Here is a 119,010-nt window from a genome sequence, read left to right on the forward strand (position 1 = left end):
ATATAATATAATATATTATATTATATATAATAAAATACTGGGTCTTATATTAATTTTTGCTTCAAAAGATGCATTAGAGCTGATGATCCGGCTAGGTCTTATTTTCGAGGAAACACAGTAAACAAAATGGAGGCAACCAACCTACCGAAGACAGAGTTTGAAACACTGGTTATAAGGATGCTCAAGGAACTTAGTGAGAATTTCAACAATGAGATAGCAAGCATAAAAAAGGACATAGAAGCCATAAAAAATAACCAGTTAGAAGTGAAGAATACAATAACTGAAATGAAGAATGCACTAAAGGAATCACCAGCATACTAGATGAAGCAGAGGATCGAATCAACGATTTGGAAGACAAAGTAGCAGAAAACACCCAATTGGAACAGCAAAAGGAAAAAAAAAGAATTTTAAAAATGAGGATAGTTTAAGAGACCTCTGGGACAACATCAAGCATAACAATATTCACATCATAGGGGTACTAGAAAGAGAAGAAAGAAAGCAAAGGATTGAGAATCTATTTGAAGAAATAACGATTGAAAACTTTCCTAACCTGGCAAAGGAAATAGACATACAAGCCCAGCAAGTACAGAGAGTGCCAAACAGGATGAACCCAAACAGGCCCACATCAAGACACATTATAAATAGAATGGCAAAGGTTAAGGACAACAGAGAATCCTAAAAGCAGCAAAGAAAGGCAACTAGTAATGCATAAAGGAGCTCCTATAAGAGTATCAGATAATTTCTCAACAGAAACTTTGCAAGCCAGAAAGGACTGGCAGGAAATATTCAAAGTGATGAAAAGCAAGGATCTACAACCAAGACTATTCTACCCAGCAAGGCTATCATTTAAAATCAAAGGACAGATAGAGTTTCCTAGACAAGAAAAAGCCAAGGAGTTCATTACCACCAAACCAGAACCACAGGGAATGTTAGAGGGATTCCTTTAAGACAAGAAAAAATATATATATATAAACTATAAAATGGCAATAGTTACATATCTATCAACAATTAATTTCTTTTTTAATTAAATTTATTGGGGTGACAATTGTTAGTAAAGTTACATAGATTTCAGGTGTATAATTCTGTAATACATTATCTGTATCTCACAATGTGTGTTCACCACCCAGAGTCAGTTCTTTTTCCATCACCATATATTAGACCCCGTTTACTCTCTTCTAGAGTCCCCTTCCCACTTACCCTCTGGTAACCCCTAAACTATTGTCTTTGTCTATGAGTTTTTGTCCCTTCATTTGTTTGTCTTGTTCTTTTGTTTTCAGTTTTACATTCAACAATTACTTTCAATGTAAATGGATTAAGTGCTCTGATAAAAAACATAGGGTGGTTGAATGGATAAAAAAAAATCCTTACATATGGTGCCTACAAGAGACTACTTTAGATTGAAAGACACACACAGGCTGAAAGTCAAGGGATATCCAAAGTTATTTCATGAAAATGGGGGGGGAAAGCTGAGGTAGCAATATTTATAACAGACAAAATACTTTAAAACAAAGACTATAACAAGAGACAAAGAAGTACCCAGTAATCCCACTTCTGGGTACTTATCGAAGAAACCCAAAACACCACTTTAAGGGAATGTGTGCATCCATATGTTCATTGCAGCATTGCTTATAAAGGCCAAGATGTAGAGGCAGCCTAGGGGTCCATCAATGGATGAATGGATAAAGAGTAGGGTATACATATATACAATGGAATATTACTTGGCCATGGATGGGAATGGGTTCTTATCATCTGTGGCAGCATGGATGGACCTGGAGGGTTTTGTGCTGAGTAAAGTGTAAGACAGAGAAAGACAGATGCAATGTGATTTCATTTATATGTGGAATCTACAGAACAAAATAAACAAACAAACAAAACAGAGACGCACTCATAGATACAGAGAATATTTTGAGGGTTGCCAGAAGGAGGGGGGTGTTGAAAGGGGTGGGTGAAAAAAAGGAAGGGCTTAAGAAGTACAAATTGGTTGTTACAAAGTAGTCACGGGGATGTAGGGTATAGAACAAGGAATATAGTCAATAATATTGTAATAACTATGTATGGTGTCAGATGGGTACTAAATGTATCAGGGTGATATATGGGAGGGGGTAGGGGGACAGGGTAAAAAAGGTGAACGGTTTAAGAAGTACAAACTGGTAGTTACAAAATAGTCATGGGGATGTAAAGCATAGAGAATATAGTCAATAATATGGTAATAATTATGTATAGTGCCAGGTGTACTAGACTAGTGAGGGGCATCACTTCTTAAATTATACAAATGTCTGACCATTATACCATACACCTGAAATTAATACAAAATAATATTGAATGTCAACTAATTGAAAAATTAAAAAGGGGAGAAAGGTGAAGGGGAATAAGAAGTTCAAATTTCCAGGTATAAAACAAATAATGTGCAGCATTGGGAATATAGTCAATAATATTGTGATAGAATGGTACAGAGTCAGATGATTGCTGGACTTACGGTCATCACTTCTTTAGGTATATAAATGTTGAAAAACTATGATATACACTTGAAACTGATATAATGTTGTATGCTGGCTATATTTTTTAATAAAAATCTTTTTTTAAAAAAAGGAAAATAAATGAAACACCTGAAAAAGATAGATAATACAAGTGTTGGTGAGGGTGTTGAGAAGTTGGAGCTCTTACTCATTGCTGGTAGGTATGTAAAATGGGGCAGCTGTTTTGGAAATAGTCTGGCAATTCTTCAAAAGGTTAAACATAGAGTCAGTCTATGACCCAACAATTTCAATTTTAGGTATATTGCCAAAAGAAATGAAAACACATGTTCACATAAAAATTTATACACAAATATCCATGGCAGCATTATTCATAATAGTCAAAAAAGTGGAAACAATACAAATGTCCAATACTGATGAGCCAATAAACAAAATGTGGCATATCCATATAACGGAATATTATTCAGCCATATAAAGAAATGAAATGCTGATACACGCTATAACATGGATGGATCCTGAAAACATAATGTTAAGAAGCCAGTCACAAAAGACCATCTATTGTATGATTCCATTTATACAAAGTGTCCAGAATAGGCAAATATATACAGAGACAGAAAGTAGATCAGTGGTTTTTTAGAGCTGAGAGGAATGGAGAGGTTGAGGATTGTGGGCTAAAGGGTACAGGGTTTCTTTGGGGGAGATAAAAATGTCCCCAAATTGATTGTGGTGGTGATTGTGCAACTCTGTGAATAGACTAAAGGCCATCAGATTGTACACTTTAAATGGGTAAATTGTATGGCATATGAATTATATTTTAATAAGTCTCTTAGAAACAAAAAGTTAGCACCAGGAGGGGACCTTCTTGAGGCAAAGCCTCAGGGGGGAAAAAGTGAATAGGAGTGTGTCTTTCTTCTTTGGAAACAAAAAAGACTGGTTGGTGGAGATGGAACACACAGGAAGGCAGGAAGTTAGTTTTCCATCTTTTTCTAACTTGAGTTTTCATGAAAAAGAAAGGAGAGGGGAAGACAGAATGAATAGAAAGTTCTAAAACAGAAATCTAGAACTGCCCAATCATTTACCTAGTGTGTTCTGACACGTAAGTTGCAAATAGGTTAAGAGTTTCTAGAGAATCAAAAGAAAATATTAATAATGGCACTGTGGGGACAGAGCCAGGAGTGCAATTTCCAGGCTGTCAGACTCATGTGGAAATGTGCTCACTCGGGTAGTAAATGGCCATCAACTGTGATTGGATGGCCATCAGCTGTGGCTAGTTGGCCGTCAGCTGTAACCAGTGAGCCATTGGCCACTAATGTAACTGCTGTGGCTACGCTAGCAGCAAATGGGGGCTAGCAAGAAGATGGTGGCTGAGCTGGCAAGCATGGATTGCTTTTGTGTCTTGACGGGCCGCCATCAAGAATATGTAAGCACCTTAACTGTGAGTCGCTGTTGTTCCAGCACGGTACCCTGAGAGCCCTGGTTGAGTCCAGGAAGTCTGGCTGTGCACAGAGACAGTGGCAGTGCCCTGAGAGACCCTGGCTGTGTCCAGGAAGTCTGGCTGAGCCCAAGGGTGTGGTAGTGCCCTGAGAGTCTTGGCTGAGTCCAGGAAGTCTGGCTGAGCCCAGAGAGTGTGGCAGTGCCCTGAGAGTTTTGGCTGAGTCCAGGAAGTCTGGCTGTGTCCAGAGAGAGTGGCACTGCCCTGAGAGGCCCTGGCTGTGCTCGGGGAGACAGGTGGTACCCTAAGAAGCCCAGGAAGTCTGGCTGTGCCCAGAAGGACTGGTGGTGCCCTGAGAAACCCTGGCTGTGCCCAGAGAGCCTGGCTGTGTCCTGGATATTGCATTCACCTTCATGGTCCTCACACGGCCCCACGTGGAAGACACTTGCCGCGTAGATTGTGAGGCGAGACCCTGTAGGGGTGGAGTGTGGGGACAGAGCCAGGAGTGCAATTTCCAGGCTCTCAGCCTCATGTGGAAAGGTGCTCACTCGGGTAGTAAATGGCCATCAACAGTGATTGGATGTCCATCAGCTGTGGCTAGTTGGCCATCAGCTGTAACCAGTGAGCCATTGGCCACTAATATAACTTCCATGGCTACGCTAGCAGAAAATGGGGGCTAGCAAGAAGATGGTGGCTGAGCTAGCAAGCGCGGATTGCAGTTAGCACGGCGGATTGCAGCTAGCGAGGGGAGTCGGTCAGTTGGCAGAAAAGCGGACAGCAGGTCGCACGTTGTGTGAATCCAGCCTTCAGTGAAACTGTAGTGGTGTGATTCCCCTACCTATGGCTCTTTGTGTGTTCCTTTTTGGCCTCACCATATCCTGTGTTCTTATGTGGGGAGCGGGAGCAGAGACCCCGCAGACCGCCCCGCATGACAGGCACTTATTATCAAACTATTCTGAAATAGTTTCTTAACTTGACAAAGAATATCCACCAGAAATCAGAAGGCAACATCATATTCAAAAATTAACATCATACCATTAAAAGTAGTTCCATCAAAGTCAGGAATTAAACAAGAATGCCAATTATCACCACTTTTATTTCATATTATCTTGAAGGTTCTAGCCATGAAAATAACACAAGAAAAATATATAAAAGTTAAAATATTCACGAGAAAATGCAATGATAAAAATTCTCTACCTAGGAAATCCAAGACATCAACTGAAAAACTGGTTAGATACAACAAAATATTAAAAAGGAGGTCAAAGCCAAGACAAATATACAAAAATCAATTATTTTTCTGGGAACTTGGAACAACCAATTAGAAAATGGGCTTTGCTGGGCATCAATCTATAAAGGACACAAAAACCTCACTAGACTAAGTGGAAATCAGATATAACTGTCCGATGTAAGTGGCCTTCCTGCTGCTTAAGTAGATGCTCGCTACTCAAAGTGTAGTCTGCAGACCCAGCAGTGTGACACCACTTAGGAGTGTGTTAAAAATGCAGAATCTCAGGCCCCTCCCAGAACTACTGAATCAGAATCAGCATTTGGACAAAATCCACAGATAATCTGTATTCACAGTGAACTTGGAGAAGCACTGAACTAGACCACACTCTAAAGTGGAAATAAAAAACAACTGCTCACGAGCCTGGTTTCATCTCAAGTATTTTTGCAGTTTGTGTGAATGCAGTCAATAATCTCCAAAGAAGGCTACCCTCAGTTCCTTCCTTCCCTATATCTGCAAGTTGCACTTCATATCAAGAGGCAGGGCCAGTTCTCCTCTGCTTTAACCAGGGCTGGCCTTACTGATTTGCTTAACCAATACAGTGTAGCAGAAGCGATGCTTTGGGACTTCCAAGACTAAGTCATAAGATGCCTTGTAGCTTCTGTAAGGGTCGCTTGGACTCACTCACTCATGGCATGCTCCCTCTCAGAACCCAGCCACCATGAGAAGTCCAAGCCCAGTTCTACTCCCAGCCGACAGCCAGCATCAACTGCCAGCCATATAAGTGCACCATCTTGGATGTCCAGTCTAGTTGAGATTTTAGATTTCGCCACTGGACTGCAAATCCTGGTGAGAACTGCTCAAGTAAGTCAGGTCAAACCACAGCACCACAAGTGACAGTAATATTTGTTTGTTTAACCCATTAAATGTTGGGGTGGTGTGTTCAATAGCAATACATAACCAAAAGAGTGTGCTCTGTCCTTAGACTAGCCACCTGTCAACTGCCTGAAATGAGAGGTAATGGTTAGGAAAAAGTCTGTAAGGAAATCATTATCGGTCTAATACTGTATACCAGGCAATAGTGATTTGTTTTCTTACCTAAATTTAAAACTCCTTAATATGCCTTCCAGGCAGTTACCTGGTTCAAGATATCACAAAAGAAACCGAGGAGAGGAAAAGAACAATAGAAAAATGGAAACAGCTTAACAGCTTGAAAGCTAGAAAAATAAACTCCTAAACTTTCTTAAACAAGACTTTATCACTATATTATTGTGATGTCTCTATAGTAGTGATTGTAAATAACTGGTGCTTGTAAGTGACAGGAAAACAGAAATGAAAGAATTCCAAATAAATTCAAATGCTGTTATAATCAGTGCATATAATAAATACCTTATTTAAAATATTTAAGAATAAGAAAGTAAATATAATGACAAAACAGATTCCATTCACAATAGCAATAAAAACTTACATACCTGTGAAAAAATTAATATGAAATGTGCAGGATCTATAGGGAAAAAATTACAAAGCTTTATTAAAGATTTTTAAAAAATGAATAAATGGAAAGATCATAAAGATAAGAAATGCACTATGGCAAAAATGGAAATTCTCCTAAATTAATTTGTGTTATATCTTGTTTCTTTTATGCCTTCATTTATTGTCTCTAGTAATTTTGAGGTGATTTTCACTTTATTTACAAAACATGATAGTTTTATTACTTCCCTTTTTATGTGTATTTTTTCTCTCTTCTCGAATACCTTTGTCAGAATTTTTGAGCTAAGCTAAATAGTGCTGATAATGTGTCCTTGCTTGTTCCTGTTTTAAAGAGGAATAATTCATATTTCTCCATTAAGTATAATTTTGGTTTTTGGTTTTCAATAGAGCCTTTTTTTCATGTTAAAGAGGCAACTCTTTATTGCTTTTATGAAGAGTTTCAATGAAAGATTCCCTTTCGGCACTTATGAAAATAACTATATGAATTTAAAAAATTTTCTCCAATAATATTGGTTATGCTGACGACTTGAGTTTTAGAGTGAAAACAAACAGAAATTGTTAAAGTATGTGTTCTTTTTAAAATTATATATGTATATATATATATATATATATATATATATATATTAATTTTATTGGGGAAGGGGAACAGGACTTTATTGGGGAACAGTGTGTACTTCCAGGATTTTTTCCAAGTCAAGTTGTTGTCCTTTCAATCTTAGTTGTGGAGGGCACAGCTCAGCTCCAGGTCCAGTTGCCATTGTTAGTTACAGGGGGCGCTGCCCACCATCCCCTGCAGGACTCAAGGAATGGAACTGGCAACCTTGTGGTTGAGAGCCCACTGGCCCATATGGGAATTGAACAGGCAGCCTTCGGAGTTAGGAGCACGGAGCTCCAACCGCCTGAGCCACCGGGCCAGCCAGATACTGTATTCTTTCATCCTCTCAGGTAGTACACGATTTAGATTTGACCCATTCTGATGATGTTCACTTTGATCACGTAAGAATTCTCCACTGTAAAGTTATGCTTTCCCCACTGTAATTACTACTTTGTGGGACATACTTTGAAACTGTAAATATCCTGTACCTCATCAAACTTTCAATTTATTTATATTCATATAGATTCATGATTTAATTTATTCAATTAATTATAACCCCTTATTATCATTTATTTTGATGCTCCAGTTGCAGAGCCCATAGAGCCCCTCAAGATAGCTGTGTTCTGTTGCCCTGTTCCCACAATTCTTTGTGCACATCCTTACTTTTTACCTCAAGATTCTCCATATTTATCTTGTACTTCCCCTGATCCAGACCTGGAATCAGCCATTTCTCCAAGGAACCCTGCTTCCTTTTCGTAGAGAATGACATTTAGAAGGAAGGTGCTAGACACTAGATGTGTTCATTGTTAATGGGGTTATTACGTATTGAACTGTATCCCCCCAAAATTTATGTTGAAGTCCTACCCCCCTCCTTGTACCTCTGAATGTGAACTTATTTGAAATAGGATCTTTGCAGATGTAATCAGCTCAGACCAAGTCATACTGGATTAGGGTGGGCCCTAAATCCAATGATTAATGTCCTTATAAAAAGGCTATGTGAAAACACAGGGGGACAGAGAAAACCCTATGTGACAACGGAGGCAGATAATGGACTGATGTGTTTACAAGCCAAGGAATGTCAAGGATCGCTGGTAGCCATTGGCAGAAGCACGGAAGAGGCAAGGAAGGATCCTCCTCTAGAGCCTTAAGAGAACATGGCCCTGTCAGCACCTCCATTTCAGACTTCTTGCCTTCGGAACTGTGAGAATAAATTTCCGTTGTTGTGCAATGTCACCCAGTTAGTGGGAATGTGCTAGAAGAATCCTAGGAAAATATAGGGGTGTTGCTAGGGAATATGTAAATGTACATATGTACACCAATTTACAGATAGATACGGAAATACATGTAGATGTACATTTTCTGGTCTCTCTTGCAGTCACATGTGGCCATGTGACCTAGGTCTTGCCAAAGAAATATGAGCAAAATTGATGTGCGGCATTTCCAAGTATGAGTCTTACGACATTGGACATGGCTCTTGCCCCTTCTTGCCAGCTGAGAGTTCCACATGACAATGATCTTACTCCAGTCACACAAACAATGGCACTGATCTAGAGGATAGTAGAACAAGATGGAAGGAACTTGAGACCCTAGGTGACCATATGCAGCAGGACACCCCACTGGTCTAGAACCATGACCTGGGAAATAAACTGCCCCAAAGCCACTGTACTGTTGGGTTTCTTTATAACAGCTTAGCCTTCATCATTATATATTTAACAACCGGAACCTCCCCCACCAACACCAAGTGGCTGTGAGAGTTCTCAGGAGGCAAAGTCCCATATCACACGCTGTCTGCACCAAATGAAACTTGAGCTTAAAGGACGCACCCACCTCTTCTGATGTGGGCTTTAATAGAGCTCCCAAATCTTTCAATATTTTTCTTCTCTCACAATATTCCCAAGATGATTTTAGAGGGAAAAAGTGTGTGGGGTGGGGCTGCTTGACTGGGTTTTCTCCTCCTCGGTGGTCTTTGGTGAAGAAGCAGACTTTTAATGTGGGTACAGTATATATTTTAAAAAGCAAAGTTGTCTTACTATACTTAGCTCACAAAATGGTTAAGTCAGCACTGTGCTCATTTCTGATTTTGTTCCAGAGAGTTGGAAAATATAGAAAAGTGTTAAGAAAAATGTAGGACATATTAACTGATGGTGGCAAGCTGGAATCCAATAGATGATGACTGGATATTCATTTGCCGGCTTTAAAAAATAGTATAGGGGCGGTTGGATGGCTCAGTTGGTTAGAACGCGAGGTCTCAACCACGGGGTTGCTGGTTCAATTCCCACCTGGGATGGTGGGCTGCGCCCAATCTCAACTAGAGACTGAAAATGGCAACCGGACTTGGAGCTGAGCTGCACCCTCCACAACTAGATTGAAGGACCACCACTTTGGAGCTGATGGGCCCTGGAAAAATACACTGTTCCCCAATATTCCCTAATTTAAAAAAAATACTTTAAAAATGGTATAAAACTCTCTCCTACCAATAATGATAGTGTGCCATAAGTCAGAGTTTGGTCAAATCAATTTTATGCACTTGAGGTAAAAAGTGGAAAAGCAAATATTTCCACAAGTGGCTGAAGACATAGAGCTGAGAAAGTCCCCGAAGCCTAGTGCTACTCCTGTATGACTCTGCCTCGTGTTTCTTTGCCAGCCAGAGCAGTCCTAATGATCAAGCTGTCCTGACTAGGGTTCGGGCAGGAGAACCCACACACCTGCTGATCCTGTGTTTATCTTTTCTTCCTTCTCCCCTCCCCCGGGGCTACAAAGTTACCCTTAGGTGGAAAGAAATAAAATGAAACCTTTATTAACATGGAATACTATGCGAGTCTATATCCTGTCATGTCTATTCTGGATCTAACCAAATCATTCAGGGGCAAATAGAAGGGCCTCACAGAATCTAGTAAATGCTCTCCCTCAACCACCCCCCTAAGACCAGGCCCTTCAGAATTGTATTTACCATCATCACCATCCTCCATTGTGCTCCAGCTGGAAAGCTGTATGTGGGTCCCAAGGCACCCCCTTCAGTGTAATCTAAATTGTACAGTGTTTTTCAGTGTTTACACTGTGAAGTTGGGGCATTTTTCAGTTTCACATAGATGTCATTTTCTTCTCTAATATTGTTTCTCTTTGTTCATTTTGGTGAATATTAGGGTGGAAGTTTTTGTAATCATGGATTTTATTTTTCTTGCCACACTCTAGTCTTTTATACATGTTTTAAAGCCATATGAAGATGACAGCCATAATATGTCTGCTGGCTGGAGCAGAATCTGTCAATCAGAATCCTACTAATGCAATCTGAAATAATTATCTGCTCTTAAAAGAGAAAACTGTCTCCCCAACAATCAAATTTTTACTCACTCTTTATATAATAACCTACTCTTTTATTAAAAGTTGTTTTCGTCTGATGATTAATACATACTTAGAAAACTGAGAAAATTTAGTTTTAGAAAAATTGGAAAATACAGGAATGTATAAAGAAAATAAAAATCATCCATAATTACACTACCTACCAGAGCTAATCACTCTGAGATTTTTACTCTTAAAACATTAAACTTTAGCTCACTAAAACCTCTCTGACCTAGCCATAGACCGTCTTCATGTCTTTTTCCACAGAATATAAAATGGAAAAATATAACATATAAAAAACATACTCATACAGAATAAAATGAGGTTTCTTTACGTAGTTTCCTACAAAACCTCAATTTACCAAATTCCTATGAGTCAGAGACTCAATACCATCTAAGACTATAGAGCATTTATTAAAATAGTAATAAGAGAACAAAAAGGAGAAAGGGCCAGGGGCTTATTTCCAGATTCCCCCCCGACTCCTCATGCTACTCGGGGCAGGGTGTCCACTTTTCTTGCGTGCTGGAGGTTTTTCAGTCTTAGGGGCTGTGGCAAGGCGGCGTGGGAGAGCCTGGGAGGGAATCTGAGAGTTGAAGGCAAGAGAAGAGAGTGTCAGCATCGTGGACTCTCATCCCTCCCGCACTGAGGAAAGGTACTGTGCATGGAGAGGGCTAGAATCATTAGGCAAAGGGGGAGATAACAGGAGTCAGAGGGGTAAGGCAATAGAGAAAAGAGCAGTCAGGGAGTGTGCAGAGCTGGAGGAATGAGTCAGTGAGCGCCCTTCCATCCCCCTCGCCCTGCCCTGCTTTCCCTCACCTCTTTCCGAGGGATCTCGCCCAAACGGGGGTCTGTGTTCCTTCTGGGGATATTATCCCCTCGGCTGTCAATCCTGCCACACAAATCAAGGGGTGAAGATGGCAGAGTAATTCCCCCACTCTCCCCAACACTAGATAGAACCAATCCCCAACTCTGTTTCTTAAGAATAAGAATAAACAAGCTAGACCTGGGATCAGATAGGAGGAGTCATTAGTGGAATCAAATACTGAGTTAGACTGAGTAGTCACAATCTTAGGATTCAGTGTTCTGAGCTGCAGGGTGAAGAGAAAAAAACTAAGGTAGAAAGACATGCAGAAGAGACTTTTTTTAGAAGTGAAGAAAAAAACAAAGTACAAGGGAAGAGACAAAAGAAAGGGAGGGAGCAGTGAGAAACAGGAAGAGGAGGAGACTTGTTGATCTACGTATTACCCACACTTTCTTTCCCAGAAAAAGACAAAAGAGTATCAGTAATCAACATACACACCCCTCTCTTCCTTGCCTGATCCGTTTCCCTGCCCACAATCCAGATTCTATCTGCCTAATCCTCCCCAGTTTCCCTCCCAGGCTGGTACCCGCTGTGTTCCGACTTCTTCAGGTAGAGCAGCAGATCCTCAGCAGGCAGTGCCTCCCAGCCCCGGGCCTGGTATAGTCGTAACAGCTGAGACACCTCCATCAGCTGCCTTGAGGATGCGAGCCCATCTCTACCTGAGTAATGGTCATCAGTAATGGTCATCAGTTTAGGGCCTCTTTCCCCTAAAGAATCCAGAGGGCCTTAGTTCCACACTCAACACCTTCCCTCTTTATCTCCTGGTAAACCACGACCTGTTTACCTCTCTCTGGGGAGCCACTGCTGGGAACACTGCTCTGTGAATGGGTTGAGGGAAGCTCATGGACTCGGAAAAGACTAGACGCCATGGCTAAGGGCACTTTAGTTTTATGGACAGGGGGTGGGAGGCGTGGCACTTGAGGGGCTTCCTCCCAAGACTGGCCAGTCAGGGGACCTAGCAAAAAGAAAGAGATAAAAGAATCAGGAAATGGGTTAAAGAGCCAAGAAGGTCCTACCACTTGGCCTTCATTAAGCTTCATCACCTTTGCCAGCTCCTAAAAATCCATCCCAGATAACCTCCCATCTTGTCCGGGCCCAGCCCCAACCTTCTTCAGAGTTGGTACTCACCAGACTTAGGGGGCAACAGGTCAACAGAGGGGTTCTCGTTGCTCTGAGGTACTGTCTCCAGAAGCTGGGGGAACAAAATAGTAAGGTTCCCCGAGGACTGATAAAGAAAGAGACAAAGGTACCTGTAGGAAGCAGAGGCTGGGGAAGTAGGAGCTAGAGTTGGTCACCTAAGTTCCAGAAGGGACTTAAGAGACAGGAATAAGACAGACTGGGAAAGTAAGAAGTTGGGACAAAGCATTATTCCAAAAGGGAGATGAAGCCAGATTCCTGGACTCCTAGAGCAGAAAGAGGAAATGAGGAAGAGAAGAAGCAAATAAGGTGAGATGAGTGGGTCCTCTCTTACCTGGTGCAAAAAATGCTTGAGGCCCTCCATCTGAGAAGGGGGCAGCAGCCCTTGCTTTAGGAAGCCATCCCCTTCGGATCCAGGATCTTCCTCAGGGAACGGCCGTTCTGCTCTATGATTGGGATGGAAGGTCCCAACTGCAGAGGAGAAGGCCCCAGGTGTAAAGTGAAATGTGTGCGTTTGTGTGCGTGCACGCATGTGTATGTTGTGTGTGTGTGGTGGGGGTCCTCCACAAGTCAACTCACCAAATGCTCAGAAGAGGCCTATTAAATAACAGGGATGACAAAAAAATGTATACAAGTGGACACTTTGGTTAACGTTGCTCAAGCAGTAGTTCGCCATAATCAGAAGTGTCTGGACGCTGATGGTAACCACTTCGAGCACCTCTTTTAATTGCAGAAGTCAAATGTGACTTGTATTCATCTTCTGTTATTGTTATATATTGAATATTACAATTGTAATAGTTTTTTTCATTTCTTAAAATGTGTATACATTTTTTTGGCACTCTCTGTCTAAGAGGGACACTGCAGCAAGGACAATATAACGAAAGATTAACTATCTGGAAAAGGAAAGGTAAAAGAGGACTGAGAGACGAAATAGCTGAATTCTAAGACATGTTGACAGAGGGGAATCTGTGGTACTCAGACTCTGAATAAATAAATCAATACGACCATAAACTTCTTCATATTCAGAATGGCTTAGGGTTAATGTTAGGGTTAATGTTCTGGCCCCTTCACCAGAAATGCCTTCATTCTTTTTTATTATTACATAATTTTTATATTTAAAATTGTGATATAAATTATCCCTCATTCTTAATTCAATCTGGGGGGTCATGTTTGGAACACACAGAGCACCCCCATCCACCCAAGTTTCAGATGACTAAACGAGGGGTGGATACCACTCGTAAGGTTAGACAATCTGAGGGATGGGTTGCCAACCCATCAGATTGCCTCTCTTTAAACTGACCCTAAGAAACAGAGACACAATGTCTCTGAAAGGTTATCTAGAGTCTTGGCTGGAGTCAGTGTCACAGTTGGTCAATCCCACGTGCAGGCCAAAGTTATGAGAGCTAGACCCTTGAGTGAGAGAGAGTGCTGGTCTACTAAGAGAAAGGAGCAGATGTGCAGGGAGAGGCAGAGTCAAGGGCCCATGCAGGCCCAAGGAGAGGAGGAGCAGCTGCCTCTGTTCCTGATAATGCTCCTGGATCCAAACTCCAGTTCTCATTATGTACAGCTGTATCACATTTCCATGAGCTCTCACTCCCTTTATTCAAACCAATTTGGACTTCTACTCCTTGCAACTTATGATCACTAAGACATCTGGGAAACTAAATACTCCAGTCCCAGACAGGAGAGAAGCTTGGTAAGAGGGAAACTATTAGCACATGTAAGGGGAGCCCCAGTGATGTATGTTCCCAGTTACCTGAAGATAAAGTGAGATCGGGCTTTGGCTCCAGGGGCTGGAAGGAATGCTGGCTCTGGAAACTGGGGTCCAATAGGAGGCTAAGATCTGGGGAGGGGCTGCAGAGAACAGGTGGCACTCCCGACAGCTCATCCCTTGCTTCCCGACTCTTCTGCAATACAGGCTTTAGGGCCACAGCCACGGGAGGCATAGTCCAGATCCTCCTCTCCCCTTTTTCTGGTTCCTGAGGCCCAGGGCTAGGGGGGCTAGTGGTAGGGACCTGGGTACAAGACAGAAAGGATCAAAGCTCAGTGCATTTAAAGAGACAAGACATGGTACAGACACTTTAATAAGATTACAAATTAGAACTTCCTTAAAAGAAGATTTGATAATATCTATCAATTTTTAAAATGCTTATTTTTTCACCTTACAGTTCCATTTCTAGAAACTTTATAGATACACTTGCACAAAGATATATACTAACGGTATTTATTGCAGCGCTGTTTGTAGAAGCAAAATACAGGAAATGATGTTAAATTCCACCAATAAGCACTCAGTTAAATAAAAAAATTATACAATGGGGTATAGCAGGCTACCATTTGGAAGGGGACTTTCAAGACACCAGTCACAGTGGTTGTTCTGGGGAGGGGAACCGGGAGACTGAGATGCAGATATGGGATGGAGATACTGTGTACCTTTTTGAACTGTTTGGATTTTTTTTTTTTTTTACCATGTGCATATTCCTATCTATTCCAAAAAACATTTTAGCTAATAATAAAAATTTCATATTTAAAAGAAGGAAGCAGGAGATGTCAACATAAGAAGGGCCAGGGGTGAGATTCCCAACTCTACTCTAGGGCAGGACTTGGCAACAATTTTGGACCTTACATCATAATTAATTCAACAGCCATTTGGCAAAACTAGTACCACGTCTTCCTCACCACCGTTTGAGCTGGGAGAAGAGACTTAGGCCCAATACAACGGGGCCAGTCTGGGTGATCTATGGCCCTGGAAAAAAATTCTTTTGATGAGACAGTTATTCTTTGCGAAAGTCCACAGGTTTTTTTTTTTTAATGCAGGTCCAAGGACCTGAACTTAGGACTTCCCTTGGGAGAAAGCTAGATTTCCCAAGAATGGATCTAAACACAACTCTGAACAGCTTAGTTTAAAGGGCAACGCCTACTGGGGGGTTAGAAGACAGGGCAGAGGTTCCCAGCAGTTGGTTTGCCTCCTCCCAATGGGTCTGCAGCATGGCTTGGAGTCTCTCTACCAGCTCAGCCCGCTGTTCCTCCAGCTGCTGGTTCCCACTCTGCAGTTCCCGCACTCGCGCTTGCTCCCGGGCCAGTCTGAAGAAAAGATGGAAGAGCTTATGTAGGACCTTTGAGAAAGCAGAGACTTGGAGAATAAGAGCAGTCAGAATGGAATGGCAGACAGCAGAAATTCTAAAACGAGCTGGGGCCAATGTAGAAGGTGTATGGAGGGGGCACCTCTTCACCATTCCCATTTTGGGCTCTACTCACAGGAAAGGGACCGAGGCCTAAAAGGGATATGCCAAGAATTGGTACCTGAGCTCATAGTCCTGAGCCACCTGCTGCTGCCTTTCCTCTCGTTCTGCCATTTCCACCTTGAATTGAGCCAATTGAGCGGACAATTCCTGCTGGTGCTGTCCATTTAGGTCCTGCAGCTGCTTCCTAAGAGGACACAGGTGAGAAAAGAGGACTGAATCTGGAGACAGAAGTAAATGAATAAGAAAAAGCCAGAACATATGCATGTGAAAGAGACAGCCATGGGCAGCCAGCCTGGGAAAGGCACAGGTGGGCTCAGGAAAAAGGTAAGGGCAAAGCTGGTGTCTTAGGATGGGTTCCCCAGAAGCAGAGACTGAGATGAGGATTTATGGGAAAGTGATTCATTTAAGAAATGTTTCCAGAAAAAACTGGCAGGGGAGTAGGGGTGAGGGAAAGTGAGACTGGGATGGGAAGGAGGTGCAATCCCACAGGGCAGTCCTGGAAATGGTGTAGGTAGGTCACAGCTCAGCATTGTCCCAGTCAGGGGTAAGGGAGCTGAAAATATATATTCCTGCACCCATCAGTTATTGGTAAAGCTACTCCCTATGGGATGAAACTTCCCAAGCACTCTGGCTGTCCATGTGCAGCTGCAGGCAGCAATCCCACGGACAGACTTGGGACCTAGCTGACGGGAGCCAGCATGTTGGAAAATGGTAAAGGGATCCAAGATCATATGTGCAGGGCACTAACCACACCTGTGTGTCTGAGGAGAAGCAGCATCCAGTGAGTTCCAAGTACCTGTGATGTTCCCTCAAGGAGTTTGCTTGCCGCAGGCTGTTCTCCTGAGCCTGCGCCAACCGCTCTGTCACCTGCTGTTCCAGCTGCACAGCCAGCTCTGACTCCAGCTGGATCCGCTGGCTTTCATACCGGGCCTGGAGTAAGGAAGGTGGGGTAATAGCTCAAGTCTATTTGGGTTTCAAAGAGAATGGAGGATATAATACAGACAAAAAAATCCATGTGCCAACATTTCTCCTCACATGCCTAAGGGATGAAGAACAAGAAGTTTGCCACAAAAAGTGAAAGAAGCTCCCTTTCCTTATTAGACCATGACATACACCTTATACGTACACAAAAGCAAAAATGACTCCTGGCAAAAAAAATATACTTTTTTGACCAAAAGATGTTAGGTGGAACAATCAAATCTGTCATATGTGTCTGAGGTAACTGTACCTGAAACCCACTAGACACTGAATACATGTCAGTGTCCCTCCTAAAGCAGAATCAATCTCTATTGCTATCTCCATTTCCTCACCTGATATTCCTTTTTCAACTCACTGAAATCTTATTTCCACTAGCACTTCATGGCAAAGAATTTCGTTTCTAAGTCCAATAGTGGCGATTTCTCAGTCATCTGTGATCCTGTTACAGCATCTGCCACCTTTGTCAACCCTTCCTTTTAAAACCACTTCCCTTAGCTCCCATGATGCCACCACCTCGGCGTTCTTTCTATCTGACTGCTCTCTGTCTCAGCTGATGGCTCTTCCTCCAACTGCTCATAAAGGCTGACTGCTTCCTTGAGTTCTGTCCTCAGTCCTTTTCTGACCATGTATTAACACTCTGGTCACGGATGCTTTTATATGTGTATAATCAACATTTGGCATTTAGGTCATGTTTTTTGGCTACTGTTTATACCCTAAAACACTTTCTAAATTTCTCTTTAGCCTAGACCTTTCTTCTAGGCTTTAAGCCCATATACCCAATAACCTAATGAATAGCTCTATTTGGATACACCTCAAAAAGAACACATCCAAAATGAGCTCATTTGGTTTTTTACCCTCAAATCTTTTATTCCTATTATATTTCTTGCCTTAGTTAATGGCACCATTCTCTCTACTAAAACACCCAAGCTATTTGAGACCAGGAGTTATCCTTGACTACTCCTGAAATTATTCTTTTCCCCTTCCAACTGGTCTTAACATCTAGTTTACCCCTCCACTCACTACTACGTTAATTCAATATTATTTCAAGTCTCATTGATCGCCCTGCCTCTATTCCACCTTCCACCCTCTCTTATTTTGGCCCCAGTAGGTCCCCCACTTTGTGCCTGAGTGAATATTCTAAAATACAAACATGCTCAATTTATTCCCTTGTTTGGAACACTTCAAATGTCCCCACTGCCTAAAGAAGAAAGTTCTAGCTGCTTAAAATAGCTTACAAAGCCCTTTATGATCTGCCATCACCTATCTACCTCATCTCTTCCAAATAGGTCCCAATCATAGCAAACTCTTGCAGTATCCTAAATTGTTTAAAACAATTTTTTAAATTGTGGTAAGAAACACATAACATAAAATTTACCCTCTTAATCCATTTTTAAGTGTACAGTTGAGTAGTGTAACTACATTCACATTGTTGTGGAGATCTCTAGAACTTTTTCATCTTGTAAAACTGAAACTCTACACCCTCTGAATAACAACTCCCCATTTTCCCCTCCCCGCAGCCCTGGCAACCACCATTCTACTTTCTGTTTCTATGTTTCTGACTACTGTAGGTATTTTGTTACCTAAATTCTTTAATGGAAAAATTTAATATCTACTCCCTTTAAGCCAGCAATTCCACTTTTAGGACTCTGTCCCTTAGAAGGGGAGCCAAAGATTTATGTACAATGATGTTCACTGCAGCACTATTTTTATAGTGAAAAACTGATATTGATGTTAATTTCTCTTCAAAAGGAAAATGCTTCAGTAAACTATAATTCATCTATTCACAGTAGTATTTTATAACCCTTAAAAACAATATGTACATCTGTATGTACTGACGTGGAAAGATGTCCATGATATATTATTAGGTTGAAAAACAAACAAGTTGCAGCAAAGGCATAGCATGTTCACATTGTTTTGTTTTGTTTTAAGGCCCAACCCATATGTTCATATATGAAAAGGTTCTGGAAGGACACACACTGTGGTGTGGTAAGAGAAGGCAACCAACACTTTTCACTATTTGAACTTGTGTTACAGATAACTTTTATTATATTTTTAAAATATTTTTTAAAGTTCTCTGGGAATTGATGGCTCCTTTTTTGTGTTTGATATTTACCTTTGATAAGTAAACTTCAATAATTTAAATATACATGTTACTATTTCTAAAGTAACCCCTAAACAAGCAAGCAAACAAACAGATACTGAGTTTATGACTTTGAAACTAGTTGAAGAAAAAAGTGTAAATGAGAAAAAAGTAATGAATCTAAAATATGACAAGAAAGGAGAGAAAAATGAACACTGAATAGACAAGACAAAATAAAATATAAAGTAAGGCACAGATCACTGAACACTGAATAGACACTGAATAGACAAGACAAAATAAAATATAAAGTAACACTGAATAGACAAAACACTGAACACTGAATACTGAATAGACAAAACAAAATAAAATATAAAGTAAGGCACAGATCCAACTATGAATAAATAAATGTAAATGGACTTAATGACCTGGCTAAAAGACAAATACATAAAAGTTGAAAGTAAAAAGATCAGAAAAATATTCTCCAGGCAAACTCTCTAAAAAAAAAGGCTAGTTTATCGCTTTATTAATATTAAGCAAAAACAGACCCAAGGGAAAAAACATTATAAGAGACAGAGTCACTTTGTGAAAGGATAAAACATTCAATTACCAGGAAAGATACAGCAATTTTCAAATTTATATGCATCTAATAATATAGCTGTAAAATGTATAAAGCAAAACTGATAGACTACAAGAGAAAGAGACAAATCCACATTAAGTGAGATTTTACAGGAAAAAAGAATAAATTAGGATATAATTGCTTAAACAGCATAATTAAAAAACCAGATACACATACAAATAGACACATATAAAAGTACACCCAAACACTATAAATATTTTCAAGCACACATGAAACATTTAGAAAAACTGGCCATATATTAAGATATGAAATAAGTCTCGAAGAATTTAAATAATAAAAATAGCATATTCTCTCATGATATCCACGAGAAACTCTCCAATGATCAGAGGTGGAGAAGGCAGAAAGAAGGACAGGGTGGTGAGGATAGACAGAGGGAGGTACCAACAGATAACAGACAAATGTAGTAAAATGTGAAATTGGTGAATCTAAGTGTATTCATTATACTATGATGCAACATCTAAGTTTGAAATATTTCAAAACAGAAAGTTGGGTAGGATTATACATAAGTAAGTAATTTTTTAAAAGATCATACATACATACACAAAGCAGGTAAGCTATAAATCAATAATAAAAACAATTATAAAACCCTTGTATGTTTGGGAAAAACCCAGGAGATCAAAAGCAATGACATAAAAAGCTAACTATTAATCAGAACCAAATAAGAAAAATACTATATAGGATAAGTTGTAGAATGCACTTAAATTAATAATTATGAAGAAATTTAGAAAAGAAGGCTAAAATTAATAAGCAAGCCTCCATCTTAAGATGACTTCAACATATGGTCAAAAACAACCAGGACCCAAAGAAACTAGACTCCACAGGAGCCAGCAAAAACAAGAGCCAATAGGAAAAAATGTCCTAGAACATTTCAGATATTGGAATTATTATCTACAGATAATAAAACTGTGTTTAATCAAGTAATCGAAGACAAACTAGAAAATATCAGAGAATAAGAAACTGTAGAAAATTAAGATTTGAAAATTTAAAAATAGTATTTTGTAATAGTATTTTGTAAAATAAAAGAATACATAAAATTAAAAACTAAATGGGTCAGTTAACAGTAGATTAGACAAAGTTAAACAGAGAATTAGTGAACTGGAAGATAGAAAATTATCCAGTGAGCACAAAAGATGGAAAAACACAAAAGATGGAAATCAGAAAACAGAGTGTAAGCAACAGAGATACAGGGTCAACCATATATTTAATTAGATTCCAGAAAGATATGGCAGAGACAACGGAGCAAAGGCAATATGCAGAGATAATGACTGAGAATTTTCCAGAACTGGTTAAACACACCACTCCACTATTTCAAGAAGCCTAAAGAATCCCAAAAAGGGTTAATAAAAACAAAAAAATCCACAGTAAGCACATCCAAGTAAAACTGAGAAAATCTAAGAAGACAAAGATTTGAACGCAAGTGGTCAACTGACAGCTGACTTCTCAGTAATAATGAAAACCAGAATATTTTCAAAGTTGAAATAACTGCCAATCTAGAATTCTCCACCTAAGAATTCCTTCAAAAATGAACGTGACATAAAGACATTTCCAAACTAAAATAAATAAATAAGTAAAGAAATAAATAAAAAGAGATTCTGACATCAAGAAAAGATTCCAGATGGAAGATCTGAGTTCAAGGAAGGGAAAAACAAAGAAAGGAGTAATTATGTAGATACCGCTAAATGAATATTGACTTTATAAAACAATATTCATGTTTTATGGCGGTGTTTTATTTTTAAAAAATATAATAATAAACCATAGAGTGATGTCACGGAAAATTGCAGAGTAGGAAACTTTAAGAGTTGGTCCTTCTACTAACCAACCATTAAGTTGGGGAAAAAACTATCTGAATCAATTATTTGGGTTCCTTAGAGCCTGACCAGATACTTAAAATAACCAGGAGAGTGCTTGATGAAGGGAGAGGCTGCTGAACTTTGGTAAAAGAGCCAGGTGCATGAACCAGCTACCCTCTACCATATCTCAGCCCCTCTGAAGCCTTGGGAAGGGCAGCCCATGTTACTAGAGTGACTGCCTGAAGCAAGGGCGAGCAGTAAGGACCTCATCCTCCAAAAACAAGTGATACGGAGGAGCCAGAGCAGATAGCTGACTCTCTTTTTGGCCTCTTGAGATGCCGAGGCCTCCCTGGCAGCACCAGAAGATTTACAAAGACATGTACTTTTTTTTGGTGTGTGTGTGTGTGTGTGTGTGTGTGTGTGTGTGTGTGTGTGTGTGTGTAGGGGGTCCAGACATTTAGGAAAATCTCTGTCGGGTCACAGTCTAATTACAGAGATAATGGAACAAAAATGTCAGTTATCACACACACACCAAGAAATGCAGACTTTGCACAAAATAGTTTGGAAAAATCACCGCACAAATGGATGGCTGTTGCCATAAAATGAAATCCATGAGGAGGGAGAGAATATGATTTCCATAATTACCACAGAATAGTACTCAAAAAGTCCGGTTCTCAGCAAAAAATTACAAAACATACAAAGAAACGGGAAAATCTGACTCATTCAAAGGAAAAAGAGAATTTGACAGGAACTATTCCTCTGGAAACTCAGACATTGAATTATTAGTCAAAGACATTAAATCAAGAGTCTTAAATATGCTCAGTGAGCTAAAGGAAACCATGCATAACAAACCAAAGGAAATCAGAATGATGTATAAACAAATAGGGAATGCCAATAAAGAGACAGAAATTATAAAAAGAAACTAAATACACATTCTGGATCTGAAAAACACAATTAGTGATATGAAAAATTCACTAGATACCACTACATACCTATTAGAATGGCCCAAATCCAGAACACTCACACCGCCAAATGTTGGTGAGGATGTGGAACAACAGGAATTCTCATCCATTGCTAGGGGGAGTGCAAAGTAGTACAGCCACTTTGGAAGACTTGTGGGTTTCTTATCAAACTAAACATACTTTTACCATATGCTCCAGAAATCATACTCCTTACTATTTACACAAAGGAGCTGAAAACTTATGTCCACACAAAAAACTGCACATGGATGTTCAAAGCAGCTTTATTTATAATTGCTAAAACTTGGAAACAACCAAGATGTCCTTCAGTAGGTGAACAGATAACCAAACTGTGGTACATCCAGAAAATGAAATGTTATTTAGCACTAAAAAGAAATGAGCTATCAAACCATGCAAAGACATGGCTTACATGGGTATCCAGTAAGTGAAAGAAGCCAATCTGAAAAAAGCTACATACTTTATGATTCCAACAATATGATATTCTGAAAAAGGCAAAACTGAGGATCAGTGGGTGCCAGGTTTAGGAGGAAGGGATGAATAGGTGATGCATAAAGGATTTTTAGGGCAGTTACACTACTAAGCATGATACTATAAAAAAGGATACATTATAAATCTGTCCAAACCAATACAACACCAAGAGTGAACTCTAATGTATGGGCTCTGGGTGGTAATGATAAGTCAATGTAGGTATATCAATTGTAACAAATGTACTACTCTGGTGGGGAATGTTGACAATGGAGGAAGCTATGTATCTATGGGGGCAGGAGGTATACTGGAAACGTCTGTACCTTCCATTCAATTTGGCTATGAACCTAAAACTGCTCTAAAAAATGAAGTCTGTTTTTTTAAAAATAGACTTTAGCAGGCAGATTTGAGCATGCAGAAGAAAGGGCCAGTTAACTCGAAGACAAAGCAATTGAAACTAGCCCGTCCACAGAGCAACAAGAAAAAAAAATGAAGAAAAACGAACAGAACCTGAGCGACCTGAGGGACACTATCAAACATACCAATCTATTCATTCGGGAAGTCCTGGGATGACAATAGACAAGAAAAAGGGACAGAAAAAATATTTGAAGAAACAATGGCCAAAAACATCCCAAATGTGATGAAAGACGTAAATCTACATATCCTGGAAATTCCAACGAACTCTAAGCAGGATAAACTCAAAGAGATCCACACTAAGACACATTATAATCACCCTGTCAAAAGCCAAATACAAAGAGTCTTGAAAGCAGTAAGACAAAAGCAACTTGTCATTTATAAGAGAACCTCAATAAGAGAGCATCCAGAACTGCTCAATGAGATTAACAGCTGATTTCTCATAAGAAGTCATGGCTGCCAGAAGGTAGTGGAATGACATATTTATAGTGCTGAAAGAAAAACTGTCAATTAAAAATTCTATATCGGGGGGGGGGGGGGGATCCTTCAAGAATGAAGGAAAAATTAAGACACTCCCAGATAAATAAAATCTAAGGGCATTTATTACTAGTAGAACTTCCCTACAAGAAATGCAAGAGGGAGTCCTTCAGGCTGAAATTACACGAAACTAGATAGTAACTTGAAGCAGCCATATGAAGAAATAAAGATACGGTACATTGGAAACTATGACATTTTTAAAAGAAATTGAAGAAGACACAAAGAAATGGAAAGACATTCCCTGTTCATTGATTGGAAGAATCAACATAGTTAAAATGGCCATATTACCCAAAGCAATATACAGATTTAATGTGATCCGCATCAAAATCCCAATGGCATTTTTTAAAGAAATAGAACAAAAAAATTATCAGATTTGTATGGAACTGGTTACAAAAAACCCCGAAGAGCCAAAGCAATCCTAAGAAAAAAGAACAATGCTGGAGGTATCACACACCCTGACTTAAGATTGTACTACAGAGCAACAATAATCAAAACAGTATGGTATTGGCAGAACAGACACACAGACCAATGGAACAGAATTGAAAACCCAGAAATAAACCCACATAAATATGGACAGATAATTTTTGACAAAGGAGCCAAAAATATACAAAGGAGACATGACAGCCTCTTCAATAAATGGTGCTGGGAGAATTGGAAAGCCACATGCAAAAGAATGAAACTAGACTGTTATCTGTCACCATGTACTAAAATTAACTCAAAATGGATCAAAGCCCTAAACATGAGACCTGAAACAATAAAATGCATAGAAGAAAACATAAGTACTAAACTTATGGACCTTGGGTTCAAAGAGGATTTTATGAATTTGACCTCAAAGGCAAGGGAAGTAAAAGCTAAAATAAAAAAAGAAAGAAGAAAAAAGAAAGAAAGAAAGACACGGGTATAGGTTACTATATAGATATATATAAAGGTCAGTATTATTGTACTTTTGGTTTGTAACTAACTCCTTTTTTCCTGTGTGATTTAAAGTTAAATACATAAAATAGTAATTATAAATCTTTAACAACAATATGAAGGGGAAGGTATAGAGTTACATAGCAACAGAGTTTTTGTATACTATTGAAACTAAAGTTGGTATTATTCAAACTAGGTTATTAATACTTTAAGATATTAATTGTAATCCCAAGGTAACTATTAAAAAATATGCAGAAAAGGAAAGAAGAGAATCAAAATGGTACACTACAAAAATATCAATGAAATACAAAATAAAAGGCAGTAATAGAGGAACTAAGAAACAAAAACATAGAAGACTGTTACAGAAAATAAATAAATAGTAAATGGCAGAAGTAAGTCTTTCCTTATCAGCAATTACTTTAAATGTAAATAAGTTAAATGCTCCAATTAAAAGGCAGAAATTGGCAGAATGGATTTAAAAAACAAACAATCCATGATCCATCTATATGTTTTCTATAAGAGACTCACTTTAGATACAAAGCCACAAACAGGTTGAAAGTAAAAAGATGAAAAAGATAGTACATGCAAATAACTACAAAAAGAGAGCTGGGGGGCAGAAGGATGCTATATTACTATCAGAAAAAATAGATTTCAAGCCAAAAAAAGGTTATATCAAGAAGATATAACAATTATAAACATATACGAGGTATAATCAAACAATATGGGAAATGTTTAAATTTTTAAAAATTGCCTTTAATCCCCCTCAAAATATTCCCCCTCGCTTCAAACACACTTATCCCATAGTTCTTGTCACTTTCTGAAGCAGTTCTGGAAGTCCTCTTTTGTGTCTTTAGTGGCCCTGTTGTGGCTGCCTCGATGTTCTGAATCATTTTGACTTTGGGGAAGAGCCAGAAGTCACCCGGTGCCAGATCCTGTGTTGTGAAGACACAATGTAATGTTTTTATTTGCCAGAAACTTCTGTACCAGAAGCGATGTCTGACACGGAGCGTTGTCATGATGGAGGATGATTTATGGCACACTTTAAAACACTTTCAACTGTAGTCACACCCAACTGACTACACCGAATAAGCTGAAATTTGTCACACACTGTTAATAAGGTTCAACACTCTGGTTCCCATATTGAAGATCCCTGCCTTTCCATTGGATGGCACTCGGCAGCAGTATTCACCATACTTTGGTATCACAACGGAAAGGATCCCTGTCACACATAGCTTCTGGTACAGCAATTTCTGTCAAATAAAAACATTAGTGTGTCCTCATCCACCTTATTCACCAGATCTGGCACCAGGCGACTTCTGGCTTTTCCTCAAAGTCAAAATGACCACGAAAGGTAAATGTTTTGAATTGATTTCAGGACATCGAGGCAGCCATGACAGTGCAACTAAAGACACTCATGAAAGAGGACTTCCAGAACTGCTTCAGAAAGTGGCAAGAACGATGGGATGAGTGTGTTCGAAGTGAGGGGGAGTATTTTGAGGGGGGTTAATGGCAATGTGTCTTTTACTGTAATAATTTTTTTAATTTAAACATTCACTGTATTTTTCAATCATACCTCCGTATGTACCTAACAGAACCCCCAAATATATGAAGAAAAAGCAGACAGAATTGAAGGGAGAAACAGAGTTCTACAATAGTTGGATATTTCAATATCCCACTTTCAATAATGGATAGAACAATAAGGAAACAGAGCACTTGAACAACACTAAAGCCAGGCACTATTCTGGGATTCCACAATGAATAGACAAAAATCCTTGCCCTTATGTATCTTACAGAAAATCGACAAGATTTTAAAAGATATACTATGTAGTATATTAGGAGAAAAACTAAACAGGGAAGGGAAATAGGGATTGTCAGAAATTGCAGATTTTACTCAGTGTGGCTGGGGAAGACCGTACTAAAAATGACATCTGAGTAACCAGTAGTTCTCCTTACCCTCAATTATCGTTTATCATATTACTTCAAAAATGAGAGTCCTAGACAAACTCCCCATCTAGCTGGTGAGCTCCTTGTTGGTGGGGACTATTCCCACGACCTAGCACAGAGCTTATACAGAGGGGCTGTTCAATAGGCTTATTGAATACGCAAACACATACACACACATCTAGCACTGGTTCAAAGGATTATAGCCGCTTATAAATTGCTACTGAATTGTTCACTAACGTCTTTACCCTTGACCCTCCATCATAAACCAGTGTCCAGGTGGTCAGTCCTCCAATTCAATGGGCTAGGTGAAACGAGTGTGTCTGCACAAACACCGGCCTCACTAATCCAGAAACTGGGTATCTCCTTAAGTCAACCATTAATAAGGAAAAAAGTCTCTCGGATTGACTTGCTCTCAGAAAATCATTAATTTGCCCTTAACACACATTTCACACACAGAAACAGAGGCCCTAAAAGTACAAATTCTACTTAGAATTGAGAGTGTTTGCCATGATTCCTAGAAGATCACTGCCTCAGACCTACTTCTTCTAACCAAAAAACAGAAAACCTCAAGAACCCTTTGCCTCCTGACCTGCACCAAGCTCATTTCCAGTTGCAGGGCATCTCTCTCTCTCCGAGCTGTATCCAGGTCTCCTTCCAACCTCCGCACCTCAGACTGCATCAATGCGAGCTGCTGCTGGGCCTCCCGGGCTGCCTGGACCTCCCTCTGCATGTTCCCCTGGGAAAGGGTAATCAAACTTAAGTATATACATAATTTCCTGTTTCCTGGTTACCTCTATTCCCCAATTCCCTAAAAGCCCAAGCTTACTTTCTCTTTACATTTGTCCTAGTTCCTCATCTCTGTTTAATGTCGCTCTTTGGCCTTCCATGTATTTGATGCCCCGAGCCCTTCCAGCTGGCCCTATACTCTCCCACATACAGTTCTTCATTCTCCATCTCAGTTCCCTACACCCCATATTCTGAAATCCCACCTAATTCAATTATGTTTCCCTTCATCTGTTCCCCATTCCCCAATTCTCCTTTTACCTTCTCCCTTTCCAACTGAGCCTGGCCCTCCTCCTGCAGTGCCTGGTAGCGTTCCTTAAGTTGGCGCTCTTGCTGGGCCCAGGTCTGCCGTTCTTCTTCTAAGGCGACCTGAAGTGTCTCCAACTGTCGATGCTCACTGAGTTGCCCAGCGCGAACCTCATCCAGTTCTTCCTGCAGGGCCCGGCACCGCTGCTGTTCTAGCTCCAAGCTCAGGGTCAGAGCTTGCCTTTCCTCTTCCTATAGCCCCAGGAGAAAACCAAATCCTTAGCATGCCCTCAAGACACCAGCAATCTGCTCCTTGTCCCCCACACAACGTTTCCCGCTGAGAATTATATCCATTAAAAATAACAATAGTTGACAAGCCCACAAGATTATAATATAGTAGGCAAGAGCTTCTGTTCCAGAAATAGGTAGATTTGGGTTCAAATCTCAGTTTAAATCCCAGCTCTGTCATTTACTGGGTATTCTTAGGCACACCTCCTTATCTGTGAAATGGGCAGGCATGATACTAGCGTCTACCTCATGAGGATTAATGTAAAAAGTGTATGCAAAGCATTTAGTATAGGGTCTGGCACGTAGTAAAGTACTCAATACACAACAGCTATCACCATCATCATCAAAAGAAATTCCACAAAGACTAGAAAATCCAGCCTACCGTCATGTACTAGCCAACCAGCAACTATCATCAGCACTGCTGGATGTAGCCTGTTAAAATTGTAAGTACCAGCATGCACGTAGCAAGCATGTGTCATGCATGCAACAAGTTCCACATCTGGCTACTAATTTATATGGGTAATCACCTTATCACTTCAGCAAAAAGAAACTTGAATGAATCTCATCCCAGACCTTTTTTGGCTCTGCCACAGATCAGAGTTCCCAAATCTGGCTAAACAAAATCACCTGGGAAATTTCTGAAAATATTTAGATCCTCCAACCCCACTATATACCTACTAAATCAAAACCTCTGGGATGGGTCCCAAAAATCTATACTTTAAAATAATTCCCCAGATGATTCTAATGAGGATACAATTTGCAGAGTCTCTCAAACTTACTTGGTGGCAGATCCTTTTTTGTAGAGTAGCCGAACGAGTGTCCTAAGGAACACACTTTGGGAAATACTGCCCCGGTGCAACTAAAATTATGAACTCCCACACAATCCACCAGTAATAGCCCACAGCCCTCTAGAAGTAATTAACATAACAGCCTCTATTGGAATTAACCCAGACCAGCATTCTCACCAGCGTCTCTCTTTCCCGTTGCTGTAGTCTGGCACCTTCCTGCTCACGATTCAGGGCCTCCATGGCCTCAGAAAGGCTTTGTTCCAGACGGGTTACTGTCTTTCAGGGGGAGGAGTACACAGAACAGAGGAACTGAGGGGAGTCTCTGCATGTTATACTTCAAACAACATTGACAATGTAAAGTTTAAAACTAAGAATTAATTAAATGACTTGGGGGCCAAAAAGACTACACGGTGTGGGGAAAGCTGAGAAGACGTCAACGATGCAAGTTTAACAGCAGAAACAGTGAAAGAAGAGGAAATGGAGGAGAACTGTCAGGCCAGATTCTGCAAGATTGAGGAACTCTAATCCCAGAGCTGTTTCTACCCCGTTTCATCTAGCAATCTGTGACCTAGGTTCTAATGCCACATGAGCCAGGTTACCCACCTCCTGCTGCTTGCTTCTAGTGAGTTCAGCTGCCTGGCGCTCCTCCTGAAGTCCCCGAAGCACCTCTGTGCGCTCAGCTTCATGCCTGTTCCAGCCCTCCACCACGCGGGCCAGGGTCTCAGGAGAGGAAAGTCAGACGGAATTTCAAAATAAGATTTTTGCCCTCTTTCTGCCCCTGGGGGCGGGGTCAACAGCCACCTTTTCCCAGTAGTCAGTAAACTCCCCCTGTCCCCAGCTTCTAGCACATGGTGCCCCGCCCCGGACAGACCCACCACATTCTGCTACCCTGGCACCTTGTCCAGTTGTTCAATCATGATATCTTTCTTGCGGTCCGCTGTCACGGCCACGGCTAACTGTTGCTGAAGCTCTAGCACTCGGGTTTGTAGGCTTTGAATATGGTGCTCACAATGCTGGGAAGAATGATGAGGAGTCTGGGTGTTGCCATTGTTAGTCTGACCAAAGCACCAAATTTTCCAGCTTTTCTAGGGAGAGATGGGCTGGAGACAGGGAGCCTGAGTCCCAAGAACAGAATAGGCTTGGAGGAGAATCAAGAATTCTGGAGCAGGAACCTTAAGACCTGAGACCTTACTTCAACACTTTCCTCTACCATCTCTGGAAACAGGTGCTGTTTCCAGGCTTTCCTTCCCTGGATCTCCTGAGAAACATTTCTATAAACCTTCTGGCAGGGGTGCAGCAGCCCACACTGCAAAGAGTGGGAAGTTACTCCTGCCTTGAGAAGCTCATTAGACACAATGATTAAACATAGCAAGGATAAAGGGGAAAGCCTTTCATTCATGCCCAGGCAGATGAATATAGAGGAAGAGAGGGTCCAAAAAAAAAAAATGATTTTGACTTTTCTTCTGTCTTTTCCTTCTCTCTTCCCCCGTTAGACAGACAGACAGACTGAGGTTCACAGAGATAGAGTCCATTAACATCAATAGCTATAAAGCCTTTGCACAAGCCAGTAAAGTTCACTGTTCATTCACCAAACACTGTGTTTCTATGTGTTAGGTATATTCTAAACTTTAGGAAGGTAGCAATGAACAAGACAAGGTAAACCCTTCAAGGGACTTAGATTTTTAGAAGGGCGAAACAAGCAAGATATATCAGACTGCGATAAGCCACGTGAAGGAAATAACAGAGTGATCTGAACATCTGGAGGGGAGGTGTGCCATTTTAGATAAGATGGTGAAAGAAGGCATCCCTGAAGAGCCATTTGAGCAAAGTCCCAGCTTGCAGCCCTTAACCCTCTGCTCTTTTCAGCACTCAGTCCTATTTCTAATCTTTGCTGCTTTCAAAAGGAAGCCTTTATAGCTCACCTTGCGACGGGTATGCTCTGAATCCAGGGCATCTCTCAGGCCCTGAAAATCCGGGGGATTGAGTGGGGGCCCTGGCCGAAGGCTGGTGTAGCGGGGAAACAACTCCTCCAAGGCTTGCGCTGAGCTAGATGGAGATAAGTCTTGCAGGGGCCGGGTGCTGAGCAAATCAGGTAGAGAATATTAGGGTTAGGAAAGTGTTTGAGACCCACTAGTCCAACTGTGACATTTTACAAGTGAGGAAGCTGAAGCCCAGAAAGGACAAGAGACTTGGTCAAAGTCTTTAAGTTGGGTAATGACAGAACCGTAAGTAGCACACAGGTTCTGTGAGTCACTCTATAGTGATTGATCCTTCTTCTACGCCACACTCTCTGTGGTAAAAAGTCTCAGCAGAAGTAAGCGAACACTTCTGGGGGAAGGAGGACTAGAGACTGGGAGAAAGCCAGGTACTAGGCTGCAGATGCCCACGTTCCTGAAGCAGTAGGAGGGGTAGAAGGTAGGGGAGAAAGGATGCTAAGTGACAAGTGTCTTAGGTCCTTAAGAGGTACAACAGCAGTAAAAGGAGAACTAAGAAATAGAACACTTGGTTTCCCAAGAAAGCAAGCAAGCTAGGAGACTCCCAAGAACTCACTTGAGCAAAGTGGCTGTGCTGTCACTGTCAAAAGAGTCTTCTTCCCGTCTCGCTGAGCCAGCACCTGGAGTAAGGGAATCCCCTGAATGCAGTCAGAGAGACCCCACAGCCAGGGTCAGGTAAGGATAGGAACAGGGACCACAGGAAGGACAAGAGAGGAGAGGGCCTTCCTCTCTACGTCATTCCTCTGGCACCTCTCTCAAAGAACTGGAACCTTTCTTACGGAGGTCTTGTCTCAGAGGTCTATGTCCCGTCCCCACCCCCCTTCCTTTCTCTACTTTCTCCCATCCCTTAAATCTAGGTTCTCCTTTATAGGGGAGGGATTTACTCACGATAGGCTGTGTCACGTGAGGTTTGGAGCATGCTCTGGAGTTGGCCCCGAACACTTTCCATCTCAAAGATATGCTTGGAACCATCCTAGAAAAAAGCAACAGAGAAATCAGAAGCAACTTGAATAATCTGTATTCTACCTACTGCCGGGGTAGATGGCATCTAGTACACCCAAGAATTTTTACTCCAGCACCTGGGAAAGCAAGAACAGAAGTGACCCAGTAAGGGTCAGAAACTCAAATGTCTACAGAAGCCAGACAGATAGTGTAAATGAATTAATTGGGCGCGTTAAGACAGGAGTGGTGAGGATTCTCACCAACTAGAGAGCAAATACCCTGTCTAAAGACTGTGTAGCCCATGGCCATCAGTTTTTCAAACGCTGGATGACCTAACCAGTCTACAAATTGATAATGACACCTTTTCTATGCAACACTAATAACTACCTTCTCTGTAACATGCGTAATTGATTACATTATGTTTTTATGATTTACATGCCTAATTTTGAACCATACACTCAAAATAAGTTTTGAGCTGGAAGGATCTCAGCATATTTTATTGCTATCCCTTAAGTCCATAGTTTAGTTTCCTCTTAGGCTGAAGAAACCTTATCCTCACTCCCAGTCCCCAAATCCCAGTAAAGCATAGCAACCTATTCCACAGTGCAGGTGTCTCTGACAGAAAACACACTAGGAAGTTTCACAATTTCCCAAATTATGGTGTCCCAGGCTGTTCTCTCCTTCATAAACATTTGCTCCCAGGAACAAGCATGACTGACTCTGCACTTAAAGAGAATTTGAAATCCAACAATAGGAGTTCAATCTAAGTCAAACTGTTTGGTTTTTTTACCACCCCCAATCCCAAGACCCTAGAGGTCCCCCAGACACACGTCCCTCACCTTTTTCTTCAAGTTGTTCTCCAATCCAACTGACAAGCTGCGACTCAGCTCTTGCGCCAAGCTGTCCAACTCCTCATGAGGAGGTGGGGAGGTGGAGGGTAAATACAGCTGGGCTCGTGCTGTGGCCTCTGCCTGACGACTGAGGTGCAAAGAAGCATAGAGCTGAGAGGTCACCTCAGAGGACACTTGGTTCAACCCAGGAGCTTCTGATGAATCACTCAGGAGATCCTCTGCCCGGAAAGATGAACTGGGACTGGTAGCTGATGTTGCCATGAGTACAGGGAAAAGACAACTGGAGACAGCAAAGCTGGGATCTCCTGGTTCTGCTTTAGGAGAGCCCAAAGGGAAAAGTACACAGAGAAGGAAGATTTGGGAGAAAGGAGGAAGACTCTAAGCCAAGGATCCTTGGTTAATAAGAGTATGGAGGCTTTCTGGTTAGAGGAAAGGTTCCCACTGCTACCAGAGGCCATAGGAGAGAGCAAAAGCATTTCTTTCCACAGCTCCTGGAAATTGTGGAAAAGAAAGGTGCAGCAAGAAGGGGGTGGAGACAGAAGACCTACTGCGGGAGCAAAAGCACCACAGCAATTCCTCTAGAGTGCTGAAAGCTGCAGGAAATCAACTTCTGGCACCGGCTATCGCTGGTCAAATGAGCTCTTAAGTTCTCACATCCAGAACGTACAAACTGAAACAAACCCAAATCCAACAGGGGCCTAATTTCCGTCCAGCTGCCTTACTTGCCCCTCAGTGGCTCCATTCAGTCTAAGAGAGGCAGGAACCTGACGCTCCCCCTTCCCCACACCCCTCCGCCCTCTGCACCATTCTAGCCTGGGTCAACTCTCTTGTATATCCCCTTCAACCCTTCCTGGCAAGAAAGCCATGCAGGGATCCGTAGAATCCTTCCCTCCCAATTACCCCAAAAGAAACTTTGTGAACACCCAGTCACGCCCTCAGAGGTCCGTCCCTAAAACATACACCGCCCTCAAACCTAGTCTGTGATCCTCTACCCCGACCACCCCGTTTCAACTACTCTCCCACACCTCCAGTCCTCAGCACCCCCAATTCGCCAACGTGAGGACAAGGGATTGCTCCCTCCCCTGGGTACGGGTCGGGGAGACCAAAACGCCCCTTCCCGCGTGCCTCCCTACTCTCAAAACCGTTGGCAGCGTCCCGCCCACCGTCCGAAGCCCCGCCTCACTCGCCTGGATGACATCAGCAGCCCAAGAGACCTCGCTTACAGCGGTTCCTACAGCCTCTGGAGCCCAGGAGGCTGGACGCGCGTGCGCGGCCATGGAGGCCACGGATTGGCTAAGAGAGGCATGGAGGCGGAGTTATTGCTCGGCCGCTGCAGTGTGAGGACCGAGTGGGGCGAGACTCCACGGAAACCGGAAGTGTCGAGGGATCGGCGCTCGGAGCAGTTCCGGTGAGTCAGGGGAGGGGACCCTACCTGTTCGGAGGGATCCGGGACGGAGAGCTGGAGCCTACGGGAGTGTGGACAGTCCCAGAGCGGGGCTTACACTTTGTGCCCTGCAGATGACTGTTCACAACCTGTACCTGTTTGACCGGAATGGAGTGTGTCTGCATTACAGCGAGTGGCACCGCAAGAAGCAAGCGGGGATCCCCAAGGAGGAGGTGACAGGAGGGCCCCGCGCAACCGGGTGACCTCGCATCTCCAAACATACAGAGTCTCAGTCCAGCCCCTCCTCTCTAAACCCCGGCTCGTCCCCATCCCTGGCTTTTCTCCAACAACCGAGAGCTAACTCTGCCCCTTTCCCTCCAGGAGTACAAGCTGATGTACGGGATGCTCTTCTCTATCCGCTCGTTTGTCAGCAAGATGTCCCCGCTAGACATGTACGCCGAGTCAGAGGGGATGTTAAGGGAAGGAGGACTAACCTGGGGAATTTTGTGGGTGGGGTAATTCCCGGAGTGAAAGAGGCATTGACCCAGAGAGGGGAAGCTGAATCCAGGGCGAGAGTGCTGGAGCTGGAAGGGGAAAATCTGAAGGCAGAGAGGGTGTGTGTGTGTGTGTGTTGGGGGGGCAAGTTGGGGAGGGCGGGCTATGGGAGGTGTCTTTACTCAACCAGGCTCCTATAAATATGTTCAGAGAAGAGGGAATTGACCTAGAGGGGATTAGAAGTATCTTTTTGGGAGAGATTCCACTCCCATTCCTTAACATCCTCCTCATCTCCGCAGGAAGGATGGCTTTCTGGCCTTCCAAACTAGCCGTTACAAACTCCATTACTACGAAACGCCCACTGGGATCAAGGTTGTCATGAATACTGACTTGGGCGTGGGACCTATCCGAGATGTGCTGCATCACATCTACAGTGCGGTCAGTGCCAGCCCCCGCGACCCTTCCCCCAAAGCTCCTCAACTACCATGGTCACTTAGAGCCCCAAGACTCCTTCAGCTTCCCTGCCTAGATCCTACTGTATTGTATCTCTGTTGAAGTCAAGAGTTTTCTCGAGACCCTTGAGGTCTTGAAACACTCCCACCACCAGTTTCTCCTCAAACGGGGCTTGTGTCCCAGCCCTTGATCCTTGTGCATTCACACACCCCTGAGGTTTTACCAGGTTTGGGGTTGGGAACAAGTGCTCAAAGCCTGGCTCTAACACCCTCCCTCTCCATAGCTGTATGTGGAGCTGGTGGTGAAGAATCCCCTGTGCCCGCTAGGCCAGACGGTACAAAGTGAGCTCTTTCGCTCCCGACTGGACTCCTACATCCGCTCCCTGCCCTTCTTCTCCGCCAGAGCTGGCTGAAGGAAGTACCCCACCTCACCTCTTGGGAGAATCTCTGTATGCCTGGGGCCCTTCCTAACTGGTTTCATCTAAGGGCCCCCACTACCTGCCCTTCCTACCCCTCAAGCCCCCAGGCAGCCTACCCTAGTGCCCTCCCCCTCACAGGAAGGAAACCTACAGGAGTCCCTCCACCTCCAAACCATGCTCTGTCTCCAGTTTTATCCTCTACAAGATACGGCGACAAGTACAGAATAAACTTTGTCACCCTCTGCAGCTGGAGCGTGTCAGTTTGGGATGGTCGGTGGGGGGCGCTGCCCAACTCATGGAGGTGTGAACGGGGGTGGCCACATCCCTGGAGCCTGCAACGAGGCTTTGACCTTGGGTTTCTCAACAGCAACAAGATTGACATTTTGGGCTGGATAATTCATTGTTGGGGATGGGAAGGCTGTCCTGTGTTTTGTCCTGAGTGCCAATCACTGGATGCTGGTAGCACATCTCTCCGCACCCCAGTAGTGACGGTCAAAAATGTATCCCGATCTTGCCAAATGTCCCATAGGGGGACTAGGAGACTAAATCGCCCCTGTTGAGAACCACTGGGCTAGAGGAAGCCCAACCTGCTTCGGGTTCCGGAGGGTCCGAGGACCACTTTGCCGGGTTCTGCTCTCTGCGGCTCTGAGTACACTAAATATTCAGGCGACAGAACTTCGGAAGGCGAGACTTCTGCCGATGAGCCGGTTTGACTGGGAGGCGGGTGACTTTATGTAGATGAGGGGGCGGTGTCTGCATGTTGATTAGCTGGGCCCGCTGCGGACACTGCTGGGAGCCTAGCGGTCCCGCTGCGGTTCGGGCTGAGGTGGCAATTTTCTTCCGCCCCTTCTCGTTCCTAGGTCCCTACCCTCCTAGAATCGCCCTCCACCTTTACCTTCATCCATTTCCCCTTCCTCCCGGCGCCAGTGCCCCCGTATCCGAATATCTCCACTCGTGGTTCCCCCTGCGTTTTTCCCTCCCACCTCAAACCCCGCGACCTCCAGCATCCCGCCCCCGCGGGCCCAATCCTGCCTGGCGACTCTCGCCGCAGCATCCTCAGCCTTCCCAGAGCTCGCGCCACTACACCCCCGGTTGTTCGCCCTTGGGCTTCTTCGTTCTCCCCCCCTCCCGCCGCCTGGGAGCCCCCTCCCCCGCCCTGGCCAGCCAGCATGCAGGTGTCCATAGCATGTACGGAGCAGAACCTTCGCAGCCGGAGCAGTGAGGACCGTCTGTGTGGACCCCGGCCTGGCCCTGGGGGCGGCAATGGCGGGCCGGTCTGCGGGGGGCATGGGAATCCTCCGGGGGGAGGAGGGTCGGGCCCCAAGGCCCGGGCCGCAGTGGTCCCCCGTCCCCCAGCGCCTGCTGGGGCCTTCCGAGAGAGCACCGGCCGAGGCACTGGCATGAAATACAGGTATGGAGGTGGCCGGGCAGCCCGCCCCATCTGTTTCCCTTTCCTGACCCCTCAGGCTTCCTGAGATGCCGCCAGGACCCCCTGAAACTTCGCTAAGAAGATCCTGGCTCATTCCATCTCTTCTTCCCATTACCGGCACTCCCTTACTTGGTCCCTCTCTCCCTCTCTTGGTCTCCCATCAATAGCCCTGACTGGGGGAAATTCAAGTTTACCAAGGTTGATGGGGTCCTGTCAGACCCGGGGGGAAAGGGGAATGCTCCTGAGCTTCCCTCCTTACCTCCAGGAAAACCAGGGATGCACAGATCTCCACGCTGCGCACCCTGCCCCCCACTCCATGGAGTGTCCTTGGGTCGGTGTCCTGGGAAGAGGGAGAAGGAAAGGCTTTTCACGTGGTCTGTTGAGGGTGCCTGACCCAGATACCGTCCCCAAGGGCCCAGTCTCCGGCGACCTTTCTTCGTGGGGAAGAAAGTGGGGCCCTCAGAAGGATGGACCACATCTCTCAACCCCATGCTGAGGTCCAGGGCCGGGATAGAGAAGGTGGACTATAATGTAACCGACTTTCACTGAGAGTATGGCTGGGACTCGCAATAGGGGGAAGGGGAGGAGCTCCTGCTTGGAAGTGAGCAGAAGTCATTGATCTCACCTGGCTTTGTCACTTGACGAATTTGATCCTCTCCATGTGGCTGCCCTGATTGAGAAGCTGAGCTGACAACCTGGGTGGGGAGCCTGGGGAGAAGGGGGTTCAGAAACAGACTTCACGAGCCCATGGGAGCAGAGGGAGTAGAGAGGAAAGAGGGAAAACTAGGCTTTCCTGTCATACTCCCCACCCAGGTGCCTTTGTTGGAGGCCCATCTGCCTAGCCTATCCAAGGACCCTTGCTTGCCTGAATGCCTGAAGTTGACTTGGTTTACCCCTCCCACACCTGTGTCTACCTTTTAGCATAGCACAAACGCAGCACAATCAGCCGGTCACAGGCCTCCTACTCTGATTCCACACATCCCAGAGATGACTCAAACAGATAAGACCTCATCAGAAGAAACACAAACCAGGCAGCACATTTTCAATGTGACAGGAGGGAACAGAGGCATTGGATAGTGGCTCCACAGGAACAGTCATTTATCTGTTCACTTATGCTATGGGCATAACAGTGCCTAACTTGGTATCCCACTGGGTCTAGTTTCTTTGGACTGAGACACACTGAGGGCTTCTTATTCTGGAAGGAGAGGAGCTGGGAGCTGATAATCTATGTCCCTAGTGGAAACTCCCCACTTTCCTGAAACTTCTGTTTCCTGCAGGAATCTAGGAAAGTCTGGTCTTCGGGTATCCTGTCTTGGCCTAGGTGAGTTAAAAAGAAGAGGATTTAAGGGAAGGGCTTTCTTTCATGCCTTGTCTCCCACAGTTCTCATGTGCCTGGCTTCTCTCTTGCAGGTACCTGGGTCACATTTGGTTCTCAGATCTCGGATGAGGTATAAGTGATGGGACCTGGAAGCAGGGCGAGGGGCTGTGAGGGAACCAGAACAAGGAGAAATGGACTTGCGTAGGCATTTGGACAACATGCATGGAGAATGATGGATGCGAAGCTGGAGGATGGGGGAAAGGGAGAGAATGTAGAAATCAAGGCCGAGGTGCTGTGGGCTACAATATAGTGAGGGAGATCATTGCAGGGTCAGTGGTTGACCTTTAACTCTTTCTCTTACCTCCCTAGACAGCAGAGGATGTGTTGACAGTAGCCTATGAGCATGGTATAAACCTGTTTGACACCGCTGAAGTGTACGCCGCTGGAAAGTAAGGATGGGGTGAAAGAGCTGTTACAGTTAGAAGGCTGAGAGAACATGAGGGCTTTATGTTTTCTCTCTCAAAAACCCTTGGAATTCTGCCAACACTTAGTTCCAACCTTTCAGCTAGTGGGCCCCTGAAGCATTATGGGAATTATAGTCCCAAACATTAATCCCTCTCCAGCTTACAGGGCAATGGATATACTGTACAGTCAAATAAAATAAAACCAACAAATATATCCTGGGAGTCAGTTATGTGCAACTGCGTGGAGATTACAAAGCTAAGTTTTCAAACATACCTCGCCTCATCACACACCAGGAGTGTGGCTTCATTCTCAGCTTCACACTGGGAGTAGCCAAAGCCTAGATTGACCTACCCCTGCCTCTTCTCCATCTGGCAAACTCTTCTGCTCATCTTAAGACTTGGCCCAAATGTCAGCTCTTTCCAAAAGCTTCCCCAAAGTTGGTCACTACCCCCTTCATTTCCTGAAGCACTTTATACTGCCCTCTGACCACAGTTCATCAAGTACTAGGATATGTGGCCATACTTGCTGCTCAGCTGGGACACTCCTCCTTCCATGAAATTTGTCTTGCTCTTCCCTATGTCACCTAAATGCCTACACAGAGCCTAGCACAGAGCAGGCACTACTTGTGGGATGACATCAACATGCCCTCAGAAAGCTCATAGTCTAAGTGGTTAAACAAACAAATCCAAAAGACGAAGAGATATAAAAGACTGAATAACAGGAAAACACTACAGTAACCATCCACCATAACAACTGAAGACTTGTCACACATTAACTCATAATTAAGTGCCAAGGAACTGTGTAGCCTATAAGAGCAATGGAAGCTGACAAGAAGAACTAACTGTAGACTGTGGCAATCAGAGAACATTTTCCATTTTGCTTGGAGGCAGAATCTGAGCTAACCTTTGGAGGATAGGTGGGATTTTGCAGACTCAAGGGGGAAGGCAACAGATGGTTGGTACCAGTGTCTCCCTAGTCTGTCCCTCTCCCCTCATCCTATTCTATCCCTTCAGAATCCAGAATAGAGCTTGGGGCATCATTGATGCACAACTGATATTTGTTGAATGATTGAATGAAAACTACAACTACACCCCTAGTTCCAGAAGCTCTTATTTAGTCCATGACGGGGCTAACAGCCCAATGGGATCCTAGTTTATGCTCCACTTTACAAGAGAGAAAACTAGTCAAAGGGAAAGTTGGGGAAGAGGATAAAGGACAGATTCACCTTGGAGAGGTCAGTGCTTCTACACTGTTTTTCTTCCAGGGCTGAAAGAACCCTAGGCAACATCCTCAAGAGCAAAGGCTGGAGGTGAGACTGTGGTTTGGGGGGTTGCTGGGGACGTGATCATCCAAAAATCCTTTTCTTGCTGGTTCTCCCATTTCTCTTTTTCCAGGAGATCAAGCTATGTCATCACCACCAAGATTTTTTGGGGAGGACAGTAAGTGGCTGCCCCATTATAATTGGGGGGAAGATCTAGAGAATGTGTGAAGGTGTATGGGATGGGGTGGTGACAGCTGTCCCCATACCTACTACACTAGATCTGCATCCTGTCTATGAGGACCTATGAAATCCCCGTTCCTCATGGTGCCAGGCCAGCCCTGGTCCCCTATCTTTGTCACACCTCATCTTTGACTTACCTTTTCCTACAGGGCAGAAACTGAGCGAGGCTTGAGCCGCAAACACATCATTGAGGGTGAGAGTTAGAGGCTGGGAACCTGAAGTGGCTGGGTATGGAAACGAGAGGAGGTGGGAACACTCTCTGAAGCTCTTTAGTCAGAGGCTTTGAATAGGGGAGCTGGGATTTAGGTGGCCATGGCAAAAGAGTAAGGTCTGAGTTGTTTGGAAACTGAAGCTGAGGTGCTTACCTTCTTCTCTCTATTCCTACCCGAGGCTTGCGAGGATCTCTGGACCGTCTCCAGCTGGGATATGTGGACATCGTATTTGCTAATCGCTCAGACCCCAACAGTCCCATGGAGGGTAAAAGCAGCACCCTATCCTTACAGTCCTTCAAAACAGCACTTCTCAAACCCTCAGCAGGAAGCCAGCCCCTGCTCAGGAGACCTCCTAAGCTCCACAGTGGAGACTCAGACCCCAGGACTTAGACAGGGAGGGAGGCACAAACCAGATACCAATCTCTCTGACTTCATAGAAATACCTGGGGTCTTGGTGGGACAGGCAGAGATCTGCATATCTGAAGCCCTGGACGCCAGGGATCTGACAGTAAGGCTCTCCCTCTCCCATATGCCTAGAGATTGTGCGAGCCATGACCTATGTCATCAACCAGGGCCTGGCCCTGTACTGGGGGACATCCCGATGGGGGGCTGCAGAAATCATGGTGAGTGCGCCACCCCACTTCCCCATCCCACAACTGGTTCCCACTTTTCACATGGCCACTCCAAGCCCCACTCTATTGGAGGAGGGGGAGTGGAAGAAAATGGAAAGAGTGCTCTGACCGCCATCTCCTTCCCACCCCACTCAGGAGGCCTACTCCATGGCCAGACAGTTCAATCTGATTCCTCCACTGTGTGAACAAGCAGAGCACCATCTGTTCCAGAGAGAGAAGATGGAGATGCAGCTGCCAGAGCTCTACCACAAGATTGGTTTGTTCCCTCATTCCTGCCTTTCCCTTGGCTTCACTGTCACCTATATCTTTTTCCCCACACATCCAATCCTCTTCCTCTTAGGTGTTGGCTCAGTCACCTGGTCCCCTCTGGCCTGTGGCCTCATCACTAGCAAGTATGATGGGCGAGTCCCAGATACCTGCAGAACCACCATCAAGGTGAGATCTGGGGGCTCAGTATGGTAATACTGGGCTATCTTGGCTGTTGGCGTTGGGGTTGGAGGGCGTTTGCTGATTCTCTTTGGCCTCAAGGGCTACCAGTGGCTCAAGGACAAAGTGCAGAGTGAGGATGGCAAGAAGCAACAAGCCAAAGTCATGGATCTTCTCCCCATCGCGCACCAGCTGGGCTGCACTGTGGCACAGCTTGCTATTGGTGAGATACTGCCAGCTCTGGACCCTGCAGGGACTTGTCTCCTCCTGAGACACTCCCAAACCCAAGGATGGTTTGTCCTTAGGGAGGACCGTTCTCCTCCGAGACACTTCTTAAGGCTATGTGCTCACTGTTCCCATCAGTTAGTTCCCTTGTTTTCCTCTGGTCCTAGCGTGGTGTCTCCGCAGTGAGAGTGTCAGCTCGGTCTTGCTGGGGGTGTCGAGTGCAGAGCAGCTGATAGAACATCTGGGCGCCCTACAGGTGAGCTGGGGATTCATGCAGAGACCATCTCTGTCCCCTTCCCCAGCAGTCTACGCCTCACTGTCCAACCGAGAATAGGCCTGTGAGGTCACCCACTGCAAGGTCCTCGCTTTGCAAAGGAGAGGGCCCAGGGTGACAAGGTGAGGCAGGGGCACAGCTGGGACTCTTTCTCTGCTACCTGGTCCCCTGGGCTGCTCCCCTGGGTCCCCGAACTTCATGCCCTCAAACCTCATGCCTTTCAGTGACCCAGCATGTATTGACCTCTCCACCACCCCATTCTCCTTCAGGTGCTGAGCCAGCTGACCCCGCAGACGGTGATGGAGATAGATGGGCTCCTGGGGAGCAAACCGCATTCCAAGAAATAGTCCGTCGAGGGCACGGGGAGCCAAACCCGGGGCCGCTGCACCCCGCCCACCCAGAACTGCTTCGGAGCTGCTGCCTCGCTCACACCGGATCCCTCCACGCAGCGGCCAGAGCCAGAGCGGCCCCGCCCTCGAACGAGTTCCGGCTTCGAGTAGCGATAGCATGAACAAAGCCATATCCTTCCGCAGTGGGGCTGGAGAGGGAAAGTAACCCGCCGCCCCATGCTGCGTTCTCCTAGGCCTTCTTGCTAACCCCAGGCATGAGCTACTGGGCCGTCCCCTCTCTGCCATTTGGTTTCGCTCCCTTCTCTCTTACCCCAATCGCCGAGGCCCATTAAAAGAAAAAAACACATCAACACAGCAGATATAAGAAACATGCAGAGTACCTCAAAAGTGGACCTTGAAATATCATAAAGTGATAATAACCTAATAAGTGAGTTCTGATATCTGGGACAGAGGAAAATGGGGCTCTGACGTTATTCAGTACAAAGGAAGCCAGGCTGGTCCTGGCAGTAAGTAAATAATAATCTTGGGGAAACCAGGACTCTGCCTTTCAGCCAGGAGATGGAAGGCTTAAAACTTGAATGAATGTTAATTCTTAGTTTCTGCCGAGAGGGGGCAGGGGTGGGGAATGCAGTAACAGCACTGACAAAGGTAGAGGGAAATTTGGTAGCAGATGTATAACTTGAACAGGGTGGCCCTTGGAAAATACAGTTGGGCTGTGTTTTGCAGGAAATACTGATAGCCTTTAGGTCACAGCAGAGATATGGGGCTGACACATAAGGTCTGGGGATAGACTTTGGAGCCTTGAGCAGGACCTCCTACCTGCCAGTAAAGGACTGCAGTTTTCCTCTTGGCAATAATCTTAAAGCAATAATGATGGCCCCTCTTCTGTAAGACTTCCCAGAGAATTATAAATAAAATCTCAGCTTGATTCTCGCTCATCATGTCTGAAATTGCAGAGGGTTGGGAGGTGACGGTCTCAGTCTCAGATATCTGGCTCTCTAGCTCCCTGTCATTAGAAAGTTCCAGTACTAGCTTTCTCTCCATTGCTCATTTACTTCAATGATCCAAGCATCGTATACCCCAGGCCCCAGTTTTCTTCCTTCAGTTGCCACATTCCTTAGAACCCAGAGAAATCTGGCTTCTTTCCCTCTCTCTGACACCTTGCCGTTGTCGTGAAAGTTCTATTGGCCACACTTCTGGTCTTGTATTTCTTATTTCCCTCTTGCCTGATACCGGCACATGCACCAAGGCACATCTGGGTGGTTTTCTTGTGGCTGAGTGGGAGGGGCTGTTCTGAGGTACAGGCTTTGGGATTTGCTGAAGGAGAGGTAAAATTAAACCCGGTCTATTGTTGAGATAATACAGAGAGAGAGAAAGGAGTTATCATTATAAAGGAAAAAAGAAAACAAGTGAAGGATCAGGTGTGAGGGTGGCAGAAAAGCAGAATCAAGTGGGATTATGTCAGATACTGCCTCTTATTCTTCCCCAAAGGACTCTAATTTCACTGGGACCAAAAATGGGTGGAAAGTTACAACCTTCAGTGATCACAAGGCAGGGAAAGTTGAGCTCTGCCTTCCTTAAAATACAACCTTACCATCTCCCTTCTGTCCATCCTCATACTTCTCATCCTGAAGCTGGGAGAACAGAGTAAAACCAATTTCCAATAAAGTCAGTGGCATGCCATCTATTGGACTAGCAACCATCTGGATCAACTAATGAATACTTAATATCCACTCCTATCATCTCCTACTCATTTTGGAAGACTGGAGGAAACAAAGAGGTAAAAATGTATGACAAAACTATTAGCTATTCTGTAGCAAACATACATGAATTTGTACATTCAAAATAATATTCTCCTTAAATAATTACCTTGGGGAATTATGCAATTATTTTAATAATGCCTCCCTCATTGCTCAAAACATTTTTAAAACTCTTAGAATTACCTTCAGGGACAGTTTAGAAACCCCTTGTAAGAAACCTTCCTTTATTGTCACACCTCATTTACCATATTATCACTCATCTCATTCATTTAACAGGTATTTACTTATTGAGTCCTACTATGGGATGCAGTGAACAAAACCAGACACAGAACAACCTTTGAGCTTACAGATGGGCAAAACAAAACAAAAAATAACCCCCAAACAAAAACTTCAGTAGTCCAAAAGCCAGGGGAAAGCACATGGTGTTTCCAGAGTCTACAGTGGGTATGTGACATGGTGAGGCTGCACTGAGAGCTGACAGATGAGTGTTACTAAGCTGAAAGCAAGAGGGGAACAGCATACAAAAAAAGCCTTGTGGCAGAAAGGATCATACAAACCAAAGGTCTCCAAAGCCAGAGTGTCTAAAGAGGGAATGGAAGCAGAACATGAGACATGGGTGGGATTAGAACATACAGGGCCTTATAGGGAAACTTATCCCAGGGATAGTAAGAAACCCTCTATATCAGTTATCTATTGATACACAACAAATCACCCCAAAAATTTAGTGGCTTGAAACAACTTCTAAACACTTAATTTTTTTCATAATTTTTTCATCATTCTGTGGGTTGGCTGGGAGGTTCCTCTGCTGTTTTCATCCAGGCTCACTCGTGTGGCTGAATTCCACTGGCAGGTTGGCTGAACAGGAAAATCCAAGATAGCCTCACTGGTACTTCCTGCTTTTAGTGCTGGCTCTTGGCTGCACTGAGGAGCTATCAGTTCTCCTCCATGTGGCCTCATCCACCACTGGTTTGAATTTCCTTACATGGTAGTCTCAGAGCAGTATGGCAAAGGGACAAAGGCAGAAGATGCAAAGTCTCTGAAGGACTGTGCTCCAGAACTCATCACTTCTGCCACATTCACATCAGTCAAGCAAGTCAAGAAGCAAGCCTAGATTCAAGGGATAGAGAAATAGACCCCAATTTCTTCTCCCCAGTGGGAAAAGCAGCAAAAGTCACATTGCAAAGGAATTTGGGGCTATTAAACTACTACCATATTAAAAGGTTTTAAACAGGACTGGAAGGGGTGTGTTGTAGGACACGACTGAGTTTGAGATTTGGGAAGATTACTGTAAGCTGTGTGGAGAAAAGCTTGCAGAAGGCCAGAATAGCTGTGGACAGACTGGTTAAGAAGCTCCTACCAGGGTCTAAGCAAGAGATGACGGCAGTTTGGACTAGGATGATGTACTGGAAGGGGAGAAGAGTAGATGGATTGGTGATAAGTCAGTAAAGGAAGGTGAAAACAAGGGAAGGGTCAAGGATGATGCCTAGGTTTCTGGAGTTGGGTAAAGAAAAAGGTAGGAAACACTGGAAGAGATGATTGGACAAGGAGAGCATCAGTTTGGGCAAGTGACTGGATATCCAGGTCTGGAGCTTAAAGAAGCTTTGGCTGTCAAACACTTTGGGAGCATTTATATAAACAAATATACCTTAAAATTTTAAGATTTGATTACCAACTGGAGATATTAAAAGATGTGAGACTTCTGAACACCATTCCAAAGTTCCCAAAAAGTTTTGAATTATCACAGCATCAAAGTACATAGCTTCCCCCAAGTGACCATGAGGACAGCACAACTCAGGAGTTCTGAAATGTTTACTTAAAAATAATGGTACACCTTCTCACGAAATATGACCCTCTAAGGTTTTAACAATCTAGTTAAAAAACAAAACCAACTCTACATTACCTTTTACAGCCAGTAAACGCCATGTGTGTAGAGAAGCCTGTTTTATACTAAGAGATAGGTGTTGAAAATGTTTGGTACTGAGAAGTTAAAGTGAACACAATATAGGCTGGGGGTACAGGATGATAATTATAGCTAATATGTGATGTTTACTCTGTGCCTGGTTCTAAGCACCTTGTATATGAGCTCTTTCAACCCTATTATTACCCACATTTTATAGATGAGGAACCCAAGGCCCAGAAAAGTTAATTAATTTGCTCAGTGTCACAATTAATAAGTGGTGGAGGCTAGGATATGAACTCAAGTCAGAGGGCTCTAGAGTCTGTGCTATATTACCCTCCACACCAGAACCTGGACTGCGGGTCCAGGAGAGGAGGGTGAGGAGGCAGCTGGAGATGGGTGTGACACCATGAGAGAATTTGGGCTGTGAGTCCTATGTCCTGTTTACCTAGGGGGGGAATCAGACCCCTGAGTCAGTACTCCTGCTGGGCTGCTTTGCTGGAGCCATCATGGTGTGTGGGTGTCCAGACCTGGTTACTCCGGAAGGAAAGGATTCCCAGCATTCCTAAGGCCATGGTCTTGGAATCTAGGTCAGTCCTTAGGCTGAGATGTCAGCTGGGAGTTCAGCAGTTGGAGAATAATGACATTTGGGAATCCATCCTTACCAGAACACGGGGAGGAGGGCGGGGGCGGATATATAAGGTAAGGGCAGAATGAGTTAATGTCAGGCAGCATCCGTTCAAACATCCAGGAGCCCACTCAAAATTGGGCAGAATGGACAATGTCACTCGTTTAGGAAGTTTGTTTGGATGGGGTTGTGAAAGAGTGAGCAACTGAACGAACAGGTCCAGGGGGCTGTAGAGACCTGTGCCAGCAGCTGAGGGTTAGGGAGAAGGAAGGGAACTGGAGGTTTAAGGAGAGCGCAGAATTAAGGAGCGCGGGGCTTTGAGCTGGGAGATGAACGAAGGGATAAGAGGAGTAGAGGGTGGTGTGCCTCTGTCCGTCCCAGTCCTGGTACCATTTGGGCCGCCTGCCTCCCACTCACCACCCCACCGTGCTTCGCCGTCGCTGACATTCCCGGCCTCGCGCCTCCACCGCCCCCACACGTGCCACCGCAGGGAGCGGCCAGACCACCGCGTGACGCCTCGAGGGGCGGGGTCTCATTATTAAAAGGCGAGAGAGGCCGCGGCGCCCGCCCCAGGACCCGATCCGGGTCACAAGAAGGGCCAGCTCGATCTGCACACAACGCCAGCCGCGTCAGCGACGCCCTGGAGTCTGCGGCGGGTACCATGCAGCTCCTGGTCAGGGTGCCGTCTCTTCCGGAACGGGGCGAGCTGGACTGCAAAATCTGCTACCGGCCCTTCAACCTCGAGCGCCGTGCGCCCCGCCGCCTACCCGGAACGGCGCGCGCCCGCTGCGGACACACGCTCTGCACCGCTTGCCTGCGCGAATTGGTGGCGCGCGGCGACCGCAGCGGAGCAGCCGCGCGGGTGGTGCGCCTGCGCCGCGTCGTCACGTGTCCCTTTTGCCGCTCGCCTACTCCGCTTCCGCGGGGCGGGGTCACGGAGGTCGCAGTGGACCCGGACTTATGGTCGCGGTTAGAGGAAAAAGCGCGGGCCGAACGCGAACCAGATGAGGCGGGTCTCCCGGTCAGGGAAAGCGGCGACGCCGACCAAGAGGCCAACGAGGAAGAGGAGAGCGAGAAGGGGGCAGGGCCGAGGAGCGCAGGGTGGCGCGCGGTCCGGCGGCTCTGGGACAGGGTGCTGGCACCCGCGCGCCGCTGGCGGCGCCCGCTGCCTAGCAACGGTGAGGGGCTACCCGGGGAGGTCGCGGGGGAAGAGCGCCCGGGAACGCCAGGGTTCGGCCGCATAATCCCAATGCTACTAACCCTTCTTCTTTCCCCCAGTGCTGTACTGTCCGGAGATCAAGGACTTTTCCCATATGACCCGCTGCACGCTGTAACCGCGGGACCGGGAAACTGCGGCAGAAAGAAGATGGGAACTGCATTCTCAGGGCGTGCTGGATAGTACAAGAGTATCCCCTCTCCCATCCCGGGATTGGCACTGATGAGGAAGTTGAGCCGAGGGCAGGAGGGAACGCCCTGGGAGGTGTTGATGCTGAGCTGGGGAACCTCCTAGACGAGTCGCCCCCATCTGCTGACTGCCAGATTTACATATGCAGGATGGAGTGGCCCAGGGATGATAAATACAAAGTCTACGTTCCCGTGGGAAGAAGACAGATTGTTTCCTTAGCTGTGACTTTGGCTTTTGTCCAGGGCAGCTCTGGTGTGTGGGAGCAACAAGTCCCATTTTAGCAATTGTCAGTGGTTTGAAATTTTTAAAAGATGGAGCGAATAGGCTAGTTTTCATGTCATGTTGCTCTCACTTCTCTAGCAAGTAAGAGAACTAAGAAAAGTAAGGCTTTATTTTTTCCCCCAGTGCTGGTATGCCTACTGTCTTCCCATTCCCAGTGCTGTGTTCCTAAAATTGAGATGCCTCCTGCCTTGTTTCATTTCAGAATCTCCCTTCAACCCCTTAGGGCAGGTATCAGAAGATCCAAAGGGCATTTATCTGAGGTACCTAATTAGAGCCTCTCAAGAAGGGAGAGCTATTTGGTAAAAGTATCAAATTTTAAACCTTTGATACCGTGTTTTTACAGTCACAGGGAAACACAGTCACTACTGAAAAAAGATGCCCATCATACAATTTTAAACTTGTGTCCCATAATTGGACATCTCTTATTGTATGCCATGGATTTTATTTTAAAATCCTGTCAATACCTTTTGATAGTATAAAGGACCAGCAGAATTAGCATCAGTGGGAACTTGTTGGAAGTGCAAAATCTCAGGATTTCACTTCAGATTTACTGAATCAGAACCTGTATTTTAACAATCCCGGGTGACCCGTGTGCATGTAAAAATTTAAGAAGCACTGACGCAGGTCATAGAGGCCCTAGGATATTATCATCCATGGATGGAATATTTAGAATACAAATGGTATTTAATAAATTACATACTGTTTTGTTGAAGGTTCTAGTCATTTTGTTGCTGAAGAATATCTAAATTCTTTGTGTGCATAGTTTACTTACTGTGTTTCAAGTTAAAAATGTGAACTTAAGTATAAACCCCTATTTTTGTAACTATTTTGGCTTTTTCCTGTCCCTCAGCTTAAATGTGGTCTCAGCTTAAATGTTTCCTCTTTTGGGAGGCCTTGCTCAGCATTCAATCTGGTGTAGCCCCTTCCCTCACCCTTTGTAGCATGCCTTTTTATCTTCAGTTTTTATTTGCAGATGGTATGTTTCAGATAGTATATGTTTTGTTGATGTCCCCTACTAGCGTGTAATCTCCATGTGAGCAATGACTGACTTATGACTGTTCTCTCTCCAGGGCCAACAGCAGTATTAATGTATAGTATATACTCAATAAATGTTTTTTGGATTTATTTTTCATTTTTTAATAGCATCAAAAATTAAGTGGTGTCTCTCAACCTCTGAGCAGCCCTAGTAGTGACCAATACATGTCAAGTGTTTAGCAGTTCAAATATTTGGCAAGCTATGGAGGTCTGACCCCTACCCTCCAACTCCATTAAAAAAAAAAATGTGTACACTTCTGCACACTTAGAACTGAATCTGTAGAGCTGTAGTGACCTCTACTGACTCTTGGGGGAACTAAGCAACTGGACGGTGGAAAGGATGATCAAAAAGGATGAAGAGAAGGCAGTTCTGAATCTCTCTAGGCACTGCTCCCACTACACTTGTCCAATAAGCCCTGCCCTTTCTCTGATCTCAACCTGCAGCCTCTGTAGGTACCCTGCTGCTCACTCTCCATCTCTAAATTCAGCTCGTCACATTGGGGTTGGGGTTGGAAAAAAAGCCTCGGAGTTTTAGTTGATGATCCAAGAAATAAAATTGAGACAAAGGTAAAGTCACAAGATTTTTAAAAAGGAAAAAGATGGATAATATGTAATGGCAGAAAGCAATGCCTTTTCTTTCCTTATCCCTCCCCCCAATCAAAGAACTCCCCCACTCAAAAATAACAGAGCACACAGAAAGGAAAGTATAATTTATATGTACAACCAATAAACCTGATACAGAAGAGGGGATTGGGACAGGCCAGGAGTGGGTGTGAAGAGAGACTGGGAAAGGGGCAGCAAGAAAGTGAAGGGGCAGCAGAGGAAGTGGGGGGTTCGCCATGCAAACTGCCACTCTCCTCAGCCCCTCCTGGGGAGGAGGGTGTGCCCATGTCTTCCCAGCCTGCCCTCCACTATTTTGCTCTGGTCCCAAAGGCAAGGTAGTCCCTTGACTAGGCCCCCTGCCTGATCCACTCAAATTCAGTCAGTATCCAGGCCTTCAGGAGGGAGGGGAGAAGTCCTCCAGGAACCTGGGCCCCAAGGACAGATTGGGGAGCTCCTCTTTGGCTCGAGGGAGTATTGCTCAACCATTACTCTTTGTAGGGGTGGTCCTTGGTCCCTAGGGAGGGGGGAAGATGCCCAACACAAGATGCCAGTACGCAGGAGGTAACTGAGCCAGTGAACGGCGCCTTTATTCTGAGGCTGAACAGCAATTGACTCCCTCCCTTGTAACTGCTCCATCCTCCATTTGGGGAGAGGTAGGGGAAGGAAACATGCAGCCACCCCTCCACTTCCCTTCCTCCCTCTCAGGGCTCATTGTCATCCCTATCTAAAGTCCCCCTACTCTCTTCCAAGCTCTTTTCCCCACCAGTTTCTAAAGGCCAGGCAATGCTAATCCCCCACTTCTGCATGAGATGGAGCATATATTGCAGGAATAAAGACTGGGGATGCTCCACTTCTTTCCTCCCTACAACCATTTATTGGGAAGCTGTGTATGTTTGGCAGTGGGGGATAAAAGTATTTGGAAGACCCTGCTAACCATCTCCCACCCAGACCTCTTCTCACCAGCAGTCTTCAAAGCGTGGTGGGAAAGGTACACGGGAGTGAAGAAAGACAATGGGCCCTTGAAGAGAGGAGTTGTTGAGAGAGGCAAAAGGGCTCCTAGCCCAGTGGTGGCCCAAGGGGTGGGGAAGGCGGAGGATTGGCAGCAGGCCCCAAAGCCTGAGCTGGGGGTCGGCCTCGGGCACGGGGCCTGGGTGAAGGGCACGCCTGGGATCCAGTCAGTCGTCTATACAGATCACCTCCCCGGCTCGGGGCTCCTTCCGATCCAGCCCGTCTGACACCAATGCCCCCACCATTTCCTTCTCCTTCTTCACCAGCACTGGAGGGCCGTTGGTGGCGGCTGTTTGGGAAGGGGATAAGGAAGGGTCAATCCCTACTTCACGCCCAAACATCACTTTCCAACAACAATATAGTCTCACTTTTAGGTCACTTCATGTCACTTCTGAATGTCCAAGGTAGGGGTGGAACCAGAGAAGAAGGGCAAGAGAAAGATCAGGGTGAACCCCTCTCCCTGATATTCCCCCTTGTGCCACATGATGGAACACATGCGCCAACTCTCACCATACCCCCTTCTCATTTCATTTTCTCTTTCCCTGAAGTAACCTGGATGGAGGAGCCTCAGGTAAGAGGTACCAAGCCGCATAACCACTGAAACCTTGGATAAGGTTTTTGATGATGGGAATGGAAGAGAAGTTAAGAAAGGGGTGGGAAGAACAAAGCCCAGAATAACTCCATTTCCTTGGGGTACTTTTAAGGAAATGAGATAGGCTGGAACAGTAAAAGGGTAGCTCAGCAGGGATGAAGCTTGGAAAAAGAGGAATGGGAGGAAGTCATAGCTGACCTGTGATGAAGGACCCTGCCGGCATCTGGCTGTAATTGGCGCCTGCGGCGGCCAGGGCCCCTACGGGAGCGGCGCTGAAGGCTGCCCCGTACCCCGGAGGTGTAGCGTAGGGACCCGGGGGGAAGGCCTGGAGTAGAGAACAAGCCCAAGTTAGAGGGTCCACAGTCTGAAAGGAAAGGAGCTGTAGGGGAAACGTTATAGGCCAAACTCCAAAACTACTGAGGTGTATAACATACAGGCATGGAAATTCAAGGGTGACAAGTGTGCTAGAGCAAGTCATTTTTCCATACAGGATCAGAGGGAAGCGTCTATATGTGTGCAGGGGGAGTACCAACAGGGAAAATGGAGTTGGAGGGAAAGGGGGTTACCGGTGTGGGGTGAGGTTCTGTGCCCTTGCTGGCCAGCCGGCTGAGGATGCTGCGCTCGGACATCTGAAGGCGGGCTGCGATGGGGGGTATTCGGGACAGCGTGGCTGGCAGGCGGGTCACGTCTGCCTTCATGTCGCTCAGCAACTCCTCCAGCTGGTTCAGAACTGGGGCCCGGGCCACGGAGAAAGAAGGGCAAGAGAAAGACAGGGAAAGGAAGAGATGGAGCCAGGAAAAGAGACGAGGAGTCGGATGGACAGATAAAGTCAGAAAAAGAGAGCGAGAGAAGGACACAGATGTCAAAGAACCAGAGAAGAAGAAAATGACAGAAGTAGACAGAAAAAGAGAGCAACTCGGGGGTGGGGTTGGTGGATGGGAGTGTCAGGTAAAGAGGGAGAGAGACCAGGTCACCACAGAGAGAGATGGAGAGAGAAGAAAGGAAAAGGGAATATGGAGAAAAGGGAGATAGAGGAGGACATTGGAAGACATGGGGGCGGGGAGTTGTCAGAACATCCCATACTGGAAGAATGATGTTTTGGGGTTGGGGATGATGGGGAGGAAATAGTCAGGAGGCATGGGAGGTGGTAAGTGGTGTCAAAGATTTAAGGATCAAGGCCTTAATAAGTAACTGGGTAGGGAGGTTAGAGGGTCAGCATTACAGATTCAAGGAATTAGAACAGGAATCAAAGGGGCCAGGAGTCAGTCACTACATCATATAAGATTAGATGGTTAGAGGGCTTTGGAATTTCATCTATTATTTTCAAGGTAAGAGGGTTTGGGAGGAACGGTTGAAGGTCAAAGGGAAGTTTCATGGGGTAGGGACAGAGGATGGGACGGTGGTAGTTTCTGCCTTGTGGAGTGAATGAGATGTGAGGAATGTGATTTGCGGGATTGGGAGTAAGGATTTTTGTGGACTATACACAGGCCAAGGCCCTGGAGAGGGTGCTATTTACAGTATGGCAGGCATGTAGGTCAGCGAAGAAGTTCTGCCCTGTGGAGGGGACATGGTACAGTCTCATGGAGTTTTGGGGGCAAAGTCCCTCTATTAGGCACTGATGTGAATGCTATTAGGCATGGACGAGAGCTGGCTGCACAAATCCTAAAGGCTAAAAACCCTAGGGGGTGCCAGGTGGGTCAGAGGTGGGGTTAGAGGTCAGAGGGGGTTGGTTCAGAGGGTAAAGGGTTCAGAGGGGTGGGAAGATTTTGAGGGGTGCGGGGTGAAGACTTACGCAGCGTTGTGGGCCCTCCCCCGCGCGGGGCCGCCGCGGCCCTTACCCTTGTGCAGTACGGCGTTGGCTGGCTTGTTCCCTGCCAGCGACTCCTTGGAGAGGTGCTGGTGGCTCTCAGCCAGGCACTCGGCCTCGGCAAAGCGGGCGTGGAGGGCCATGGCGGGGTGCGCCGGCTCCTGCGAGAGGTTCAGGTAGGCCGCCCGCCGAAGCTGCTCCTCAATCACCAGCGCCTGCTCCAGGAGCTGAGGGCATGGGGAGGGGATTAGTGCAGGGATGTGCCAGCAGTGGGCGAGTGGATGGGGTCCAGACCTAGCACTGGAGACCCACACTGCCCTCACTGCTGGTCCAGGACACCCCCAGCACCCCACCAATACTGACTGTGATCCCAGCACTGACCCAGATCAGGACCACAGTCCCAAACAGAAGGTTACAGTCTGCTCTTGGCCTCAGGTGTTGCCACCATCCTCAAGGTATTAACCTTCCCTACAGTCCAACCAGATCTAGCCCCACCTCTCACCCAAGCCCCTCTTCAGCACTGTTTCTTTCATCCCTCATCCTCACCTTGAATCTCCGGGCCAGAAACTTATTTTTCATCTCCAGAAAGTTCCCCTTATTGGCTTCAGTTTTAAATGGCTCATTGATAATGGCAAACTGAGCATCATTCTGGATGTCCTGCCATCGTGCATAGCCATGGCTGCCGATGAAGGAAGGGAACCATCAAGGAATTTAACAGGGCTGGTCTGGGCTGTGAACACTTCTGCCTTCTGGCCTGATCTCCCCAAAGTGTGGCACTATTCCCCCTTCCCTGCATGTGGACTCCTTCTCTGTAATGCCCCTCTCTCCAGATTAAGAGAACCTTTTTTTCCCTTGTATTTGTATTAAAGGATACAGGACAATCCCAGCCAGAAGCCAATAGTCATGTCTTCGGTGCCAGATCTCATTGAGTTTCCCCGAGGAAATAGCTGCCCGTTCCTCATTCTGCCACAGTGTGTGAAGCTCTGAAAAGAGAATGGAAGATACATGAGGCATCAGGAGTTTTTAAACCACATCCAACCCAACAGACAGGTACAGATGAGGGAACTGAATAGTAGTAAAGGACTAAGGGCTCTTTAAGGTGAACAGGGCAAGGTTAGGTTAGGGACAACAGTAGTTACAAACAAGTTTCAAGTTAGGATTAAGAATAAAGGTAGAATTAAAGACAACTCTGGAGTTAGGAATATACTAATGGAGGACGGAGGGCAAGGAGTAGACGCATGTCCCATTTCATTGGCAGTTACTTAGAATTAAAAGTAGCAGGAAATCGCAGGCAAAACGAGAAACCCCATGAGGATGAGCAAATCCCAGAGAGGAGCAGGTGGCAGTGAGAGACCCCCTCCCACCTGTGAAGCCACCATCTGCGATATTGAACATGAACCGCGGCTTCTCTGCCTTCTCCTCACGTCGCCCGTTGGACCGTGGCTCGTCTCGAGGAGGACCAGGTCGAAGCTCTCGGTCCCCCTTAACATCTTCTGCTGGGATAGATGGGCAGAGCTCATACCTCAGGCCAGTCTCCTCCCAGGTCCCAAGACTACTCCCTGTACTGTACTGGCCCTTGGAACAACTACCCATCCAGGACCCAGGCAGTTGGTCCCCCGACTCCACCTCCCGATTCCCTCAGGGACCCAGGGTCCAGGCCTTCCACCCATTACCTCTCTTGCCCAAATCCCCCGTTTCCCCCTCCGGCCTCTCCCTGTGTTCCTGTCCATCCAACGGCTTCTCCTCCCCCCTCTCTCCTGGCGTCGACTCTGTGGCTGTGGGAAGGGGTAGGGGACAGGAGAGAGGATGTCACCCTCATTCCTTGACCCCAGAAGAGGGCACCCCCAAGTTCTAAGCCCATCATCCCCTAAGGCCATGCACCCACCTGACTTCTCTCTGTCCCCCCGGTACCCAGGTTCAGGCTCCATCTCTCCAGGTACCCCTGGCACCTCATCCTCTAGAGGAATCTTCCTTGGCTCTAGTCGCTCTCCGAACGATAGGGCTGGGCTGGGGGCATCAGCCTGGAAGAGAACAAGGGGTGGGGATGAACTGGAGGGCTCCCAGATACCTGGCCTCCAAGATTCCCCGTTCCCTCCCCTCAGGGAAGTCAAGGAGCCACGCACCTCTGTCTCTGTCTTCTCCCCAGTTTTGCTATTCTTCTCTGGCTTCTCCTGGTTTTCAGCTTCATCCTTCTCAAGTGGTGTCCTCATGCCATCTCCTTTCTCACTTGGAGCTGGAGTAGCTACAGGGGAAAGGCAGAGTGAAGAAGGTGTAAACTTCCCACTGTGACCCCCATCCCTTGGAGTCTAGCCCCTTCAGACAATGGCCTCATCTCCATCTCTCCCACCATCCTGACCCAATTACCAGGTTTAGAGGTACAAGGACTGTTTGTAGCGGAAGCCTCAGGGGTTGTGGGAGATGTTTTAGTAGGAGAGGAAGCTCTGGAGGAGCGCTTCGAGTCAGCACTGGGGTCGGGCATCAGCTCAGGCATCGACCAGCGCCCATTGATGTGCTCAAACTCCTGTACCTGACGGGGGAGGGGGAGCCATAGAGACAGGGGTCAGCTCCAGGCACTGGAATCACAGGAAGCTCAAGTCCTGTCACACCTTGCACCAGCCTGAGTCTGGAACTCAGGGACGCAAGGCAGAGAAAAGACAGGGCCAGGTGGCCAGCTTGACTCTTGATGAGGGAAAGACTGATACCTTCTTCTTGACGAGAGACATGACTCCAATGCGGGTCAACACTTGCTGGCGACTCAGGCCCTCCCGAGGGACCCCGTCAGCAAACGTTTCAGAGCCATCTGCCCCGGGCTCACAAAGATGGCGCATGAACAAAGACACATAGGCCCTAAGGAGCATGGGGGTAGAAGGCGGGTTAGGAGAGCCTTAAGAGAGGCACAGGGATTACTGAACTCAACCCTGAACCCCCTGAGTGCCTCCAGGGGTCCTCCCCCGGGCCTCTCAATCTCGCCATGATCAGCCCTCCAACTCCTAACCTGTCTGCCCCTCCCCTTGTTCTTCCACTGTCTCCTTGACTTTGGTATTTTGGTCAAAGGCCCCATCAGTCAACTCTTCATCCTTTCCACCAGCTCCCATGCCTGGTTTTCACGGTCAAGTAAATGTGAGGCGAGGACAGTCCAGGTGAGGCACCTTTCTTAACCACCTCTCCCATGGGGAAAGAAGCCCTGTCTCTCTACTCTTGGCTCGTCTGAGGGGAGGTGGGGAAGGCTGAGCCCACCTCCCAGGAAACCGAGCCAGAACTACTGTATGGCAGGGAGCGTGATGATCAGGTGAGTAAGGTCACATCATATGGTGGCCAAGAGGAAGAAGGTAACGCCCAAAGCGCTTACCCTTTCATCCAACTCAGGCCCGTGTCACGCACACTCACTTGAACTCCTTCTCCGTCTTGCCTCTTAGGTCGCGCACCAGCCACTGAGTGGTGAAAGCATCCTGTGGTGGCATCCCCCAGCGCATGACAGCATTGAGGAAAGCCTTCCGCTGACGGGTATTGAATCCCAACACCTGAGGACCAGGGCGAGGAGGGAGTGGGTGATGCTGTCCAGGGATCTCATATCTTGATCCTTTGTCCCCTCAGTGACTCCGTTTCCAACCCCCCCCCAGCTTTCACTCTCTCCTTAGGGACCTCTCAGGAGCCTGGGCCCAGCTCTCACCTCAATGTTGCCCCCAACTCGAGCCAGCAGTGGAGGCAGTGGCTTATCCTTTTCATTCCGGAGCTGCCTCTTTGACTGTCGACGCCCTGGGCGGGGGAGACCCAAGTTAGCAGATCCACCACCTCCTCCACCCCTCAGTCCTTCCCAGCACCCCATTCCCACAAGATACAGAACTCAGGGAAGGCCCGTGTCATGTCTGAGACACTTCTAATTTTCTTCCAAGCACTTTCAGAACTACTAACTCAGGAGTGCTAAAAGAATCAACTCATAGTAAAAAAAATTAGAAGCAAGTATTTGGTGCAAGCAAGATGACCAATGGGAATGTAAAATAATGTAATCTTTCTTAATTGTTCATCTAGGCATCTAAGCCTGCAGGGTTATATTCTCCAAATTTTAACAGTGGAGAGATTATGGGCATTTCTTCCCTTTTGCTTATCTGTAATCTTTACTTTCTCTACAAAAAAAGCATTATTTATATAAAACAATGGGCTTCAAGGACAATGAGAAGAGTAGTAGTAGAAAGTCAGAAAACAGATGCTACCTTCAGGACGTTCATCAAAGTCTTCATCTTCCTCTTCTGATCCCACTGAGTACTCTGACTGGTTATCTGCCAGGGGAAAGGGCTCAGTGGTCAGCGAGAGCTCCCTGCACAAGGCCCTGCCAGGACTCCTTCTGCCTGGATGCCTCCACTTGGAGACTTCCGTGTCTTCACTCTGGCCTTCACCCTCCTGGGGACGCTGGATGACTACCCGCAATCTGGACTCTGGGGCCATATATCCTGAACCATGTCCCCTCACCACCCACCTTGTTTCTGGGCACCTCCTGAATCCTGTGTAACCTGCTCTAAAGAAGGACTCCTGGGTGTCCACAAGAGCCCCCCCACAATCGCCAGATAGCTTAGATCGCCTGCAAACCCACCTGGCCTCCAGGAAGCTCCTACTGATCTTTCTTAATCTCTTTCCCCTTTAGCAGGGAAGGCCCTGACCTCTAGGCCTCTGTCTTTCCTGCTACATGCCCGCAGCCTTCAGGCCCCTCCTCAGCACTCTGAGCTTCTCAGTTCCTGTATTGGGGGCAGTCCCCACCTTGGTCCTCCTGAGCAGCATCATTGTAGTTAACTTGCTTTCGAACCCGCTTGCCCTTGCCGAGATTCCGGGCTAGGTCTTCCTGCTGTTGCTCATAGTGATGCCTCAGCAGCTTCTCCCAGTAGTCAGGATCCACGTTCTCCTCCTGCTTGATAATCTCGCGTTCGATCTCCTCAATCTGAAGGGCAGCAGAATGAACGGTGGCAGTCTCCACCCCACCCAGTCCTTCCACCTCCTGCCTCCTACGTCTCTTAAACTCTGCATGAATTTTCTGAACACTGCACATTTGCCTTTTCCTTATCTCTTACCCGCAAATGCTTCTCCTACCTTGTTAATCCCCTTTGCTAAATCTCTCCTCTAGTGCCCTCTGTGACCCTCTTGCTCTGACTCACAAGGTACCCTTCCATGTTTATTGGTACTTTCTGGGCCTAAGTCTTTCTCCAAAGTCCAGTTTCACCCATTAGACCAAGAAGTTGTTTGCAGTCCACTACTGCTCTTTGCAGGGCTCTATGGTGAGAGAGCAGATAGAAAAACAAGAGGAAGGGGGACTCCTCCTATTGTGAGGTCCAGTAAGACACAGCCCTCCGGAGACAGCCTAGGACAGACAGTGCCCAGCCCGAGCCTCTCACCTTGTCTTCCTCCCGCACCACATACTGGGCCACCTTGAAAGAACTGAGATATTCGTTCATGTTCTGCACGTCAGTGTCCTCGGTGGCATCCTGGTTCCGGTCCAACAGCCGAGCGATGGCCTCATTGTCATAATGAATCACACTGCTGTCCTCCTCCTTATTCTCCCCTGGTTGAGAGGGGGATATGAGGGAACTCTGAGTTCCAACCAGAACTTTAGGCAGAACTTTAGAAAGATCAAAGGAAAGCGTTCTACTCTGCTCCCCTTCCGTGGGGGCTCTGGAGAAGGCCCTTTTCCTGGAAGTCTATGTAGAGATTTGCTGTTGTTTTCAATCCTACATGTAAAGAAAGAGGCCAACCTTCCTACACAGACTACACAGAAGTTTTTCTTCAAGGGCTTCAGGAGAGAAACACTCAGACGAAAGCAGAGGACTGCTTTCAGGGAGTTGCAGAAAAAGTTCTCACCCTCGTTTTCATCCTTAAATAGTTCCTCAGTGCCAAATTTGAGGATGTCATCCAACTCCTGCTTAGACATGGAGCCAGCTTTGGAGCCCAGCCCGGGCCGTACCACCAGATGTGTCAGCATCATCTTTCTCTTGGCCACTTGTGTGATTCGCTCTTCCACTGATGCGCGAGTCACAAACCGGTAAATCATCACTTTGTTGGCCTGGCCGATCCGATGAGCACGGCTAAAGGCCTGCAGGGGTGGGCGAAAGTGGGGATGGGCCAAGGGAGTGGCAAAGAAGACACCACCCACATGCTCAGGAAAGGAAGCTGGCAAGGAAGGGTCTTCTATCGCCTAACAGACTTATTTCTGAATACAACACCCTCCTCCGTGAACCCATGTGTCCTTGCCAAATGGTACAGGAGCTCCAGGAGGCGAGTTCCCACCTGGATGTCATTATGAGGGTTCCAGTCAGAATCGAAGATGATGACAGTGTCAGCAGTGGCCAGATTGATGCCCAAGCCCCCAGCTCGGGTGGACAGGAGGAAGCAGAATTGCTGGGCCCCAGGAGCTAGGAGGTGAAAATTAGGAAACCAGGCTTGTCTTGTAGCCAGCAATTCTGTTTACCTGCTCCTAGATGTTTCCTGACTACAGTCAAACAAGTCTCCAACTCAAAAGCCCAAGTGGCTAATATCTTCCCAGGCCAGCCCTGTCCCAGCCCAGGGACCTAAGTGCAGGTTTCTTGGGTTTCCCATACCCAGCAGGGACGAAGGCATCTCGCCTCTCACCATTAAATCGATCAATGGCCTCCTGCCTCAGGGCACCAGTGATGCCACCATCAATGCGCTCATACTTGTAGCCTTCATAGTCTAAGAAGTCCTCTAGCAAGTCTAACATCTTGGTCATCTAGAACAAGAGAAAACAAAGGAGTCTATAATGATGAAGCTGTGGGGTGGGCCCTGTTGGTTCTATCCCTTTACTCTCCCTCAACCCGAATCCTCACACTTGTACCCATGCCCTGTCCTATGCTCCCCAGGTGCTGCTTCCCCTACCCCCAGCTCTTTCTCATTCCACATTCTTGTCATACTCTCTTGATTTAAGATCATTTCTCTTAAGGCAGAGGTTCTTCTGAGACCCCTGAAAAGGTTTCAAACAAATCTATGAGCCCCATGAAAATCTGTACACGACTGTATAATTTTATGTGCAACTTTTCTGGAGAATGGATCCATAGCTTTCATCAAATTTCCAAAAGGTCTGTGCTCTCCTCCCTTCCCCAATAAGATTAAGACAGTCCCCAGAGACCTCCTTGAGAGGCAGATGGCTCACTCTCCCCCTTCTCTCCATCTAGCTTAAAAGAAGCTGGACTATACCTTCCAAAGAGAACTTAGCTATACCCCAAACTCTTAAGGGTGTAATCTCCTAACCCCTCATACCATGGCAGCCACAGGAATGAGGTAAGGGTTTAGTCTGATGGTGAGAGTGAGCGATGGGGCTGGGTCACCTGTGAGAAGATGAGCACTCTGTGTCCTTGCTCCTTCAGCTTCCGTAGCATCTTCTGCAGCAGCATGAGCTTCCCAGATGCCTTAATAAGTGCCCCACCCTCATAGGCCCCACTGGGGAGTTTTGGGGACTCCTGAAAAGAAGGAAGCAGAAAGGAGGATGAGAGGGTCAGGAAATGTGCCCCCATATTTACCCCTCTCAGAAATCCAATCCCTGGCCTCACAGCCCAGCTTCAGCTCTGTGCTCAACTCCTCCCACTTTCAGAAAGCCAGGCATTGAATCAGTTTCCAGCTCTTGTATCTACCATAGCAGCCACAGGAAAGAGGTATGGATGGTTGCAGCACTTCTTAAGATCCATCATGATGTTAAGCAGCGACACTTGGTTCCCACCGCCTCGGGAATTCAAGGCCTCAAAATTTCGAGTCAGGATATACTTGTAGTATTTCCTAAAGACCAGAGTGGGGCATATAAAAGACATAATAACGGAAGCGGTTACGATGTCATGCTTGGTCACCTACTCTTGGAAAGCTGCCACCAAATCCCCAACCCATAGTCCAGGTTAACCCGTCTTGCATCTCACTTCTGCATGGGGCTTAGCTCCACTCGAACGATAAGCTCTGTCTTGGCTGGCATGTTCTTAAAGACATCAGCCTTGAGCCTACGTAGCATATGTGGCCCCAGCAAATCATGCAGTTTTTTAATCTGGTCTTCTTTGGATATGTCAGCAAACTCCTCCAGGAAGCCCTCCAGGTTGCTAGTAGTCGAAAGGAAATAAGGAAATGAACAGCTGTCAGGTTTTGCCCCTGACCTCAGACTCTATTCTTCACTTCAGATGAATCCTCCACCCACGTCTTCTCAGCCCCTCCACCTCTCATCTCTCCAGACTACCCCAGTGAGCCACTTACTTAAATCTCTCTGGGGTGAGGAAGTTCAACAGATGGAAGAGCTCCTCCAGATTATTTTGCAATGGAGTCCCTGTCAGCAGCAACTTATGATCTATCTTGTAGCCATTGAGGACCCTGAAAAACTAGAAAATGGGGCAAAGAAAGGCAAGAGAAAGGGCCCATCAGTGGCAAGTGATTGACTCACATTATCAACTTTTTCCTGCTTCCAGCTTCCATTTCCTTCAGGATCAGAGGCCCCAAACCCTAGTTTTCTCCCTCTTCCAACCTGGACTTCTCCCCAGAGCTTCCCAGGCATCCTGCCTCCCAGACTATAAAGTCCCTGGAACTTTTTAAAAATGAAGGCAAATAGGAGTCCTTGCCTTCATTTTAAACAGTCTCAAGTTTCTGAGGTCTGGGTATCTCACTCACCTTGGACTGGTTGTTTTTGAGCCGATGGGCCTCATCTACCACGAGGCAGGCCCAACGGATGGAGCCAAGTGCTGCCTGATCAATGGTGATCAGCTCATACGATGTCAGGAGAACGTGGAACTTCACCTGTGCCTCCCTCTGCCGATACAATCATTGTCCATTTGGCTGCTACCTGATACCCAAGCACCTCCACCCCCATTCTGTGCCCACCCTCTCCTGACCCTGATTGCCAAAGGGAGCCAGCTGGCGAGACTCCAACTGTGACTCCATGCAAGGATTATTAAACATGGCCCTCAAACTTCCATCACACAATCTATGTACACCTCTGGGAGTGCTTGCTACATCTCTAGGATGGGAGTGCAGAGGTGTGAGGGTGGGTAAAGGAAAGGAGGGAGAAAGCCGAGTGGGGAATAAAGGAATTGAAATCCTGGTTGGGGCCAAGAAATGACAGATTTGAGGGTTTAGAGAATATGAGGCAGAGGGGCTTACCTTCATCTTAAAAGCTTTCTTGCCACCTTTGATGGCGTTGTCTTCAAAGGAAAACTCATTCTCACGAATGATGGCCCGGCTGTCCTTGTCACCCGTGTATGTCACCACATAGAACTTGGGTGCCCACATCTGGAACTCCCGCTCCCAGTTAATGATGGTAGAGAGTGGAGCACTCACCAGGAAAGGACCTTTCGTGTGGCCCTGGGATTCGAGGGTAAAGGGGACCATTAATCCAGCTTGTATATCCTGGTCCCCTGCCTGCCACGCCCTCCCCCGATCCTCTGCCCTCATCCTCCACTCCCACCTTCCCCAGTCCAGGCTAGGCCTCAGCCTGGCAGTCCCTCTCAGGGGCCCTAGAATTGAGCACCTCCTTATAGAGTGAGTAGAGGAAGACGATGGTTTGTATGGTCTTGCCCAGCCCCATCTCATCAGCCAGAATGGTGTCAGTGCCCTGGGCCCATGAGAAGCGTAGCCAATTCAACCCTTCCAGCTGATACATGTGCAGTGTGCCTCCAGTGGCTGTGATAAACCGTGGCTGAGTCTCATATTTCACTGTAGGCTGTAGAGTCAAGAAGTCAGAAAGCTCAAGATAACTGTCAGCTGCTTCTCTGGTCTTGGTCTCCTCCTCCCTCTTCCCTGGCACTGATACCAAGTTGGATTACAATTCCCTCTACTATAGCCTGAGCTTATGAAGGTTCTAGTTTTCAGTCCCTCCCCTTCATTCCTTAAAACAAGACCGAGCAGCATCATGGAGAAGGCAACTGGTGGAAGAGCCCTGTGTGCTGCTCTGTCTGGTGGCTCTCACTTTTATGCCAAAATTCCTAGCCACTCTTGGAGCAAGGCTGAATATTGAAGGAAGAGCTACTGTTCAAAGAGGTTGCTGAAACTCTGGGAAGTTCTACCAGTAGCCCCTGGGAAATATTCAATCACCATAGCTCCAGAAATGAGACAAAGGTCAAGTAAGAGGACTTACATCATTAGTAGGAGAACTGGGAGGCCCATCACCCTGTAGCTCCTTCTTCTTCTTCTTATACTTGCGGGGCTGGGCGGGGTCCTCCCCCATAATTAGTTCCCTGAGAAAAGAGTGGGTCTGCGTGAGGCCTGGTTTTTGGTAGCCGCTCCCTCTTCTGAACCCTCTCCAGAGCTATCTCCTACTTTCCATAACCCAGATTTTTCTCACATTTCCTTTCTCCCAGACTCTTTATCCTCAGCCCTTGAATTTCACCTCTACAGCTAACCCTCCCTACTCCCGAGCATCCTCTTCTTCATTACTCAGGGTAAATCTTATTTCTCTTCCTCCACTGCCTCTTTACCAATCCCACCCCAAACAACCCAGCCCAGCCACCCAATGCCCTAAATTCTAGATAGGGTCTGTCCCTACTGTATCTAATTTTATGCTGGAGGTTTAGCTTTCATGCACCTATCTCAGACTCCCTCTGACTCACGACATGGCTCCCTCACCGGTGTCTCCAGTAGCTTTGCTTGTGGTCTTCATATTCAGGGATGTTCATTTCATCTTCCTCCCAGGTGGACTGGTCATATGGCAAGTCCCTCCATTTTACTAGATAGTGGTAATTCCCCTTTTTATCCACACTGTGGGACAGGAGAAAAAAAATAATATGGATCACATGTAGGAAGAAGTCATAATAAACACAATTATCAGCAAACACAAAGAATTTGTCACGTAATCCTCAATGGTGGTCCATTGGAAGAAAGTTTAGAATGGCTGAAGTACTACCTTAACTTTTTCAGGATGGCTTCCTAAAAACCAACTCTCACAAAACACCCCTGGGTTCAACATATTTTGTCCATCCAATCAGTATTTGCTAAGCATCTATTATGTGCCAGGCACTAGTAATTCAGCAGTGAACAAAACAGACAAATGACCCTATTCTCATGGAGCTCATATTCTACTGAGGAAGGCAGCAATGAAATAGAAAAATAAATATATAATTTTAGGTAATAATAAGCATTATGAAGGAACTGAACTCCCAATAGGAGATTTAATTCTAACAGTCTATCTACTATTTCGGTCCTCATCTCAACCATCTTTACCCCCGACCCCACTTTAGTGGTCACGCTTCACTCATTTATTCACCAGCCTTTTTTAGAGTTTCCCAAGTGCCTAGAATACCCAGTCCTTGGACTGCATATTTACTTGTATTTTGAATGCCTAATCTTTGACTTCTAAGATCATTCAGGTTTCAAATTCTGCCTGCTTTCTCGACAGCTAAACCTCATGTGCTCCTGCTGGTCCCTCATAAAGTGGCTGTTTTCCCAGTATGAAATATCCAGTATGAAACACAAGAAACACTGGTCTGAATGAATCATGTTTTTCATATTTTGTTTTCATGCCCCGATCCCAGACTTGTGTCATGTGTTATGCAATTAGAGATCAGAGAAAGCGATGATAAGAGTCAGTGCCGGGCTGGTTTCTCTCATCCCCATATAAGAAACAAGGCCAGAAGGGCTGGGGCTACAACAGGAGTTGTTCAGTTAAATCAATTATTTGGTTAATCAACAAATACTAACATGGGGCCATAACCGCAACAAGAAGAGTGGCATACGCCAGGACCAAGGCAATCACCTGTGGTTGATAATACGGTGGACGGTCATCCACTCTGGCTTGATGCCAAAACGATAGTACTTCTCCTCCATCTCGGCATAGTGCGGATCTTTCACCTTGCGCTTGTCACTCTTCCCATCGTCCTCACCAGAGCCATAGTCCAGGGGTGGGGGCTCATCCATGTCATTCTTCCGTTGGTAGTTTCGGTACATTACCAAGTGGAAGATTTCCAGCTGATGGGGAACAGAGGAAGGAGGGAAGAGATAGCTCCACCATCCAGAGGGGACAAAGGGAGTAGGGAAGAGGCCAGCAGAAGGAACAGTATGGGAAAGGGAGCTATGAAAGAGGTGGGATGAATAATAAAGCCAAAGCAGGAAAATGAATACAATGAAACAGAACAGAGTCAGGACGTGGGTGGGGATGTAACATGCAAAAGGAGGCAGGGAACAGGTTTATTAAGATTGGGAATATTGGTAAAACATGGGTAAACATAGATAAGGAAAGAGATGGAATTAAGCAAGGCCATGTTATATTTAAGGGAAGAAATCTTACGAAGACTGAGAGAAAGGGGACTAGAGACCAAGAGAACCACATATGGAAACTAAGGAAGTAGGTATGGTATGAGGGCTAGAGGCCTAAAGTGAGGGAAAGCAAAAACTACGTGGAAGACCAGAGAATAGAGGGGTAAGAGAGAGTGAGAACGGCAGTGAATGGGGTCACACGAGAGGGGGAAAGGAAGAGGCCCTTGTATGTACCTGAAGCTCCTTGGCCCAGGAGCAGTGCCAGTACGACAGTCCTACCCACTTGACAAAGAATTCCCGCTCTGATCTGCCTTGAAGAGGACGAGGAGGTGGGGCATCTGGATTCCCATCTGCCTGTGGGGGGGCTGGCAATGCCACTGGGGGCTCCCCCCATCGCCAATGCAGGATCTTCTGCACACGGCCTTTCAGCACAGGACACTTTGGGATGGACACACACAAGGAGGACGAAAGAAAGAGGCAGAAAGAGCCCATCGTTAGAGTAGGAGGGGAGGGGTCCCACAAGGGAATCAAAGACTAAGTGTGGGGAAGAGCAGAGAAAGAGTTGGACATTTGGGCCCCAGAAATGGGGAGGGAATTGGGGCTGACAGTAAACGCTGAGAGATGGGTACACTCACTGTGCATCGGGGACACAGCCATTCACCGTTGGGGATGTCAGGCAGGGGTGGGTTCAGACAATGAATGTGGTAGGAGGAGATGCAAGCATCACAGCACAAGAGCTCCCCACCATCCTTGCACACGCGGCAGTATTCCATGTGATCGTCTTCCTCCTCCTTCTCCCCCTCTTCCTCTCCTTCCTCTTCATAGTCTTCCTCCTCTTCCTTAGCCTCCCATTGGACCCCCTCCTTCTCCTGGGGGGCCAAGGACAGACACAGAGACAGATGGAAGAAAGGAAGTAAGGAGCGAGACTGGAAAATCGAGGCAAAGACAGGACACCTACATCCTGGAAGTACAGAGGAGACTGGTGGGAATGAAGTTTTGGGAAACTTCAGTTTCCAAAAATGTTGATTCGGGGGGCAAAGGGATGGGGAAAGGAACAAACAGAATCCTGGTCACTTAAAACATGTTACTGAGAAGCCCAGGTCATCTAGGGGTAGGAAGCGGACAGCTGGAAGCAAGTTGGAAATTGATGGGTAGGTCCCTGAGGGCCGCAAGATGCTGGCACCAGGTACTCACACAGTGGGGGCAACTCCATTTGCCCTCAGGAGCCCGGTCAAGCTCAGGATCAAGGCAGACGAGGTGGTAGGCACGAGGGCAGGTGTCGCACAGAATAATTTCCCCACCCTGCTGGCACACCTCACAGTAATCCTGGTGATCCGTCTCGTAGCCATCAACCTCCTCCTCCCCGGCCACTGCAGGACAGCCCAGGACTGTCATACACCCCAGTGGAGGCAAAGGGAACAGAGAGAAAGAAAGAGAGAGGGATTGGGGGAGGAGAAAGAGAGAGAAGGGTTGAATAAAGAAATCAAAATTGAAAATAAGAAAGACAACGAGGGAATAAGAGGAGAGCAGACTGACAGGATCCCACACAGCTAACATCCCCTTACCTTTCTTCTTTTTCCTTCCTGGCCGGCCTCTCTTTAGTTTCTTGGTTCGGACAGGGCCATCAGGCCGGCCTGAGGCACTGTGGACACTACCACTGTCCAGATCTGACTCCTCGGCCTCTGCTTCAGGTCCCTCATCGCTCTGAAAAACATACTGTCCATAGCCCAGTAGCTGTCAGGGAAGCCAACTTGATTCCACTCGCCTCCCCAAGCCTCTTGCTCCCGCTCCAGCTTCCCTCATGCACCCGTGTCTGTACCCTCAGCCCGTGGCCCACCCCCCAGGTGTATAGCAAATAGGGAGGGGCCACTCACCGAGCCTCCCTTCTTCCTCTTGCCACTCAGCAGCCCTAGTTTGATTTTGAGTGGTGCCATCTTCTTTCCCCGAAGCTTCTTGCGTCCATCAGTTACTCGGGGGCTCTTACTCCGCCTCTTATGGCCTGGACCTGAATGAAGAGTGGCGGTGAGGGAGAAAGAGCAGAGGTCATGACATCCTAGAGTAATAATGGACATCACAGCGTCCTCAGAACTCCTCTCTAGGGGCTACGGTTTCACTGAGAAAGCATTCCTGCAATAATCAGGGCTGAGAAGACAAGCAAGTTCTAGACTGTAATTTGAGACCGCGAGGTTTGGAGGGTGGGGTGACAGTTGTTCAAAGAGGGTTTCTTACCTTTGCCCTCTTTGGTTTTGGCTCTTCGGATGGGTGGGGGCTGGATATCAGCAGCAGGGGGCGCTGGAAGGGTGGGGGGTCCGGGCGGTGCTATGGGGGTGGCCGGTGAGACAGCAGCTGACACCTGCTCAGCTACAGCTGCAGCCGCTGCTGCGGCCGCTGCTGCGACAGCAGCTGCCGACCCCTTGAAGGGGTTATTGGCGCTGAACTCTCTCCACTTGGCCCCAAGGATGGTCATCATCTTAGACATTGGGATCTTAGGATTCTTCTTAGCAATTAGGGGCCTGTAAATATAAAAGCAGAAGACTCGAACCCTTCACAGATGGTCTGGGAATACTGCCATTTCCCCTCATCAATTAAGTCTATGTGCAAGCTAGGACTCCTGAGTGGTGAAAATGTGTCCTATTAAGAATAACATCAATTTGAAAATAAAAGTATTTTAAAAATGATTAAAAAAACAGGAAAAGTATTAACAGAAGCAAAATAAAATTTAAATGCACAGAAGATAAAAAAGGATAAAACAAAAAAATAACAATAAAAATGCTTAACTTTTGAATACCACTTGACTGTTCATAAAAGTTTCACATACATTGTATCTTATTTCATCCTCACAATAATACCACAAGTTGCTATGAAAGCAACTCAAGCAGTTGCTATGAAAAATGCTCTGCATTTTTCTAAGTTCCATGGGCCCTAAAGAAGGGACCCATCAGGGGCCATGCTACTTCTGCTCTGTGGTGGGTCACTTGTGGGGACACAGGTGACCATAGTGCTGACAAAAGCACTGTCTTCAGCAGTGAGGTAGGTGAGATAACTGTACTAATAACAGCTACCAGGTACTGAATGCTCCCTAGGAGCCATGCACTGACTGTACTGGAGTTTCCATTTATTACTCCTTCAAATCCCCACAAGACCCCTACAAGGTATGTACTATGATATCCCTATTTTACAAACGCAAAACTGAAGATCAAAGAAGTTGCCCAAGGTGAGACCAGGACCTAAACCTCAGCAGGCTGCCTCCAGAGTACTGAATTGTCCTTAACATGCCTGTTCCCCAAAAGGCATCTCTGCTATTCTCTACTCTACTTGGGAGCCACTGAAGCTCAGGTCCTGCCACCAGCAATGCATCCTCCGTTATTACTGAGGCCTAAGGAAGGGGCAAAGAATTTGGTAACTGAGCAGAGGAAATTGGGGAATGCTAACGTTCTCTCTCAGCTCATCTATGACTCAGAGAAGTGATGCCGGGGAAACTGGAACTTTTTGGAGCAGGGAAGCCCATCAGTCCTTACTATGTTCTGTCACTAGAGCATTTTCTAACCTAGCACTGGAATTATGACCCCCCCTCCCCCAGTGAAGGGTTCCTGTCGGTGGATCCTTAGAAGTCCAGGAATTCCCTGAAATGACATGTGGAATTTTGTATGTATGTGCTGTGAATTTCTCTGGAGCTCAGTTTCTTAGTTTTTATGAGACTCCAGAGGCGTCTAAGGTCTCCCCAAAATAAAAAGTGTCTGTTCTCAAGGACTCTCCAGTCCCCCCGCACCTCATGAACTGGCTAAAGGCTTTGTAGTTGGTGAGTGTGTGGTAATCTTCCTCAGAGTACACATGCTCCACGTCCTCTAGGCCCCAGGTCAGAAGCAGAGTTGCCGACGACTTCTGTTCTACCTGCTGGGAGAGACCAGGCTTCAGTGAGGTGAGTTCTTCTCAGCCCCTATCCTAGGCCTTCTCCATGTCCTCTACCTACCCACAAACTTCCCTGGGCTTTCTGCTGCAGGCTCCATGCTTCGGCCCAATCCCACCTCACCCATTATAGCCTCTCTACTTAGCCCCCACTTCCCCCAGGGCTCTCCCTCCTCATGCCAGTCTTTAATACTGATTTTTCCCGCCTTACTCCTTCAATCGACTCACCTTTTGTCCTCCATCTCCCTCCCCCTTTTTCCGCCGCTTTGTCTTCTTCTCCTTTTTTTCTCGGTGCTTCCGTCTCCTTTTCCGACCTGGTCCGGTTCCATATTCACTGCCTCCACTCTCTGACTTCTCCCTGTACTCATCTCGCTCAGAGCCAAATTCCTCCTCACTGTCCTAAAGGAGAAAAATAAAAATAACATTTCTTTAGCCCTACCATGTGCCAAGAACTGTTCTTAGCATAAACACACATTATCTCTTTTAATCATCACAATAATTCTGTAAGATACTAATTTATTTTTATCCACTTTGTTTTTTGCAGATGAGGAAACAGAGGCACAGAAAGCTAAATAAATTGCCCAAGACGACAGAGGACTGCTGGGCTCCAAATTCACACAGTCTACCTCCAGAGTCTGTGCATTCAACTGCTTCTCTCTGCTGCTAAGGCAAGTCATGTCAAAAACTGGGCTTCACTAGGTTAACAGTGAGAGAGGTTAAGGTCCCACATCTGTGAGACACAAGCCAACAAGAGTGGGGAGAAGTCAGTTCTCCCTGACTTCAGGATCCCCCATCCCTGTCCCTGTAATCAGGACCAGAGAAAATGCAGGTCTCTGAGAATGGGTCTCCCGAGCCTTACTGTAGAGATAGGAGTCCTCAACACTTACAAGCTTCTTGCGTTTTCGGGGTTTTCCTGGCTTGTTCTCCTTCTGCTTCTTGGGTCCTCGTTTTCTCTTCTTCACACCCAATGCTGAAGGCAGCAGCCGAATGTCATCCTTATCTTTGGAGCAGAGAACACCAGAAAACCTAAGCTTCTAGGGTCCCAGTCTTTGCGATCCCTCGACCTTACCCTTCCTCACTTCCTTGGTTCCCACTTTCCACTCTCTAGGAACTCAGGCATTAACTCCTCCAAATCTTGCTTCCCTTCACTGGATGCAAACAGAGAATCTTTCGAGTACTCTGGGATGCTCTGGTTCTGAATGGAAAGTCAAGGGTCAGAAGGCAAGAGCAGCCAAACCACTCCCTTCTCTCCTCTCCTACTTACAAGGGACCAGGCTCTAGGCCATGGGCTCTGACTGTGGCAGGTCCTTTCAGTCGCCGCCAGGGCTCCTCCTGCCTTCCCCCTCACTTAGCCAGCTGGCATCCTGCCCAGGAACTGGGGAAGCCATGCCCAGCTGCTGGCCTGGCCTGACCCCAACACTTGGAGTGGGGAGACACAAGCTGGCAGCTCCCTAAGCCAGATGCTGAGAAGGGAGAGCCAAAGGTGGACACCTGGGTTCTCACACTAACACCCTGGGGCCCTGACATCCTTTTTTCGAAGAGGGAGGCCTCTATTTATATTTCCGCAGATAATCACCCAGCCTCCTGTTACCCCAGCGCAACCTTGGAGGAAAAGAAATCCTCAGCTGGTCATTTTCACTTCTGGCCCACAGGATCATAGGCCTGGCTCCTTCATCACATCCTAATCCTACAGGAGAAAGTCTCCACAATTAGCTAAACATTCTTTCTCCTCATAAGTAGCCTGGAATCTGCCTGGAACCTATTTCCATATTCTTTCTCCCTTTGAGAATTCAGGGGCCCTACCATTTGTCCCAGGGTCTCACCCTTTGTCTACAAATCTAGTTCCAGACATCCTGACCCATGCATATATAAACAGTATGGAAAACCCAAACAAAGATATAGGAACAGACACACCTTACCTATGTATTCTCAAATGGACAAGCAGACACACAAACGCATGAGCACAAATCGAGGACAGCCTGTACCTGCTTTCAGCAGGGCTAGGTCCCTTTCTCCCCAGATATCTCTGTTAGAGAGGTCAGGGCTAGTTCTTCCCTGATGTCTCCCTGATTCAATCTCCATGACCCCTGCCCATCTGTGGAGGTTTAGGAGACAAAGTTACTCCACATAGAGGAAGATACTGGTGCCACACAGACATGGAGCCCTAGTTGGCCTCCCTCCCACAGCAAGCACTAGACTAACCAGCCAGACCTGTCTTGCTCAGGCAGAGGAGTCTGTGCAGGAGCGGGAAAAGCCTGGGCTCTGCCCAGCCCCTTGCTCTAGGACACACAATCCTTCCTCCTACAACAGCCAAGGGAAGATTAGCCACAATTAACACCGGAGGCCTGGGTTTCCATTGCCTCAGAATCCCGGCACCTCCTTCCTTCAATGCTACTTCTCAAAACTCCAGCATCCTGTGTCCTCTCCTGCAGGAAGACACTCTAGGATTGGGGATTTTGGGGGGGGGGGGCGGGCAGGGGGTGCCTGCAGAAAGCCCCGTGTGTGAAACAAGTGAGGATTTCAATCGGAAATAAAAAGTCAGTAAGCCACCATGCCCCAGCAAGCCAACTTTCTCTAACCCCAGGGACTTCGGTTAACGTGAACAGGGAAACAGGGCAGTGGCAAGGGCAGGCCAACTGGCTAACGATCAGGGAAACGGCCTCGGCCACCACTAGCTGGGGGTGGGGCACCACCTCTGGGACCTCGCAGCCAGTGAACTCCACTCCCCACCCCAGCGGGAGATTTCCGAACTTGGGAAGGCGGTGGCGGGTATAGGCTAAGGAGAATGGCGAGGAGAGGAAAGGGAGGGCAATAAAGCAAATCCAAGTCCCAACCTCTGTCTCACCAGCCACTCAATGCTGGCCCGGAGCCCAGACTCTCCCACATCCCCGGCTCAGATCTCGGGAAGACCGCGAGGGAGGAGGGTGGGCAAGGAGCGGAGGGCGGAGCCTGGCTGCCAGAGAAAGCAGGAGGAGACTCGCAGCAAGCCTCGCCTCCCGACCGCCCCTTTTCTTCTAATCTCACCATCAATCTCTCACACATATATTTATTTTTTCTCAAATTCCCCTCCCTCCCCCACAACGAACCACCATAATAGGTCTGCTGCACATGCGTATTACACGTAGGGGGTGGGTTTGTATCTTCAGACCTTTTGCAAAGAAACTACCAGAATTTTCCGCACCACCCACAATCATTCCCCACCCCCACCCCACCCCCAAGGAATCACATCTATATATTATGTTATATTATTTCTCTAGACTTGCCAGAAGGGGGAGGGAGAAGAAATGAGTTTTGGGCTTCCTGCTCCCTTCCCCCATCAACACGAGTGCTATTATTTTAAACGTTTAACAATGTAAGGAGACTGGAGAAGGGGGAAGGGATAAAATTGGTCTTGGGTTAAGAATGTAAAACAAAATGGTGAGAATCAAAGCAGTCAGAATGAAAAACAATAGAAACCTCTAATACACACAAATTCATATTCTAGAGAAGGATGAAAGAGGGCAGCCCGAGAAAATTTCCTTAGAGGAGGGTTATTTTGCCCACACTTAGAGAGACAAATAATGAGCAGACTAAAAATATTTTCCCAAAGTTTTACCTCAGAAAGTCATCTGAGGGGGGTGTATCTGGGTCACTCATTTGATTTGGAGGGCTGAAAGGGAAATAAAATCGCCCTGGGAGACAGAAAAGGTGGGTTTTCTTTTCAAATAAAGAATTTTAAAAACATTTGACGTTACTTCTCATCTATTCAGAAAGCAAAGAGGGAAAAGGGAGGGAGTGTTGACACAAAGACCCATCTCGACCTCAGATTCTTTCATGCTCCTCTCTTTCATACCCAAATCCGGGATCAAATACATTCCAAGTTCGGAATACAAATAGGTGACAGCGGCCAATACCCTAACATAACCTGACATACTCTTTCCCTCTTTTTAGCCCTTTGGCTGTTTTCCAAGCACCCCCCCTCCCCACAATTCTTTATTCCTTTTCCCTCCGCTAATCAGTGGGCTCTCTGGGATAACTTTCTAAAAACTTTTTCCTTTTTCAGAGAAGCCTGGTGGCGGTGAAGGAGACTTTATCCTGTTTCCATCAGACACGCATCCTTCTGTCCTCTTACGAAAGCACCCTACACTCCCTCAAAGGACGTTTGCCACACAAGCCACAGAGATCAATACGACAGTTTTACAAAGAACATGATGTTAGACGTTTTGAAGTTTGGTGCATTTGTGCTGCATGGCACCCAGAGGCCTGGGGATGTGGATGTCCCCTTTCCTTACCCAAGCAGGAAGTGTGAACACCCTAAAGATGTCACCTATCCTAAGAAGCCTAGAAATAACTCCACTAGGAGGGTGGTCTGAGTAAGGTCATTGCTGGGCTCCTGGTGCGGCAGCGGTCTGTCCCCTCCAGCACCCGGAGGAACTGCCCAGAGAGTGCCGGTGGCCTGTCATCCCGGGAGGTGGGGGGGAGTGGTGCTGAGTGATGGTCAAGCTGCAGAACAGCTGGGTGGGCAGTTCACGCCCCTCAACGTGGTCAGGGTGTGGGTGGTTTCAGCGTTAGTGACAGTGAATGGCAGCCACGTGAGAGTCACAGCTGGGCAGCTCGGCCACCCCAAACTGACAGGGTCATGCGGGGGAGGCGCACTTGACACAAAAGAGCCCCAGAGCAGAGGAAAGATGAATGGGGTGGAGCTGGGTGCATCTGGTTGCCCAGACCCTCGCCTCCCGCTCCCCAGTCCTAAGTGCCTGCTGTCCCTGTTACGAACTGTGGGGAGCAGGGGTAGGGGCAAGTCCGGTTCCAGGAAGTGGTCCGCGTGAAGTGTGGCCACCACCTGCCCCTAGTCTTCGGCAGCCCACAAACATTCACACAACCCCTCCCCCACGTGCCACCGCACGCCCGAGTTGGCGGGCACTGAAGTCCCCGCAGGTGGGGGGTCCGATGGACACCGCCCCCCTACCTTCACTATTCCTGAGGGGAAGGGGTTGAGGCCGCGGTCTGCTCCACACGCGGAAACCCCACTTTACCTCAGTCCAACCCCACCAGGACCAGAACCCGAGGGGCGCTCGCGCGGCCGCCCCTCCCCCACGTGCCCCTCCCCCACGCCGCCGTCCGGCCGCCAGGGTCTCCGCGGTCCCTCGCTCGGCCAGGGAGGGGGCCTTGGCTTCGCCTCGACCGTTTCCTGCCTACCCCCTCCCCGCCGAGGATGAAAAAAATATATATGTATCTCCTCCTCCTCCCCCGAAAGCCGCAACCGAGTGGCCCGGTCCGTGCGCGCAGCTCGCGCCCAGCGCTCTCCGGCCCGGGCGGCGGCGGCGGCGGGGGAGGGGTGCGGCGGGGGAGGGGAGGAGGCCTGGCCCCGCGGCCGCCGCGAACGTCGCCCGCCCGGACCGCTCGGACAGCCGCGGGGCGACGGGCCCGAGACGGCGCCCCGCACCCGGGATTCGCCTCGGTTCGGCCGCGCGGTGGGTGCCTCGCCCCCGCCGGGCCTCGCGCGCCTGCAGCTCCCACTCGGGCTGGGGGGAGGGGGGGAGTCGGGGCTGCCGCTTACCTGGCGGAGGGGGCGGCGGCGGCGGCGGCGGCGGGGGCAGAGGCGGCGGCGGCGGCGGCGGCGGCGGGAAGAGGTGGCAGCCGGGGGGGCTGTGGCGGTCGCGGCCCCGGTCGTGGCCCGGCCGGCGCCCGAGTACTCCCTCGTCGTCGTCCTCCTCATAGTCCTCGTCGGCCGCCTCCACCTCCTCCTCCTCCTCGTCGCCCTCTTCTTCCTCCTCTTCTTCCTCCTCCGACACCACCATCTCCTCCTCCTCCTCCTCCTCGTCCCTCAGAGGGGAAGCCATCCTGTGGCTCTGGCCCCCCCACCACCCCCCCACCCACCGCCCGCCCGCCTCCCCCACCGCTACCACCACCACCACCTCCTCCTCCTCCTCCTCCTCCTCCTCCTCCTCGGCGGCGGCGTCCTCCTCCTCCTCCTCACCGCCTCCCCCAGCCCCCCAAACCCCTGGGCCACCCCCCTCCAAAACCCCCACCCTCAGGGCCGCCGTCTGAGAAGGGGGGCCAACCACCCCAAAAATTTTTCTTGGAAAAAAATTGACTTTTTTTCCCCCTCTCTTCTTTCTCCCAAGAGAACAAGAAGGGGGGATTTAAAATATATATATATATGTATATATATATAAAAGTTTTCGACTACTCTCTACCCCCCTCTCCGTTGCTTTAAATATATTTAAATTCTGAGGGGGGCGCTCAGAAATATTTCTCAGAGCTGAGGCACTAAGATGGCCGCCTTGAAATTATTTTTAAAACAACCCCCCCTCCAGCACCGCCACCCCCTCCATGAAGAAGGGGAGAGGGGGGAAAAATCCCCTTTTAAAACAAAATGGCTGGCTTAATATTTTATTTTTCACCCCCTATACTCCTCCTTGTTACACCCCCATTTCTAAGCCTCTACCCAGAAACCCACAAATTTCCCCCTTTTTTCATAACTGATTAGTGCACAGATTAATAGAGATATTTTCCTTGTGTACTGAGTGTGTGTGTGCGCGCGCGCGCGCGCGCGTGTGCGCGCGCGGGGGGGGGCATGAAGGATTTCTGCATAAAACAAAAATGGCTGCTGTGACTAACTCCCCCCCTTATAAAAAATATTTGAGGGGGGGCATTAATCAGTACTCATGCTCAGTCTGACATCAGCATAAATTGTTAAAGGTTAACTAGTTAGATACTAATCCAACTAGATCTAATTTTTTTTCTTTACTAGTCTCTTCCTCCCCACCTCCCTTCTCTTAAAGAAAAGCTTTTTTTTTTTTTTTCTGAATACTTCAGAAGGGAGTGGTTTGATGTGAAGGCTTTTTTTCCCCTTCAGGCATTGAAAAGGAAAAAGATGAAATATATGTTTATATATAACTGTTTCTACATACCTCATTGAAGTCAAAACGCATTTAATTATGTACGTATCTTTTAAGCGAGACGTGATACTGGATTTTATTTCTTTCTTTAAAAAAGTGATAGAAATCCTAGTGACTTTTGGGGGAGAGATATGAATAGATACAATGATTGAGTTTTTTTTCCAAAGGAGTCCATGTTTGATTCTCCCCTTTACCCAGCCTTTTCAGTGATTTATAATTGTACATTTTATCTTCACCCTTTTCTCGTTTACCTTACCCTCCCTTTCCCCAATTGCTTGAATATAAAATTCATCTGACTTGGGAAATTAATTTAGGGGTAAATAGAACAGATTTTTAGAATAAAGGGGAAAGAGTCAAATCTGAAGATTGTGAAATGATTTTCTCTTTTCTCCTATTTCAGTATATTTCCCTTCCTCCATAATCTCCAACACTGATGAAGTGGAAGAAACTGAGATACGGTGAAAGAAAAGTAACCTGGACTGAGAATGACAGAGGTAGGGGGTTACACTCACATTTTCCTGTGACTCTGAACCATTATTTCCAACTATACCCCAGCGTTTATCTTATAGTGGTACCAGAAATCCGATGGAATATCGAAAAGGAGTCCAAAAGTAGCTTTCTCATCCAGAGACTTGATAAGAGAAGTTGTAAAATAAAATTTGCCAGTTGAACAATGCTAGCAAAGGAAGAAGGGTGAATGGCTCGGTTCTACCCTTTTTCAGTCTTGTCACCCTTTTCTTACTCTAGTTCTTTTGATCTCACTTTCCCCCTTCCCTTGCTTCCCATCCCATGCCTGTGAAGTCATTTCTCTCTTGGGTTATTTCCCTACCTCTTAAATATAGCTGCCAGCCACCCAACAACCCCTGCAGTGTTTGGGAGCACCTAAAGAAGGAAGGGTAGATAGGTAGCAACCAGAAAGTATTAGTGACAAGGAACACTATGCAGAGTTTTGCTTATGAGGCTAAAATGTTCTTTATTGATGTGCCCTCCATACACACACACTAATGTACTTTATTGAGCATTGATTTCCATCCTTTTCTTAACCTGAACTTTGGAATTTTTTTGCCCCTGTTCCCGTATCATTCCTGTATGAATCTAATTCCTATCTGTCTTCCATTTGATTTTGTTTTATCCTCTTTCTCAGTTTCTCTTCCTAGTCCATCTGGGTATCTCTCTTTTCTGTATGGGCCTCTCTGCACGTATGTCTTTATTTTTCACTGAGACTGTCTTTCTTATCCCTTTGACTGTCAGGCTCTAGCATCTCTAAGTGACTATCCATCTCTGTCTTCTTTCTGTTTACTTCTGTCTTCCGGGCTCTGAGTGCATGTGCCTCTTCCTCGTGTATGCCTGACTCCCCCTCTTTCTGGCCCTTCTGTGTGTGTCTGGGAAGAGTGTCCCCACGTGTATGTGGGCAACCCTACACATCATGTGTGCCGCAGTCTCTCTACCTCTGTTCCCTCTCCCTCTGTGCTGAGCGCCTCTGCCTGCCCGCCACATGTGCCACGAGCTGCAGGTGTGGGTGACTAAAGGTGGCTGTGTGCTCCCTGTACAAACATTTATCACTCTCGAGTGTGTGCTTTGCATGTAGATCTCTTAATTTGCCTGATTCTCCCTCTTGTCCATCTCCCCCTCTGCCTACCCGCATCTCCTGTTCTCTCCCTACTAACTTCTTGATTTTTCTTCTACTATCCTTGTTTCTGCCTGTTTTTCTACCTACTTACTTCTATTATGGTGTCTGTCTGCCTGCCTGCCTGCCTGCTGGTCTGCTCCTCCCTGACTGGCTGGCAGCCTTTTTCTCTCTGGTTGTCTGTCTGCTTTGCTGGCTGTTTGCCCACCACTCTCTCTCTCTCTCTCTCTCTCTCTAGCCATCTGTCTCCCTGCCTGCCTGTCTCTATCACTTTTAGCCCGGGTTTTTCTACCTTCTATGCCCTGCCATGGTTCCCTGTCTTGGCTTATCTTATCCTCCTTCTTGTTCCTCCTCTTATTTATGCTTGTTAAGTTCCTGATTTTTCCTTGCCTCCCGTTATGTCTGTCTGCTTGCCTATCTACTCTACTTGCTTGCTGCTATCCCACTGTTTAATGCTTGCATCTTTTAAGTCTGTCTGCTTATCAGCTTTTTTTCCCTTGGCTTTTCTATCCCAACATCTCATCAATGGTGATGGCCTGTACCCCAAACCTCTCAGTGCCCCTTTGCCCCAAAGTCTTATCCTCCTTCTTGCCATATCCTCTACCTTGCCTTCTCTCACTGCTTACCTCCATTTCAGTTGTCTCTTTTTCTGTCTTTCTGGTTCCTCAGAGAGTCTGCCTGCCTCAGTCGTTTTGCCATTTTCCCAGTCTCTCCTTGTCTTCCTGCCTTTTTGCTGTCTCTGGCTGGCTGGCTCTTGCTGTCCACATCTCTGCTTGCTTTCCTTTTACTTCTTTTTTTCAATCAACTTTTAAATAGATGGTGTATACACACGTACAAAATGTTTAAAGTACTAAAAGTGTCCTGTGAAGAGTAAGCCTCCCTTCCTATCCTTCTCCTCCAGCACCCAGTTTCTCTCCTCAGAGCTGGCCACTACTTCACATGTCTTGGATATTGTTCCAGAGAAGAGCACACATATATGTCTGCTTGCTTTTTGATGTACTCCTTCCTACTTCTCTCCCAGTTTTGCTGGATGCTTCTTCTTCTGTTAGTCTGTCAGTACTCCTTCCTATTTTGCTGGGCTTGTCATCTCTTGCCTGTTGTCTTTTTCAGTCTACTTTATGGCACTTGTCTTTTTGATTGACTGGTTGCTAGTTGTATGCTTATACTACCAGTACCTGAGGAGCATTCAGGACAGGCTTGCCCTCTCCTAATCTGTTCTATGCATAATAAGTTATCTTGATGACAGCACACTTCTGCTGGTCTCTTCATCATTGAAGTATGTATTAATGAGAAAGAACATGAATGCACTGATAGTACTGAAAAAATACTATACAAATATAGGTATAATTTAATAAGTACACATAGTTTATAAGCTGAGCTTACAGGAACACAGTAGATACACGCCTGCTCTGCCTTTCCCACATCTACATGAATTCTTTAAAAGCATATGAATATAGATCCTTTTAGGTTCAGCAGCACTCTTTGGCTGTTGACCTAGGCCTGTCCAAGAAGTTTGTCTTGGTCCTAGCCTTAAAAATCTTTGCTTCTTACTAAAACTTTTCTCCCTTTTCATCCTTCCTATAGCTCTTCTCACCTGCCACCTTAGTGATGTTATAATTCATTGGGGGAAAGAAAGACACAGCCTCTATCCAGGTCTCTTCAGAAAGATGATGATAAAACTTTTACACAGTTCTTTCATTTCTGCTTTTTTATTGCCTGCATTCCTGAATGTAATGGTTTCAGCCTCTATCTTTGTGTCTCTCTTCTGTCTTTCCCTCGTTTCCCACTCTCACTTCTCTTTTCTTGGTTCTGTCTTTCCTCTTAACTCTCTGTCTTGGGCTACATTCTAGCTTCTCTTTCTGATTGGCTACCTTCTCTCTCTTCTGTGTGATTGGCCTGTATCCCTGTATCCCTCCATCACCCCATCTGTCTGCTGGATTCTCCCTGTCTGCTTGCAGTAATGTATGTGATAGCACTTTATAAATTATAAAGCACTGGGTAGTATAAAACATTATTATTACTTAGTTTCCTTTCTTTTCTTATTATTTCCTTTATTTCCGTATGCCTTCCGTCTCTTTTTCTCTTCCTTTCTATTTGTCTCTGTCCTTGTTGGTGGTTTTACCTGCTTCTCTGTCAGTCATTCTCCTTTCTTTCCTTGCCAGCCTGTTTGTTTTCTGGCATCCTTCTTTTCTGTCTGCTCAGTTCTTGTGTCTCTCCTTCTCTGTTTCCAGGTTCCTCTACATTTCTTTTATCTGTCTATTCTGTCTGTCCTTAGGCCTTTTATCTGTGCCTCTGTGTCTCACTGTCTTTAGCTGCTTGTCTTCCTGACTGTCATTTTTAATGTGGACACCATTCTGTGCCTTTTGCTATTTTCTTGTACTTCAAAAAAATAAAAATAAAATAATTTAAATACCATATGACTAATTGGTAGAGGAGAATATTTTTTGTTTTTAATGAGAAAACCATTAAATGAGAACAAGAAAGGCAGGCAGCTGTCAAATGCAAACCCAAAATTAGCTTGTGCCACCCCCACAAAAAAAGAAAAACATTGTAAGGGACTCCCAAGATTTTTTTTACTTAAAGCAAAAGCAAGAAACTTATCCAAAGCAATAGTTTCTAACGTTTTTTTGGATCATAGAAACTTATAAACCCTTCCCCCAGAAAAACAGTAAATATATAAAATATGACATATGTTTTCATGACCCTGACGTCTGTGTACCCCAGGGTAAAACCCTGATGTAGGGAACCAATGAGACTGATTAATAGAGCATAGACATGAACTTATGCAACAAAGCAGATCGAAGAACTGAAAAAACACTTTGCAATCTATGATTTTCTATCTAAGCAGATGTTAAAGAAATTCCCAGTTGTCTTTTGAAATATATAGATTAGTGATAATAATGAAAGGCACGTAAATGCTGAGGATAATATGGAATTTTAGAGATAGAATTCTAAGCCAGTGGTTCCCAAAATGACTAAGTTTGCCATCTGTCCTTTCCTTGTAAGGTATGTCCTTTGTTCTGAGATTATGCATTTCTTTTGTGTATTTTTATAGACAGTAAATATGTAATAACTTTATATGTAAAAACATATAACACACACATATATTATACACACACAGACACACACACACACACAGAGGGTGCCAAAAATGTGTACACATTTTAAGAAAGGAAAAAACTATTAAAATTGTAATACTCAATATGTACTGATAACAAAAGATGAATGTAAGTCATGTGTATACATTTTTTTGGCACCCCAGTATACATACACACACATGATTATATATTTTAACCATATATTTGTTAAAAATGACCCTTCTAAAAATGATTAAGATCTGTATGGAAGGATGTCCATGATAGATTTTATGGAGAGAGAGATAGAAAATGACTTTTCGTACTTCTGTACAATTTGAATAGAACATGCATGTACTTCTTTTAGTTACAAAATATTTGTAATATCTTTCTATTAAATGATGATGAGTATATAAGTTTGGGTTTTGTTGTTCTTAATGTTCTTACTTAGCACAATAAAAAGTCAGCAACTCCATGTTGAGGACTTTTTTTTTTTTTTTTTTTTTTATGTTTTGTGGTCATTGAAATCTAGAAGTCTGGGACCCACTGCTTTAACCTAACCTTTTCTTGATTTCATGAAGAAACTTTAGACCTTCATATACCATATGCATGATTTGCCATATTTATATACCAACTATACTATTATATGCATACTCTTTATCTTTAAGTCAGTTCACTTTTTCTTAACTTAGATGAATGTCCTTTAAAGATTAATTTTATAATACTAAGAAATAACATCTATAAATCCTTGATTTGATAGAGTAATTATATTTTTCTAATTTACTTGAAAATAAAAAGCATCTTGCGTGCTATCAATGGTATAGGAACCATATTTTAGGAAATATCATTTTGATCTAATTTTGTAGGTATAGAAATTGGGGCCCAGATGTTCAAAGGATTGCCTAAGATCAAGTTAGTTGTTAGGGACAGAACCAGGACTTAAACTTATATTTTCCAATTTATCTTTCTACTGTTTACTAAATGACTTCTAAGTCAATGGGATCCGTAGAGTTTTATTAAAGGAACTAATATGTGAAATTGATCATTACATATATAACTTTTTGTATATAACAACTATATTACAGAACTGGCAATGATCAATTTAATTGTAACTTTTAAACTTACATATTTTCTGACACAGAGTTCTACTTCTTACCATCTACCCTAGAGAAACACCTAGTACATTGTGCATAAGGTGACAGGTATAAAGATGTTCATTACAACATTGTAAGAGCAAAAAATTATAAATACCCTAAATCTCCAACAGTAAGGAACAGCTAAGTAAACTACATAGAAATTAAGAAAAATGAGTTACATCTATTGAATACATAGTAAGATTTCTTTACTATACTGTTGAATGGAAAAAAGCAAGTTGCAAAGAAATATATATATATGTATTATGCTATTTAGGTAACTTGTATTTAAGAAGCTAAAAACAATACTACATGTTTCCACAGATACATTTATACATGTATAAATGCCTTTGAAAATTCTGGGCATATACATACAAAATTAGTAACAGTTATTTTTAGGAAGGAATAGTCAAGGGGAATATTTAGCTTTATTAATCTGAATTTTTACATTTATTATTTGTGTAAACAAATTTAAGTAACCTCATGATCACATTAACAAATGAAGCCAAATGGAACAAAAAGTAGTATGATTCGCTAAAGAAATTCATTCCTTACTAATCTCTAGTTCTTTGGGGAGAAAAATACGTAAGCAAAGTATAATTAGCAGATGTAATGTAGTTAGTTAGACTTTTGAAAACATTAGTGAGGTTCCAGTTTAAAAACTGAAATATGAGGGAAAGAAAGGAAAGGCATAGAAGAATATATGTAATATGGAATCATTGATAAAAGAAAAAATATATGAATATCCATAGAATATTCCTGGAAGAATACACAAGTAACTGCAGTAGTTACCACTGGAAAGGGAACACTTATTTTTTCATTGTGCATCTTTTAAAGCAACTTGAAAACTTTTTAGTGACCAAGGGATTAGCTAGATGGAGGAAAGAGAGACATTTTTTGAGATCAGATATAAACACATAGAAAAGTTAATTAACAGTATGTGGTAGTGATGATTATTATGGGCTGTAAAATCTGAGTGTTCAGAGAAGAGAGATCTTGTGGGGGGAAGGTGGACCAGTGAAGAATTTTCATATGTAGTTTTATTTGAAGTAGGCCCCAAATGGTAACTAAGATTTATATAGCAAAGAAGAAGGGCCGTCTAGGTTCAGTAAGAAAGTATTTAGCAAGTAGTGAACTTTTTCATCTGACTAGAGTGGTAAGTTCATGATAGAAAGTTATAGTAGGTGTTCATACCTCTTTAAAGGGTAAGAATTGTTAGTATATCAAGTGAAGAGTAGAGGCCAGAACCTTGGAAGAACTTTGAAGACTGTAAGAGAGAGAAGAAAAAGAAAAGAAATAGAAATTGTTAGAGTTGTAGGTACACCAGATAGTGTTATTGTGGTAAAGGAAGAAGACAATTCCAGAAGGAAGGCATAATCATTGATGCTGCATGCTTCGTGGAGGTCAAAAAGAGTACCAACTGACAGTTCCTCAGAAAGTTAAATATAGAGCTACCATGTTACCCAGCAATTCAGTCCTAGGTGTATATACCCAAGAGAATTGAAATATATGAATCTTCGTAGGAGAATTATTCATCATAACCTAAAAGTGGAAGCAACCCAAATATCCATAAACTGAGGAATGGATAAACAAAAATATAGTATATCCATACAATATTATTATTCAGCCATAAAAAGAATTAAGTACTGATATATGAAGGTCAGACGATTAAGTTCGCAAACTCATTCTAGAAAAAGTGCTACATATCTCATTGCTGAATATCACTGCGGGCACCTTCTAAGTACTCCCCTTGGGAAGCTATGCACCAATGCCAGCACCTAGTCCACCCTTCAAAGCAATTTTGGAACTCTTTTTCTGGAATGGCCATCAGAGCTGTTGTCATGTTACCCTTGATGTCCTGAATGTCATCAAAATGTCTTCCTTTTAATATATCCTTTATCTTCAGATAAAGAAAGAAGTTATTGGAGGCTAGATCAGGTGAGTAGGGAAGGTGTTCCAATACAGTTACTTGTTTACTGGCTAAAAACTCCCTCACAGACAGTGAGCTGGTGCATTGTCATGATGCAAGAACCATGAATTGTTGGCGAAAAGTTCAGGTCATCTAACTATTTTCACGCAGCCTTTTCAGCTCTTCCAAATAGTGAACATAGTTAACTGTCCAGTTGGTACAAATTCATAATGAATAATTCCTCTGATATCAAAAAACATTAACAAGATCGTTGCAACAAGTTCACGAACTGAATTGTCAGACCTCGTATGCTACAATATGGATGAATCTTGAAATTATGCTAAGTGAAAGAAACTGGACATAAAAGGCCACATACTATACGATTCCATTTATATGAAAGGTCCAGAATAGATAAATTCACAGAGATAGAAAATAGATCAGTGGTCATCAGGGGTTGAGGGGAGAGGAGAATGGGGAATGACTGCTAACGGGTATGGAATTTCTTTTCTCAGTGATGAAAATGTTCTGGAATTAAGTATTGGTGATAGCTGCACAACCTTGTGACTATATTAAAAACTCCTTAATTGTATGCTTTAAAATGGTGAATTTTATGGTGTGTGAATTATATCAATGTTTTTTGAAGACTGCAAACTAAGAAAAGTATTATATTTGGCAGCTACTTTGCATGAGGAAGTTACATAGCAGTTAAAGATTATGAAAAACCATTAAAATGTTGCTTATAGAGGTTTGTAATTTAAAAATTCTATCTATTGAGAACTATTTCATAGTTTCAAAAGGATATATAACATACATCAACCACAAAGAATATTAAAATGAACATATGTACCCATCATCTGATTTAATAAATATAACAATGGTAAGATCTTTAAAGCCTCAGATGATCTTCCATATTCCACATTCCTCTCCTGCCCCTACTAAGCATACTGAACATTGTGTTATCATTCCCTTGCTTTTTCTTTGACATTAGTTCCCTTCCTACCTGTAACTTCTTAATTTAAAAAATTTCCAACCTACAGAAAAGTTGGAGTACAATGGACACCTGTATATAAACTCTTCATCTAGATTTACTGGTTGTTAAACCTTGTGCCAAGTTGACAAAATGACTTGAACAAATGCTTACGATCTAATGTTAACTGCATAAAACAATATAAAATCCTATGTATAATATAATCACAACCACATAGGAAAATACTAAAAGGAAGTGGTTAAAATGTTAATAGTGGTTTCTGCTGAGTGATAAAGACTAAGAGTGATTTTTGTTTTGCATCTTTAGGCTTCTCTACCTGGAATTTTCTGTGAAGAGCACATACTCTAATGAAAAAGAAAACTGAGTTTAAAAATTTAATTTAAAAAGTGTATGGAAAGAGAGAGAATTGGAGATAGTATCAAACATTTAGTCATAAAGTTGGGTAGTCCCAAAAATAATATGGACAATAAACCTAGAAATAGACCATATACCTGAGGGAATTAATTATTTCCACAGTTGCTTTCAGATTCCTCCATCATGTATGCAAAGGATCCGGCAGTCTGGCTGGGTACCCCTCCACTTCTCTTCCTCATCGTCATTTGCTTACCTCCTGATCATTCCCCTCATTCACTGAAGACTGACCTGGCTCAGTCCTGCCCTCAACTTCCTAACCCAGAGACCTTTCCATTCCGCATCTGGCAAAAACAAACATTTTTTTTCCCTTTTGACATTGCTTTGTAACAATTTCTTAATAGTTTTCCATTGACTGGCCAACTAGAAATGACTTTCTTTTCATCTTTTGTCAGGCCCCAGTTGTTTCAGCAGAATTGCCCTGACACCTTCCCTGGCTGATTAACTGTCTTTCAAGTTATAGATTTGTCATGGTAAATGCTAGCTCCAAGCTGGCTTCCTCATTCTGCTTGCTGTTGGGCCCTTTCACCATCTAGCTCTCTGGACAATGAGAGTCATTTTCATTTCAGACTAAGTTAGATATGATTAGTAAATTAAAATCAACTAATTAAAAAATATATTCTATATTCCAAAATTGTATAACTTCTAAAATGTACTGTGGAGCCAAATAATGAAGTTATCCTCTTTCTCCATTAGAGAAAGAGTTTGAGCTTTGGAGTCAGGTAGCACCTAGAATCCAAGTACTGCCACTTACTAACAGTGACTCTGGGCAAGCTACTTATCCCTCAAGTTTCAGTTCCCTCATCTGTAAAAGAGGCATATTAATGCCTACCTTACATGGTTGTAGCGAGGTTCGTAAAGCACTAGCTATAAGGCACTCAACAATTGGATTAAGAAGTACAAATTGGTAGTTACAAGAGTCACAGGGGTGTAAACTACAGTATAGGGAACATGATTAATAATATAAACACTATGTATAGTGTCAATGGGTACTAGACTTATTGGGAGGATCACTTCGTAAATTAGATAACTGTCTAACCACTGTGCTGTACACCTGAAATTAACATAAAATAATATTGAATGTCAACTGTAATTTTTAAAAAATAATCACACGGATATGTAGTACAGCACAGGAAATATAGTCAATAATATTCTAATAACTATGTATAGTGTCAGATGGGTAATAGACTTACTGGGTTATTACTTTGTGAAGTATATAAATGTCTAATCACTATGTTGCTTTGTCCACCTGAAACTAATAAGTAAAGTTCAAAAAAAATAATTGGTAGCTATTATTCTAAACAATAAGTTTACTATTAGCCATTTCTCAATTGGAAGAGATTCACTTAAGATGATTGCAAGGTGAGAAGATTCATGACCCAAGTTATGAATAATAGCACCTTAAACAGAGGCAAAGTGCTGACTTTAGTTAATCTTGCTCCCAGTAATTGGCCCCATTTCCTTGCTTTCCCTGCTTTATATAAATAAGCTAAGCTCAGGCATGATAGGAAACAAACCACATTTTACTGGACTCAAATAATTGTGCTAATGGAGACACAAACACTGTTAGGTCAGAAACCAAATGTTAGTCACAGATATGGTCTACTGATTTTCTAATCAAGACAGATGTTACCTGGATGCCAAATAATGTCAAATCTTGGGAAATCCCAAGAGAAGCATTCATTACTAACTAAATAGTGGCCAGCACAAGGAGAAGGAATGAAAACTAAAATTTTTGAGTGCTTTTTCCAAGGACCTTTTATACTGCTGGGCATTTTCCTACATCTTATTTTCAATCTTCTCAACACTGTAAGGTAGCTTCTTTTTAAGTGACCATGTCCTGGTTTATGCCTATTGTCCCTAGTGAAATTATACTTCTGTCATCTATATTTTATGTTATAGAAATGGAATCTAGAAGAAGGAAAGTATTCTGTGCATGGTTACAAAGTCAGAAAACTCCTTTCAGCAGTTGGATTTCTTCTGTGAATATCCCATCCATACCTCATCCAACTGCAGCCTGACTTCTCTAACACACACCATTTTGCTGTTTGCTAAATCCATGGAAATTCAAGTTCTTATCTTGACCTCTAATGCAACATTTCACACTGTTTACCATTGCCTTCTCTCAAATATTAGGTTGGTATAAAAGTAATTGCAGTTTTTGCAATTTCTAATCTTTTAAGCCTCAATTACTTTTGCACCAACCTAATACCTTCTCTCTGGCACCATATTCCTGAGTCTCTCTCACCACTCTGGCTTTTCCAAGTCTCCTTTTTCTCCCTCCGTCCCTTAGATATTGTTCCTCCCAGGCGCTCCACTTAGATCACACTTCGTTGTCCAGGTTATCTTATCCTTGACTTTGGCAACAGTTACTCTGATTCTCACACCTATAACTAGCCCAGAGCTCTCTTCAGGATCTAGTCCCATATATCCAGTAAGATCTGGATATCTGTATTTGCATGCCCCAGAGTCACTTCATACAGCTAACTAAAAATACATCATTTTCTCCCCCAGATTCCTTGTCCAGCATTCTCCCTCCCCATCAGTCACCCAGGCCGGAAACTTGGGTGTCATCCTTAATGGCTCCCTCTGCCCCACACCCCCTCCCAGTAAATTATTGAGTTGCATAATTGTCTCGTAACTTCAGTTCATATTCTCTGATCCCCACTGCCACTAACTTTAGTTCCGGCTGCCTTCATCTCTTTCCTGGACTGCGGCAAGATCATGAGTCTCTGTCTCCACTTTCTTCCCCTCCCTTTTTCTCCCCTCCAATCCATTTTCTCTTGACATGTAGTCAAGTCACCTTTTAAAAATGTAAATCTGATCAAGCCATTCTCCCTATAAAACCTATGACCCTGAATTGTACGCTTTAAAGGGGTGAATTTTATAGTATGTAAATTATATCTCAATTTTTAAAAAGGTAACCTGGTTGACACAGCCTTGCATGACCTGGTCTGGCCTTATCCTCCATCATTGCCCACCCTCCTCTGGCCTCCCATCTCCCCTTAGCTTTACTGTGATGCACTTGCTCCTTGCTTCTGAGCTCTCCACCTACTGTCTCACCTCTAAACTGTGCACTATTTATGCCATTTATTCTTTCTCCTTACTCTCTTCCTCCTCTCCACTTGGCTAACTCCTTCTTGTCCTTCAGGTCTCAGCTTGAGATGATGCTTCAACGAAAACCTTTCCCTGATCTCCCTAGACTGGGTTTAGGCGTTCCTGAGACATTTCATATTTAGCCCTTTTGTAGCACTTACCACATTATATATTTTTTTGATGACTGCACACATATGAGCCTGACTCTGCGCCCAGCACGTGCAGAGCTCTCCTTAGCGCCCCAACCCCGAGAGCACAGTGTGTGCCAGCGCCATTCCCGGGTAGGTGCACACAGGTTCCACACAGGGGTCCTGGAAGGCCACTGGGCTAGGTGCTGGGTATTCAGTGGCAAATAAGAGACATGGTCCCTGCCCTCCAGAACTTTATAGTGTTAAGAAGGGAGGAAGATGGACATTACACTAATGTAAACATTAATGTTTAATGTTATACTAAATATTTTCATTTAATTATTGTGTTTCAGGGCAACCTGAGAGTGTGTGATGAAAGATTTGACGTAATTCAAGGGATCAAAGAAGACTTCTCTGAGAAAGTGACATTTAAACAAAGACTTGAAGCAGTAGGAGTTGGCCAACTGATGAATGGAGGCTGGAGAGTTCTGTGCAGAAGAACAGCATGTGAGAAGGCCCTGACAGAAAGGAGTTTGGGGGAGTTTCAGAGACTTAAATGCCATTGTGGGAGACAAGGAAGAGCCAAATCATCAGGGCCTTGTGGACAGTGGTAAGGGTGTCCTACGCAGGAAACCTAGGAAGACTTTAAATAGGAAAACTGTAAAAGCTGCTGTGTACAAGTGGAAGCAAGATGACAAGGCTCACAAACTTCTCTGAATCACCCATCAAACAGTAAGCTTCTTGAGGGCAGAAATTGTGTCTTATTAGTTAGTGTATCCATGTCCAGTACTGTGCCTGACACAGCAGATGCTCTGTACTATATACATGAATTGAATAAGTGGATGGTGGGGCCAGGATCTCAACTTAGGTTTTCAAGAATCGCTCTACTCAAGTATCAACACCCCACCCCCCACATACAACCCTTCAAAGACCTCTATCCACACCAAGACTAACTGGATATCCCTCCAGTGTATCTGTGGTCAATTGTATTTTCCAAAATACAATTGTATTTTCCAAAAATGGCCATAATATTTCACATCCAATATGTTCTTATTACAATCTAACTTTGGCTTTCTTCTCACTGAGAAGTGAGATCTAGTTCCCTCCTCTTGGATTTGAGGCAAGGTTATAAAAGGTGATTGAGCTTCCTCCTGGTTCTCTTGGGATAATTATTCTTGGAACCCAGCCACCATGCTATGAGGAAGCCCAAGATACGCCCACGTGGAGAAGAACTGACAGCCAGCATCAACTTGCCAGCCACGTGAATGAGCCATTTTGAAAGTGCATCCTCCACCTTCCAGCAATCTGCCCACTTGATACCTTTCGGAGTGGAAATGAGCTGTCCCCACTGAACCCTGCCCAAATTACAGATTCATTAGCAAAATTAATGATGGTGGTTTTTTTAAGACACTTTCAGTCTTGAGATGGTTTTGTTAAGCAGCAATAGGTAACTGGAACAGCATCTTATGTTTATCATGGAGGGGAGGCAGTACAAGTCGGGTTAGTGGGTGGCCTATCACTGTCATAGTTCAAAGCCCACCTCGGCTACTTACTAGTTGTATGACCTTTGGCAAATTACATAACCTCTCTGTGCTTCAGTTTCCCTCTTTTTTCAGTGTAAATAAAAACAGTAGTTAACGTTCGTTGTGATTAAGTGCTGATGCAGGTAAATGCAGATCTCCAGTTAAGACAGATCAATCTTAGTGATCATCTCTGGCAAGCCTCTGATCATTCCACCATCCCTCTCTTACGTGATTCTGGTTGTCTCGCTAACTTTTGGTCTGTGTGTGTGTGTGTGTAATATACACACATAAATGTAGTATATAGCTTTTGGTACTATCTGAAATGATCTTGTCTACTTGTCTACCTGTTTATCCCACCAGAGTATAAGTCCTAATAAAGCAGGAGCCTGTCTCATTCCCTACTGTAACCCAATACCTAGAACAGGACCAGGCACAAACTGCTTAATAGAATTTTTTTGTTAATGGATGAATAGCACGTTCACACTTCTTGTGGAAGACATCACTGGTTCCTACCCAGTATCCATTCTCTCCTTCCATAGTAGTGGCCCCGCCCCCGCTTTTGCATGGAGGTCAATGTAAAAGACTAACCCAGACTCCATTGCAGGTAAGGCTTGTGTAATGCATTTCCTATTGATGAGATGTAGTCAAAGGTCTGCTAAGGATGTCTGGGAAAGTTTTTGCTTTGATACAGGAACTGCCCTTTCTTCTTTTCCTCCTTCCTGCCTACAATAAAGGCTAGAAGTAGGGCAGTCAAAAAGGCAATAAACATGAGGACAAAAACAGGAGCTACCTGAGATTAATGAACTATCTAGTGGAACCACTACACCACACTTTTAACCCTTTGTAGTTAAGCCCAGCAGTTAGCATTTTATTACTTGCAGCCAAATACATTCTCAACTGATACACTATAGTGGAGTAATAACGACCCCTCTAGGCTGTTTATTGAGGACAAGGCACTATTTAATCTTCCTTACTATTCTATAAGATTGGAAGAATTTATCAGCACAAATGTTACTATTCAGATCTCTTCACCTCTCTTCAAATAGTGAGAGTGGGCAAATAGCAAGGGACACCACATTATCTGAATCTATTTGACTCCTAAGTCCAGACATTTTGGATAGTGGAGGTTATGTGTACCATTCATTTCTGAAACAAACTGGTATTTATACCACTCCATGCCAGGCATTATATGGCTGCTGGGGATACGGAGATGATTAAGTCAGATGATTGAAAGTAGATGCCCAAATTCCCACTAAACATAAAGCTCCCAAAGGGCAGGAACTGAACTCCCAATAGGAGATTTAATTCTAACAGTCTATCTACTATCTTGGTCCTCATCTCAACCATCTTTACCCCTGACCTCACTTTAGTGGTCACGCTTCACTCATTTATTCACCAGCCTTTTTTAGAGTTTCCCAAGTGCCTAGAATACCCAGTCCTTGGACTGCATATTTACTTGTACTTTGAATGCCTAATCTTTGACTTCTAAGATCATTCAGGTTTCAAATTCTGTCTGCTTTCTCGACAGCTAAACCTCATGTGCTCCTGCTGGTCCATCATAAAGTGGCTGTTTTCCCAGTATGAAATATCTCTGTGGTTTACCTAAACTCAGCTGTGGAAGCTGGGTGCATTAACCTTATCCTGATGTCATGACTGGGTGTTGTAGTCAATTAAGCTCAAATGACAGATCCCTTCATTCAGCTCCAAGGTACATCCAGATCAGAATTTGGGACTAGTCATAAACTTTGCCCCAAGTATTAAAGCTTTAGAGATTGCTGCCATAGGAGCACAGGTGTAACAGGTTGAGGTAGGCCATTGAGGCAGATGCCAGGAATCCTGGGGCCACCTTGTATTGCCACCTTTGATATTTTACTTTTCAGAGTGTGTGTGTGTACACTGTTCAGAGGCAGAAGGTTGGGCCAGTTTGAGACTGATGGAAATTATAGTGCCTTTCTCCAAAATAATACACATCTGCACATATACACACAATATTTAGAAACCATTTCTGGAGATCCAGATTAAGAATCCACCTGTGTTTGACGGTGGAAACTTTCAATACCATAATTTGGTCCTTTTTCATGTATGTTTTATCCCAATGAGCGGGCAAGCTTCCTGCAAGGAATATATACTTCTTTATTACCACCACTGATGTGTTCATAGAAGGACAGAGGCTTGTGGGAAATATTTGCCAACTGAATCCTTTGACGCTGCTATGATTGAGGACAGGCAGCTTTCAATATTCGGCCATCCTACTTCCCTCCAAAATGAAAGAGATCACCACAATAAAACTTGGACCCCACACTCATGTTCTATTTAGTTTCTAGGTTTTAGGCCAAGGCATTACGTACATATTATTCTTCACGCAAATATCCAGTCTTGGGTATTTAGAGAACAAGGTAGTACCTAGTGAAAATCTTTATATCCCCAAGTCAGTAAATATTAATAAATGGATATACTCTATTATCTTAAAAATCTGTGTTCTTTATTTCTCCCACAGCTCTGTGCCTCACCCCATACACACCCACCCTTGCAATCAGATCCCTTTATCCTATCCCATGAATTTTATTTCTCAAACTACACTCCTTTCTTGGAGTGTGCTTGTGGAAAAAATTAAAAACAGGAATAAACATAATGCTAATAGAATAGTGGCCATGTGGTTTTTCCTTTTTTTCTGATCCTTCCCTCCCACCTATAAATTTCAATCAGCCACCTTGAATCCTAACCACTTTACAGCTTGAAAGTATTTTCCCTCTTCCAGTCCCCTCTTCTGGATTCTGTAGGTGATTATAGCCACCTGGTGGCCATATGGGGAAATGACAGGTAGATTGCCCCAAAATTTTCTGGTGAGAGGTATTATATAGAGAACCTTGGGAGTAATTTTTGGTCTTGTATCTGTGGAGAGAATGGAAAGAAACCTGTGGATAGAGATTACAGCACAGGATCCAGACATCCTATTTCTTGGTTCCACCTTGCCTCCCAAGACACTACATCCCATCCACTAGTTATTACAGAGAGATTAATTCACTTAACATTTGGGTTCATTCAATCAAAATTTATTGAGCAGCAACAATGTGCCTAACACTGGGAATACAGCAGGGAACAAGATGCACATGATCTCTACCCTCATGAAATTACAATCTAGCAGCTGGCCAGCCAATCATATCCATAGTTTTCACACTATAGTTTAATAAGTGCTCTGAAATATGCATGGTGCTAAGAGAAGATTTAACAGAAAGTCCTGACCTACACTGAGAAATCAGAAAAGGTCTCCCTGAGGAAGAAATATTTAGGATCAGGTAGGGGACAAATGGAAGGAATTGCACTGCAAGCAGAGACAGCTCTGAGGCAAGAAGACATTTAATGAACTGAAAGCCAGCCACTGTGGCTGGAACACAGGGAACAAAGAGGAGTGATGCAAGATGAGATATGCAAGGTAGGCAGAGGCTGATTTACACAAGGACTTTGAATTTAAGACTTTATTCCAGAAGCAACTGGAAGCCACTAAAGAATCAAAAGGAGGAAATTTAGATGTTTAGGTTTGTTTGTTCAGAGCTCACTCTGACTGCTGTGTGTGGAAGGCAGAAGTGGACATGGGAAGACTGGTTAGGAAGTTGCCATAGCACTCTACAGAGATGTGATGAAAGGTTGGAGAAAAGATAGATTCCAGAGATATTTAGGAGTTAGAATCTACTTGGAGTGACTGAATATGTGAAGAGAAGGATGTGTTTCTGGCAACAGGTACTGAAATAGGAAGAGGGAAGGGTTTGGGCAGATCCCTTAGGCACCTTTCCCTGCTCTGGGTCCTGGTGCCCGCTGCCAGGAAGAAGCACTATCCCCTCCCTGCTTCTTTTTTTGCCTGTTACTGTCAGGATATTCACTTGTTATTCTCATTCCCCTCCCCTACTTAGGTTAAGTGGGACCAAATCTGACCATTGGCCCCCATGGTTGTTCTCATTTGGTCACCAGGAGTTTTGACTTACTTAGCTGCTCTCGTTACATTACTCTGTCAAGCCTCCTCTTGTAGAGCCAACATCTTGCCAAGTTGACCCTGTCTTCCTGACCTTCCCTAAGAGGCACAGGCTCATTATGAATATACTGTGGCATTTGCCTCCTTTTTGCTTCCCCATCCAAAGTGTCCCTCTCTGAAGTCCCTTTCTCCACTCTAGTTGTTCCTGGAATCAGTATATACCCAACTCTGTATCAAAAAAGTCAGAAGAAAAATTTTGCTATGGGATTAACCAGGAAGTAGCCTCAACGGGTATTGTTCAGCTGACACTTAGCCCTCCCTGCCTTCGCTGTGCTACTGCAAATCTCTGCTAACTTCCTTCCAAAGACAGCAACTGCAGAAAAAATGGCAGACTACACAGTAGGCCTACAGGTTCCCACTGCACAATGAACCTAGGACATTGATATATTGTTTTTACAATGAAAAGAACATGGACTTTGGACTTTGGGCAGACATGGGTTTATATCCTGGTTATTAACTAGTACGCCTTTGTGCTATTAAATCTCGCTAAGCTTCAAAAGACTTATCTGTAAAATAGTGGTAATTGTATCCATTTTATGGGGGTAGTTATGTTAAACAGAGTGTATAAAGCACATAGCATAATATCTAGCCTGAATTGCCTGGTAACAGTTCACTTCCTTTCTTTCCCTTGGTTTCAGCTATCAAATACTATTCAAAAGGGAGATAAGCCAGTTTTGTAAGGCCAGTGATAGACATTTCCTATCCCTGTCTTTGTAAACATCACCTTCCTGCAGCCATCCCATTGCTATCATTGCCAAAACAGTTCTTCAATCCCTCATCCTAGTGTAGAACTTCTGTTTCTCTTACTGTCAAAAAGTTCTGCCTGAGTTCTATTTGACTATCCTCTTCTACATCTCCCTAATCCAAGATACTTCATCTTCTTGTATCACTTGTAAAAATTAATTAACTTCTAGCGTTCTCCCTAACATTCTTAGAGTAAATTATAACAGACCTGAGAAATAGGACCTTAACACTTCAGAAGGGCATGGGAACCACAGGCCAGTTCCCAGAGTGGAATGGAGGCCTAGGTCCGTGCACTACCCCCAATCCTCACTTCTTTTTCTACAGGGCACAAAAAGAGCCAAACTCAAAATATGTCTTGAGTCTACATAAGCATATATCTTCTTCCCTATAGCTCTGTGAGGTCATCATTGAAGTAGAGCAGTATTGCAGGTGTGTGGAGTGTACCGTCCATATTGAGAGAGTCAAATTCTTCCTCCTCATCCTGGATCCCATTCTCTTCCAGGGTACATTCCATGTTCAGGTTCCTCCCTTCATATTTCCATGTGTAGCTGGCAGCATGTGCATTATAGGGGAGATAGCGGTGTAGGATTTCCCACATTGACTCCAGAGCCCCCACCTGGAGAACACGAAAGCACCTCACCCCCAGAATTCTGGGTGGAACATACACACGTGCGCGTGCACACACACACACACACACACACACACTCCAAACAAAGGCCAGGAGCCCAAAAGATAATAGAGCTGGGATCAGAGTGCCTCTCTTGGCAGATAGCAGCTTCGGGCATTCTATAGTCCAAGAAATGAAACTGGAGCTATAGCAGGTAAATGAATGGCCCCAAAGTCCTAACTGTCTTCATGGCAGCCACTTCTAATAGATAGCCCTAAAGGGTCCAAGTCACTGCCTCATACCGTGTTTCCCCAAAAGTAAGACCTAGCCAGACCATCAGCTCTAATGCGTCTTTGGGGCAAAAAGTAACATAAGACCCAGTCTTATTATACTTATTATTATATTATATACTTATTAGTATATATTATATACTTATTATTATACTAAGACTGGGTCTTATGTTAATTTTTGCTCCAAAAGACGCATTACAGCTGATGGTCTGGCTAGGTCTTATTTTCCGGGAAATAAGGTAATCTCATCCCCACAATAAAATAGACTATTAAGAGTCCAATTTGGATAGCAATTGCTATGCAAAACATAGCATGTTAGAGCTTCCAAGGACGACCAGCACTAAGATGCATGAACTGCTGCCCTGAGCTTATGAAGGAGTCTCTTGTACCCTGTGACTCTGCCACTCCTCAAATTCCCAATAGTGGGGACCTAGGTGGTCTGTTGTCTCGGTTGCCCCTAAAAGGGGAGAAAATACAGCTCCCACCAGTTTTGGAGAGCTAAAGGCCTGAAGATCTGCTTGGAGATTTGCTGGGATTCCCCATTCCCTCTAAGTTGTCCCCAGGCACCAGTTCTCACCTCCAGTGTGTGCTCCTGCGACGTGAGCGTGTTAATGATGCGGATGTTCCGGGTCTTGGCGGACAGCCGCCCCACCTTGTAATGCGACCCCTGCCACCAGGGCTTCCCGAAGTCATTGGCCCAGTCCGAACGGGGCAGTTGAGGTGGGACATGCAGAAAGCGGCCCCGGAGGGTGCGGTATCTCAGGGAACCGGTCAGGGGATCGATGTGCTTGCGGATCTTTAAAGCAGGATTTAGGGGAGAGGATGGGAGCAGTCACTATCTCAGGCTCTGGCTAGCTCCTGCTTTTCTTCCCATCCCCGCTTTCCAGTGCCCCTCACCCCAACGTCAGGTTCCATCAGAACTCACGTCTCTGGTCTTTGGATCAAACCAGTGGCTGATATCCTGGCCTGCAACTTCCACGATGGGTTTCAGCAGCAGGTCTCCTGGGAAAGAGCAGCCGCCGTCAATGCTAGCCACCCAAGAACCAGGCATCCCCAAACACCCACCCCGACGCTGGCCCAAAGTGTGGCCCTTACCCTTGTGCTTCTCTGCCAACGGCGTTAGGTCGTACACGTATCCCAAGTAAGACACCCAGAGGTCTTCCGGCTGGTTGTGTTGGGCCACCTCAGCCGGAGTGAAATACCGACGCTGGAAATGTTCAAAGTCTGGCCCCGCCACTAAGCCCCGGCGCAGCATGGCTCCTGTTCTATTGGTCGCCGGCTCCTTTAAGTGCCTTTCTCGCTCCTCAACACTCTCTCATTACTACATTCTCCTTCTCGTGCAGGAGCTAAGGCGATCGCGTTTATCCGCTGACATGGAAACCATTGTCCTTTTTCCGCCACCGTCCACGGAGATTAAACGCTGTGTGGCGAAAGAGGGACGTGGGCTCATGGGAAACGTAGTCTGATTTCCGCTTTAAAGTAACTTGAGTTGCGTCCTCAGTTGGGGGGAGGGGGAAGCGAACACATTTTTAATTCAGAGTACCCTGGACTACAAGGGGATATTTAGGACAGACTTTCTCGTGAGGCAGAAAAACAAAAGGGAGTTGTGCGATTGTGAAAAGAAGATATTCTTGCTAAATTCCTGGGTTCAAGGATATGTAAAAAAAAGCCAGAGAGGTTAAATTTCTCGCGATATCTTAAGACATCGGGCGTAAGAGGCCTCCGTGAGTCACAGCGCTGGAGAAGTAGAAGCTCGCGAGATCTCTACGAGAAGACTAGGAGGAGGAGGAAGAGAAGTGATCTCGCGCAGAAGAGGTGGAGAGCGCTCGCGAGATCTCAGACCACAGGACCCGAAAGGTTCCTAGGAAGTAGAAGGGCCTGGAGGAGGCCCTGGGACAAATGGCCGGAGCTGGACCGACCATGCTGCTACGAGAGGAGAATGGCTGTTGCAGCCGGCGTCAAAGCAGCTCCAGCGCTGGGGTTAGCGCGGGTTCGGGTTCCGAGATTGAGGGGTCGTCGGGGAGCAATATGGAAGGGGATAGAGGGGGGAACTGCAGCTCCCGGCAGCCTCTGGGATTCAAGTGAGCGCCCCGCGGGCGGTCGGGAGCTGTGGTTCTGTGGGCGGGCAGCAGCCGGGGAGGCGCGGTCTGAGCGCAAGTCCCGCCCCGCGCAGGACTCAGACGGAGAGCGCGAGGACTCGCCGGCTGCGCGTGCCCGGCAGCAGCTGGAGGCGCTGCTAAACAAGACTATGCGCATTCGTATGACAGATGGACGGACACTGGTCGGCTGCTTCCTCTGCACCGACCGCGACTGCAATGTTATCTTGGGCTCGGCTCAGGAATTCCTCAAGCCGTCGGGTCAGTGCCCAGGGAATGCACACCCGCCTGGGAATGCGGCGGAGCCTCAAGCAAGGCATTTCGCCTTCAGTGCCTGACTGCACCCCTTATTTTCTGGGGCTAGAAGTCGTGGCTCATAAGGGGCGGGGCCGACGCTGGCCTGCCTCCCTGATGCTCTGATTCTTCTTTCCAGATTCCTTCTCCGCTGGCGAACCCCGTGTGCTGGGCCTGGCCATGGTACCCGGACACCACATCGTTTCTATTGAGGTGCAAAGAGAGAGCATGACGGGGCCTCCCTATCTCTGACCACTATCGCGCATGCCTTTCAGAATTCATTAAATCTGTAACCAAAGTGGTCTGTGTGTGTGTGTGTGTGTCTGAGATGCCTGGGCAAGGATCGCACACCCCACCCCTAGAGGAAAGGTTTATCTGAAGTCAGAAGCACTGTCAACCCTTCTGCAATAACCTGGATGTCCAGAGGTGCCAAAGGTTCCCTCAGGCCCGGGCGTGGGGGTGGGGGACAGGCTGAGCTTCAGACCAACAGGCCCCAGGGTGGACCCCACCATATTCCCTCCCACGCTGCTGCGACGGGAGGGGGTGTCATCCTGCTCCGGAAGACCCATTGTTTCCCTCCCCGGCCTGGCAACACCCGAGTTCCTCTAAGCTGGGGTCAGAGAACGGGCTCGGGTCCCCAAGGGGCGCAGGGCAGGCCACAAAGGCCAGGCCCCCTCCATTCTGTTGATGGGGAGGTGACTTTGGGGACAGGGACAGAACTCTGGGGTCTGGCCAGGAAGAACAGGCTAATGCGATAAGGGAAGACTGGGAGGCTGAGGCTGAAAGATGCTCCTGTCTGCACACTTGAGCTACACACTGCGTCCCATGTTGTCTCCTGCTCCTGGGCACAGGGCAGGAGTAATAGTATTTGTGCCGCCCCTCTGTTCACAGGATCCCAGGAGCACATTCAGTCCATTAATTCTTTATTGATGTGTGATCACTCCTTCCCCTCCGACGTCACCCACCAGCCCGTAAATACTAAAGGAGTTGCACCGGAAAAGGAGGGCACCGGCGAGGTTCAGTTGTCCTATTCACAAGGGGGGGGGGGGGGCAGAGCGTGTGTGTGTGTGTGTGTGTGTGTGTGTGTGTGTGTGTGTGTGTGTGTGCAGGGTCCAGCCCAGATGTTCAGGATTCAGATATGGGTAGTGAGAGGAAAGGGTTTTCCGGGATGTGGCGAATTTTCACCAGCATTGGGTCCACAAATGCTGCTATTTGCCAAGGGGATCCTGGGACCAGGCTGAGGCAGGGGTGGGGGCAGGGCAGGTAGGAAGACCCCCGGGCTTCAAGTTCTTGGGCCACTAAAAGGGAGGGTTGTTCTTGACTCGAGGGTTCTCAAACCCAGACCTTTCCTGATGTGGGAACGGCCTGGGATCCTGGCGAGGCCCGGATTTGTCCCAGCTGCGGGGTGCGCCGGCGCCGATAGAGAGCTCGGCTGTAGGGCACGAGGCAGTCAGCCAGGCGGAGGCGCAGGCAGAGGCGGCGGTAGCTGGCCAGGGCAAGCACGAGCAGCGGCACGAGGAGCAGGAATCCAGTGACCAGCAGGGCAGTGAAGCCCGGGTCCCGCAGGTGCGCGGTGCAAGGGGGTGCCTGGGAACGCAGGAACTGTGGGAGAAGAGGCGACAAGTCTAAGCCGAATAGCCCAGGCGAGAAGTTGTAGCCCATAGACCTCACAACTACCATCACGACATACACCCGCACTCGTGTACACGTACACCCCGGGGCGCACGCTCACCTGGGAGTGGCAGAGGAAGCCGAAGCCTAGCATGGTGACAGCAGGTAGCAGGATGGTCCCCAGCACCAGCGCCAGCAAGAGAAGATTGAAGGCAGCCACCAGCAGATTCTGGGCGGTGACCAGCACAGCGCAGGCCCAGCAGTCCAGGGGGTCCCGGGGCTCTGGGCCGCTAGGAACCGGTCGCTGCGCCCCGGGGACATCCGCCATGGCCCGCCTGGCTCCCGCCCGCCTGGGCCACGGCCCTTATAGCCCTCTTTCCTGCCCCTCCCCCTGCCCGGCCTCTCCCCACCCCCCTTATCCTGGAATGCGGCTCCTGGAGTAGGCACCCCCCCATACGGAGGAGCGGACCAGAGCTCTGGACATTCCACAGGCGCCTCCGGGGAGGGGTTCACCCTGGCCGGGGTCTGCGCATTCTCTCCCCATCAATCACGGGCTTACAGCCCTCCTCCCGGTACTCTCCCTATTACCAGAACACTATCAAAACAGGATTTTTCTGATTTTATTTTTTAATATTAATATTCTCACACAAAATCACCGAAAATAGGGGTAAGGTTGGGAAGACCCCTCTGCCCCTGGGGCAGAGAGACAGTGCAGTGCGAGGGGGGCGGGACTGTAAACCCCCCCACCCCTCCGCAGCCCCAGCATGGAGGGAAAAAACCGACAAAACGAAAAGAAAGCCCCAGAGAAACTCATCCCGGGGTGTCCCTGCCCCAGGTAGGCCCTGGCCCTGGGCTGTTTCACGCTTAAAAAGAAATGGGGGAAGGGGATGAGGGGAAAGTTCGTGTTTTTAAAATTGGCCGGGGCTGGGAAGGACGGGGTTCCTTTTCCTCATAGTTCTTTCTTTAAAACTTTTAAATTTTTTATTTATTTATTTATTTTTTTACAAAATACCATTTCAGTTCCCATTTCTTCCCCTACAGTACAGGAGTCGCTCACCCTCAGGCGGGGTTGGGGTTGGGTAGGGTCGGGGACTGGTCCGAGAAAGTGCAGGACATAGGGGAGGGGAGCGGGTTTGAGCACCATGAGAACCCAGCTGGAGCCACGGGCGGGCGGAGACCGACGGGCCGGGCCCGGACACGCAGGGGGCGCAGGGAAAGCCTGGCGGCGGGCGGTCCCTGGAGGGGCGGGCGGGATGGCTTGGGGAGTGCGGGAGGTCGGGTTTTCCCAAAAATGAATAAATAGAGGTGAGTGGGACTGTTATAAATTAAAAAACAAAAACAAAAAAGAAAACAAAAAACCCCAAAAAACAAAAAAAAAAATACAAATCATAACCAAGTGAATAAACAGAGACATGTACAGGGGTCACAGCTAGCATTGGAAGTAAAAAAGGAGGTTCTGGGGAGGGATAAAGCCCATAGAAAGAATCTCATTAAAAACCTCGGCTGCCGTAACGTCTATGTACATACACGAGCCTCGTGCATCTGCGCCGGGCGGGCGGCTGGCAGGCGTGAGGGAACCCGTATGTGACCCCCGCCGCCGCCGGAGCCTGGTCCTTGTGTCTGTTGCTAAAAAGGCCAAAGTCGGTGAGGGGAGGCGCTGGTGGGCGAGGGGCTGCCAGCCCCTTCCCCCCACGTCTCCCATTTTTTTTCCTTTTTTCCTCATATTTGTTTAAAAAAAGTTTTTTTTTCTTAATAAATTAAATGAGGGGGAGCTGCCAATGGGGTGGAAGGGCTGGGCCCGACCCCCTTCCCGGCCAGAAAGCGGGACCTAGGTCCAGCCCAGGCCTGTGCTGGTGGCCCCGCGGCGCCCTGCGGGCGGGCAGGCGGGCGGGGCATCCGGCTTCATCGCGCCGTGCTGGCGGGGGCCTGCGGGGAGAAAACGGGCGGGGGCTCAGGGACTGGCTCGGGTCGGCCCACCCCGCAGTCCGCCCTCAGCGCACCCCTCGGGGTCCCCGCCCGCGGCCCCGCGCTGGGGCCTCACCAGCGTGAAGGCGTCGTAGGCCTGTGCCAGCTCCTCCGTGCGGTACTGCTCCAGCACCACCACGCCCTGGAGGCCCGCGCTGCGGCGCCGGGCACAAGCCTCGCAGTGCACCAGATACGTGTTGCGGCTGCCGTTCTCACTCGTCACGAACAGGATGTTGAACACCTCCACCTGTGACAGGGAGCAGGGGCAGTCACCAAAGAGGAGAGCCCCTGGGGGCACCCTTTCTGCCGGGAAGGAGAGGGAGCCGGTCCACTCACGTCGCACTCGTTGCAGTAGTAGGCGGGCTCGTCCTTGACCCGGCCCTGGTAGGCAATTTTCTTTCCTGCCCGCACCAGGCTCTCCCGTTGTACCTGGCAGTGCTTCATGGACTGCAGAAGGCAGAACCTGCGTGGGGGGCGAGTGGTAATGAGGCAGGGCTGCGGGCAGAGCGGGACAGAAGCCCACACCTACAGGGGCTTCCCATCTGAAACAGATGAAATTTCATGTGGTTTTTGTCTGTTTGGACCCCTGGAAAATAAAGCTTCTCAGAGCAGGGTCAGCCGCCCCAGCACAGTAATACTACAGCATGGTAAAGGGTTGAGAGGAAGATGGAGAATGGGGTAACATTAGACAGGCAGACAAGAACGGGACCAGGTAGTTAGAGATGGGCTCCCTCCCAAATAGGACCCTCACTTGATCATCTTGAACAAGTCGGGGTCGCTGATTTTGACAGTTCGAGCCACGTTCCAGGATACATGAATCATGGGCACAATGGATTTGACGTTCTTCACCTCGTTCCACTCGTATCGTTCCAGGGCCAGCTGGTACTGATAGGCTGCGGGCCAGAGGGGATCACTAGAGGCTTCTCAGGCAGGCCCCAGCCACTTGGACCCCAGCCCTTTCCCTCACAGCTGGCTGCCCTCGAATCTCCCCCCACCCCCACGAGGCTGAGTGGCTCTGCGCCCCACCCTCTCACCAGTGAGGGGCCCAACGTTCCAGGCGATGTTGTTGCACCACCCAGTGGCCTGCACCCAGTGCACGGTCCCCGCATTAATCCACACAAGGTCTCCAGGGCGCTGCACGAAGCGGTACACAGGGATATTGGAAGCATAGAGGTCATCCAGGATTGGCCACCAGGAACCTGTTAAATAGTCCACGCCGTGCCTGCGGGGTGGCCACAGGGTCAGATGGAAACCTGGGGATCCAGGGACGGGACGAGGGGGAATAGATCTAGTGGAGGCAGGGGTAGCGGCAGCGCGCACCGGTCGCAGAAGGCGCTGATGGTCTCCCAGTAGTGCTCATGCACCGCGAACCACTCACAGTCGCCTGGGCCAATATTGATGTTGACGGAGCAGAAGTTGTTGTTCTCCTGGTGACCTGCAGGAGGCAACAGAGAACGTCATAGTAACTGGCCGAGCGGAGCCTGCGCTCCGCCACAAGCCAGCCCTTTGGCCCTCATTGGCTGACGGAGCAGCCGACATCAGCCCCGCCCCCCGCGCGCTTCCCGCACCTGGCGTTCGGCTGCCCGGGACCTTCATGTACAGCTGTACCGTGTTCATGCCCAGAATGGTATGACCCACATGGCTCAGCATGTTGCCCGTGGATGTTACCCGCATGAAGGCGGGCAGCTTCAGCAGCTCCTGCAGTTGGGGCTTCCACCTGCGGCGGCAACAAAAGTGAGATGCTACCCTGGCTCTGCAGACCCATCAGTACTGCTGCCCCAGCGTTACTGGCCTGAGCCCCACTGACCGCTTGGCATCAGACAGGTCGATGTTGGTGCCAAATTTGATAATATGATGGTTCTTCGGATCTGGTGCGCTGCTGCGGGGGCAAAGAGCACAGGTTGGTGGAAAAGCACAGGGAAGGGACGGAGTCATGAAAGGAAGGGACATACTCTACCATACCTAGGAGGAGTTCCTGTGGTGCTGTCTGGCTCCTCGGACTCCTCATCCTCACTCTCCTTCTCCTCCTGCTTGGTAGGCACAGGGGTAGGCAGGCCTGGGTCAGCTACCTTCCAAGAGCACTTCAGCTACAGCCCCAGTCCCAACTCCCCTGATCCTGCACCCCTGCCTCCCCATGCTCGCCTGTTACCTGCAGGGACTCCTGGAAGGACGATGCCTGGTACTGCGCATATTTGGCAATGGTGGTGTGGGAACGGGAGCTCTCACAGGGCCAGATCTGTCGTGTGCCCGTCAGATCCCAGTTCTCATCTGAGGGCTGCTGCACCTGGGTGCGCACCTCCACTGTGTGCTCGCCACTCGCCTCCACCAGCGTCTTGGTGGAGAAGAGGCCCAAGTCTGCAAGGGAGGACCAAGCATGGTGTTGGGACAGAGGCAGAAGGCAGGGAGTGAGGACCCAACTCACCCTGTTTCTTCTTACTCCCCAAGCCTCTGACAGGGAGGACATAGGCTTTACAGATGTCAGCCCAGGAGGAATAGGCAAGAACCCAAGTCCCACATGAAGCTGGGAGGATTGGTCATCCCCAACCCCTTCTCCCACTGCTGCTCAGCCTCAGCCTCTCCGTCAGAGTCCTCAGGTGTGCACGAGGCCACATGTGCACAGCACCCTGGCACATTGTAGGTGTTTAATGAATGGCAGTGTATCATCAGATCCAATGAAAGATTTACTCAAGTGAGGCCTAGAAAGTGCTTTAAGCAACTCAGTAGAGGGAAGGGAAAATATATGGGTATAGAGGGAAAAAGATTGACTTTTTTTTTCTATATGGTTCCCTCTACTTTTGTATGTGTTTGAAACTTTGCACAATAAAGGTTAAAAAAGAGAAAGCCCCAAACCATGAGTCTTCAGGAATTCTCTAAAATCTGTACTCTTCGCATCCTTAATCACCAAGAAAACCAAGTTTTTTGACTCTAACCAGGCCCTAAGATACATCCCCTTGCCACTTGCCTAGTGCTGGAAACAGACAGATGGGAGGAAAGCCTGAGGCCAGCTGACCCATCACTCAGAGCACTTTTCAAATATGGCCTACCTTTGACTGAGGATAGCTCACTATAGCCACTGTCCTGGGTTTTCAAGTGTGGGGGCTCTCAGAGGGTCCCAAAGCCCCACATCCTTGCAGCCCTCCCCCACCTTTCTGTTCCTGCACACTCACTGAGCCGCAGGGAGCCTGCCAGGCCCCTGATCACGGTGATGGGATTTCGAGGGTCTGTACAGAACTGCAGCAGCACCGGAGAGAAGGCGTCCCGTTTACTCTCCAGCTGAGACAACCAGGAGACAGGGCTGGATCAGGCTCAGAGAACCCCAATGGCCCCCAACACTGTCTTAGAACCCTCTGGCAGGGGCATACATACATAGATGCTGGGTGTGGGTGGGTTGAGTTTTTCCCGGGGCAGCTTCTCCTCGGTGTTGATCTTCGGTTTCACAGACTGGGCGGGGGAAAGGTAGGATTCTCGAAACTTCCCTTTCACCTTGGCATTCCTGTGGGAGGACAGTGATATGAGAGAAATAGGGTGAAGGGGGAAGGGAACCTCCCAGCAGGCCAGGTCAGCAGCCTCATGGATGACAGCCCCTAACTCACTTGCTGGCACGCACGACATCAGCAGCGCAGTGGCTGATGGTAAGGTCCGCCATACGCAGCCTCCTCTCTTCCACCTCAGAGGCAATAAAGGTCTCCTTGTCACCACTCTCTACCTTGATAAGCCGGATCTTCAACTCCTTCGGGGGCCCTTCACTAAGTGAGCGCAGCTTCAGCATGTCAGCCCGGCTGACCCCAGGTGGCCCTGGAGCTTCTTCCCGAGCCTTCTTCCCAGTGACAGGGGCTGATGCGGGTGTGAGCTGGGCAGAGGGTGCAGGTGCTGGTGGAAGGGCTGGAGTTGTGGGTGGCTTGGCCTTGGAGACCCCACCAAGATCGGGACGAGCCTTCTCACGACCCTGGATCTCCTCACTCTGCAGGTCCAAGTTCCCCAGCACTCTGCGGCTCTTTTCTTTGGGGGCCTTGGCCTTGGCCTTTGCCCTGCCCTCACGGGGCCGCCGACCCACACTGTCCTTACAGGCCCGCCTGTGCCGCCGGTGCTCCTTCTGCCGCCGCTTACTGCTACCTGGTCCTGCTGCTGCCACCATCCCACTACTCTCCTCCTTGACCTGGGCAGGAGGCAGCAGTCGCTCAGTCCCACTGTCCACTGGGTCTGCCTTGTCCAATGGGTCTGCAGTGTCCACTGGACCTGCTGGGTCTGTGGCACTCCGGCCTACCCGCTCCACAAGGGTCTCACAAGCCCGACTGATCTCTTCTAGCACCTCAGACTCGGAGCGAGCAGGAGGCAGAGGCAGGGGTGGGGGAGGCGGGTCGGGGGTCTTGGGGCCTGGGGCTGGCTCTTCGCCCACCCTGCGCTCCCGGGCCCAGGGCCCACCTGAGGTAGAGAACTGAGATGACGAGGAAGCGGAGGGCTGTGGGGAGCCCTGGGCGCTAGGGGCCGCTGAGGTGGGCGGCTGGGCTGTAGCACCTGATGGGGGACTGGGGGAATACTGAGTGGCAGGCAAGGACCCAGGCCGGGTGGAAACAGCTGCTCCAGTCCCCCGGTAACAGTACTTTTGTCCCTCCAGCACGGAGGCCAAGGATTTGAGCAGGCTGGCAGGGCTGGCTGGCGGGGGTAGTCGGGGTGGCGGCGGCTGTGGCTGGGGGGGTGGAGGAAACTTGGCTAGTGGCGGCGGTGGCGGTAGGGCTGGTGGCTTCTTCTCCTCTTCTTGGGTGGCCGTGGTGGTGGTGGTGGTTGTGGTGGTGATGGCGGTGGTGGTGGCAGCAGTGGTGGCTGGGGGTGTGTCAGTGGGGAATGGAGGCTGCAGAGAAGCAAAGGGCTCCTTCAAGGGGGGCGGGGGTGCTACGCCTGCCTCCTGTTGTTGCTGCTCCTCTTCCTTGCGAATGGATTCATCCAGCATCTTCATGATGTTGGCCAGCCCATCAGGCAGGATCTTGAATTCGGCTGGCTCTTCAAACTGGTCCTCCAGTGGGGTAGGGGGAAAATCAAAGAGTCGCGCGCCTCGGACAGGCAGCTCCCCAACTGTCGGCGGCACGGACTGGGGGGCTTTATTCAGGGGGCCTGGGGATGGCCCCGGCGGCCCCACCTCGGGGGTCTTTGGGAAGGAGACCCTGGGCCGAGGGCTCTCCGGGCGCCTGAAGCTTCCTGAGGTATTTTGGTGGCAGGAGGAGGGAGGAGCTGGAGGCAGGGGAAGAGTCAGAGGTGCAAGAGGTGGGTCCTGGGGGTTCAGTGTTGGGCTGGGGGCTCGGGGAAGGGGGTCCATACTTCTGGCCAAATAGGGAGGTGGGGGAAAGGACACAGGCCCAGTAGGGCTGCTGCTGTGGCTGCCATTGTTGCTGCTGCTGCTGCTGCTGCTGCTGCTGCTGCTGCTGCTGCTACTGCTGCTACTGCTGCTGCTGCTGCTGCTGCTGCTGCTGCTGCTGCTGCTGCTGGTGGTGGTCGGGGGAGTAGGAGGGGTGTGCGAATCCTGAGTGCCCACAGAAAAACAGGGCGCTGGAGGCCCCAAGAAGCCCTCGCGGTGGGGAAGGGGTGGGGGAGGAGGGCGGGGGCGTCCCTCAGCCCCGAAGAAGAGTTCCTCTAAGATCTCTCCATCCTCACGGGCTGACCGGCAGGCTGGGCTCTTCAGCCAGGCAGGGGGGTGTGGGGGGCGTAAGAAACGGGGACAGGGGGATGGAGGAGATGAGGGAGGGCCATGTGGCAGGGACAGGTGGGGAGTGGCAGTGGGAGCTGCCAGGAAAGGTTTCCGACTGCTATGTGCCGAGGGCCCCAGGCGGCCTTGGCGAGAAGAGACCTCCAGCACGGGAGTTTGGTAATGGTCAGCGCTGGACTGCAAGTGAAAGGTGAGGCAGTCAGAGGGCTGCTGGAGCCACCTCATACCAGCCCTCACTGATTGCCTCGCTCCACCCTGGTGGTCACCACTCACAAAGCCTGGGCTCGGCTCCATGCCCCGGAGACCAGTGTTGCTGCTGCTGCTACTGCTGCTGGTGGTGGTGCCGGGAAGGCCGGGGGGCCGGGAAGGGGCGTAAGGCACGCAGGCGGTGGTTGCTGCTGGTGAAACGCTGGAGTCCATCCGCGACCTCTGAACTCTGCTCTCTCTAAGGTCACTTCCGGGGGGACGGGTGGCAGGCGGGCAGCCATGGCTCTCTGCTCCTGGGGGGCGGGGGCCTGGGCCTGGGGGTGCAGCTGGGACCAGCCGATGGCTGGGGGGGTGCGTGGCATAGGCTGGAGCTGGGTATGGGTATGGATGAGGCAGCGAGTGCCGCTGCTCCTATGGAAGACAAATGAGGACACTAAGTGAGGAATGGAGGACACAGGGACTTGCAGGTAAAAGATGAGGGACAACAGATAGGTGCTCACTTGGCGCTCTGGGGGTGCTGAACCCTTGCGCTCAGGGCCCCAGGCATCTCCATGCAGGGTACTCCACAACCCTGGCTTGGTCAGCTGAAATGGAGGGCTGGTGGCCAGGCCAGGCAGGGGTGGGGGTGGTGGTGGTGGTGGTGGTGGCGGTGGCGGTGGTGGTAATGGTGGTGGAGGCAGCGGCAGCCCTGGGGGAAGGCCAGTCTAGAAGAAAAGGGTGTGTGAGAATCCCATTCCTTACCCCAATCCTCCCACTCACTGCCTGCCTGCCCACATACATACAACTTTACCTGCTCAGAGTTGCAGCCTCTCCGGCGCTTGCCTCCAGGGCTGAGGCCCTCCTCCCCTGAGGGGCCTGAGAGTGCTGCAGGAGGCACAGGCTGCACTACCGGGGGTTCGGCGGCTCGCTTCACTGGGGGGCCCCCCCGCTTGGCCCCATAGTTCCGCTTGTGCTGAGGACAAAAAAAAGAGGAGAGAGAATGGTACAGGTGTAGACCTGGCTCAGCACTCCTCCTTAACCCACCTAGCCCCAGCCTCACCTCAAGGTGCAGCAAGTTCCATACTTGCTCCAGTGGGGGCAGAACCTTGGCTCGGTGCTGGCAAGAACCAGCATGAAAGTTCCAGAGCTGGGCCTGGGGAGGTGGAGGAAGGGTGCAAGAAACAGGACAGAAGTAGACATAAGATCAGGGCATTGAGCCAGAAGGCACAATCCTAGCTTCTTATGTTCTGCCTCGTCCCACCTGCTGTAGTCGGCCGATGCGGGGCCCCAGCTCAGCCAAACTTCCTCCATATCGAAGAGCACTATGGTAGCAGCGTATGGCCTCCTCACTGTCATGCTCTGACTCGTATAGCTGCCCAAGCTGCTCCCACAGCCCTGGCTGGGCTGGCTCCCGGAGCAATGCCTGCACACAGCCATGCAGGGATTCCAGCTTCCCATGGAGAGGTCTCGGGGTGGGTGTTCTGCAGAGCAAAAGGGGTTGGGAAGGGAGGGTGGTCAGACTTGGGGGAACTCTTTCAAGGCTCCACCTTTACCTCCCATCCTCAGTACCTTTGAATCTTCACTCACCCTGGAATGTAGTACGGTTTGTTGGGGTGCCCAGAGCTACTGCCATGTGAAGGGGGTAGAGGAGCAGAGAGTGGGGACTGCCCGATGCTGGCAGAGCACCTGAAGAGAGAAGGGGTCTGTTAATGTACATCAAGATAAAACAGTCTTGTCCCTACCTACTAAGGAGGGGACTGAGGGAATAAGAGAAAACTGCTGAGGACTAGGACTACACTGACGCCCATAGAATGGCAAAAACTCAGAGAATGAGATTGAAGGATATAGATGAGAAGATGAGTACCTGGAGACAGATAGAGAGATGGCCCAAGTTCTCACCTGCCTCCAGGCAGCCATGCGCTACGAGGAGGGGGATGGGGCGGGCAGGAGCTCCAGGCCCCAGCACAGCTCAAGCCCCCAAGGGCAAAGGCTTCCCGTGCAGCGCGGGCCCCTGGAGGGTCCACTGCCCGATGCATCCAGCCTGAATCAGGGAGAAGAGATTATGGTCTTACTGGGGGCAGAGCCTGAGCTGCCTGTAGAAACACAGCCAACCCAGCCCCAGTCTTCCCCTTACCAGGTCAGCAGTGGCCCCAGGAGCCCTGGAGATGGGGCACAGCCCCTTGCCCCAGCTCTCTGGGGTGATGGTCCCACTCCAGCCGCTCTGACAGGAGAGCCCACTGCCCCCAGATGGCCGCCCAGGGCCTTTCACAGCCAATTCTAGAGAGGAAGAGGCAAGTGAGGTGACCTGGCCAGCACAGTTGGGTCCCAGGGACTAGACTGGCCTGGCTGCGGCACCCACAGATCTGTCATCTGCGCAGGGCGCCCGGCCTTGGCTTTCCCTGAGAGGAGGCCCACTGGACTTAAGGAGCCACTAGAAGCCCAGAAGAGTGGCTAGAAGCCTGAACGAGTGGCAGGGAGCAGGACCGCCAGTCCAGAGCCTACAGGCAACGCCGCAGCTGCTTACCCGGCTTCCGTGGGAGCCTCCTCTCACAGCGTCGGCGAGCTCCAGGGACCTGGCCAATCACAGGACCGCCTCTCTGCCCAGAAAGCCAATCATCACCCGCGTCTCCGCCTCAGTAACAGCCTGCCAGGGACCAATAGGAGCGAGGTTAGCCTGGCTGCTGCCGGCCGGGGGAGGAGGGGCGGCGGAGCCGGTCAGACGGGCTCAGCCCCGGGTGACCCCGAGGTGACCCGGAGGCTCCTACCTAGGGTCTCCATCTAGGACCTGACACTCGGGCCGGCGGGGCAAGCCGGGCCTGTGACCCATGAGGGTGAAGGTGGCCAGTCGCACGCCCGGGCCGGCCTGGGGGATGGCGCTCCCCGCAAATCCCACGCGCCCACAAAGCCGCCGGTGCTCCACTCTAGTCTACTCGAGACGCCCCCCCCCCGCGCCCCGCCCGCCGTAAGACCCACGGACCGACAGCAGACAGATGCGCAACGCAGACAAAGGCGTCGATCCCCATCCTCTCTTCACCTCGCCCAGTGCCTGACCTCCCCAGTCCGAGTGCCCCTTGGGAATGCTTAGGGCTGGCCAGTCACCGCGATTTCTACGGCACCCAAACCCGCCGGCGCCGCGATCTGAGCGCTTCATCCCCCACACCTGATACCATCCCAAATCATGGTCAAGCACCCAGACTCATACCCAGTACCTTCAGCTCCTGCACTTCTGGCTCTCTCGGTCTTCAATACCAACCGACCCCCAAAACCAAAATCCCCTTTAACCCCCCAACTTCTGAGAAGTCGCGCACCACGGTCCCGTGTGGCCCCTCTTGCGTGGCTCTGGTATCCTCTATGCCCTTCCCCGCCGGGGCCACGCGGTTCCCCACGGCCCACGTGGCCCCCGCCCCCCAAGGGAGGGGGGATTTCGGGGGTTGCCCGTGACGTGGCTACTTGCGCAGCGGAAGCGGCGTGTGTAAGTGTACGGGGGGGGGGGGTCCTTCGGGAGGGAGGAGGGCGGGGCCCGACAGGCGGTGACATCACCCTTGTCCCACTCTCACCGCCCACTCCCTTAAAGAACCCAAAACCCGTTTCACTTCCTCCTTCACACACCACCCCCCAACCCTTCCCGTCGGTGCTGGCTCGACCCAAGACAGCGCGGCGCTCCCCTTCCTGGGCACCTTCCCTTTAGCCCCATTTCTTCCTTCTCCCATCTCTGAGTCCGGGATCTTGGTCCCAGAGCCTCCTCTTCGCCTACCCGGCGTCCCCTCAGGTAGGGAGCCAGCTCCGCTCCCGGGATCGGTCCATTGAAAGTCTAGAGTACAAAGAGCTGCGAGAGGCGAATGTCGAGTACAAAGCGGCGGGGGCGGGGCCAGCGCTCCAGCTGGAGCCTGAGCAGGGCAGGAAGCCGGGGGAGAACGCGCGACACGGGGCTGGGGGCGGCTGGAAAGTTCGCCCTCGCTGAGAAAAGTCTGCGCTGTGGGGAAATTTCCACCCAGACCACAAGGGCAGGAGGGTTTCTGGTAGGTCGTCTGTTTGCATGCAAGCTCTTAGACTCTACAGGTCCCAGCGTGCCACTCCCCGCCGAGCCCTGGCAGGCGCTTGGGCTCTGCGGACCATCTCCGCAGTTCACGCGGAGATTATGTCAGAACTCACTCTCTTCACCGTACAGCCTTTCGGTCAATTACCAAACTCTGGGACAAGTACAGCTCTTAACTGCGGTCAAGTACGTCCTGACCGGCTGCCCCCCTCCCCGAAGTCACGGGACCCACAGTCCAGATATAGCAAAACGGGGAACGGGGGTTCCAGATATCAGAGGCACAGATACCCGCTTGGGAAGTGGTGCCGAGGGCGCTGCCAGTTACCAGGAAATGCAGCTTCCCCTTCTGCGATGATGACACTTCCCCTCTACCACTTCCCCTTTCCCACGGGGAACTGACTCAGCTTTCCCTAAACCAGTGAGCCCTGTCCCTCCAGCCCCTTTCCACCTTTATCCACACACACCCCCGCGCCGATATTCAGAATACAGCAGCCCTCACTTGAGAACAAAAACTTCCTGCATACTAATCACACACTCACTCTCGCCAAACACCGTGGATCTTTGTCCCTCACCCGGGACCCAGATGCCTGACTCCCTATCCTCCTCCCGTACAAAGCCCTCCCTCGGGGTCTGATTCAGGCTTGGGGTGGGGGAGCGTGAGTCACCCAGAAAACCTTCCCCTATTCCCACTGACTCAGCCTCCGCCTCCCTGAACACATACAGACACACAGTCAGACACAGACACAACTCAGCCCACACACCGCTCACCACGGGTCCCGCGGAATTTCCCCTCTCGTATTACCGAACGACGGCCCCTCCCAGCGCCCGGCAATCCCAACTCCGCACTCACACCTGTTCCCCAGGCGCCGGCAGCCGGCTCGCGGTCCACTCTCACCTCCACTCTCGCTCTGGGGCAGGAATAGCCCTCTCCGACTCCTGGTGTCCGTACTAACCAAGGGTAAGGGATAACCACGGACTCCTCGAAAACGGATGAGAGGTAGACCCACGCGGCCAAAGCTAGGCTGCGAGGACCGTATACTTCTAGGGGAGACATTCCATCCTCTACCGCCTAACCCAGTCCCGGGAGTCAGCCGCTCAGAAAGGGTTAATTCCTCTCCGGCAGAAGCCACGCCCTCTCCATCCGGGCACTCCCGGTTAAGCCCAGCTCCGCCCCCTCCATCCGGGCTCCGGACTCGGAGACTTTAACCGACCCCCTCCCCCTTGGGCCCCGAGAGAGAGACCCACTCCATCAATCACACCCACTTAACTCTCTCCCGGCTTGAGGCCCGAGAAGCCCCTCCACGCACCACTCCAGCCCCGCAGGACGCGGGTTAAGGGGCCAGACGGTCGCACGCAGCCTCACATGCTGGCCAAAGACAAGACCCCGCAGACAGGGTTTTACCGAGCAGTCAGTCAGCAGGCACGCTGCACGCGCGCGAAGGTGGGGCCGTTCCGGGAACCCCGCCGCACCCTGCTCCCTGCCAAGCCTCATTCTGCCGGGTGGAAGCGAGGGGTTACAGGCTCGCTTCTTACCTGGGGGAGGGGGAGGCGGAGGGGAGGGCTGCCGGCTGAGGCTCCGCTGTGACTCAGCCACCCGGGCAGGCCGCCCGCTCGGGATTCCCTTCCCCAGCTTTCCCCCGCTGTTGGCCCCTCCCCGCCCCCCACCGAGGAGTGACAGTGCCGGCCCTGGCCCGCTATGTGTCACTGCGAGCCTTGTGTCTGCCTCTGACTGGACCGCTGTGTTCAGCACTCTGTCTGACAAGGTCGGCTGTGTGCGGGTCCCGGTATCTGTCTCCATGTGCACCTGCATATCTGCTCATCTGGTCTCCTTCAGTGCCTGTGTGTGACGCGTTCCTGTCATTGTGCCTGTCTACATGACTCTGCGCTGCTGGCTCTGTCTGTGTGTCTGCCTGGCTCCTGGCTCGGTCTTTTGTCTGGGTCTGCCTCTGCATCACTTGTGTGATCACGTGTGTCTCTGCACATGCCCTTCTGTGTTTGCCTTACATGTTCCTGAACAGTCAGGGAAACACTGGAGCGACTGACCCTACTGACTCCTCCCCTGACTCCCCTGAATCCCGAGGCCTTGCGGGATCAGTGATTGGGGGTCTGTCTGACTTCAGTCAAGTTCTGTCTTATTCTCCAGTTCCCTCGGGCTCCCGTTATGATTATTACTAGCATTTACTGAATCCTCATTACATGCCAGGCACCATGTTAATCACTTTCTATACATTTTTAAAACTCCTCCCCAAAACCTGACATAAGAGGTTTTATTACCCCATTTTACAGATGAGGAAATTGAAGCTCAGAGAGGTTAGGTAATTGGTCAAGGTCATTCTGCAAGAGAATGGAAGAGCTGGGCTTCTTTCCAGAGTCTCATTCTTGACACTTCTATAATGCCTCTGTCCTATTCTCCTTCTGTTGGTTTTATCCTCACAGATCACTTCTTGGGTCAGCTTGCCACTCAGCTCCACCCCATGTTACCATCCCAAATGTCTCATGTCTTCTAGAGATATGGGTAGGAGACTGTGCAGCAGATCCCAGACGCCATCGGTTTCTTGGCAATGAAGCTCGTTCAGTTAACACATTCATTCAACACAATTCCACTGAGGCACCCCAATGTACAAACCATCTTGCCAAATAGAGATACATAGGAGAAAACAGTGCCACTCGAAAAACTCAGTGAGTAATGGAGAAGAGCAAAGCACACTCAGAGAACTTAAGTCCCTGGCTTAGGTACCATCTTTTCTCCTATAGAGGAATGGGGGTTGAAGCAGGGCCTCAGGCTGAGAACTGGCAGGACAGAGGTAAGCAGCAGAGGAGTAAGACTTAGGGTGCGTGTGTGTGGGGGGGCCAAATATTGTAGTGCAATGGGGAGAGAACAGAACAGAAAGGGGTCTGGAAGTAAAGGTGAAATGCCAAGACTGCCATGGCAACAGCAGGTGGTTGTAGCAATGATCTCCAGTGTATCTCCAAATCCATTTCCAATCACCTTCCATAAGCCAGTCTGTTCAACAACTCTTATAGGGACAAAGCCCTCCCCGTCCCAAGAAAAATCCCTCCAGTGTATCTCACCTCTATTTTCCAGCTTGCAAACCCTAGCTTAATCCAATTCAATTAGCAAATGAGTTGTAGCACTGGGGGAGATTTTTTTGGTGGTAGTGGACAGGCTGGTGAAGTACAGGACCGAACTATTCATAGGCAAGAGAGGGGAGCTCCATAAACCAGGAAGGCTGAACCACTCAAACACCACATGGTGGGGGGATGCTCAGAGTTGGACTGGACCATTCTGAGGAGTGGGCATGATAAAGATTATACCACGCTTCTTCAAGCATGTGGTACAGAATCGGACCGTTGGGGTGGGATAGGGTGCAGTGCTCTGGGGTAAGACTTACCAGATGGAGTTTGTTGTGCCCTATCTCATTGGAACCAGTGCCCCAGCAGTGGGATGCAGCAGACCACAGTGGGTGGGATCGGTAGTACTATGGGGCTGGCATGGTGCCGGGGGGAACCTAAAAGAAAAAAAAAACAGTTAGAGGTGGGGTCTCCCAGACTGGAAAATTTTCCTGTGCTGCCTACCCCCTTATTGAGGAGAAACCTGGCTGTGGTGGTCAGATGGGATGGGAGAATGTTTCCATGGCAACCAGAAAAAAACCATCCCTAAAGTAGTAGTCCACCCTTCCCCTTTAGGAAGCAGCCTGGACCAGCGAGTAAGGGGAGCATGCTATGGAATCTGAGAAAGTCCACAGTGGACACCCACGCCATGATCTCTCTTCTAACTGGACTCTCCTGCTGAGAGTCCCTGGCAACAGAGTAGGCCCAGCCACCCCTGACATCTGCACCCAAGTCAGCCTCAATCCTGGCCCCAGGCATGCAGATCCTCTTCCTTCAGCTCTGCCTCCTCCCTAACCTTATCAAGACACCAGTCAACCCCACCCTCTGGACTCTGCCCCCTCCTCTTCCCCCAGGCGGGTGCAGGCAGGTCTCTACCAGCAGCACAGGTAGCCAGACTAGATGAACAGGCCCAGCAGGGAGAAGCCTTCCTCCTTAGCAAGGACTGTGACTCTGGTCCTGGGTCTGAAAGTGGCCTCTGCTGCAAGCCTCCTTTCCATCCCACCCCTCAAGGCCATATCCTGTTTCCCCATCACCTCCTTCCCCTATGTGGCCCAAGAAGGTGATAGAGGCCCTCTCTCCCCTCCTAACTCTCAGAGACAAGAAGCTAAGTCTTTAGGCCTATGTCCAGGGGCCAAGAACCAGTGTCCGTCCAGTGGTCAGACCCAAGTCTGCCCTCATCTCAAACTCACTCCTCAGAGATCTATGTTTTGTGCTCCCTTAACCCACAGTTCTCTGTCCTTAAGGACCCAGACCCTTGGGCTCCCCCAGACGCTTGGGCTCTCAGTTTACTCTCTCCCTTCTCTGGCCTTCCAGCCTCCATCCTTCCTCCTGCTCCGGAGACTCAGGCCTCCGGCCCCCAGCCTCCATGATGCAATGTACTGCAAGCTGCCTCCACCGCTGATGACACTGCCCCCAGGGAGGTGCTATTTCTGACCCATGCAAGGCCCCTCACTGGGTCAGGGTAGTGGTCAGCTGCAGGCTAGGGAGGCCAGGCTGACAAGGTGCTTCAGCTAGAGAAGGGAGCTTGAGGCTAGAACCCTTCAGGACAGGAACACTCAGAATGTGGGACCAGGGAATGTGTGTTTGTGCAGTCTGTAGCATTTATATATGTGGTTAGGTTAGGGGGGAAGGGGACGCTGGGGAGGGTCTAGCCTAGAGAAACAGGAGTGCCAGGCCTTAGGACAAACCAAGAGGAGTGAGGGGCAGCCAATGGGGTCAGCAGGGGTATATATGGGGTGTCTGGACATCAGAGTGGAGGAGGGGCCAACAGCCATTTAAAGGGCCAGCCCCAGAGCTTTAATCCCTCACCAGCCCTGGCCCCAAGCCGAGGCTGTAATTCATCTGTCCAACAGCTGGGGTGGGTGTGTTTTTGGGGGGGCATGTGGATGGGGAGAGGGATCTGGGGGAGGGGCTGGGACTTTCTTGTGCACAGAGCCAAACAACAAAAGGGGCAGCTGAAGGGCCAGCTCCAATGTGCCCAGGCCAGGCTGCTGACCTGCAGACGTGCTGGTGGCCCCCACCTGGTGGCCTACAGGCTCTGTAGTTTGGACTCAGTGATTCTTGGCCAAGGAGTCCATGAACCCAAAGATGAGGCCCCGGAGTAAGCTCAGGCTGAATGCCCCCCTGGGCAAGCTGTCACCCTTGCACATTCTCAGTCGTAGCACTGTCCCAGACCTGGCAGGCCTCAAAACAGACTCAGCCTCAAATGCCCTGCTTGTCAGCCAAGCCTCCCCAGACATGGCTTGCCGGCTCCCCCTCCCGCTGGCGGAGGGTGGCAGCGGCCACAACGAGACTGTCCCTTTAAATCATTACCACCCCTGATTGTGTGGACTAACCGAGGGCCCTGCCCCCCAGGCAGGCGGCTTGCCACCTCCCCCCCATGAGTCCCCAGAAATGTGAGGGCCATTTAAAGGGACAACAGAGACAGCCAGGTCACTAACCGCCCCCACCCCCACCAGGCACACACACAGTCCCTTTCCCCAGCGACACACAACCCCGTGCCCCTCCAGAGGGCCCCCCAAATTCCGGTTTTCTCCCCACCCCTAGAGACTGCTAGAAGGAGAAAGGGGGCCAGAGTTGGGGGGGCGGGAAACTGGGGGAGTAAGAAAAGGACAGGGACTCCCTCCTTCCTCAGAGCCCCAAGGGACAGGTCGGAAGGAAAGCAAAGCCTGAAGAAACAGCAAGACAGAGCCCCGAAAGGTGCCGCGGAAAGACCTGGGGCGCACAGGCTGTCGGGCGAGGTGAAGGGAGTCGGGCTGCACGAGACGGCGGCGCGGCCAGCGGGCGACAAGCCCAAGTGGGGGAGATGGAACAAGGAAGGCCAGGGAAAAGAAGCAAGGCCAGGAGAAAACAAGGAGACGGAACCGGGGAAAGGGGTCACACGGGAGGGTGTGGAGGAAAACCCGAGAGGAGAGGGCGAGCTAGGCCGGGGTTACCTGCTGGGTGTCTGTCCCCCGGCGGTGCCCCCGGTGTCCGGGTAGGGAGGGGGGAGCAGCGGGAGGGGGGGAGTGGGGCTGGGGGGGCGGGGGAGACGGTCCCTCCTCTGCCTCCTGGGCCTGCCCCGGCGCTTGCAGCCTCTGCCTCCCTCCCTCCTCCTCCCCGTCCCTGAGTCCCGGAGTCAAACAAAGAACTGTAGCAGGCTCTCCCCAACCCCCTCCCTCCTCCTCCTCCTCCTCCTCCTCCTCCTCCTCCTCCACCTCCTCCTCCCCTCCCTCCTTCCCCACCAGCAGGCTCCCTCCTCCTCCCTTCCGGTCTCTTCCTTTAACTACCCGGCCCCCCCAGCCCCCAACACTAGTCTCTCTCCACCCACCCACCCCAACCTTTTACACACCCCTCAGACAAGCCCCGTCCCCGCAAAGGAAACTGTGGAGTCCCTTTGCAAAATTGAAAGGCTCTAGAGAACAACATAGGAGGGGGACTGGGGTCTTGCTTAAAAGTCAAGAACCACAATACAATTATTTTATTTTCACAGCTAGAGGAATAATCTGAGCTGTTTCTTCTCCAAGAGGGGGATAATAATCCTAAAGAAAGCAATACAAATCTGGCTAAAGCCTTCATCAAATAAAGTGCACAAGCAGTGGAAGCTAATCCCCAGCCCCCTCCCCCCACCCAACAAATTAACACAAACTCTCCACTCCTCCCTAAGGAACTCCTAAGGTCCTGGCCTACCAACTTTAATAATAAAAGTAATAACTAACATCATTTAGCAATAATAAGCATTTCACAACAAGCATTTATTCAGTGTTTGTTCTGTGCCAGGCACTGTGCTAAGTGCTGTGTATAAATTATCTAATTTTTATCTTTCCAACTGCCTAGAAGGTAGGTACTGTATTGACACTTAAATTTTCCAGATTAAGAATATGAGGCTCAAAGAAGTTGTGACCTTTCTAAGTTCCTATGGCCACTAAGTGGCAGAGCTGGGAATGGAATGAAGTCTGATCTGACAGCCCAAGCTCTCAGGTACATTAAAAGGGAAACCAATTTTGTCTAATACCATAACCAACCCCAGAACTTAATAGAGAAGAGCAGCCATATCTATCAACTGAGTCCTCTTCCTTCAAGAGAGAGTTCCACGCACCTACACAGGATAAACACATTGACTTTCATTCTAATACTGTTTCTTGACCCTCCTCCTTGCTGTTGGGGTGAAAGTAGTGGTGCCGTTGATTAAGGTCAGAGATGAGCGGGTGTCCAGTGACTCCCTCATACCACACAGAGCTCTTCTCCTGGGGGTAGTTATTTTGCCACCACTCTCACTTCAACACAAAATGAACACTGGAGCATTAGGATACTTGGCAATGCAGCAGGTGGAAAAGTAAAAAAAACATCTGGAAGGCTCTTTCAAGGGGGGAGGGGGCTTGGAGGGAAAGCTCTTCTGTGCCAGTCTAGGGAAAAGCGATCCAGAGTTCTCTCAGCCCAGCAAAGGGG

General features: G+C 47.7%; 9 protein-coding genes and 1 long non-coding RNA gene across 39 annotated transcripts; 5 read left to right on the top strand and 5 right to left on the bottom strand.

Annotated features, from left to right (window-relative positions):
- Positions 1-10,573: 10,573 nt before the first annotated feature.
- Positions 10,574-37,229, bottom strand: CNTROB (centrobin, centriole duplication and spindle assembly protein). Of its 12 annotated transcripts, XR_013991947.1 has the most exons (21): positions 36,865-37,229; positions 32,415-32,737; positions 31,522-31,606; positions 31,190-31,271; positions 30,562-30,718; positions 29,536-29,652; positions 29,243-29,359; positions 28,817-28,915; positions 27,579-27,815; positions 27,124-27,270; positions 16,594-16,727; positions 15,856-15,981; positions 15,474-15,636; positions 14,312-14,570; positions 12,890-13,026; positions 12,547-12,643; positions 12,203-12,373; positions 11,945-12,125; positions 11,560-11,644; positions 11,373-11,445; positions 11,085-11,139 (listed from the first exon to the last, which is right to left on the bottom strand). XR_013991947.1 is itself a non-coding variant. In XM_081028785.1 (20 exons), the coding sequence occupies exons 1-20, from the start codon at positions 37,094-37,096 to the stop codon at positions 11,014-11,016; spliced, it is 2,964 nt and encodes a 987-aa protein (XP_080884911.1). In that variant the 5' UTR covers positions 37,097-37,229; the 3' UTR covers positions 10,574-11,013. The 12 variants fall into 12 exon arrangements, 11 of the variants coding, with proteins under 11 accessions (XP_080884911.1, XP_080884910.1, XP_080884905.1 ...); XM_081028785.1 differs by lacking the exon at positions 11,560-11,644 and having other exon boundaries at positions 10,574-11,139; positions 11,945-12,077; positions 12,547-12,610; positions 31,190-31,253; XM_081028784.1 differs by lacking the exon at positions 11,560-11,644 and having other exon boundaries at positions 10,574-11,139; positions 11,945-12,077; positions 12,547-12,610.
- Positions 33,751-35,418, top strand: TRAPPC1 (trafficking protein particle complex subunit 1). The gene is made up of 5 exons (XM_081028790.1): positions 33,751-33,834; positions 33,945-34,043; positions 34,192-34,262; positions 34,605-34,743; positions 35,042-35,418. The coding sequence occupies exons 2-5, from the start codon at positions 33,945-33,947 to the stop codon at positions 35,168-35,170; spliced, it is 438 nt and encodes a 145-aa protein (XP_080884916.1). The 5' UTR covers positions 33,751-33,834; the 3' UTR covers positions 35,171-35,418.
- KCNAB3 (potassium voltage-gated channel subfamily A regulatory beta subunit 3) lies at positions 35,995-43,705 on the top strand. Of its 2 annotated transcripts, XM_081028787.1 has the most exons (14): positions 35,995-36,587; positions 37,883-37,926; positions 38,016-38,053; positions 38,293-38,372; positions 39,653-39,697; positions 39,783-39,827; positions 40,039-40,082; positions 40,280-40,366; positions 40,639-40,724; positions 40,869-40,989; positions 41,074-41,168; positions 41,262-41,382; positions 41,552-41,640; positions 41,928-43,705. In XM_081028787.1, exons 1-14 carry the CDS (start codon positions 36,346-36,348, stop codon positions 42,003-42,005), a joined length of 1,215 nt encoding a protein of 404 aa, XP_080884913.1. In that variant the 5' UTR covers positions 35,995-36,345; the 3' UTR covers positions 42,006-43,705. The 2 variants fall into 2 exon arrangements, with proteins under 2 accessions (XP_080884913.1, XP_080884914.1); XM_081028788.1 differs by having other exon boundaries at positions 36,053-36,587; positions 40,869-41,168; positions 41,928-42,945.
- A 3,131-nt stretch (positions 43,706-46,836) lies between these two features.
- RNF227 (ring finger protein 227) lies at positions 46,837-49,101 on the top strand. The gene is made up of 2 exons (XM_081029692.1): positions 46,837-47,471; positions 47,572-49,101. Exons 1-2 carry the CDS (start codon positions 46,955-46,957, stop codon positions 47,625-47,627), a joined length of 573 nt encoding a protein of 190 aa, XP_080885818.1. The 5' UTR covers positions 46,837-46,954; the 3' UTR covers positions 47,628-49,101.
- A 609-nt stretch (positions 49,102-49,710) lies between these two features.
- On the bottom strand, positions 49,711-74,991 carry CHD3 (chromodomain helicase DNA binding protein 3). Of its 10 annotated transcripts, none has more exons than XM_081029686.1 (40): positions 74,684-74,991; positions 70,032-70,144; positions 69,373-69,543; positions 69,008-69,132; positions 67,468-67,751; positions 67,113-67,243; positions 66,804-66,954; positions 66,433-66,626; positions 65,874-66,107; positions 65,473-65,676; positions 64,739-64,950; positions 63,613-63,744; positions 63,125-63,224; positions 62,519-62,710; positions 62,152-62,352; positions 61,663-61,800; positions 61,255-61,376; positions 60,930-61,103; positions 60,654-60,795; positions 60,351-60,482; positions 59,638-59,755; positions 59,296-59,420; positions 58,870-59,101; positions 58,407-58,573; positions 57,778-57,955; positions 57,237-57,302; positions 56,696-56,781; positions 56,413-56,546; positions 55,728-55,872; positions 55,390-55,552; positions 55,149-55,267; positions 54,911-55,046; positions 54,699-54,800; positions 54,390-54,518; positions 53,900-54,008; positions 53,572-53,704; positions 53,057-53,252; positions 51,785-51,948; positions 51,417-51,543; positions 49,711-50,915 (listed from the first exon to the last, which is right to left on the bottom strand). In XM_081029686.1, exons 1-40 carry the CDS (start codon positions 74,964-74,966, stop codon positions 50,794-50,796), a joined length of 6,186 nt encoding a protein of 2,061 aa, XP_080885812.1. In that variant the 5' UTR covers positions 74,967-74,991; the 3' UTR covers positions 49,711-50,793. The 10 variants fall into 10 exon arrangements, with proteins under 10 accessions (XP_080885812.1, XP_080885807.1, XP_080885811.1 ...); XM_081029681.1 differs by having other exon boundaries at positions 53,011-53,252; XM_081029685.1 differs by having other exon boundaries at positions 54,390-54,521.
- Positions 74,456-92,558, top strand: LOC308489073. Its single transcript, XR_013992043.1, has 3 exons — positions 74,456-74,597; positions 76,429-76,522; positions 88,748-92,558. It is a non-coding gene; the product is annotated as an uncharacterized lncRNA (long non-coding RNA).
- CYB5D1 (cytochrome b5 domain containing 1) lies at positions 81,250-97,014 on the bottom strand. 3 transcript variants are annotated; one of them, XM_081029689.1, is made up of 5 exons: positions 96,681-96,971; positions 96,511-96,587; positions 96,163-96,381; positions 95,133-95,304; positions 92,483-92,809 (listed from the first exon to the last, which is right to left on the bottom strand). In XM_081029689.1, the coding sequence occupies exons 1-5, from the start codon at positions 96,838-96,840 to the stop codon at positions 92,616-92,618; spliced, it is 822 nt and encodes a 273-aa protein (XP_080885815.1). In that variant the 5' UTR covers positions 96,841-96,971; the 3' UTR covers positions 92,483-92,615. The 3 variants fall into 3 exon arrangements, with proteins under 3 accessions (XP_080885816.1, XP_080885815.1, XP_080885817.1); XM_081029690.1 differs by lacking the exons at positions 92,483-92,809; positions 95,133-95,304 and adding an exon at positions 81,250-83,129 and having other exon boundaries at positions 96,681-97,014; XM_081029691.1 differs by lacking the exon at positions 92,483-92,809 and having other exon boundaries at positions 92,957-95,236; positions 96,681-97,013.
- A 347-nt stretch (positions 97,015-97,361) lies between these two features.
- On the top strand, positions 97,362-98,276 carry NAA38 (N-alpha-acetyltransferase 38, NatC auxiliary subunit). 2 transcript variants are annotated; one of them, XM_081029694.1, is made up of 3 exons: positions 97,362-97,565; positions 97,759-97,942; positions 98,115-98,276. In XM_081029694.1, exons 1-3 carry the CDS (start codon positions 97,485-97,487, stop codon positions 98,225-98,227), a joined length of 378 nt encoding a protein of 125 aa, XP_080885820.1. In that variant the 5' UTR covers positions 97,362-97,484; the 3' UTR covers positions 98,228-98,276. The 2 variants fall into 2 exon arrangements, with proteins under 2 accessions (XP_080885820.1, XP_080885819.1); XM_081029693.1 differs by having other exon boundaries at positions 97,386-97,942; positions 98,115-98,267.
- Positions 98,277-98,883: 607 nt separating this feature from the next.
- Positions 98,884-99,947, bottom strand: TMEM88 (transmembrane protein 88). The gene is made up of 2 exons (XM_081029695.1): positions 99,708-99,947; positions 98,884-99,577 (listed from the first exon to the last, which is right to left on the bottom strand). The coding sequence occupies exons 1-2, from the start codon at positions 99,912-99,914 to the stop codon at positions 99,308-99,310; spliced, it is 477 nt and encodes a 158-aa protein (XP_080885821.1). The 5' UTR covers positions 99,915-99,947; the 3' UTR covers positions 98,884-99,307.
- Positions 99,948-101,310: 1,363 nt separating this feature from the next.
- Positions 101,311-109,707, bottom strand: KDM6B (lysine demethylase 6B; the record flags this gene model as incomplete). Of its 6 annotated transcripts, none has more annotated exons than XM_081029702.1 (21): positions 109,570-109,707; positions 109,335-109,476; positions 109,023-109,121; positions 108,697-108,916; positions 108,496-108,588; positions 108,247-108,408; positions 107,957-108,160; positions 107,523-107,867; positions 105,145-107,426; positions 104,918-105,044; positions 104,719-104,824; positions 103,701-103,906; positions 103,514-103,578; positions 103,359-103,427; positions 103,120-103,268; positions 102,872-102,986; positions 102,586-102,773; positions 102,303-102,444; positions 101,888-102,014; positions 101,628-101,798; positions 101,311-101,512 (listed from the first exon to the last, which is right to left on the bottom strand). In XM_081029702.1, exons 2-21 carry the CDS (start codon positions 109,469-109,471, stop codon positions 101,489-101,491), a joined length of 5,031 nt encoding a protein of 1,676 aa, XP_080885828.1. In that variant the 5' UTR covers positions 109,472-109,476; positions 109,570-109,707. The 6 variants fall into 6 exon arrangements, with proteins under 6 accessions (XP_080885828.1, XP_080885826.1, XP_080885827.1 ...); XM_081029700.1 differs by having other exon boundaries at positions 103,359-103,430; XM_081029701.1 differs by having other exon boundaries at positions 103,514-103,581.
- Positions 109,708-119,010: the final 9,303 nt, after the last annotated feature.

The sequence above is a fragment of the Rhinolophus hipposideros genome (genome assembly GCF_964194185.1).
Source record: "Rhinolophus hipposideros genome assembly, chromosome: 20".
Lineage (NCBI taxonomy): Eukaryota > Metazoa > Chordata > Mammalia > Chiroptera > Rhinolophidae > Rhinolophus > Rhinolophus hipposideros.

What these genes read in the sequence shown, in the direction of transcription:
- TRAPPC1 (XM_081028790.1), top strand. Translation starts at nt 33,945, where the DNA reads ATGACTGTTCACAACCTGTACCTGTTTGACCGGAATGGAGTGTGTCTG. An exon ending in AAGATGTCCCCGCTAGACAT is followed by an intron (nt 34,263 to 34,604) that starts GTACGCCGAGTC and finishes TCATCTCCGCAG; the next exon opens with GAAGGATGGCTTTCTGGCCT. An exon ending in TGCATCACATCTACAGTGCG is followed by an intron (nt 34,744 to 35,041) that starts GTCAGTGCCAGC and finishes CCCTCTCCATAG; the next exon opens with CTGTATGTGGAGCTGGTGGT.
- KCNAB3 (XM_081028788.1), top strand. Translation starts at nt 36,346, where the DNA reads ATGCAGGTGTCCATAGCATGTACGGAGCAGAACCTTCGCAGCCGGAGC. An exon ending in GGGGGGCTGCAGAAATCATG is followed by an intron (nt 40,725 to 40,868) that starts GTGAGTGCGCCA and finishes CACCCCACTCAG; the next exon opens with GAGGCCTACTCCATGGCCAG. An exon ending in CCTGCAGAACCACCATCAAG is followed by an intron (nt 41,169 to 41,261) that starts GTGAGATCTGGG and finishes TTTGGCCTCAAG; the next exon opens with GGCTACCAGTGGCTCAAGGA.
- CNTROB (XM_081028776.1), bottom strand. Translation starts at nt 37,096, where the DNA reads ATGGGGTTGAGAGATGTGGTCCATCCTTCTGAGGGCCCCACTTTCTTC. An exon ending in TCAAGCATTTTTTGCACCAG is followed by an intron (nt 12,644 to 12,889) that starts GTAAGAGAGGAC and finishes TTTCTTTATCAG; the next exon opens with TCCTCGGGGAACCTTACTAT. An exon ending in CAGTGGCTCCCCAGAGAGAG is followed by an intron (nt 12,126 to 12,202) that starts GTAAACAGGTCG and finishes TGGATTCTTTAG; the next exon opens with GGGAAAGAGGCCCTAAACTG.
- RNF227 (XM_081029692.1), top strand. Translation starts at nt 46,955, where the DNA reads ATGCAGCTCCTGGTCAGGGTGCCGTCTCTTCCGGAACGGGGCGAGCTG. An exon ending in GCGCCCGCTGCCTAGCAACG is followed by an intron (nt 47,472 to 47,571) that starts GTGAGGGGCTAC and finishes TCTTTCCCCCAG; the next exon opens with TGCTGTACTGTCCGGAGATC.
- CHD3 (XM_081029679.1), bottom strand. Translation starts at nt 74,966, where the DNA reads ATGGCTTCCCCTCTGAGGGACGAGGAGGAGGAGGAGGAGGAGATGGTG. An exon ending in CTCACCCCAGAGAGATTTAA is followed by an intron (nt 61,104 to 61,254) that starts GTAAGTGGCTCA and finishes TTCGACTACTAG; the next exon opens with CAACCTGGAGGGCTTCCTGG. An exon ending in GGGGGACAGAGAGAAGTCAG is followed by an intron (nt 54,801 to 54,910) that starts GTGGGTGCATGG and finishes CCCTTCCCACAG; the next exon opens with CCACAGAGTCGACGCCAGGA.
- CYB5D1 (XM_081029689.1), bottom strand. Translation starts at nt 96,840, where the DNA reads ATGCTGCGCCGGGGCTTAGTGGCGGGGCCAGACTTTGAACATTTCCAG. An exon ending in GTTGGCAGAGAAGCACAAGG is followed by an intron (nt 96,588 to 96,680) that starts GTAAGGGCCACA and finishes GCTCTTTCCCAG; the next exon opens with GAGACCTGCTGCTGAAACCC. An exon ending in TTGATCCAAAGACCAGAGAC is followed by an intron (nt 96,382 to 96,510) that starts GTGAGTTCTGAT and finishes CCTGCTTTAAAG; the next exon opens with ATCCGCAAGCACATCGATCC.
- NAA38 (XM_081029693.1), top strand. Translation starts at nt 97,525, where the DNA reads ATGGCTGTTGCAGCCGGCGTCAAAGCAGCTCCAGCGCTGGGGTTAGCG. An exon ending in GGAATTCCTCAAGCCGTCGG is followed by an intron (nt 97,943 to 98,114) that starts GTCAGTGCCCAG and finishes TCTTCTTTCCAG; the next exon opens with ATTCCTTCTCCGCTGGCGAA.
- TMEM88 (XM_081029695.1), bottom strand. Translation starts at nt 99,914, where the DNA reads ATGGCGGATGTCCCCGGGGCGCAGCGACCGGTTCCTAGCGGCCCAGAG. An exon ending in GCTTCCTCTGCCACTCCCAG is followed by an intron (nt 99,578 to 99,707) that starts GTGAGCGTGCGC and finishes CTTCTCCCACAG; the next exon opens with TTCCTGCGTTCCCAGGCACC.